Below are 118,883 nucleotides of genomic sequence, written 5' to 3'. Positions count from 1 at the left end.
GGCGCAGCGGTTTGGCGTCTGCCTTTGGCCCAGGGCGCGATCCTGGAGACCCGGGATCGAATCCCACGTCGGACTCCCGGTGCATGGAGCCTGCTTCTCCCTCTGCCTGTGTCTCTGCCTCTCTCTCTCTCTCTCTCTCTGTGACTATCATAAATAAATAAAAATTTAAAAAATATTTTATTTATTTATTCATAGAGACACACAGAGAGAGGCAGAGACACAGGCAGAGGGAGAAGCAGGCTCCATGCAGGGAGCCCGATGTGGGACTCGATCCTGGGTCTCCAGGATCACGCCCTGGGCTGAAGGCAGGTGCTCAATCACTGAGTCACCCAGACGTCCCTTGTTTAAGCCATTTTAAGTCTCTCTCTTAAAGCAGCCAAACTCACAAGCCAATGAATATCCCCAGGACGTCAAGGAAAGGTTACATTTTATTCGCTGTATTTTGTTAACAAATCAAGGAAATATTCAGAGCATTTTAGGAAGAGTTCAGTAACAAAATTTGAAGCCTAATAGGGGCAACTTTATTTGGAAACATCCCTGGAAACTTTCTAAATGCTGGCAGAAAAAGGAGTATACTCCACTTGGTTGATGTAATATGGAGAGGATGTAAATTCAGTTCAGTCCCACAAATATTTATGGAATGTGCCAACAGGGTCTTTGTCCTCAGGGAGCTCATAGTCAATGAAGGATGTACAGGGACACTGACAGATGAGCATGTGGTTATAAAAAATGATCCACGTTGGTGGGCACACACCCAACCCTGACTTGAGGCATCAGGTGAGGCTCTCTGGGGGGACGTGCAAGCAGAGTCCTAAGGCTGAGTGGAAGCTTTGCTGGCCATTGTTCTAGCTCCTGGAAGTGTTGTGCTCTCCTCAGAGAGAGGAGTATTTGTGTGTCATGGAAGCTGAAGCTGAAAAGCCCGTTCAGAGGCTTCTCTGTCTTAAGAGATGTAGCTGATGGAGATCCCTGGGTCGCTCAGCGGTTTAGCCCCTGCCTTCAGCCCAGGGCATGATCCTGGGGTCCTGGGATCGAGTTCCATGTCAGGCTTCCTGCATGGAGCCTGCTTCTCCCTCTGCCTATGTTTCTGCCTCTCTCTCTCTCTCTGTCTCTCATGAATAAATAAATAAAATCTTTAAAAATATAAAATCTTAAAGAGATGTAACTGATATCTTGAGCTTCCCTCTTTGTCCTTTCCTTCTTCATCCAGGATCTTCCCATGCATGAGACAGATTCCAGCAAACTTTAGGGTAGGATGTGGGTAAGCAGACATTACTCAGGATATATCATCCAGCAATGAGAAGGGTCTTTAGCTAATAGTGTCTGTTCTTTCATCGTTAAGTAATGGTAAAAGCTGAAGGAGTGGCCAGGGGCCTCAGAAATTAGATCTGTGCTTTCAAAAGCACGAGTTGGCTCCCTCTCTCACCCTCAATGACAGGCTGATAGATAACGGGAAAGCTATTTAACTCTGGTTGTCAGTTCTGTGGATGATGATGTTACCCTCACTGGAGCAGGGGACTGTAGGGAATGATAAATCGAAGGTATTAGATGGCACTTGGCAGCCTGAGAAAGAAAGGCAGGAATTAATTACTTTGGAGTAGTCTTGAGAAATATTGATGCCTGAAAGACACTTGACATTTTCTTTTCCCCAGACAGTATTAACTCAGGGGAAGCATCCAGATTGTGGTAGTGGGGTAGAGGGGTGAAGAGGTGAGCTGCAGAACACAGAGAAGTTAGGAAAGAGAGTAGAGCAGTCAGGAGAGCTGTCATTCCCTGAACTGGGATTGGAGGCTAGCTTCCTTGGGATCTCACCCCAGACTTTTTGCTTAACCCGGAGTTAAGACTTGGGTATGATTTCAGTGGAGCCCTAAGTTAAAGCCAAAATTTAGCAGTATATGGTCATGAATTTTTTTAAAAAGATTTTATTTATTTATTTGAGAGAGTGAGACAGAGAAAGCACAAGCTCTGGGAGGGGCAGGCAGAGGGAGAAGGAGAAGCAGACTCCTCGCTGAGCATTGAGCAGGGAACTGAGAGCTGGGAGCCTGCCACCATTGAAGTGGGGGGAGCTTGATCCCAGGATCCTGAGATCATGACCTGAGCTGAAGTCAGATGCTTAACCCACTGATCCACCCAGGCGTCCGTGGTCATGTTTTTTTTTTTTTTTTTTAAGATTTTATTTATTTATTCATGAGAGACACCAGAGAGAGGCAGAGACATAGGCAGAGGGAGAAGCAGTCTCCCTGAGGGACTCGGTCCCAGGATCCCAGGATCATGACCTGAGCCAAAGGCAGACGCTCAACCACTGAGCCACCCAGGTGCCCTGGTCATGGATTTTTAAGAAAATTGCTTAAATTTTATTTCAAGGAAGATTGTCTCCCTCCCCACATATGTGCACACACATATACATATACATGTGTATATGTATGTACACACGCACATATATATACACACACGTATATACACATATAGATGTTTTTCGATGACTTTTAAGGAATACTTATCATATTCTTTCTTCATGCAACACTGTGGCAGGATAAAAAAGATCCTAAAAATGAAATAAATAAAATATCAAAACAAAAAGCCTTGAATTTTGCTGAAATGAAATTTCAATTATAAATAAAAAAGCTTCTATTTACTTGGAATGAACATTGTCCTCTTTGATATAATAGATAAATATATTGAGCAGTAACTCTTTGGCACACTGTACTAAGTACTTGAATTTTAATTTAATCGCTGCCTGCAGAACAACAACAAAAAAGAAGTATGAAATTGCTTTCTGATGTTCTTAGGAAAGAGTGAAATTTGCAGCCTCATCTAGCAAGCCCTATCTCCCCCTTCATGTTTTCTGTCCTTCTACTCAGTTTGACTTCCTTCACAGCACTTATTATTATTTTTTAAAAGATTTTAAAAATAAATTCAGCCCAACTTTTAAAAAGATTTATTTATTCTTGAGAGACACAGAGAGAGAGAGAGATAGAGGCAGAGACACAGCCCAAGGGAGAAGCAGTCTCCCTGCAGGGAGCCCAATGTGGGAGTCGATTCCGGATCCCGGGATCACACCCTGGGCAAAAGGCAGATGCTCAACTGCTGAGCCACCCAGGCGTCTCTTTAAAGATTTAAAAATTTTTTAAATTTATTTGACAGCACAAGCAGAGGGAGTGGCAGGCGGAGGGAGAGGGAGAAGCAGATTCCCCACTGAGCAAGGAGGCCAATGTGGGGCTCAATCCCAGGACCCTGAGATCATGATCTGAGCCTGGGGCAGAGCCCAACTGACTGATTCCTCTCATCTTCACATTTATTTCTCTACCATTTTAAACCTTGTCATTGAAATATAACATAGATGCAGAAAGTGCACTTAGGTGAACTGCTGGACAGATTTTCTGATCATTGTGGGCTTAAAATATTTATTTTTATTGTAAAAGCTACATACTTACCATTTTAACTGTCTTAAGTGTACAACTGGAGGGCATTCAGTGCAGTTGCAGTGCTGTGCCACCATCACCACCACCCTTCTCCAGGACATTTTTATCCATCTCAGCTGAAACTCTGTCCCCAGGAAACACCAGCTCCCTCTGTCCCTCCCCAGTGCCTGGCAGTCAGCATTCTACTTTCTTTCTCTATGTATTTGAGTCCTCCTGGGACCTCCTACAGGGCCATGGGCTTCTGATATGAAGTGGACTGGCTCTGGCCCTGAGACTAGACATGATGTGCCTCTCATTTCTTTTTACTGGTGTAAATTTATTAATGTCCAGCTGTGTGATGACAGTCCCCAGCCAGCAAGGGTGCCTTGAAGGCTGTGCTCATAGATTTTTCTCTCATTTCCTGTCATCACCAGGAGAGACTGCTCTGTAGCTAATGGTTCAGTTTCAGACCACGGTCTCCAGTGTGAGTAGCAGGGGCTGTGGGCTTCCTGGTTAACGTCTCTTGCCTGTCACAGTAATAAATGGATTCCTTCCCCTTGAGTGGATCTGGTTAAGTAGTGGTTTGAATGCCATCCTTTAGAATAAATCGAAGCTGTGTTTGAATGATGCTGCTTCCAATAGTGATGATTTCTGAATTTTTCTTCCTCATTTGCTCTGAAAGACTTGCTCCCTAAATATGAGGGCTTTGTATTCAAGAGTCTCTGCTTAAAAGAAAAATGTGCAAAGTCTGCAGTTCTGCCTCTTGCCTGCCCCGATTCCTTCTCGAAATCTGAATCCTGGGTAGCTGAGCAAGGAACATTTGGAACTTTTAAAGACCTGTTTCATCCGGGGGAATGGCACATCTGGTTTAGAGTGTTTCTGGGAAATGAGAAAGCAGAATAGGAATTTGAAAAGATTGGAGTGTGTAGGGAGAATGTGTCCATGCCTTATTCTGGGGCACAAGAATCATGAGGACATTTGTTTTGGAGGAAGTGGGCAGCCCTGCAGGTGAGGGCTTACTCTCTCCAAAGCCCCATAGAACGAACCCAGTGAGCAGTCCAGGCCTCAGAAAAGTGGATCACAGTTTTGTCACAGGAATTGGAGAAGACAGGAGAGAAAGTGTGTTTCCCTCTATTTTTTTTAAAAAAAGATTTTATTTATTTATTAATGAGAGACACACACAAAGAGAGAGAGAGAGAGCTGGAGAGAGCAAAACAGGCTCAATGTAGGGAGCCTGACGTGGGATTTGATCCCGAGTCTCCAGGACCAGGCCCTGGGCTGAAGGGGGCGCTAAACCGCTGAGCCTGCCCCTCCCTCTACTTTACAGTAACAAGGACCCGGGTGCCTGGGTGGCTCAGTCTGTTAAGCATCTGCCTTTGCTCAGGTCATGATCTTGGGGTCCTGGGATTGAGCCCTGCATCAGGCTCTCTGCTTCTCCCTCTCCCTCTCCCTCTCCCTCTCCCTCTCCCTCTCCCTCTCTCTCTCCCTCTCCCTGCTTGTTCTCTCTCTCTCTGGCTCAAATAAATAAATAAAAATAAAATCTTTAACAAAGTTACAGTAACAAGGACCAACAAACAGCCTCAAACCACGTGGGTGTTTTGGAGGGACTACTGAGGATGGATGAAGTTCATTCGATCAAATTATTGTCCTCAACACACGGTACCCTCCCAGTATTAAAAGTACACAGCCACATCCTGTGCAATTTGATTCTGTGTTACCCATCAATGATATGGATGGAGTATATGTCTTCCCTTCAGAGATTTTAGTCTTTCCCATGTAATTTGTTTTGGCCAACAGAATATGGGCGGAAGTGACAGTATGTCATTTCACTTAGTCCTTTTGTGCTTATGCCATTGGACATGAGAAGCGTGTGCCTTGGGGAGACCCATCTCAGGGAGCAAATCTGAATCTGAGCTGCACCTTGGAGCCAGGCTGACTTGTAGTCTAAAGCTTATTGACCTTGAAGGCCTCTAAATTCATGAGTGGTCAAATATATGCTTGTTGTGGGCCAAAACAAACTTGTTTTGGGGAAGTTTGTTACAGAGCAGTATTACAGCAATAGATGACTGATACAAAGCCCAAACTGCAGAAGCAGAGAATAAAAGACTAAGTGAAGCAGATGGCTGACACCTAAGGAAGGAAAGAAGTGATGGTGGGGTCTGAACAAAAAACAAGTTGGGAAGGGCCTCCAAGAAGAATAAGGTGAGGATGATAGGCAAGGAGTACTAGAACCAGAGCTCTTTTAGATGTTGGGATGGGCAGTGGCACAGGACACACACACACACACACACACACACACACACACACACACGCATGCATGCACCCTAGCCTCTCTGTGCCTTTGATGAGCACTGGGCTTTTCTGGTGTCATTGTTCAGTGTTATCTGAGAGGTTTCCAGAGAGGGAGTCGGTGTTTGATTCCTAGGAAGGTGTAGACTTCCAATTTTAGGGTCTACCTGGGCTCCTGGTTGCAATATGTAGATGGAGCAATAATGGAGAGGTGGGGCATGTGAAATCTAAGGACAGAGGGGTATTAGCACCACCAAAAATTTTTTTAAATTTAAATTCAATTAATTAACATATATTATTACTTTCAGAGGTAGAGTTCAGTGATTTATCAGTCTTACATAACACCCAGTGCTTATTCCATCTCGTGTCCTCCTTAATGTCCATTACCCAGTTACCGAAATGTTTTTTTAAAGATTTTATTTTTAAGTAATCTCTACACCCAATGGGGGGGATCCAACTCATGACCCTGAGATCAAAAGTTGCATGCTTTCCTGACTGAGCCGGCCAGGTGCTCTGGGATGTGCCCTAACTTTAAGCAGGGAACTGGTTCTCTGGAGCACATACGGTTGGTGTGAGCCGGGATCTGAAATATCTTGTGACCTTGGGGAAGTTATTTAATCTTTTCAGACTGAAATTTAGAGAGCAAAATAGTAATAATACCTACCCCATAGACTTTTCCTGAAGTGTGAGAGAGAGTGAGCACTTGACACAATGCCTGGTGCAGAGTGAGGCCCTCCATAAATTATTATCAGTGACCGTGCTGCCATTTTGTAACAGCTGATATCCAATGTTTAGGAAGGCATTGACATATCTTGTTTTTCTGAGCCTAGATATTTCTAAAGACAGGAGTCCCACCCAATGGATTGTAACACCTGACTAAGTCTCAAGCTCTCACTGACACCACTCAGAGCGAAAGCAGTTCTCCCACCAGTTACTACTTTCTTCTTCAGTCCACATCAGGCAATCTACTGGCTTTTGTTCTCCCTCTTCTCTTTTTCTCAGAGAAGTCTGTTTATTCTTAAGCCTGTAGGGGAAAAAAAGGTGGAAGTGGACCTGAAGAAGCAGATGGCAGAGCTCAGTAGGATGACCCATGACCCATCTTATCACCAGCTTGAGCTGTGGGTAGCATTATTTTCTAGTTGGCTCTTTCACCATGAACTGGGTAACCCCTCTGTCACACCTATGGTTTATAAAAAGGATCAGATAACCCTTATCACAACTTCAGCTAGGGTATTTTTAGCTAGGCTGTTCTCACACACTAACTTGCATTTATTTTCCTAATCCACTGTAGATGATTGCTCTAGTTCTGTCTTGTACTCTCTTTTTCTGGGGGAGAATTTCTCAGATCAGTAGGCTCTCTGCCCAACCATTTTTACATTTTTCTTAGAGTTTGTGTAGAGGAGCCCATCTGCCCCAGAAGGCATTTGCTTGCAATAGCCAGTCCTTCTGGAGGCTCTTTGTCCTTGCTCCTGGTTCAGTACCTGCGTGGGGATGCAAGGGGATTTTGCAGCCCTCTTATCAGAGCCTGTGGTGAGCAGGGGATGACCTTACTCTCTTCCCAAAGGCCTCTAATTCGTCAACAACGTGCAACAATGAAGATGCTTCTACTGTTTTTCTCCTCTCTCCTTCCCCAAGAGAATAGGCCAAATGCTGTTCAGTTCCTCTTGCATCAGATTTGAGCTTGTCCTTCGTTATAGAAATCAGTCATTAGAAGGAAATGCTCTTAACAAAAGTGCACACTTGCTGGTTTCTTACCATGTGCATGTCATTCTAAGTGCTTCATGTGTGTTTATTCATTAATCCTCTTCATTACCATTCAAAGTGGGTACTACTATTATCCCCCTTTATAGATGAGGAAACTGAGTCTCAGAGATGCCGAGTAGCTTGTGTAGAGGTGCACAGCTCCCTCCCTCTCCCTTCTTCCTTCTCTCCATTACCTCCCAAGGGATCTGGGGAATGTATTCCATACTAGTCAGTCTCTGGGCACAGAGTAGGGTGGGGACAGTGGGGAGTGGACCTGGAGGGGCAAAGGGTGGATATGAGGATACATAGCATACCCCACTTTCGCCTCCTTCTTCTACTGAGGGATCTGTAGAGACCATTTCTCATTGGGTCCAAACTGGTATTCAAGGAATTTTACAACAACCCCATCAAATTTAACCTTCTCCCTTCTGAATCTATAGAGAACAGGCCTTGCACTCCATTTGCTGGTATCCTTACTCTGTGTGTCTGTTTTATATATTGTACATGTTATATATATTTTAAAATCTTATTTGTTTCTATTATTCTGATATCTGGGCCAAGGGGATTTTTGTGCTTCTGGGGACAAGCATCACCCCAGGCCTCTCCCGGGCACTCCGGCAGCCTAGGATGGGAATAGCCTGGCTTATGCAGAGATGGCAAATGGCCCCTCTCCCTGCTGAGAACACGTACTAAGAAGGCTCTCGGAGAGTGGTGAGACTCTCAGTTCTGAATCTAGAGAGACTGAGTTTACACTCCCCCTTTGTCAGTTATGACTGGACTAGTACTTCACCCCTGGAGTCTGTCTTTTCTCAGGGGGATGGTTCTTCCCGCACTTTACTATTGTAAGGATTTTTTTTAAATTTTTTTTTTTTTTATTGTAAGGATTAAATGAGATTGTGAACCTAAAGAGATTGGCATACCAGAGGCACTCCCCTGGGGAAGGGGCTGGGTTTTACTCGCCTTTGAATCCCTGCCCCTAGCAGAGTCTGGCACATAGCAGGTGCTTGGGAGCCGTTTCCAGACGTGAACTGATCGGTGAGGCCCTTTGAAGATTTGGGTGCTGGTAGTGTTAGTGGGTTCTCAGGTCATTAATGCTCCCTCTCCCTCGTCTCTGCTGAGCCCCCCTGCCTACCACTGAAGGTCTTCCAAGGTGATTGCCTGTCAATAATCCACTCTACCCTCCTTTTCCCAGCGCCCTCTTTGTCTGAGGTCCTGTGATGCCTCAGCCTGAAGGCAGCTGTAGACTCTGTCGCCTTGTATTTCCCATGGCCTGGTTTACACTGCCCTCTGCTGGTACTTGTGGGACAAGCATACTAACTGAAGGTTTGCGATGACTTTTTCTTGACATTGGGGAAGGGAGGCTCCCCTATATGGGCTGCTTGCCGTGCTGTTGGGGGGAGAGGTAATGTTTGAGACCCCCTCCTCAATTTAGCTTGCAGCTCCTGAGGCTTACCAAACACAAGAGGCTTTTTACCAGTGTCCCTGACCACGTGGCCATCAGATAATGCCATTTTTTAAGGCTCAAATTTCTCAGGCACTCTGTGTTTGGCCTTGGCCAAAAGGAATAGGGTAGAGTTTATTTGATAGTATTCCCCATCTGCTATCTAGTTTCTTCTGAATCCCTGGGCACCTAATTCTTAGAGCTGTTCCACCTGCTTTTGAGGGCCTGGGGTTGCAGGAGGCATCCCAGCCAAGCAAGAACCGGAATGGACCCTCCCCATCTGGTGCTTGCAGCAGCCTGCCTCGTTAACCTGATTACACCACCCTGCCTTCTATCTGTTGTCCCTTCTCAGAGCTGAGCCCGGTCAGTGAACATGAAATGGAGTCCTGAACGTCAGAGTGGGAAATTGGGAGCTAAAGACCAGGCCATGTCCCACTGACCTTACCATGGAACTTGCTAGAAATGTATACCAAAGCCGCAGCTGAGGTCCCAGCTGATGGCCAACACAAGTCACCAGACGTGGATGGGGAAGCACCAGGCACCTTCTGGCTTCAACTTCATGAGAGACCCCAAACATGAACAGCCTAGCTTAGCCTAGTCGACCCCCATAATCAGGAGATAATAATGATAGTTGTTTAAAGCCCCAGAGTTTGGGGGTGATTTGATATACATCAATAGATATCCAGAAAAAGTGGTTTATTAGGATTGTGGGATTCTGGGTATCTGCTTTTCTATATTTTCTAAGATTTCTACAATGACCATTTATTTCTTTTATAACTGGTAAGGAGTTGTTATTAAGAGTGAAAACATGGGGGCACCTGGGTGGCTCAATCTGTTGAGAGGTTGAGCTGCTTCCTTCTGCTCAGGTATGATCATGGGATCCTGCGACTGAGCCCCTTGTCCGCCTCCCTGCTTAGGGGGACAGTCTGCTTCTCCCTCTCCCTCTGTTCCCCGCTCTGTTCACGTTCTCTCTCAAACAAATAAAATCTTAAAAAAAAAAAAAAAAGAAGAAGAAAAACACAATCTAATTTTTTCTCCACTTCACCAAGGGAGAAATTAGGTCTGAATTTGAATTGAGGGACTTAAACCAGACTTGGGGAAAAATTTTCCATGCAAGATTAATTAGATGCTGGAAAGAATTAGAGACACATTCAAGTCGGGATGATGGAAAGAGTGGTCGATTTGGAGGGAGGAAACTTGGAAATGAATCTCAGTTTTTTGGGTGACCTTGAGCAAGTCCTTGCTCAAATTCAGCTTTCTATTTTGAAAAATGCAGCTGGCTGCTTAGAGAAGATAACATCCAGCAGGGCGCCTGGCCCAGAAAAGTGGTAGGTGATCCTGCCTAATCAATGCCAATTATGAACAGGCATCTGCAAGCTTTGTGCAGGGCCTGTCTTTCAACTGCCACCAGAGGCTACAGTTCCAATAATGATATCTGCTTGGAGAAAAATCACAACTCTTAAAAAAACAAAAACAAAAACAAAAACAAACCAGAAACACTGAGCAGCTCTCATAGCTGGCAGGGGCGGGGAGCAGAGCCCTGCGCGGCCCCGGGGGCCTGGGGACCCCCCCCCCCCCACCGCCCCGCGCAGCTGGCCGCCCCGCTGCCCCTCGCCCTCGCGCTCCACGCGGGTTCCTCGCCCGCCGGGTGGTGCGTTGGTCTCGCAGCGCAGACGGTGGAGGTCTCCGCAGGGGGGGAACGGGGGAAGGAAGCCCGGGGATGGGAAGGGAAGAAGCACCCGGGGCTGGCGGGGCAGTGATCCCGGGCGGAGACAGACCCCAGGGGAACTCGGGGGACGTCCGGGCGAGGAAAGTCCGGGGAGAGGGAGAGAGGGAGGGCGGCAGGGAGGCTCTGATGCACACGTCAGCCCTGCCCTCTGGGCTTTTCAAGGGCTTGTGGACTTTCTCTTTCTTTGCTTTGATGGATGCCTTTCTTACAAAGGTCTTTTCTTTGTCTCCGGATTGCTTTTAATACTTAAAATCAGCACATGCATAGCCGAGTCCATGCACGCTGGAAGCTCTCCACGGGACTATCATCTCCCCTCCATCTGCAGAGCGACCCGCAGCAGAGAGCTGGAGAAGGTTCAAGAGAAAAGAGACTCTGACATGACGGTGGTGGAGAAGAGATACAGTTGAGTTGAAGTCAGGAGGGCTGGGTGTGGATTTGGTCCCCAGATCCAAGCATACTAAAGCTGAGAAGTTCAGACCACTTAAAATTTAAAGGCAGGCCAGTTTGCGAGCATATAGAAAGAACTCCCTGAATAGTAGCCCACTTCTGTGTTAAGCCAAGATCTGATGAGGCAGGTAGCAGCTCAAAGCTGAGATTCTCAAAATTACCTCCTTGGATCTCATAACGGCCCCAGGGGTATATTACTAATGATAAAGAGAGCCAGAGGTTTGAGTTGCCCAGGACTTCAATCAATAAATGGTGAAGTTGAGATTTGACAGTAGTCTTCTGGTCCCCCAAACCTATACCCTTTCATCCACTACTCCCCACCCCCCCCCCCCTTTGCTCAGCTATTAGTATATTTGTGGCACTGTTTATGGGCTGGGGCAGCTCAGGTGGAAAGTATGAATACTTTAAGGAAAGGTTTAAATTAAATAATGGATGGTGGCTCCCTAATCAGTTCTGAAGGCTGAGAAGGGTGTTTGGAGGCACACTGCCTTTAGAGAACAGGATCATGGAGCGGAACAGCCATAGTTTCTCGGAAAACCTTGGAATGAGTATATGCCTAGGTTGGCGTTTATAGGTGAGTAGCCTGCAGGCTGCAAAAAGGGAACATTGTAGAATGTTCTGTCTCTGCCCCATCAGATCATTGCTTGGTCCTCAGTCTTTTGTATTACTGATCTCCAATCTCCTCCTCCTCCTTCTCCTTTGCATGGAGAGAGAAGTATGACTCCCCGGGCCCACCCAGAGGTGGAGACCAGAAGAGCAGAAGGAGTTAGAACCATTAATTGCCCAATGTGGCTAGGTGAAGGAGACAAAGGCATTGGGATTCTAACTTTAAGCTCCAGACTTTTTTTGCAGCTTCCAGGTTGAGCTCAGGTAATGGAGGGAGCTGTTGTTTTAAAGGTGGGGTAGAGGGGCTTCATGGTTTTGAGTTAGGGGTACTAGAAGAGCACCAGACCCTGAGATTCCTCAGAGCACATCAAGCAAAGGTGGATGACTTCCTTTTCTGTTCTGTAGGTGTGTCCCATCAGCAGACCGTATCTGAGCTCAGATTAACATGGAGTTCATGGGTTTCGAGCAGGAAGGGGCTCCACGAACCAGTTGGTGATGAATGCAAAACTGTGGGTGTATGTGCATTTTTCCAGCAAGGAGAGCCCATTGCTTTCATTACTTCTCAGGGGACTCTGTGATCCAAAAAAAAAAGGTTAAAAACCACGGTCCTACATACACTTAGGTTGTTTGTTGAGCAGATAAGCAGGAGTGAGAAACTGAGTGTTTGTTTAAAAGGTATCCATATTAAGCTAACTTGGCTTAATGTATTATTTTCTGCTGCCAGACCATGCTATTGTGTAAATCGGCTGTGATGACAAGTATGTGAAAGTGCCTTGGTTATGTAAGGTGTTATTCCTGCCTAAAGAAATGGAAATAATTAGCGTGAATTCCACAGATGGTACCAAAGAAACAGACTTTCTTCTAAAGTCTCCATTTCTCCCTAAATTCCTTTCTTGTTGCCAGAACTTTCTCTCAGGTCCTTTCTGTTGAATCATAGTGTTTTAGCGAACTTGTTAGAGTTTCCTACCATTCGGCTTACTGGACATTGAATTTGAATAACATTTATCAATTCAAGAAGGATGTACCCTAGCTGCTTGGTATCACCGCAGCCCAGTGAGCTAGATAGAGGTGGGGCAGGTGATGGGAGCTGGGCTGGGGAGGTAATGGACTTGCTTGAAGTAATTGGATATTACTTGTTTACACAAAGAGTTGGGGGATCCCTGGGTGGCTCAGCGGTGTAGCTCCTGCCTTCTGCCTGGGGCGTGATCCTGGAGTCCCGGGATCGGGTCCTACATCAGGTCCCACATCAGGCACCCTGTGTGGAGCCTGATTCTCCCTCTACCTGTGTCTCTGCCTCCCTCTCTCTCTCTCTGTCTCTCATGAATAAATAAATAAAATCTTAAAAAAACAAAACAAAACAGAACCAACCAAACAAACAAAAAAACCAGAGAGCATCATTGTCAGAATGTGAGGGGTCAGACTTGCAATTCTAGCACTCTTCTACTTGAGGGATTGCGGAGAGGCAGCCGGAGGCCATGTTTAAGTGTCTACAGGTTGGATTTGAGGCTTAGTTACTTCTAGAATGATCCTGTAGTCAGTTCAATTTGGAGGATGTGCTCTTTGCCTGTTTAGCAGAGAGATGGCTCTTCCTACCTGCCTTGCCTGTCAGACAAGTCTTCGCCTGCTACAGGAACCACAGGCCGCTTTCTAGACAGTTGCCAACACAAAACTTCTTAAGCAAACAAGGAAATATGCTAAATTTGTAGACACGATTTCACCGCTTGCTGTTCAGGGTTATGTAATATATTTAAAATTTGGTCCTAAAATTAAAAAAAAAAAAAACAACAATCCATAGCAACCAGTTCTTGCTTTGGTGAACTCTCCAGTCCTTTAAGAGCAAATATAATTAGAATGTTTACATGCTATGAAAAGGCAACCACTGGGGCCCTGGGTGGCTCAGTAGGTTAAGCATCTGACTTTTGACTTTGACTCTATGACCTCAGGGTCGTGGAATCGAGCCTCGACAGAAGGCTTGAATCTGAGCCCTGCTCAAGATTCTCTCTCTCTTTCCTCTGCTCCCCCACCCCCACATGCATTCTCTCCTCTGTCTCTAAGATAAATAAATAAATCTTTAAAAAATGATTAGGCATGATCCCCGGATCCTGGGATCAAGTCCCGCATCCAGCTCCTTGCAGGGAGCCTGCTTCTCCCTCTGCCTATGACTCTGCCTCTCTGTCTCTTATGAATAAGTAAATAAAATCTTAAAAAAAATAAAGTCAACCACTTATAGGTAAATTTCATACCTTTTTCATAGATATGTTTCTAGAAGTAGAACCACTGCATCAGAAGTGCACTTCTCACAGGCTTTGGAGGATGCATATGGCTGAGTGCTTTTTAGTAAGATGGAGATGTTTCCTTTTTTTTTTTTTTTTAATTTTTTTTTTTTATTTATTTATTATGAGAGTTTCACAGAGAGAGAGAGAGAGAGGCAGAGACACAGGCAGAGGGAGAAGCAGGCTCCATGCACCGGGAGCCTGACGTGGGACTCGATCCCGGGTCTCCAGGATCGCGCCCTGGGCCAAAGGCAGGCGCCAAACTGCTGCGCCACCCAGGGATCCCAAGATGTTTCCACTAGCAATGTACAAGAATGCCATTCCCCCAAGCTGTGCCAACGTTGGGTATTTGCAAACTCATAGCAAATACTGGTATCTTGTTTTTTTTTTTTTTAAGATTTTATTTATTTATCCATGAGAGACACAGAGAGATGCAGAGAAAGAGGCAGAGACACAAGCAGAGGGAGAAGCAGGCTCCATGCAGGGAGCCCTATGTGGGACTCGATCCCAGGTCTCCAGGATCACGCCCTGGGCTGAAGGTGGTGCTAAACCGCTGAGCCACCCGGGATGCCCTGGTATCTTGTTTTAAATTCATCTCTTTGATTATTAGGAAGGATGGATTTTTTTTTCAAATGTGTATGGGCTATTTGTGTGTGTGTGTGTATGTTTTAATGAATTACCTAATCATGTCCTTTGACCATTTTTTTTCTCTTTGGGTATTTATTTTCATCTTATACATTTATAAAAACTCATTATTTGTTGTAACTGTTAACTCTTTTTCTTATTGTGTATGCTATAAACTTTCCTCCAGTTTATAGTTTGCTATGGAAGGTTTTTTTTTTAAAGATTTTATTTATTTATTCATGAGAGACACACAGAGAGAGACAGAGACATGGGCAGAGTGAGAAGCAGGCTCCCTGAAAGGAGCCTGATGTGGGCTTGATCCTGGACCCCTGGATCACGCCCTGAGTCAAAGGCAGACGCTCAACCACTGAGCCACCCAGATGTCCTGGAAGTTTTAAATGTATATGCATTCAAAACTATGCATCTTTTCCTTTATTTTGCTTGTATTTGATATCTTAGAAATAACTTCCCCAAGCTAAGATTATGTAAACATTCAATTATCATTTCTCCAGGTACATCCTTTATTTCAAGTTTTTTTTTTAAAGATTTTATTTTTTTATTCATGAGAGACAGAGAGAGAGAGAGAGAGAGAGGCAGAGACACAGGCAGAGGGAGAAGCAGGCTCCATGCAGGGAGCCCTACGTGGGACTCGATCCCAGGTCTCCAGGATCACGCCCTGGGCTGAAGGTGGCGCTTAAACCGCTGAGCCACCTGGGCTGCCCCCAACAGTATTTTTTTTTTTTTTTTTTTTAGATTTTATTTATTTATGATAGTCACAGAAAGAGAGAGAGAGAGAGAGAGAGAGAGAGAGGCAGAGACACAGGCAGAGGGAGAAGCAGGCTCCATGCACCGGGAGCCCTACGTGGGATTCGATCCCCGGTCTCCAGGATCGCGCCCTGGGCCAAAGGCAGGCGCCAAACCGCTGCGCCACCCAGGGATCCCCCCAACAGTATTTTTGAATGATCAATTCTTTCCTTAAAGATATGAAATGCCACTTTTACATAAAACTTTATTCTATGTACATTTTATCTTTTGTTCTCTTGATTTATCTGTTAGGGTTAGTGCCATACCATCTTGATTACTGTAACATCAAACTACATTTTATAAATTATACTCTATAGCTCTGTAACCTTGAACAAGTAATTGGACATTTCAGAGGTAGAGTTCAGTGATTCATCAGTCTTATGTAACACCCAGTGCTCATTATATCATGTGCCCTCCTTAATGTCCATCACCCAGTTACCCCAACCCCCCACCTCCATTTCATTAATTTCTGTTTTTATTTTATTATATCCTTTCTTATCATTTTGAGGGGCTTATTCTTTTTTTCCTTATTTATTGCATTGCAAGTTTAGCTCATTACTTTTGGAATCTTTGTTTTTTCGTTGTTTTTAAAGATTTATTTATTTATTTGAGAGAGAGAGACAGTGAGAGAGGGTGTATCAGCAGGAGTGGTAGAAGGAGTGGGAGAGAAAGAATCTCAAGCAGTCTCCGTGCTGAGCACAGAGCCTGACGGGGGATTTGATCTCAAGACCCTGAGATCATGACCTGAGCTGAAATCAAGAATCAGATGCTTAACTGACTGCACCACCCAGGCATCCCTGGAATCTTTGTTTTTTAACCAGTCAGTTCTACCATGGACATTTTTCAGAGTTGTCATCTCTGAAGTTGAGTGGGCCCAGCAGCAAATGTGAAGTCATTGTTAGAAACTTTGCTGAATGAGCACTGAATAATGCAGAAGGTGTGTCAGTGCCTTGGAAGAATGTTCCAGAGGCTTTGAGGAGCACTTATTTAAGAAGTGCTGCATCACCCACATACTTGTTGCATTGAGGTCAATTTAGGTGGAAAATGTGGACATAGCTGATTGAGTTGAAAAGTGATTCAGTAATCAGACTTTTGAATGCAAGGTTTCAGAATGGCTTATACGAACCAATTTGTTTTGCTTATATTTTCCTTCTTTGAACATGCACATGGATGATCCATGCTTAAAATCTAAAATTAAGTCTGAGAGAGTGATTCAATAAATATATAATAAAGCATTCTGTCACAGTTTAATTGGCAGCCTTTGTTCTTTGTGGTACATAAAATACTAATGTTATTAGAATTGCTGGTGCCTCATATTTGGTGAAATACAGGATATACAGTAAATGCATTTCAGGCTTTAGTTTCTACTTACTGCTTTACTTGGACAACCACAAGTTTTGATTTATAGTACTTATGTCATTGACCATTAAGCACTTCATGATTTCCATCACCATGTCTTCTTTTATATGAAATATTTAGAAGTGTGGTTTGAGTTTCCAAGTTTATGGATGTTTTTTGGCTGTCTTTTTATTATTGATTTCTAATTGTATTGCATTGTGGTCAGAGTGTGGTCTATGTTACATTTGTTGACACTACTTTCATGGCTTGTAGGTGGGTGGTTGCTCCTTTGGCTACTGGGAACCTGTGCTCTCTTCTTCATAGCTCCATGTCTTTTTCAGCCCCTCCCCTGGACTCCACTTCACCCAGCTACTCACACCTCAAGCAATCTGTTGACCCTTCCTTTACCTGGGACTGCTCTAGGTACTGTGGCATATTCCAGAATAACTCTTCCTATGTTTGCCTGGCTCTGAGTATCACTGAGATGCTTCTTAACCAAAATGATACCCAGGTCTTCCCCTGTAGGTCTGGGTCATAGCCCTGGAATACGTATGTTGAACAAGCGCCCCAGGGTGATCCTCGTAACCAAGCAAATTCGAGAAATTCTGTGCATTTGTGAATCAGCAAGTGGGATGGGATAGAATGCAGTGGTGGAGCTAGACTTGAAGAGAAGCAATATCACTGCAGAACATGAGCCTAATTGCTGCAGAGGAAGGAGGACTTACTCAAAATGCGGGTTCCCAGCCCTCACTTAGGGAGACTCTAATTCGGTGGGTTTGTGATGGGATTTGAGAATCTGTATTTTTAACAGGCTTCCCAAGTAATTTTGATGCAGGAAGTCCCTATGCCATACCCTGAAAAACCCAAGAATGGGGATACTGGTGGGGGGGAGGGAAATTACTGGAGAGTCACAGAGGTCTGCTTCCTACTTTTTATAATTTCCTTATACCTAGAGGTTACATTGTATCTATTGAGCTTCTATGCTCTGTAAAGTTATGCATATGGAAATGCAATAACCATTCATCTGACTTTTTTTTTTTTAAGTGACTGGCCAGGCACACAGCTCTATAAAATAATGAGAGAACAGATTGACTTTCACGAATCAGTAATTGTATAGCAGAGTGAAGATAATAGTTATGATTCTCTAGCTGACAACCCTGGCTTTCAGGACTGCCTTATTTGTAATTGAAAGTGGTTTGGGGAGTTATAATTCTTTTTCACTTATGTGCTCAAATATTTGTTGAGCATCTACTTTGTGTCAGACACTGTTCTGGATGCTGCGAAGGTGAATAAGACATCATAGTAAGTCTGGTGGGGAAGACGTATATATAAATTAATGACAACTACAGTGTGAGGGGAACCCATGGAAGTTTCTGATGGCACTTCTTTGGATTATTCATCAGTCTTTCCATGAATAAATCCTTTGGAATATTGTCTTGAGATGCTCAATACAATGTACAGATATATAGCTTGATTCAGATGTTCTCTCTTCCACTTAATTCAAGGTAGGCAGACTCTGGAGGGACAAGTGGTCTAGCATAGTAGTTAGGATTTTTGACATTAGCGTCACAAGAGCTGTGATCAAATCTGGACCTAGGTGTGTATTTTCTGTATGATCTTAGGCAAGTTGCTTAACCTCATCTGTGCCTTAGTGAAATGGAAGGATAAGCAATACTTATGTCTGTGAGCCGTTATGGGAATTAGATGGGATAATGTGTGTAAGGTGTTAACATGATCCCCAATACACAATAACAATAACTGCTCAATAAATGTTAGTTTTTGAAACTAATTTATATAATCTAGGGAACAAGAGGGAGGGGTAGGCATTTCATTTCCCTAATGAAATCCAATGGTGATGTGTTTTCAGGTACTAAACCCAGTGATTTTCTGGAATCTAAGGGATGCTTTGCCAACACAACACCCTCTGGCAGAAAGGTCAGCCCCTCATCTTCTGTTGAAACATGTCTTAGTGTGAGTGAGCCTCCAGGCCCGTGCAAAGTGTCTGTTCACCTAGAGTAAGTAAAGGTGCAATGAAGACCATAACTATTGGGGTAAATTCTGACCAGAAAGCCCAACATTCTGAGAGGTAGCATGTCATGTTTGGCCAGAGCATGGATTCTGGAGCCAGACTGTTTACGTTCAAATCCTAGCTCTGGCAAGTTCATCTGTATGAGCTTGGGAAAATTACCTCCTGGGCCTCAGTTTTATCATCTATGAAATGGAGATAATATTTCATAGAATTGTTTGGAGGATTAAATAAGTAAATACATGGAAAGTGATTGGAAGACTCCATGGCGTACAATATGTGCTGCCTGTGCAAGCTTGTCATTATGAAGTTCAAAAGCAAGCGAAACTAAACTATATTTTTTGGAATACATACGTAGTGGTGAATCTTAAAGAAAAGCAAAGCCATGATTACCATAAGAGTCAGAGTCAGGATAGTGGTTAATTCCTGAGGATGGGGACACACAAATGGTTTCTGGTGAATAGTGGGTGAGGGGAAGAGTGCGAGGGGAAGGCTGGCATTACAATTATTTGTAAAACTGTATTTGTTGTAAGTGCTTTTCTCTGTTTAGATTTCTTTACGGTAAAAAGTTTTGAAAGCCTTTTTTAAAAACAATTTTTGTTATAATGAAAGTAAGTGCATTGTAGAAATTTTGAAAGTATAAAAACAATGTTATAAATCATGATAATTTTACCTTTTAGAGAATCAATGTTAATATATTTTTTAAAGATTTATTTTTAAGTAATTTCTACACTGAACATTGGGCTTGAAACCACAACCCTGAGAGTCTCATGTTACACTCACTGAGCCAGCCAGGTGCCCTCTCCCCCTAGATCTTAAGCTCCTGAAGGCTGAGACTATCTTTGAATTCCTAGTGTCTAGAATGGTGTTTGCCACAAAACGTACTTAGATAATTTTTTTTAAAAGATTTTATTTATTTATTCATGATAGTCACACAGAGAGAGACAGAGAGGCAGAGACACAGGCAGAGGGAGAAGCAGGCTCCATGCACCGGGAGCCCGACGTGGGATTCGATCCTGGGTCTCCAGGATCGTGCCCCGGGCCAAAGGCAGGCGCCAAACCGCTGCGCCACCCAGGGATCCCATAATGTTTGTTGAGTAAACAAATGTTATTCGTTCTAAATTTTTTTTGGAAAATTCCTTTTATCTTTGCAAACTTTTCTATATAGTTTGTTTAGGAAAGCCTTTAAAAAATATTTAGGTGAGACATATATCACCCGAATATTAAAATTATCATATGTTCTGAACTGGGAAGGGGGACTCTGAGTTATTGCAATTTTGCTCTATCTGCATGTTATAAAAGTTAAAGGACATTTGTATTCATATGTTTATTAAAACCAGAGAGGATCCCTGGGTGGCTCAGTGGTTTGGCACCTGCCTTGGCCCCAGGGCGTGATCCTGGAGACCCGGGATCGAGTCCCACGTCGGGCTCCCTGCATGGAGCCTGCTTCTCCCTCTGCCGGTGTCTCTGTCTCTTTCTCTCTCTGTGTTTCTCATGAATAAATAATTTAAAAAAATAAAATTTAAAACCAGAGATCGTGCTATATAAGAGTTGTGAGTTACTGTACTATAGTTGTTTATGATTTCTGGGCACCATAAAAAAGTTAGACTGCAGATCCAGCTCTGACCCTGTCTATGTGTGTTTTTAGCATTACCTTCTCTGTGGTCCATTTCCTTTTCAAATGGAAATTATTATATTGATCCTACCTACTTCATAGGGGTATTAGCAAAGAGCAAATGAGACGAGGATCATGAAGTTGCTTGGAAGCTATTCAACTATGAGAGTGATGTAATATTATAAGAAAATATTCCATGATTTGATAACAGATACCTAAAGACACTGTCTGAGGCCACCTGTCAAATGCAACATCACTTAAACCAGAAGTGATTGCTTTCTCTGCTGAAAAATAGTTTGTTGTAGGTTTTTTCCTAATGGCCAGGAACTTCAGCACTAAACGCAATGCTCTGTTATTACAACCATTTCAGTTTAGGTTTGCTTTTTGATTACGTCTTCCTCTTCTCTTTATATTTATTGATTTTTCATTTCCATTTAATGGTTTTATCAAACATGCATATCTTTTGGTGAGAGTTTTCTTGAAATGTAATTCACATAGTGTGTAATTCACCCTTGTAAAGTGTGGAATTCAATGGTTTTTAGAACATTTTTGGGGCACCTGGGTGGATCAGTTGGTTGAGCGTCTACCTTTGGCTCAGGTCATGATCTTGCAGGCCCAGAATTGAGCCCCAAGCCAGACTCTCCGGTTGGCAGGGAGTCTGCTTCTCCTTCTCCTTCTGCCCCTGTTCATGTGCTCTCTTTCCCTCACTTACTCTGTCTTCCAAATAAATAAATAAATAAATAAATAAAATCTTAAAAAATTTTTTTTAGAATGCTTTCATCACCCCCAAAAGAAGCCTGTATTCTTGAGCAGCCACTCCCACCATGTCCCCTATCGCCCCAGCCCTAGACAACCACTGATGTACTTTTTATCTCTATAGATTTGCCTATTCTGGACATTTCATATAAATGGAATATGTGATCTTTGGTGTCTGGCTTCTTCTTTTTTTTTAAAGATTTTATTTATTTATTCATAAGAATACACGGAGAGGAGAGAGAGACAGAGGCAGAGACACAGGCAGAAGGAGAAGCAGGCCCCATGCAGGGAGCCCGATGTGGGACTTGATTCCGGGTCTCCAGGGTCAGGCCCTGGGCTGACGGCGGCGCTAAACCGCTGAGCCACCCGGGCTGCCCTGGTGTCTGGCTTCTTTTATTCATTGTCATGTTTTCAAAATTCATCTATGTTGCAACATGTATCAGTACTTCATTCCTTTTTTAAAAAAAATTTGGGGTGAATTATATATAACATAACACTTGCCATTTTATCCATTTTTACCCACTGGCACTAATTACCTTTCAATGTTGCACAACTATCACTGCTATTTTTTTTTAAAGATTTTATTTATTTATTCATGAGAGACAGAGAGAGAGAGGCAGAGACATAGACAGAGGGAGAAGCAGGCTCCCTGCAGGGAGCCGGATGTGGGACTTGATCCTGGGACTCCAGGATCATGCCCTGGGCTAAAGGCACATTAACCACTGAGATTTCCAGGCGTCCCTCACTGCTATTTTTAAAACACTTTCATTAGTCCAGACAGAAGCACTGTTCCCATTAAACAATGATTCCCCATTCTCCCCTCTCCCTAGACCCTGGTACTCTAACTATCCTAATATACTAACCTCTACCTTTTGTCTCTCCAAATTTACCTATTAAGATATTTCATATAAATGGAATCATACAATATTTGTCCTTTTGTATTTGGCCTATTTCATTTAGCACAATGTTTAAAGTTTCATTCATGTTGTGGCGTATATCAGAACTCCATTCTTTTTTATGGCTGAATAATATTCCATTGTATGTCAATGTCACTCTTTGCTTATCAGTTCACCTGCCAGTGAACATTTGGGTGGTCTCCACTGTGTGGCTAATGTGAGTAATGCTGCAAAGAACATTTGTTTACAAGAATTTGAGTCTCTGTTTTCAATTCTTTGGGTAGGAGTGAAATCACTGGGTTATATGGGGATACTATATTTTTTTGAGAGTCATCACACTGTTTTTTAGGATGCTTCTTTTGACTATGTGTCAGTCCCATCAGACTGTGAGTAAATAAATGATAGGATGTGGACATTTATGGAGGGGCAGGCCTCGTTATTATGAGGGTAGTTCTAGTGTAAACTGTGTAAAATCAGGTTCTAACTACCCATTTAAGAACATAGAATAATCTAATTGTTCCTCTTCCTCTTTCCAGCCTTGCTGCAGATTTGGATCTGAAATCCTCCTCACATTCTGTTCACTCCTCTGAAACATCATTGCCTGAGGACCTGAAGGATAAATATCCTGAGGAGTTCAGCTTGCTTAAATTACAGACAAGTGAGTATGTCATAGCACCTCCTCTGCCTGCCTGCATGTCCAGGGCTTTCCAGAAGTCTGCCAGACTATTGGGCACTGTTCACTGAAGACTCAGGAAGTGCTAGGTGTTTGACACATTTTGTCTTAATTCTTACAGTGACTCTGCTGCAGAGCTATCATTATATATTTTTCAAAACTGACATGGCTTTATATAAAAATGATAAAAGTACCATGGCAAAGTTTTAAAATAATATTTAGAGTATAAAAACCCCTTTTCCAGTGTTTTCCAGCAGTATCCCCATTGTTCCCCATAGCCATGAGGAATTTTGTGTATATGTATGTACTTATGTATATATAGGTTGTAGTATATATATAACCATATTTGCACTAGTGGAAAGTAGTACATAAGAGATCATGGATTTCTTTCTGTGTGAATACATATAAATCTAGGTGGCTAATATAGACCTACCCATTTTACACAGAAGACTTGGAATTGCCATGGTTGGCCTGGCCTTTCCCTGGTTGATGGGCCTTCTGTTTCTCCTATCTGCTTATCAGAGTGAAGGTTGGATCACAGGTGCTTATAAAACTCTCTGAGCTTCCCATTCCGTATATCACTTCCAACCATAAAATTGGCTTTATTTTTGGATGAGTGGGTAAAAAGGAAAAAAAAAAGAGGCCTCTTAGATACCTTTCTCTCCACTTCCCTTCCTTTTGGAACCTAATCCCCCAGAGATTAACCCTGCCCCTGATGTGGAAGCAAGGAATTATATACGTTGATAAAGTACAGTACAGTCAGAGTTTCCCTGGGACAACTTTTCTGTCATTTAATTGCATTATGTGAGGCTGGGAGAGATGCTGATGGAAGGATTTCTGATGTCTTGCAGAAGATGGGCATCGTCCTGAGTGGACATTTTACCCGAGATTTAGCAGCAATATCCACACCTACCATGTTGGAAAGCAGTGTTTCTTTAATGGAGTCTTCCTTGGCAACAGGAGGTCTCTATCAGAGAGAATAGTGGACAAGTGCTTTGGGAGGAAGAAATATGGTAATATTTTCTTCCTGGACCTTGACTGTGCCATGCCTAAAAATACTCTCTTGAGTTGGGTTCTGCAGGCCCAATGTTCCGTGGCTGGTGTCAGCTCTCTGGGGTCACTATGTCACTCTAGTGCAGCCAGGAAGAAAGGAAAGTGAAGAAAGGATGGTTGGCAGACTGTACTTTTTGGCAAAGAACTCCCAACATATGCTGATCCACATTTTTGTTTTTCTCTGAATTTCAGAAAATGCTAATGTGACATTTAAGTCCTCAGATAAGTTCTCTCAGCTATTTATTAATAGAAGCCTTCATTCATGTCTGAAGAAAATAATTTTTGTTTCAGTTAGATGCTGCCCATCATATGTATTTAAATTGTGCATTATAGTCTTCAAAAGGAAAATATCCCATAAACCCTAGCCTGAAGTGCACACTTTATTTCATAGCTTATTATATTAAAAGTAATTGAGATGAATATATATATATATATATATATATGTTTGTAACATGGTGAATTATCTGTCCCAACCTACCGAAAATAGATTTACAAAAAGAAAAAAGATCCTAGGGTTGCTGAGTACCAATGGACCATTATAGCACATTTTTCTCTAGAAATACCTGTATAGGAGGCAGCTATTGCTGAATGTATTGCTGTGGCAGGAATACAAAGAGAAAAAAAGAGAAAGTTCTCATTTTTTTAAAGATTTATTTTTTAATTTAAGATTTATTTATTTATTCATGAGAGACACAGACTGAGAGAGAGAGGCAGAGACATAGGCAGAGGGAGAAAGCAGGCTCCTCGCAGGGAGCCTGATGCGGGACTGGATCCTGGATCCCAGGATCATGACCTGAGCCGAAGGCAGGCGCCCAACTGCTGAGCCACCCAGGCGTCCCTGAAAGTTCTCATTTCTGAGTTTCAAAACAGACCTTTAAACTTGTAGCAGGGGCAAATAGTTTTGAAGATCAAAGCTTTTGTTTGGATAGAGATGCCCAAGAAACCTTTTTAAGGGAGACGGGAGAGTGGTCACTGATGTGGGAGCCTTGAGGAGTCTGCATCCTGCTTGATTCCTGACACCAAAATCTAGTAGGTGATCAGATGTGGCTCTAGCTGGGGTTTCTGCTTCAGAGTGTGGTTGAGGGAGGACCTCCAGCGTCAGAGTGAATGGCATCTGCTCTGACTGAGCAACAGAGTAGTGAGAGCTGTGGGCAATGTTTGGGCAGAAAACCAGCCTCAGGGGTTCACCCACCCAGGAGATGTGAAAGAACAGCTGCATTTGTGCCCCATGAAGACAGAGGAGGTTTAGACACAGATAAAGGATGAAATGAAGAGGGCAAGCCAGAAGAGCTGCCCAGGTCTCACAACTGAAATGCTGGGAGATCACCGTATGGTGCACTGGGGACCATCAGGCCAGGGATCATAGAACAGATTTATGCCTCACCTGATTCATTGTGGAGGAGGCTGGCTTCCTGAGGATCAGACTAGATGACACATTTTAGCAGACAACAGAAATAAAATGCCAACCTTCAGAGAGTAGCAGAGATAAGGTGGGTATCAGATACCAGTGTGGTTTGCGGACAGTGACCCAAAGCTTTCCACCAAAGCCCCGACGTCATATGAGCCTGTTGGACACACCCTTCTCACTCCCAACTGACATGCAGCCATACGGTAGGACAGAAATGATTTATTTAAATATGAAACAACTGAGAAAAATCAGGAAGGGACTAAGTTTAGCTGTAGAGTACTTAGGAAGCTCTTGGTCACGGTAAGATGAAAACCAAACTATCACAGGCTTAAATCAAAAGATATTTATTATATATTTAACAAGAAGCTTTGGAATCTAGGTGGCCTATATGGACTGGTTGCTGAGTGATGTCATCAAAGATATAGACTCATTTTGTCTTTCTGTGTTGCTATTCTAAGTTGTGTTGAATTTTTGTCTTCACACTTGTCATCTTATGGCCACAAGAGAACTGTTGCAGTTCCATGCATCATGCCTATATTTCAAAACATGAAAAAGAGGAATCTCTCTTGTTGCCTTCCCCTTTTAGAATGAAGGGAAGTTTTTCTCATATGGTCCTTAGGAGCCTTCCTTCCACCTGTGTCTCACTGCCTAGAAATGGGCCAGCAGCAAGTATTTATAAAAAATAAATGGGATGATCATGACTGACTCAAATCCTAACCCTAGCCTATCACTTCCCTTCTAACTCAAAGTAAACATTATCCTGAATTTTGTTTATTATTATTACCCTTCTATTTATTCTTTTCTTCCTTCTTTCCTTCCTTCCTTCCCTCCCTTCTTCCTTCCTTCCTTCCTTCCTTCCTTCCTTCCTTCCTTCCTTCCTTCCTTCCTTCCTTCCTTCCTTTGTTTTATGGTCTTTATACATACTAAATGAATGTAGAGGTATACTTGTGAAATATTTATTGAGTATACAGAATAAATTATCACAATCACTTGCATGCTTCTTATTCCGTTTAACAAATGGAGTATTGTCTTTATATTTGAAGTTTCTGAGAGGCTTCTTCCTGAATATGACATATTTTCTCCCCTAACTCCACTGATAATCCCTATTTTACCTTTATTACAAAGAAAAGGTTTTTTGGGGGGACATTTTCAAACATATGTCAGACTAGAGAGAAGAGCATAATATTACCTGATCACTTAGCTTCAGCAATTATCAACATGTGGCTTATCTTGTTTCGTTTTTATCCCTCTCCTCCAGGGATTATTTTAAAGCAAATTCCAGGCATCAGATAATTGCATCTGTATATATTTTCAGTGTGTACCTCTCATAGATAAGGATTGTTTTTATTAATATGACCACAATACCATTTTCATATCTTAAAAAGTGAATAATTCCTTAATGTCACTAAATATTCAGTGTTCAAACATTCAGTTGCCTCACGAATGACAAAATTTAAACATATTTATAGTTTGAATTAGGAGTCAAATAAGATCCACACTGAGTGATTAGTTCAAATGTCTCTCAAGTCTCTCTCTCTTTTTAGAAAAGATTTAATTTATTTATTAGAGAGAGAGCACGAGCTGGGGGAGGAGCAGAGAGAGAAGCAGACTCCTCACTGAGCGCGGAGCCCTACTCAGGGCCATTCCCAGAACCCCAGGATCATGATCAGAGCCAAATTCAACACATTTATTATAGAAAAAACCCAATCAAAATATGTTTCATAAATGGTTGACTCTAACCCATTAGCTATGATGAGGCCATTGGTGGAGTTCCTTAAAGACCTAACTTGTTGTCATAGATGGAAGAACAAAATGTGGTCTGTGGTTATGGGTTGTAAGGAAATTGGCCTGAAAATATAATTTTTGTCTTCTATAGCTCTTCCTCATTAGCTAATTTCCTTCTGAGATCCAGTCAGAGAGGCAGAGTCTAATTACAGTTTCTTCTTAAGCTTTATAGGACACAGGGATTCAAAGTGCACCAATGCTAAGATTTTAAGCAGATTTCTCATTCGTTGCAGATACCTTTGATTCACCGTTCACTTTAAACCAAAAAACATCCCATCTGAACCTAAGCTATTCTTCTTTCCCAGGGTGAGGTAATCATGACACTTTCTGGAAAATCTCCCAAACACAGCGTTTCTCAAGCACACTTTTCGTCTTCTCAAGGCAAGACAATCACAAACAGCATAATAATATGTACCTCGTAATAAAACATGAAATTTTCGTTTCCATTGTCATATCTATAGAGCATATCTTTGGATTGCCTTCAGTCCTTTTTATGATCTTGTTTTTAAATATCTTTCACAGATATTGATCCTAGGAATGGAATACCAACGTTAACTCCAGGAGATAACCCATATATGTACCCAGAACAGAGTAAAGACTTCCACAAAACAGGATCAACTCTCCCACCAGTGAATTTCTCCATGTAAGTGTATGTGAATGCCAGGATTAGTTCACTAATTTTAAAGGAATTGAATCTCTCTGTACTATATATGAGGTATATTTCATAAGGAGTAGATTCCAACAAAACATGGTTGCTGATAATTCCTAAAAACTTTCATCTCTCATTCCTTAGTGTCTGTACACATGCATATGTGTAATTGAAATTATACACAGGATCTTGACTACCAAAAGGTGGTTGTTAATTTTGCCCCTATTAGTTGTCACCACAAATCTGAAGACTTTTCAGTTTCATACAGAATCAGATTGTTTATTAGTGACTTCTGATTGGATTGATGTACACTTGGAACTAAGACTGAAGCGACTGAGGAGAAAGGGAGGTTCATTAGGTTAAAAGAAAAGAGTTGGCATATTACATTAATATTTTAAAAAACTAAAAACTAATCATGTTTGGCTTAAGCATGTTTAGTAAAAATTAAAATAGGAATTATCACCTTTATAGCTTTACAGTTTTGAAGCCCATGGGTGGCCATTAAAACCAGAAAATAAGACATTTTATTGAATACAATGATAGAAGTAGAAGCCGTACCAATGTTATGGTTGCCTTTTTTTTTTTTCCAGAGTGCCTTATGAAAAGAAATATGATACATTCATTCCACTTGAGCCTCTTCCACAAATTCCTACGTGAGTTCTCTCACCATGTTTTATACTAACCGATCTTTACGAAGTCATCAGTTATTTATAATTTTCTCCTATGGAGGAGCTCATAGACACCCAACACAGAGGACCTTTAACACACCAGCAGGGGTGGGCAGTTTGTATGGAGGGTTTTTGGTGAGACACTTGGAGGGCAAGTACTATGGAGTCTGGCAGCTGGGTTGCCCACGTCTTCAGCTAATACAATGGACAGCCTGCCAGAGGCCCTGTGTTGTGCTAGGTATGCACTATGGGGAGTTTTATTGGAGAAAAAAGACAGGGTCCCTGATTTCTAAAACCTAAGAGCTGTTGGAAAAGAAAGACCCATGCTTAAATGAATGCAGCCAGGGAGGATGGTAGAGTTTGAAGAGGCAGAGAAAAACCCATCGGAATAGTCTCATGCTTGGGGGGAAGTATCATTCCTCTGATTTCATATTTTAAGTTCAGCTCCATTCTGAATCTCAGCTATTTGCCCAAGTAGGGTTTAGACCTAGAAAACGATATGTATCAGTATAAAAAATTTCACTTTCCAGGGGTGCCTGGGTGGCTCAGTCAGTTAAGCATCTGCCTCTGGCTCAGGTCATAATCTTGGAATCCCGAGGTCGAGCCCCATATTGGGCTCCCTGATCAGTGGGGAGTCTGCTTCTCCTTCTGCCCCTCACTCTGCTTGTGCTCTCTCTCAAATAAATAAATAAAATCTTTAAAAAGATTATACTCTAAACAACTAGGCAACCTAGAAACAACTGGGTAAATTCCTAGAAACATACAACTTAACAAGACTGAATTATGAGGAAATAAATCTGACCAGGCTAATGACTAGTAAGGAGGTGGAATCAGTATTAGAAACCTGCCAACGGGGGATCCCTGGGTGGCGCAGCAGTTTGGCGCCTGCCTTTGGCCCAGGGCGCGATCCTGGAGATCCGGGATCGAATCCCACGTCGGGCTCCCGGTGCATGGATTCTGCTTCTCCCTCTGCCTGTGTCTCTGCCTCTCTCTCTCTCTCTCTCTGTGTGACTATCATAAAAAAAAAAAAAAAAAGGAAAAAAAAAGCAAAAAAGAAACCTGCCAACAAAGTAAAGCCCAGAACCAAATGGTTTCACTGGTGAATTCTCTCAAACATTTAAAGAAGAGTTAATTTCATTCTTTCTAGGTCTTCTAAAAAAGTGGAAGAGGGAGAACACTTCCAAACTCATTTGATGAGGTCTGCATTATTCTAATACCAAAACTAGACAAGGACACTACCAGAAACAATAATTACAGGCCAATATCCCTGATGAGCATAGATGAAAAATCCTCAACAAATGATTAGCAAATCAAATTCAACAGTACATTAGAAAGATCATATACCATAATCAAGTGGAATTTATTCCAGAGATGCAAGATGGTCCAATGTCCCCAAGTCAATGAGTGTGATCTACCACACTAACAGAATGAAGGATAAAAATCATTATCATCTCAACAGATTCAGAAAAAGCTTTTGAAAAAACTCGCCAAAATTTCATGGTAAAAACTTTCAACAAACTGGGTACAGAGGGAACATACTTATTCTTCAACACGTAGATCAAAATCTATGTTCAAGATCTTCATATATTTAATTTTTCTAGAATATTATCAATTTTTTACATTTTCAAATTTATTTTTTATTCCAAAAAGTCTTATTATTTAAAAAGTTTCAGGGCACCTGGGTGGCTCAGTAACTGAGCATCTGCCTTTGGCTCAGGGCATGATCCTGGGGTCCTGAGATCAAGTCCCATATCAGGCTTTCTGCAGGGGGCCTGCTTCTCCCTCTGCTTATGTTTCTGCCTTTCTGTGTGCCTTTCATGAATAAATAAAATATTTAAAAATTTTTTTCCTCTCTTCTTTCACTTGTTGTTTTCCCCTTTTCATTTATTTTGTGTGTTTGTGCTTTATCCCCCTTTTTCCTCATTAGGTTAGATAGTGGTTTGTTTGTGTATATGTTCTTTTAAAAGCAGCTTTAAAAATTTTAGTATTCTTTTTACATATTGTCTCTTTCTTTGTTTTTAAAACATTAACCTTTGCTTCTATTGTTATGATTTCCTCCTTTCTGCTTATTTTGGTTTATTTTTCTCCTCCTCCTTCTTCCTTTGCATTTATTTTTTTAAAATTTATTTATGATAGTCACAGAGGGGGAAGGGCAGAGACACAGGCAGAGGGAGAAGCAGGCTCCATGCACCGGGAGCCCGACATGGGATTCAATCCCACGTCTCCAGGATCGCGCCCTGGGCCAAAGGCAGGCGCCAAACCGCTGCGCCACCCAGGGATCCCTCCTTCTTCCTTTTTAAAAGTAGACTCCACACCCAGCCTGGAGCCCAATGTGAGGTGCGAACCCATGACCTGAGACCAAGACCTGAGCTGAGATCAAGAGTTGGACACTTAGTCAATTGAGCCACCGAGGCACTCCTCTTTTTTTTTTTTTTTTTTTTTTTGAGTAATCTCTACACCCAGTGTGGGGCTTGAAGTCATGCCCCTAAGATCAAGAGTTGCATGCTCTACCAACTGAGTCAGCAAGGTGCCCTTCTTTTTCTATTTTTTGAATGGGATATTTAATTAATTTTTAAATTTTTCTTAATATCTATACTAAGGGTTATGAAAGTGCCTCTGACCACTGCTTTGCTTATATGTTATAAATTTTGATGTGTAGATTATCCATATATATATTTTTTATATCTATCTATCTATCTATCTATCTATCTATCTATCTATCTATTTATCTATCTACCTATCATCATCATCTATCTTTCTAAATTGTTTTTGAGAGACAGTAGGGGGAAGGGGCAGGGGGAGAGGGAGAGGGAGAGAGAGAATCCCAAGCAGGCTCCATGCCCAGTGCAGAGCCCAACATAGGGTTCAATCCCACGACCCTGAGATTATGACCTGTGCCAAAATCAAGAGTTGGAGACTTAACTGGCTGAGCCACTCAGGCACCCTAGATTATCCTTATTTTTTTGAAGAATTCTGCAGTTTGTTTTGGTCTCTTTCTTTTGGTTAAAACATTACTTGATTTAAAATTTCCAAGTGAAAGAGGTTTTTGATTTTTATTTTGTAATTCATTTTTACTTTTATCATCTAATGACCAGAAAATGTTGTTTTCATTATTTTTATTTTATGAAACTTAACAACTCTTCATTGTGACCATGTTTAATTTGAGGATTGTCTCTCTATATATTTGAAGGTGGTCTATTTCATCAAGATGCAAAGTTAGATACATACCCAGAAGATTTACTTAAAAAATATTTTATTTATTTATTTATCATGTGCAAGAGAGTGAGAGAGAGTGAGCATGTGAGTGGGAAGAAGAGAGAACCTGAAGCAGACTGCACTGAGAGCAGAGCCCAAAGTGGGTCTTGATCTCACAACCAGGAGATCATGACCTGAGCTGAACCAAGAGTCGGATGCTTAACTGACTGAGTCACCCAGGTGCCCCAGATTTATCTTTTTGATTAAAATTGTTCACTTGACCTAGCTTGGACTGAAAATGGTTGTGCAAATATTAATATATTTCTGTCTCTATTGTTAACTGTAGCCATTAACATTATAAAAATATCTTCTTTTTAGATAAACTCAAAACAGACTCTTCACTGTAGAGAAGAAACTGGTGGTTACCAGAGGGGAGGTGGGTGGGGTGATGGGTGAAGCAAATCCTGGGGATTGAAGAAGGCACCTGTCATGATGAGCACTGACTAATGTATAGAATTGTTGAATCCCTAAATTATACACCTGAAATGAATATAACCTTGTAAGTTAACTGACTGTAATTAAATTTTTAAAAAAATCTTCTTTTTCTCATTTAATGCTTTTTGTCCTATATTATACATTGCTGGATATAAAGATTACATCTCTTACTTTGTTTTGTTTGTATATGACTAATATACTTTTACCCATTTTTTTGTTTTTAGATTTTCAAATCACTTTGTTTTAGGTCTGTGTTTTATTTTTTATTTTTAAAAAAGATTTATTTATTTATTTATTTATTTATTTATTTGAGTGAGAGAGAGAGAGACAGAGAGAGGGAGCAGAAGCAAGGGGGAGCAGCAGAGGGAGAAGGTGGCTCCCTGCTCAGCAATACAGGGCTTGATCCCAGGACCCTAGGATCATGACCTGAGCTGAAGGCAGACACTCAACCAACTAGCCACCCAGGTGCCCCTAGGTCTGTCTTTTAGACACAGAATTGGACTTTGATTTTGTGAGCCACCCTAAAAATTTTTTTTTCTTTAATAGGTGAATGGAGGGGCACCTGGGTGGCTCAGTTGGTTAAGTGTCTGAGACTCTTGATTTCAGCTTGGGTCATGATCTCGGGGTTGTGAGATGGAGCCCTACATCAAGCTCCATACTCAATGGGGAGTCTCCTTGAGATTTTCTCTCCCTCTGCCCCTCCCCCCACTCACTTGTGTTTTTTTCTCTCAAAAAAAATTAAAAAAATAGGTGAATTAAGATAATTTGAATTAATGATTTGACATATTTGATTTCAATTCTATCATATTTTGTTACAATTATTATGCATATTATATTATTTTTACCACGAGGCTTACTGTTTTGATTGCTTCAACAAAAGTTAAAGAAATTATTTGTTTTGATGTTTAGGAAAGCTTGTGGTTTTGTTCCAGTGATTCTTTATGCTAGAATCTTTCTATATTGCCCAAGTAAGATCCTACCGGTCTTACTTGGGCTTCTACTATTGGTCTGTCAGTTTTACATGAGACCCTTGACTCCCACCTATTACCCATGTGGTCATCCCCTGTTTCCTGCTTGCAGGGACTTCCTCATCACTAGCAGATTTATTGGGGCATTTTTCCAATCATGGTGCATTTCTCCCAAGATGTATGAAAATTATAGCTGCCAAAAGATGAAATGATTCTTCATCTCTTTTCTCTGACTCATCAGGAGTCACAATTCCTGGTAACTCTTGGAACATACGCAGTGTAGCCCAGCATATGTCCTTTCAAATCTCTACAGACTTGGGAGGAGGCTAAGCGTCTGCATTAGCTGAGGCCATAACAAAAAAACAAAGCACACTCAGGTGGGATTCTGAAGAGAGCGTAATGAAAGGGCTGTTTACAGATGTATAAACAGTTGAGGGAACTTACATGAAAGGGTGAAGCAGTCAGAGGCTCTCTCCAGTGGGAAGTTGTTACCACTCCCAGGTCTGAACAGCAAGAAGAGTGATCTTGTTGCTCAGTGTGGCAGGAGATGGAAAAAGACTTTCTGGAAGAGGTTGTGGCAGTGGAAAATGCAGCCACTGCCAAAGCTGGGGTACCTCAGGATATGAACGGGAGTAGAGGAGCTAGGTGAGAAATTCACCCAACTTCTCCCTGCTTTCTGGTCTCCTGCTGGTGCCTCCAGTGGATTAGCCAAGCCCAGCTCAAAGGTAGGGGCATATGATGGGTTCAAGGTGATGCAAGTTGCAGGGGTCAGATCTCTGGGCAGAGAAGGGCAGAAAAGAGATCTGACTTTGGGAGAGAGACAAATGCTGAAAACTAACACGGTGTTTTATTTTGTCATCAGTCCTAAGTTGGAGGACTTCTTACTTTGGAGGATGTAATTCCTTATGTGCTGAAAGTGTTTGTACATTTTGCATCGGACAAACTCAAACTCAGGGTTGTTTTCTTCCTACAGCTTGCCTTTCTGGGTGAAGGAGAAGGCCAACAGGCTGAAGAATGAGATAAGAGAGGTTGAGGAGCTTGACAATTGGCAACCAGCGTCCCCCTTGATACACAATTTGCTCCCTGCTGGTGGGTTAAAGAACCTTCATAGAATAGTATAAAAACTGAAGGCAAGCCCAGAAGAGGCTTTTGAGAGGCTTTGCAGTAGAGAGGAGAGAAGGCAAAGCCTTTCCCAGAGTGGATGGTGTCCTTTACCCCAACGTGGTTCCTTGGGCCGAAATCATGGCCAGGCATCGCTAGTTGAGTGTGTTGGTTGAGCATGGTTAGTCTTATAATGGAGCACAACCTTTAACTCCATGCCTCTATTCACAGGTTCTTTGGATTCCCCAAGACAACCCTGAACAGAAAGAGGCCCACAGAGCATGCACTGACTGTAGTCTGGAGAGCCTCTTCCAATTGACCACTTCTGTCAGTGTGACTGTTCTAAATCAAATGTTTGACTTTGATGAGTAATCATTGTGCTTTGCTTTTCTTAACTTTATATTTTGAAAATTTTCAAACTTAAAGTTGTGAGAATCATACAATGAGCAACTACCTACATATCCTTCCCCCAGAATCTACAATTGTTAACATTTGTCAAAATTTGTGCATTTTCTCTCCCTCTCTCTCATTGCTATTATTATTTTGTGGAATTATTTGAGAATGAGTGGCAGATGTCATAACCTTTTACTCCTATAGACTATATACTTCAATATGTATCTCTGAAGGTCAAGATCTCCCAACAGTTGCAATACAAATGCCAAATTCAGGGAACTTAATACTGATGCAATTCTACTGGTAGACAGCCTGCCTTCAGTTTTATTCAATTAAATTTAGTTTTTGAAGGATGCTCTCAAATCAATGGTAGAATGCAGGTATGAAATTTTCATTAATTTGGTAAAATTGTTCTCATTTTATTAATACTATTTGAGATTTTTCTCTACTATTCATTTGGTACATGTCAGAAAGATGTGAAGGCTGGATCGCCAGTGGTAATTCGGTACATTGTCCTGCAACTCCATTCCCCATTTCTGATGTTTTGTTCACAAAACCATGCAGAACGAGAGCTCAGTGAGTACCAGTCCTGAATCTTAGGGCCTTTCATCAATCAGATAAGAAGCAAATACTTGGAGAAAAAGATGGGAACAGAAGTCAACTGTATATAGATGGGCTGTGACCCTCTGTAGTCAAGTCAGTGACTCGGCATTTTCATAGCCAGTCTGCTCTGCCAAGGAGACCCTCTGGTTGGCTAATGGGGGGTGCAGGTCTGGTCTCCTAAAACCTTAAAGTGGAAAGAGAATTGGGGCACAGATTGACACTCAAAATGCCCAAGACACGAGATATGATTTCTTTCCCTGTCAAAACAATATCTCTAGACATAGCCAGAGTAAATGAAGCAGGTTTAGAACACAGTACATTCGTGCTTTCTTCATACACATCATTGGACCAACTAGCAGAAAACATGGTGGTTATATTGCCAACAACTGTGTCTGACCACTCCTTGGGTTAGCATCAGCATGCCTCTGTGCTGATTCTCTTGCCCCTGGGACACAAAGCTCATCCCCAACAAAATCCAGAAAAGAAAATAAGACCAAGTAATTAAGAAAGGGAAAGAAAAAAGAAGGCGTCAACAGATGTTCTCAGATACATTCACTCCTGAAAAAAGTTTTTGTGCTTCTATTATTTAAAATATACGAAAAGGTCAATTGCAACCACCCGTGTGGATGGGTAATGGAAAACACAGTGTATATGCAAAAAATTGTTTTGCAGGAATTTCCATATGGGATTATCTAGGTGGAACAGGAAACTGCTCTCAGAGGGGATTCTGGTGTGTTGAAGGGAAGAAGTCCCTCCAAAGTCCCAGTAAATGTATTAAGCAGCTGAAGTACAGTTTTAGAAAATGCATAGCAGCCTCAAAATTTCAAGGAGGTCTATATAATTCCTGCATGCTGCTCTAAACTGAAGTAGGTATGATTAAAAAAGAAAGCTATTGAATAATTGACCTCCTGGAGTTGCAGGGCCACATTCCGTCTCCTGTAATTTTTTATTGGATTTGGGGTTCTCTGTGGGCACATCTCAGTGGCCAGGACTTACTCCATGGCATTGACAAAAGCTGGCAGGTGAGGAGTTCCACTGCTAACTTTGGGCAGGACATAAGGCATGTGCATGCATCTCTTGGAGAGAGTAATGCATAGACCAAATGGCCAAATGGGAAAAATATGTGGATGACATAGAAGGACTGTCATTCCAGTCCTTCTTTCTAGGCACAAAAATATTGGATCTTTTAAGATGTGAAAATTCCCTTCACCTCACTTTAGGTTACATGGTAAATAGCATGGGTGTGCAGGTGTGCATGTGGGTGTGTGCATATGTTCATTTCTTTAAATAACTGCAGCTCACAGGCTTAATAGAAACAGATTGTACATGACATTTCCAAATAAATTCATTAGAGTCACAACTTGGGATGCCTGGGTGGCTCAGTCAGTTAAGTGTCTGCCTTTGGCTCAGGTCCTGTGATGGAGCCCCATGTCGGGCTCTCTGCTCAGTGGGGAGTCTGCTTTTCCCTCTGCCCCTCCCCCCGCTCATGCTCTGATGCTATTTCTCTGTCTTTCAAATAAATAAAATCTTAAAAAAAATTAGGGTAACAACTTGGCATTGTACGCAAGGTATTCTAATTTCAGATCCTGAGAAAAATGACAATGGGCTCCTATGGTGGAGGGAATATTCTGTTTAGTGCTAGGGGCTCTGAAGTCCAAATAAACTAAATGAAGACAATTCCAATACTGTTGCTATAGTCTCCGCACTCTCAGTTATCAAATATTAAGATATTAGGATGCTAATAATTTACATTCCATGCACGATTTACGAATAGTCTGTATCATTCCATTCATTGTCTACATTTCCAGTATGAGGTATCCAGTTTGATTAGACTGTTTCCTTTTGCTCTGAGGCATTTGGCCCTCAGAAGCTGAGCAGATAAAAAGCCTTGTTTATAGGATTTGACTTGCTGAAGTATGTTAGAGCCAGAGCTCCTCCAGATTATGCCAGTGACTGAGAGGCTGAAACTCAGGACAGAGTGATGCCTTGACCTGAAACTGAGCAATGGGCTTGATGTAGGATGGTCTACTGGCCAGCCTCCCAGTGGGCTCTGGGAAAGGATGTGGGAACCTATGTGGTGTCCTTCCAATGCTGGGGAACTCTAGGAAGGGTTACCCTGGGGGGTGGGGGGCCCCTGCTGACTTGAAGAGTAAACACTGAGCCTCCCCAACCTGGACTTTGTAAGAAATACGTATGTAAAAAGTAAACATTTCTTAATGTGCATGGAAGGGCCCAGCCTCATAGCGTATGAGAAGCCGAATATCCCAATGACTTGATTTCTAAGGAAATGTGTTTGTCTCTACCAAATATGGGAACTCTATTGGGGCAGCTTTCAGTGGTGATGGTTTGCATGTGGCTCTGATCATCTGGTTAGAAATGAGTTCTTTATTTTGGGTGCAGTGTGGGCTGGAGTAAAAATTGGGGCCCTTTTAGAAAAGGGACAGAATGGACACACGAGTCAAAAAACTGTGTTTTTTTTTTTTTTTTTGTTTGAAATTCAAATTTAGCTGGGAGTTTGCATTTTTATTTGCAAAATCTGGCAACTTACAGAAGTGGCACAAAGGAGATGGTTTTGAGGTCTAACTAGGAGGTAGAAGTGCAGGAATCTGAAATGACTTGGATATGGGTGGGGGATGCTATGGGAAAAGGACAAGTGGCCACAAGGTGGATGGCGGTGCTTTTCCCAGGGCAACATGTGATCTCTTTAGACACTTAGAGAAAGATGCCCTCATGGTGGACACAGTGTGCAGATGCAGTGCCTGGTAAGCCGCGTGCAAGCTAGATTTCAGGTCCCTTTTGTCCCTTGGGCAGTGAACTACTTATACCATCATCTATGACAGCCTGGCACTGTTGACTAAAATAAGGAATGCTGGAGAAGTATAGGCTTTATGGAGGAGCTTAATTTTGGGAAATTGAATTTGAGGTAGCTGTGACACAAGCGGAACTCTTTGGGATGTAGTTGGGTATATGGGTCAGGGGTGTGGTACATGAACGTAGAAAAGTGTCTTGTGAGAAATAAATCCCTAGTCTGTGCCATGTGGATGCAGGGCCTAGCTATAAATGACCTGATCAGAATATTGATTCCAAACCAAGAAATAAGCTAAAAAAGATGAACCTCTGTGGCCTGAGAGAAAACAAAATCTCTTCGGGAACAATTTGCCACCTCAGGACACAGAGGACTCCCTAGAAATAGTGAATATGGACACCTGTGGGAAAAAAACTACAAACTACAACTGGATCCATCACAAAGTATCAGTAGGTGAAACCCAAGCCAATTTAGCATCACGGTATGAATTGCTAGTATTTAGGGTGTGTGGAATTCCATTTCTACTCAGACATTAGCTTCTTCCTACATTAGCTGAGGATTTCTAAATGGAAGGGAGAGGCTTAGGGGTAGCAATCTGGTAAACAGGGCAGGGCTAGAGGTTTTGTCTTGAAATTATATTTGCAAAATAGCAGTGTTTCTACTGAAATTGTATCTGTTTATTTGGGGAGATGATGAAGGTTATGAGAGTGGCTATTCCCAGCCCCTAATGCCTTAGCGGTGTCACAGGTTTCTCCTCCTCCTCCTCCTCCTCCTCCTCCTTCTTTTTGGAAAAAAAAAAGTATATTATAAGGAAAATACATAGCAAAACAGAGCTGGAAAGTGGTGTGGGTAGAAGACCTAGAAAAAAATCACAAAACAAGCTGCTCAGTTACCAAACAAGCTGTTTAAACATGGCTTCCTGCTGTGAGGGAGAGTGATTTAGCCCTTATCTTTCCTACCTTTCCTGATTCAAAAACATCTGCTCTTAGGGCTGGGCCCCGGGAACCCCATTTTCCAATCTGTTCTCTTTCTGGAGTTTGGGAAAGGTTATATAGTTCTCAGGCTTTCAAGATACAGAAGACAATACAGAGAAGGAAAGGATGTTCTAGCCCTTTGGTCCAGTGTTATCCCCAGCCCTATCCCTCAGTATTTGTTGATGCCAAAGAGATGAACCCCGTGGAGTTGGGGTAACTTAGGCAGCAGTATGCTAAGCAATGAGGCTGTGTTGAGGAAGTAAGCAGCATCATACTTGGTGTAGAAGCTGGCCAGGAGGTAAAGTACAATAGGAGAGATGCTGAGGAATTTGCGGGAAGAGGTAAATTGGAGCCTGAAGTCCATCTGTTCCCAGTGTGTCAGTAGCTGAGACTTTCCTTGGCCAGGGGTCTCAAAGGGTGTCCCTTTCACCGTATGTAAGAAGACATACATAGCCAAGTTATGGATGACGTTGGTCAGGGTGCAGACAACAGGCATGCTGAAGAAGGGGATGCTGAGTAGAACCACATGCAGCAGTCCCACCAAGATGATGTAGGCCAGCCAGGTGCCCTGGCTATTCATCACTTGAGTGTTGGGGTTTACTTCACTGTGTGCCACCCCTACATTCATCCTGCAGGCTTCACCGGCTGGTCCTGTCACAGGCTTCTGACCCTAATTTATCCCTTCCCTGCACACTTTGATGGTAAAAACAAGAAGGGAACTCGAATTTTGATTGTTTTCTTGGCTAAGCAAAGTCGGCCCAGTCAAAGCTGGTGCCTCAGGAAGAAGTGAAAGGTAGAGAAACATGCAACTTACAAACCCTCTTGCTAACATTTCTTGTCACTCCTCTGTAAGCTGGATGGACCTCCAGCTTCTTTTTCCTGGGCCAGAATTTCTTTATGTTTCCTAAATATCAATAGATATTATAAGAAGAAAGATTTCCAGGGTCAAATTCATTTGGAAATCCTATGTTAAAAAGGAGTGTATTCATTTCCTAGGGCTGCTGTAACAAAATAACAAACTGTGGGACTAACAAGAAATTTATCCTCTCGCTGAAAAAGAGGACAGCCTCTTGTGTTCATGGCTACTAGATCTGGTTTTAGACATCCTGGACCTGGCGTGATGTTGCATTTTTTGAATCCTTAAGTGAGACATGCAGTCTGCATGTTCAAGGGTGCAGTGGAGGACATTTGACAGGACTGCTCTGTCCCGGTGAGGCAGGTCGCACAATGCATGCTCCAAGGGGGCACGATTTACATCCTAGACATGGTGGATCTCACTTTCTTGTAGTATATCTCTTGTTTCCAAAACATCAGTATTTTGTGACAATTTCCCAGCAAGTGGGAATAAAGCTCCTTGGAGAAGCACCGTTTTCCCGTTGGTACAGAGGTTTACATAGAGGGTAAAAGGTGGTCCTGAGAGGGAAGGAGAAGCCATCATCATGCACCCTTGTAATGTTAGATCTAGAAATGGCTCTTGAGAGAGGACCGGTGTAATTCTGATTTATTAGGAATCTTGCTTACAAATAATAAAAAACCGGGATCCCTGGGTGGCGCAGCGGTTTGGGGCCTGCCTTTGGCCCAGGGCACGATCCTGGAGACCCGGGATCGAATCCCACGTCGGGCTCCCTGCATGGAGCCTGCTTCTCCCTCTGCCTGTGTCTCTGCCTCTCTCTCTCTCTGTGCCTATCATTAAAAAAAAAAAAAGGAAAAAAATAATAAAAAACCAACTCCAAAATGGCTAACTTTTCAGATGAGGATACTGAGATTCAGCAAGGTTATTACCCAAGCTGATGAGAGAGCCAAGATTTCAATCCGATCCGAGTTTGTCTGAATACCAGTGCCTGCCAACGGTAACTCTTCATTATCAATCCACATGGACTGAATAGCGATGTACGAAAAACACTGACAAGATAGTTTTGCAGGTTTCTGGGATAATCACCGGTCATCTGGGGTCGTCCTTCTTATAACAACAGCTGCCACTTTTGGGGGGCAGTAATGTCTCAGACACTGGGCTGGCGAGGTTTATGATCTCATTTAATCCTTAGGACAGCCCTATGAGGTTGCTATACTAGTATCTCTATTTTACAGATTAAAAAGCTTAGGCTTAAGCTAGTTCCTTTTCCCGAGTATTCTGCGAATAAAGTCCTATTCGTTAAATGCCTAGTAAAGCGATAACTTAATAAAAAAAAAAAAAAACAAAAACAATAAACGAACAAAGCTCTTCCTAGAACACCTGGGCTATTTCTGCACCCGTGATGTTCCCTCTCTTCGCCACTAGGTGACGTCACGATCAATCCCACCGCCACCTTCCCTGCGAAGAGCCGCCCGCGATATCTCGCGAGAGCCGTGCTTTCCTCCAACCTGTTTTGGACATGCGCGCGGCGTGGGGGCGCTTTAGTGGAGGGGTTGGACGGCGTTCCGTCGGTCTTTCCAGGCTGGAGCTCTAGCGAGGCGCTCGTTCCTTTCAGTAACCGCATTCTCGCGAGACTTGCTACACCGCTCCCCCTATCCGCACCCCCCCCCCCCACCCCGCCTTGCGCCTGCGCAGATCTCTTCAAACCAGAAGGTCGCGCTTGGAGGAAGTGGCGGCTTTAGGTCCCGTGGCCGCAGCGCCGTTACTACTTCTGTGAAGCTCCTCTCGGCCGCTTGCCGAGACACCCCGCAGCCAAGATGCCTCGAATTATGATCAAGGGGGGCGTGTGGAGGAATACCGAGGTAAGTCCCCTTTTCCCGCCGTCCGCTGCCCTCCGCCCCCTTCGGCAGTTTGTGCGCAGGCGCGCGGCGGTCCAGGAGGCGAGGAGGATGCCCTGCGGGGTCTGCGTGGGGACGGGGCCCGCGGGGCCGCCCCTCGGGGTCCTCGTCGGGTGTCCGGCCCTGCGCCGCCTGAGCGCCCCGAGGACGGGGACTGTGATTTAACCACTTGACGTGCGAGGCACTTGTTAGGCCCTTAGTGAATGTTTTTGTCGAATTGAGGACGCGCCCCAGCCCTGGAGGAGCTCGCCGCGTGCAGGGGGCGGGGTAGGACCTCCGCGAGAGCTGGTCCTCCGTCCCTCCGTCCTCCCGCACGGCCCCGGCACGGTGCCGCTCTGACAACTCACGTAAAGGGAAGTGCTGTGGCCACAACTTCATGGACTTCCTTGCAGGGGCTTGGGGCAGCCTGAGTGCCAAGTTCAGAGCCCGTTTGCGCCCGCAGCTCTCTGGTTACCTGTTCCTAAGGCATGACTTGTGCGTCCTCACGACGGATCCCCAGGCCTGTGCCTTCCTGTCGCTCCGCCTCAGCTAGGATAAGAAGCCAGAGAGGACAAACTGCCCGCAGTAGTTATTTGCTTCCAGGACTGCAGCGGATGATGCTGATGGCTAGCCGAAGGGCGGTAGGGAAGGAGTACAATAACGAACAGGATTTCGGTGCAGTTTGTGTCCAGCGTGCGCTGGATTTGTCAGTTTCCTGAGCACATCGTATCTTTTTAGGCATCGTGTCTTTTTACTTCTCGTGCCTTCTTGAAATGTCCTCCTGCTGCTTGACGTGTTTCTAACTATCCTTCAGGGCCAGTTCAGAAACTATTGGAATTTTTGCCCAATCACTCTGTAAAAATGAGTTACACCCCCCGTCGTCCCATGGCACCTCCTTCATCCACTTGGTATAGAATGGTTTGCCTTTTTGCAAGCATCACAGTCTTCTGTGTGATGCTGATAAATTTCTTAAGCTCTCAGAGCCTCAGTTTTCTGATGGGAATAAGAATTATTTTGAAGATGAAACGAGTCAACATATAGAGCAATCTGGCACACAGTAGTCTTTCAGTTAGGTGCTAGTTGATAACTGCTAGCTGATACTGCTTTCCCCCAGGAAACAGCGCTGCAAGAGGACCCCTAGAACCTAGGATAGTAACCAACATGAAATAGATTGTTTGGCAAGAGATGAATCTAGTAGGGTGGGTAACTGCTGTATGCACTCCGTTGAAGATGTGTTTAAGTCTAGCAGTATTGTAACAAAGTTACACATAGTGACAACCTTGTCTCACAGCTTGCACGGAGGGAACCAGGCTGTTTAAATTGGAAGAGAGATGACTTCTGGGGGAGAGACAGATGTACAAAATCAAATAACAGCAGGATTCCTGTAGAGTGGCCAAAGCCCTGCAGTCTTTAAAAATCTCTGATGATGGGGGGTGGGGGGGAGTGTGGGGTGTGTGTGGAATGGGGTGGAATGGAATGGCTCCTGTATGAGGCATGTATCTAAAGTTCAGTGTGGAAAAAAGCCTCAAGTTAAATGCCCCAAGTGCACACTATTCTTGGTGTCTGTGGCTTACCTTTCTGGACTCCCCTGGAATTGGTGAATTCCATATCAGAATGGGTGCCCTGATGAAACAGGAACTAGAGCCTGGAGGAAGAGCTGACTGGTGCAGCAGGGAAGAAATACTTAATTCTTAGGTTAGACCTGAAATGTGGACTTTTGGGTCGAAGCAGGGGTTATGGGACTGGAGAGAAAATGACCTTTGTAAATTGGAGTGGAGAATGGATTCACCGGAGTCTTGACTTGCTTCTTGAGGGCTGGATGAGGTCTATTTCATTCTCTTTTCCTCAGTATACAAGTCCTGGTGCAAGGTAGGTGTTCAATAAATGTTTTTTGAATGAATGAATAAATGATTGAGCTGTATCCTTTTGAGGATGATGACACCCAAACACAGGCGTGTACTTTTTGTTAATCACTGCCAAGTAGGGTTTCTCACATTGGGCTGTACTCCTAGTTTATTGGGTTGGGGATGGGGTTGTGTATAAAGAGGGGTAGGATGTCCTTCTGAGGGATTTCTTCTGAAGTTTTTGCATTTTGCCAATTCTAGCTTGTTTATTATTATAATAAATGAAGTTTTGTACCTTTTCCCCCCAAAACCTAGGGTGTGTGTGTGTGTGTGTGTGTGTGTTTATGACTTTCTCTTTCTCCCTAGCAATACTGTCAGAGTTAATTTAAATTTTGTCTTTTCTCACTTGGAATTTTATGATTGAATATATTGTTTTTCTTTGACAATTTTTTTAGGATGAAATTCTGAAAGCAGCAGTAATGAAATATGGAAAAAACCAGTGGTCTAGGATTGCCTCATTGCTGCATAGAAAATCAGCAAAGCAGTGCAAAGCCAGATGGTATGTACCACTTAATGAGTGGAAAACAGAAAGCGACCTTAATTATGATGAGGAAAATGTCAGTTCTTTGAACCTTGCCAAAGAAAGCAGGCAATGTGATATAACAGAAAGTATGGTGTGGGAGATGGGAATTTAGATTTAAGCCTTAGCTGTCACTTGCTTCCTGTGTGATCTTAGACAAGCCATTTTTCTATCTCCTCTTTCCTGTCCCCAATTGGGGATAGTAATACTTGGCCCTAACTTACAGAGATATGAGATTCAAAAGAGTTAATGTGCTTGAGAGTGTTTTGGGAGGCTTAAAATAAATTTACTTTTAGTACTGATGGACCCCAGTTTATAAATGGATCATGTTCCAGAAATTTATAAGTTGATTTAGAACTTACTTTCCCAAAGAAATTAACGATAAATAATGGTTAATTTTTTAGGCTAGCTCACAGTTACTTGAGTTTCCTTATTAATGCAGTTGAAATACTGTATGTTTGCATACCTCAGAATATAACTTAACCGAACACTGCATCTGTGGTGTCCCCTTTTAAGTCACAGACAGGATAGTGTAAACATTAAGCTTATGGCATGAATGGTCTGGTGCCAGCCTTGACCCATGTGGTGCTAGGATCATATTTTGGATTGTATGAGAGTGACTTAATTTCCTAGGCACCTGGGTGGGAGAAAGGATCAGAATGTAGAGATTGAATCCCAAAGAGGAAGATGTTTGTCAGCCTGAAGTTTTGATTTCTGCTGCTCTTGGTGGAGCTAAGCTCCTGCCCCAGTATTTAATAAGGCTTATATCTTATTTGCCAGCTGAATAGACTGGATAGAAAAGGTGGGTTGGGTGGCGTGATAGGAGAGGATGGCATAGTAGTTCTACTTAAATTTAAAAACTCCAAATAAAGCATGTGATGTTGGAAAGCAGTTAATGAGTGTAAGTCATATGTTTGAAGTAAGCCAAGGTGTTGTGGAAACTGTATCAAAGTATGAGACAGTGCTATGAAAACTAGAAACACAAAAAATGTGAGGTGTTATTGTCTTAATTCAGATAATTTCAAAACCTCTAATAAAGTATAAAAAACATTTGATAGTTGAGAAAGAAGGCATATGATCATGTTTCGTTTAGGTTACCTTTTTCAAGCATTACTAGTCTTGCATAATTAAAGTATAGTAGAATTTGGTGACTTAGGGAATATTGAATGGGATAAAGTTAACCAAATAATGAATAATCGGTTGTGAAAGAAGAACAGCTTTCATAATCAAAGGCTGAGAGTTAGCTTGTGTTTTTCAGACACTAGAGGTTAGTATATCTAATGTGTAAATAGGATATTCATGCTAGATGACCGAATAGTGTGTAAAATGGTATCTTTTTGATAGGTATGAGTGGCTGGATCCAAGCATTAAGAAAACAGAGTGGTCCAGAGAAGAAGAAGAAAAACTCTTGCATTTGGCCAAGTTGATGCCAACTCAGTGGAGGACTATTGCGCCAATCATTGGAAGAACAGCTGCCCAGTGCTTGGAACACTATGAGTTTCTTTTGTAAGTCAGTTTCCAAAAGTAGTATTAAAATGTGTGTATGTTTCCTGAAGGAGGCCAATAAACTTTTAGCACTGTTCTTGTTCTGTATTTAAACATACAGTTGCAGATCTGAGTAAAGGCAAAGGAACTAAAACTATTGAATTATATATACTCTTAAGTCTCATGTGGTTGATTGAAATTATATACTTCTTATATACTTTTTAAAAGAAGAAATATATAAATTATATATATTTATTCTGGATAGTCGAGGAAAAAATTGTAAAAAAAGCAAATAATCACCCATAGTCAAAAGAGAGGTAACTGGGATATCCTGAGTCTTTATTAAAAGTTTTTATTTGTAAATCTTTCCTGTATTTGCGATTAAGGAGCTACTTGGATTGTATTTTATAGTGAAAGGAAACACTCATTGAAATGAGAATTTTAATACCATCTCTTTCAGGTGAAGCAATAGTAGAATCACTTTATTTTGTGAATGCCCATCTGTTGGGTTTTTGAAAGAAGAGAGTGCCAGCGCTAGAAAACCTGGTATAGCTAAGACTGAATGATAGGATAGGTGACTAACTTTTCTGGGCCTTTTTCTAGGGATAAAGCTGCACAGAGAGACAACGAAGAGGAAACAACAGATGATCCACGAAAACTTAAACCTGGAGAAATAGATCCAAATCCAGAAACAAAACCAGCGCGGCCTGATCCAATTGATATGGATGAGGGTGAGTGAGTGTATGCTCCTGAAGAATTTATTTTTTATTTTTATTTTTCAATTCATGTAATAAATTAAGCAGTGTAATGCTACTGGACAGATTTCCTTTTTTCTTTCTTTCTTTCTTTCTTTCTTTCTTTCTTTCTTTCTTTCTTTTCTTTCTTTCTTTCTTTCTTTCTTGATTTCTTGATTTCTTTCTTTCTTGATTTCTTGATTTCTTTCTTTCTTGATTTCTTGATTTCTTGATTTCTTGATTTCCTAAAGGCTAGTAGTAAGCCATTGAGGGAGTCTGTTTTCTCTTTCCTGTTCGATGGGGAGAGGTGGTGGCGGCAAGACAGGATTTGGGGTTCCAGTCCGATTAACTTTTTTGACTTCAGGCGGGTAATTTAATCTTTGTGGAAAGACAGCACTGCAGTATTATGAGGGAGACTCAGGATCCCTTTTTCAGATATTGAATCAAGAATCAAAGGAACTGGATTTTAGTCTTATGTCTGCCTCTTACTACCTCTTTGACCTTAGGCAAGTCATATAATCTTTCTGAGATTTGATTCTCTTTCTTGCCAGATAGAGAATAATAAGTTATCTTACCCTACAGGGTTGTTGTGATGCATTCAGTGGATATTTGTTGAGATTTAAAAATTTTAAAGTTTAAAGGTAGTGATTTCCACCTGCATAATGATCATTTGGTGAACTCTTATTTTTTTATTATTTTTATTTATTTTTAAGATTGATTTTATTTGAGAGAGAGTGACTGAGAGAGATTAGGAGCAAGGCAGAGAGGGAGAAGCAGACTCCCTGCTGAATAGGGAGCCCGATGTGGGGCTCGATCCCAGGACCCTGAGATTATGACCCAGGCTGAGAGCAGATGCTTAACTGACTGAGCCACCCAGGTACCCCCATTTGGTGAACTTTTAAAAACATAGTTACCAGGGCCTCCCCAGGAGTTCAGAGTCAGTAAGCTGGAGTCAGGAGGGGGTAATTCTGGAATTTTGAGTATTTTTTTTTAAAGTTCTCTTGTGATTCCACTGGACAGCCTTATGTAAGAGTTGCTTTAAGGCATCAGTAATTAAATCTGTTTTACTCTAGGAGCCATGGAAATGTATTAGAAGAGAGAAATAGTTCTGAGGGAAAAAGTGTAACTAATGGAGATTATAAATTTCTTTGTAATTAAATAGTAGGTTTTTTTTTTTTTTTTTAAAAGAATTTATTTGAGAGAAAGAACCCATGCATGAGCAGTGGGGAGAGGCAGAGGGAGAGGAGAAGCAGACTCCCCACTGAGCAGAGAGCCGGATGCAGGGCACAATCCCAGGACCCTGGGATCATGACCTGAGCCAAAGGCAGACGCTTAACTGACTAAGCAATGCAGGTACCCCAAATAGTAGTTTTTATGATAGTTTTTCATGATTGGTGCTGTGCCAGTTGATGATAATGAAGAATATAATTATATGATAAATATGCTTTACCTATTATGTTTTACTTGGTTCTTCTCCATATTCTTGTGAAATAGTACTTATTTTATTTTTATAGATGATAAACATGGTCAGGGAGAGTAAATTAACCAGGGTCACATAGCTACCAAGTACTGGGCCTCGTTTTTAACTTTGGTTTTTCTGACTTCAAAACTCAGGCTATTTCCATTATATAACACCATATAATGGTTACATTTATGGTTTTTCTCTTCTTAAGCAGTACAGTTTGTCTCTCATATACCTTGTTTCTGTTGGAGAACTTAGTTTTTTTTTTTTCTCTATATTCTTGCAGATGAACTTGAGATGCTTTCTGAAGCTAGAGCCCGCCTGGCAAATACTCAGGGAAAGAAAGCCAAGAGGAAAGCAAGAGAGAAACAATTGGAAGAAGCAAGGTATGGTTGTTTCCATCCATAGTTGAACAATTAGTCTATGTATCCTTAGGCCCAGTAAACCTGACTTAGCAACTTTATTGGATGAGTAATAATTAGTTGTCCAATGCCAATTCTGCTAATATTCTTTAGTTCCTTTATGCTTTGGAAAATTTTCTTGAAGTTTATTTTTTTAGTAATCTCTATACCCAGCATGGGGCTTGAACCCATAACCCCAAGATAAAGAGTTGCATGCTTCTCTGAGTTAGGCACCTCTATACTTTGGAAAAGTCTTTTTTTTACCCCTAACTGTTGTAGAATAGATACAGGGAAAAAAAATGCGTTTAAAAAGATGTAAAAAGTAAAAGATGTAGGCAGAGGTAACGCTCAGATAGTCATTTGATATATTAGATTTGTTCTATTAACTAACATACGAGAGCTTCATTTGTTCTAGCCGTCTTGGAATCACATGGCTAGAGGACACACAAGGCTATGTGACTTTTGCATGACTGCCACTTCATCTTCTCAATTACTGTTATGCAGGCACTGGCTGTGAAATAGGAAGCTTGGCTGATGGAGGAGTTTGTGAGCCTTGAACCAAATTTTAGACTCTCCTAGAAATTTTCATTTCAAAAGTGAGTGGAATTAAGTATTGCTGCCTGCTGCAGGTTTTCTCCACTTTTCCCTTCCATTATTGTTTTGGTTAGATCTATGATTGACATAATTTCTAATCGCCCAGAAACCAAGGTAAAGCAGGTAAAAGGATAATCTCAATTCTATAAGAGCTTCTTATTAGCTTTAGGAGTTCAGGCATTGGGATAACCTCCTCAGCTTACACAGCTGCCCTTTTTGCTCCCCACATGGGGAAGTGCTTCCTGACCTGATGACTAGTGTGTTGTTGGTTTCCCCACTAATGACTTTTGAAGTGCCAGATCCTGGGATGGAGGATTCTTTCATGCTTGAGGGTGCTTGTTGGCATAATTGGCCAGTCTATAGGCCAAAATAGTTACTTAAGGGGGGGGGGGTATGAATGGCCTGGAACAGTAAACAAACCAAGAGGAGTTGCTCGATTTTCTGCCCAGTTTTAGTCATTTTTCTCTCTTGTATACTACTTAAGGTTAAGTAATGTGAGTAGGGTTGAAAAAAATTCACTTTTCCATTCGTGTTTGGAGACCAAATATTTTGAGCCTTTTCACCATGTAGATTGGACCAAGGATGCTTCTCTCTGAGTATAACTTGTATTGCTTGCTTTAAATACTGTTTGGCAGATTTAATTTTTTTTTTTTTTTAATTTTTATTATTTATGATAGTCACACAGAGAGAGAGAGAGAGAGAGAGAGAGAGAGAGGCGCAGAGACATAGGCAGAGGGAGAAGCAGGCTCCATGCACCAGGAGCCCGATATGGGATTCGATCCCGGGTCTCCAGGATCGCGCCCTGGGCCAAAGGCAGGCGCTAAACCACTGCGCCACCCAGGGATCCCTGTTTGGCAGATTTAAATTTACTCTGTACTATCTCAGATTTCTTGTAGAGTCTATACATCTTTTTTTTTTTTTTTTTTTAAAGATTTTATTTATTTTTTCATGAGAGACAGAGACAGAAACACAGGCAGAGGGAGAAGCAGGCTCCATGCAGGGAGCCCTGACGTGAGACTTGATCCCGAGACTCCAGGGCCACACCCTGGGCCGAAGGCAGGCGCCAAACTACTGAGCCATCCAGGGATCCCCCAAGTCTGTACATCTTAATAATTTGTATATGTATTTTAGAATAGGTTGGTTTGTGTGCAGAATACATTGCAGGCCTATTTCCTTTAATGCTAAATTACAGATCTGTTTTAAAGCTTTTTATTGGTTATGAGAGTAATACACTTTTCCTCTTGTGTTGTGCTATTTATTTTCTCTTGGGGGAGGGGTTGACATGATGCTATTATATACCTTGGTTATATTCACTTAACATTTTATTGTAAAGGTTTTCTGATGTAAATTTTTTTTCTCTGATGTAATTTGAAGTCTTTATGTCCTGTATTTAAAGAATGAAATTACTGTACTTTGTAAATACGTCCTTGCAGACCTTTCTTTCAATGCAGGGGTACATTTAGGTGTTACATACACAGTAAATTTGTATAAAATTGGGTCATCTTGTATATGCTGTTTTGATGAGAACTTAGTTGTTAATTTTATTGGAGTTCCCTTGTAAGCCATGAAATTCTTTTGCTAATTTCCAGATTTCCTCCTTGCCTCTTTGGCTTTTAGCATTTTAGCATGATGTTTCTGTTTGCCGACATTTTTAGGTTTTTCTGACTTGGAGTTTGTTGAGCATTCTGGATGTGTAGGTTCAGTAAGTTTGTGAATTTTCAGCCATTATTTCTTTGAATATTTTATTCTCCTTTTCTTCTCTCTTTTTTAGTATTCTTTTTGTGCATATGTTGGTGCACTTAATGATGCCCCACATTGCCGTGAGGCTCTTTTCCGATTTCTTTTTCTGTGGCTCATATAATCTTAACCCATCTCTCCGTAAGTCTGCTAATTCCTCTGTTGGTTCACATCTATTGGTGAGTCCCTGTAGTGAAGTTTTCATTTTAGCTTTATACCTTTCAACTCCACATTTTCTATTTGGCTAAGTTATTTCTCTATTCTGTGTAACATTTTCATCATACCTCCTGCAGTTTCTTTTTGTTTTTTGAACATATTTATAATGGCTCTGTTGAAGTCTGTCTGCTAAATCTGACATCTGGTTGCTCTCACTGGCAGTTTCTGTTGCCAGCTTTTTTTCCCTGGTATATGGGTCATGCTTTCCTGTTTCTTTCTATGTCTCAAGGCTTTTGTTGGGAACTGGACACTTTATATGATATATTGTAGCAATTCTGGGTGCTATGTTCTCTCCATCCCCAATCTGTTATTGTTACTTGCTTGTTTGTTTAGTGACTGGAGTATTTTAGTGAAGTCTTTCTCTCTCCCCTCAGAAATGAAAAGCCTCTCTCTGATACTGCTCCTCATAGAGAGTGAGGCTTAGGTATGCCCACAGTCACCGTCGGATGGTGGGATGATGTCGTTTTGACCATACTTTTCTTTGACATCTTTTTCCCTGCCTACACTGTTTTTAAACTCTGATTGCTGGCTGATTGCTGTATTGTTCAACAGTGTCATGGGGCATAAATTGCTCCACAAACTGATCCAATTACATTTGGGCTCCTTTGAAGGAGTAGTTTATGAGGTCAGTCTTTGGTATTTGTTTGGACCTCAGGAAGGCCCTCCCATTTTTTTCTTTGTTTTTTTCTTTGGCAAACTGGAGTTACCTACAGTTTAGCCTGTACTTTCCAGTGATTTTTGTCAGTTTCTTCCCAGTTACCTTTTACAAGTTCCACAGTTTTTGAGAGTGTCCTGAAGCTTGAACATTTCTCCATACTCTGTGGCGCAGAAAAGTCGGTTTCTTTGGGGGAGATTTGGAGTTCTGTGTTCTACCCCTGGGCTCTGCTATGTTTGTCTCTGATATGCCCACTGTAGGAACTGAGTGCTCGGTGTGTGCAGCAGTACCAGGTCTCCTTGGCTTGCTTCTCCTAGTGTGGAAGCCTCATCCCACAAGCTGGGGCAAGGGCTCTTGGAACCCCAGTATTCTGAGCAGCGTTGTGCTCGAGGTAGAGCCTCTGTCTGGGCAGAAGAAGGAAGTGGCCCTGGTTCTGGGCAGCTATTGTTGAAATTTAGCCTCTGCAATAGGATCCTGGAGGCCGGATGAGAATTGCTGATGTTCTGCCCCTCCTGGAATGAAAGCCCTCCTGTTGGGAACTGTACGGGGGAGAGAACCTTGTGGTTTTGACTGCATCAATGTGGAGTAGAGTTTCTATCTATGAGAGCTGAGAGGGGGGGTAAGAAGAGAAAGTGGGTCTTTTATTTATTTATTTTTTTAAAGATTTTATTTATTTACTCATGAGAGAGAGAGAGAGAGAGAGAGAGAGAGAGAGGCAGAGACATAGGCAGAGAGAGAATCAGGCTCCACGTAGGGAGCGTGACGTGGGACTTGATCCCGGGACTCCAGGATCACGGCCTGGGCCGAAGGCGTGCGCTAAACTGCTGAGCCGCCCAGGCATCCCCAAAAGTGGGTCTTTTTTTTTTTTTTATTTTTTTAAATTTTTTTCCGAAAGTGGGTCTTAATTCAGACACCATAGCCTCTCACTTCTTTTAACCAAATTTTACTAGATTTGTATCTAGGGTGCTGTGATGCAAAGAGCACCTGGCTTTAAACAGACGAGGTTTGACCACTCGGTCCTGACAAAATCCAAAGGCAGAGAGATGAGGGGTGGTGAAACAAGAAAGGAATGTATTTTGGTGAAGCCACCATCAGGGAGACCACGGACTAGCATCTCAAGGACTGTTCCCAATGTACCAAAAATATTTCCAGGTTTATATAAGGAAAATGTGCGACAAAGTTCAGTGGGTATGTGCAGGTGGGCAGGAAGGGGCAAGTGGATCACTGTCTTGGAGTCAGTCATGCAGAGTCTTGCTGGCTCAGGGCAGTCCTTATTGCTTGAGGGGGCTGTTTTCTTTTGCCTGAGTTAAGAGATAAGCTGGAAAGAAGAACTTAAACAGAAGGTACAGACTGATACCACCATAGGTGCGGGTAGTTGAAATCCTCTATTACTTGATTTACTTGAATAAATGTTTCTTCATATACTGTATCTCCTTGGGATCCTTTCCAGAGACTTAAACGTTTTTCATTTCCAGAGACTTAAACTTTTTTTTTCTAATTTTCGTCAGTATAGAGGAGCAACTTCTAGTATAAGGCTCTGCATACTGATTTTCCCTCATTAATATTGTAAATAACTTTTTTCATTATTAAATCCTTAAAATTATAGCATCATGGGAAAGTACAAAAAAGTAAAGATGAAATGAATTTCCAACCTCCAGTGATTATTACTGTTGATATTTTGGTGGACCTGTTTTACATCTTACATGCTTACAAGTCTTGAGCATCTTTCCATGGCAAAGTAGATTTACAGATTTTCTAAAGTTATACAGATGGCTGTATAATATCCTATCTTGTAGCTGTGCTGTAAATGCTCTTAACTAATTTCTTATTGTTGGATGTCTAGATTGTGTCAAGTTATCAGCTAATGAACAATGCTCGGTGCAGTCTTATAGCTAAGGCCTTGTTCATGTTATTTATTTCTTTAGGCTAAAGTCTGAGGAGTGAAATTGTTGGGTTAAAAAATGTGAGAAACCTCAGAGTTTTTTTTTTTTTTAATTTTTTTTTTTAATTTTTATTTATGATAGTCACACATAGAGAGAGAGAGAGAGAAGCAGAGACATAGGCAGAGGGAGAAGCAGGTTCCATGCTCCGGTAGCCCGACGTGGGATTCGATCCCGGGTCTCCAGGATCGCGCCCTGGACCAAAGGCAGGCACTAAACCACTGCGCCACCCAGGGATCCCAACTTCAGAGTTTTAATGTGTATTTCCAAATTCTCTTTGGGGAAAGCTATACCAATTTGCTTTCCATTATCAGTGTAACTGTCCACTTTTTGGATATTTGCCATTAAAACAAAACAAAACAAAAAAACCCTGAACACTTACTGAGATATGAAGAAATGGTATTTAATTTAATCTGATTCTTTATTTGCTAAGTACACCTTTTATCATTTTGGCTATTTGCATTTTTTCCTTAGTGAACTATTTATTTCCTTCTGCTCCCTCCCCCTTAGGATACATTAAAAAACAAACAAACAAACAAAAAAACCAAAAAGCCTGCACAGAGTCCTTGTATCTAACCATTGCCAATATTAATATTAATTGCAAATGTTTTTTCCTGTTACTTGCCTGTTAATTTTGCTTCATGATTGAAAAAAAATAGAATTGTGGAGATATAACATTTAAAATTCAAAGCTGTTGGGGCAGCTGCCTGCCTCAGTCAGTGGAGCATGTGACTCGATCTCAGGATTGTGAGTTCAAGCCCCATATAGGAATTATTTAAAATAAAATCTTTTTATTTTTATTTTACTTATTTATTTATTTATTTATTTATTTATTTTTTAAAGATTTCATTTATTTACTCGTGAGAGACACAGAGAGAGAGAGAGGCAGAGACACAGGCAGAGGGAGAAGCAGGCTCCATGCAGGGAGCCCAACGTGGGACTTGATCCTGGGTCCCCAGGATCAGGCCCCAGCTGAAGGTGGCGCTAAACCGCTGAGCCACCCTTGCTGCCCTAAAATAAAATCTTTAAAAAAAAAAAAAAAAAATTCAAAGCTGTTAATCTTTCCTCTGCCCTTTATTTAACTTCTATTAAGTGAATGCATTCCTATCCAGAGATAGGATATGTATTTACTTGTAGTTTCTTCTGGCTTTTCTTTTTGCTTATGTGTGTACCTTTAATTCGAAAGGGGAATTGATCTTGGTGAATAGTGTGAGGTGAGGATTTATATAAATATTTCTTCCCCAAATAACCAGGTAGTTTTCTTAGCTCTATTGGATGATCTATCCCTTTCCCATGGTATGTGATTTTCAAAGTGATCTTGTGTTCTTTTTCTTGAGGCGTCTTGCGGCCCTCCAGAAGAGAAGAGAACTTCGAGCAGCTGGCATAGAAATTCAGAAGAAGAGAAAAAAGAAGAGAGGAGTTGATTATAATGCCGAAATCCCATTTGAAAAAAAGCCTGCACTTGGTTTCTACGATACTTCTGAGGAAAACTACCAGGCTCTTGATGCAGATTTCAGAAAATTAAGACAACAGGATCTTGATGGGGAACTAAGATCGTAAGTTGCCTTTCTGATTTTGAAAATGAAAAAGTATAGTAGGAATTTTGTAGAGGGTCATGCATTATCCTTGTCAGAGACAGATTTTTATTATTTAGGACAATGTGGCCTACATAGTTGTTTTTATTTATTTACTGGATTCACCTTTCTGAGAAAACCAGTGACCCTTGCTGTCATGTTTTTGGCGCAGATGGCTGTTTGCTTCTCTTGAAATGTCAGCTCTTGGCTTTTACTGTACTGTCTGCTCACTGAGTCACCATCTTAACGTTTATGTACATTTGTGAATGGGTTAGTTATTTTACTAATGGCCTGAAAAATCTGTCAAAATATGATCTGGTTCTTTTTATCTTTTCTAGTGAAAATTTTATCTTGTTTTTCTTAGAATGAAATTAAAAGAAAAAGTTATCTTTGCATACATACTTAAATCGTTTTACCTAATGGAGATAAATAAGTATTTATAAAATGTTTGTCTAAGGGTAGAGGATTTTGCCTATTTCTAGGGATTTTTAGGGTTTCTCTATTCTTGGATCTGAATATTGTGGGGAGAACCTTTTCTGATTGTCAAAGAGTTTCAGTTTTCAACTCCCTCACTGACCTTCCATTTCTGTTGAATTGGTACTAAACAACAGATGTCAGGCACTGTGAAACAGGATTTTCTTGGCTGTACTTCACTGTATTTATTTCTCAAATTAAGGCCTTATTTTAGTAGCCTTTGTAAATGAAGAGGTTGAAATGGGAGCAGATCATCTGGAATGGGCAGGCTAGATGGGGAAGAGGCTGCTGACATGCAGATTGGGAGGAGGCATTCTTGGAGTTTTCTTCGGTGGCCTCAAGCCTGGTGTTAGACTTTGTAACCATTTGTCAGGCCTTAAATATCCTTTAAAAAACATTGTGAATTAAGAAGAATCCTAATGAAAAAAAAAGAATCATAATGAACAATTGAACAGATTTTTAAAGATTTTGTTTATTTGAGAGAGAGAGAGAGAGAGAGAGGAAGCAGGAAAAGAAACAGAGGGATAAGCAGACTCCCCGTTGAGGGTGGAGTCCTACACAGGGCTTAATCCCATGACCCCGAGATCATGACCTGAACTGAAATCAAGAGTTAGACACTCAACCAACTGCACCACCCAGGCACGTTCGGAAGAACAATTTTAAAGAGAAAAAATTTTAAAATGCAGTGTTTTAATTTCATCCTTTTCATATAATTATTTTCTACTTTGTATGTTTGTCTTCTTCACTTTCATATGTCACATATATACTTTTGTAAGAATATAATTATGATGTGAGTAGTTTTGTTTTCCTTTTGAAATTATAATTTTGCTTATCATCATAGTCTTTAAGTAGGCTTAATATTTGGTACATAAGTTAGTTAGTACTATATCTTATTTTCTTAATAAATCTATTGCTATTTTAAATAGCAATTTGGTAACCTGAATTCAGCTCTAGACTTGATACCGTCTGTGTAAATCTCCAGTAATCTGATCAAACTATTTTGAATAGCAATAGAATTATTTAATTTCAATTTCTCTTGAATATAATGGGTAAGTGATGGTGTAGGGCACAACTTAACATTTGGATTTTGTCTTTTTATCAATAATTTTCTTAGAAATGGTATTATTTTGTTCAAAGTATATGAGTATGTGGCTTTTACTGTTATTGATTATATATAATTTTACAAATTCTCTTATCTATTTTGATTCACGATAGTGAAAAAGAAGGAAGAGACAGAAAAAAAGATAAGCAGCATTTGAAAAGGAAAAAAGAATCTGATTTACCATCAGCTATTCTTCAGACTAGTGGTGTTTCTGAATTTACTAAAAAGAGAAGCAAACTAGTACTTCCTGCCCCTCAGGTAATCTGATAAAAGTTTTTTTATTGTGTGAACTCCTATGCTTATCATTTATTTAGCAAATGTTTGGGGATATATGTGCCAGGTTTTTAGATATTGGGTGCCCTTAAGTTCAGTGTAATAGGTGAGCCACATAAAAATAAGTCATTGTAATATAGTATGATAAATAAGTAACAACTTCTCTGTATAAATTAGATTAGGCCTTATACCTTGTAATGGTTTACTAAGTAATTTTGTCAGCTATAAACAATTTATGAGCAGGTTAGGCCTCCTGGCCTCTTATTGTAGCTGACTAGCATGAAGGTGGTATTTGGCTTTGTGAACTTCAGGCTGCCTTCTTTTTAAAAGATTTTATTTATTTATTTGAGAGAGAGAGTGCGTGCACACATTTGTCTTTTTAGATTTCAGATGCTGAACTCCAAGAGGTGGTGAAAGTAGGCCAAGCAAGTGAAATTGCACGTCAGACTGCTGAGGAATCTGGTATAACAAACTCTGCCTCCAGTACTCTTCTGTCTGAGTACAATGTCACCAACAACAGTATTGCTCTTAGAACACCTCGCACACCAGCTTCCCAGGATAGAATTCTGCAGGTAAGCTGTCATAGTAGCCTCAGTCTTATGACACCTGTTGTCCTTGAAAGTGTTATGAAGAATGGTAAGTGATTTAGTTTGTTTCTGACAAAGAGAATGGTAAGTGATTTAGTTTGTTTCTGACAAACTCAGTTGAAACTGAGCCTACAATTCATAGATCCTAGAGATTTCTGTATTAGGGAAGCTAAATTAGCAGATTAAGTAATTAGGTGGTTTCATTTTTACATTTATTAATTCATAGGTTTTTTTCTCTTTTTTTTTTTTTTTTATTTTTTATTTATGATAGTCACAGAGAGAGAGAGAGAGGCGCAGAGACACAGGCAGAGGGAGAAGCAGGCTCCATGCACCGGGAGCCCGATGTGGGATTTGATCCCGGGTCTCCAGGATCGCGCCCTGGGCCAAAGGCAGGCGCCAAACCACTGCGCCACCCAGGGATCCCTTTTTTTTCTTTTGAAGTCAGCCCTGCCTCCTTCATTTATCTGCACCAGTTGAAAAAAGTGCAACATTTTAAAATTTCACATTGCTTAGCAATCTTAGCAAATGTATGTAGTCAGTTATTATTTTTTTAACTTAAATTTTAGTTCACATACAGTCAGTATTGGTTTCAGAAGTTGTAGTAGTGATTTTTAAAACTTCCTTGCATTTCTATACTTAGCTTGGGACAGCCTGCCATTAGTATTATTTCCCTCTCTTTCCTAAATACATGAGGTGTACAGCTCTGTGTGTTCTTAGGGCATTTATTCCAGAGAATAGCCACACCTAACAAAACACTATAGAGCACCCTTTCATCTCATTTCCTCTTCTTTAATAGTTAGAAATAGAATTTTATTTTATTTTTTATTTTTATTTTTTAGAGAGTGAGCACATACATGTGGGTTGTGGAGGAACAGAGGGAGGGGGGGTGGAGAGAGAGAGAATCTGAAGGGGGACTCCATCCCATGACCCTAAGATCATGACCTAAGCTAAAATCAAGAGTTGGATGCCTAACTGTGTCATCCAGGCGCCCCCAGAAATATAATTTTAAGGTCTTGATTTGGAATCAAGAAGTTCCTATAAACTTAGTAAGGGAGACACTTGTGTTCCTCATTGCTTGCTCTCAAGAGGCACCAATTACAGCTCTTTGTTTTTACTACCTTATTGCTAGGACATTTGTTATTTATTGATTTATTTTTAGTTTTAGCCATTTTCCACTTGGGAATTTGAACATTTGGCTCTCCCACCCTCTTCCTTTACCATGTGTACACACACTTTGCGTTCCACTATAGTTATATGATAATTTTGGTTAGCTCTGTATTCATGGTTTGCCATATGACTGTGTAAACCATATTCATTGCTGAGCCTACAAAGTGCCTTATAAGTACTATACTGTACATTATATTTTTCTTTGAGTTAATGCTTATTTTATTCAGATGCTAAATTTTCTGATTACTTAGCATGGATTCAACTCTGGACTTGATACTGTCTGTATAAATCTCCTGTAATCTGATCAAACTTTAGATATTCTTAGCTTTTTGAAGAAATGTTTCCCAGAATTTCTGAATGTTCTGTTCTGTACTGATTACTCTTTACTGTTGTTTACAGCTTGTTCTCTTGATTTACTGGTACCCCAGAAAGTCCCTTGGATTGCCTCTTTCCTGGCTTCCATGCCTTTGGTTTTCTTGGTTTACACCCTTGATAGTGAAGCATATCTTTACTTTAGTAACTTTCTGAGGATGGGTTCATGGCAGATGGAATTTTTAAGACGTTGCATCCTTTTAACTGGTTGCTAGTATAACTGGGTATAGAATTCTGGATTGAAATCTTCTTTCTTTTTTCCCCCTTTTTAAGTAAGCTCTATACCCACTGTGGGGCTTTAGCTCATGATCCTGAGATCAAGAGTTGCATACTCTACTGACTGTGCCAGCCAAGTACCCCTTCGTCAGGTCTTTTTGGTAACTGGAAATGGAAGTACTAAATTCTCCCATGGCGCAGAGTTCATTTTCTCTCTTGGTATTAAGAAAACGTATGAGTTCTGTCCCTTTTGAGATTTGTATAGTAGGACCAGGAGAGAGAATTCTGCTTTCCTGGCTGAACTGTTAAAACACATTTCTTTACCTTCTTGTTTATCAGGAAGCTCAGAACCTCATGGCCCTGACCAATGTGGACACCCCATTAAAAGGTGGTCTTAATACCCCTTTGCACGAGAGTGACTTCTCAGGTGTGACTCCTCAGCGGCAGGTTGTACAGACTCCAAACACAGTTCTTTCTACCCCATTCAGGTAAATAAATCTTTTTGAAAAACTTGAATCTAGGGTTGGACGTGTTTGCTTTAGTAATGTTGATAAAGAATGGAAAAAGTGTTTAACTTGCCTTTTTGATTTTTTTCTCATTCATAGTAGTACATAGCATAATAATATCCAGGAATTGGTTAAAGCTACAAGGAACTTTCTTCTTTTTCAGAGTTTCTGATGCTGTCACCTTGTTTCTGAGTATATTTTATCTGATTTTTTAAAAAAATTTTATTCATGAGAGAGAGAGAGAGGCACAGACATAGGCAGAGGGAGAAGCGGGCTCCTTGAGGGGAGCCCCGTGTGAGACTTGATCCTGGTACTCTGGGACCATGCCCTGAGCTAAAGGCAGATGCTCAACTGCTGAGCCACCCAGGCGTCCCATTTTACCTGATTTAAAAGGACAAATAAGTCCGTTGTTAATGATCATTTGTTGAATTTTATGAAAATTGTAGTCCTTTATCTGTATGAATTACTATTGCTTTTCTCCCAGTATTTTATTATGAACATTTCTAATCAGAGAGGTTAAAAGAATGGAGTGGAAAATCATCACCTAGATCCTATAGCTGTTAACATCTTACTGTATTTGCTTTATTTATTTTTTAAAATTTTATTTATTCATTCATTCATTCATTCATTCATTCATTCATTCATGAGAAGCACAGAGAGAGAAAGAGGCAGAGGGAGAAGCAGGATCCACGCGGGGAGCCCACCATGCGACTCGATTCTGGGTCTCCAGGATCACGCCCTGGGCTGAAAGGGGCCCTAAGTCGCTAAGCCACCGAGGTTGCCCCCTGTATTTGCTTTATTACATATCTTTCCATTGGTCCATCAAATTTTTTAATGCATTTCAAAGTAAGTTGCAGGTTTCCATTCATTTCACATCTAACACAGATGGTCTTGTACATATCATTAACTAGAGGTCATAGTTCAGTGTCGCAATTTTTTTGTTTAAAGTCAGTTTTTTAAGAAGAGTTTGTAAAATGCTGTAGGAACAAGTCATATTGAAATGAAATTTGAGCTGTTAAGGTTGAAAAATCTTTGAGGTTTACTTTAATTTTCAGTGTTAGGACATGTCCTCCTACTTGTTGTTTAGTATGGGAAGCATCTCAGACTGTTACAACTGTACCCAACAGCAGGATCAAGAAGCATTGGCGGCCAAATCCTTATATAATATTTAATACTTTTGCAAGGCTTGTAAGAGAGCCTAATTGCTCTTTTTCCTGTGTGTGTCTTGTCTCTCAACCAGATTGTAAGCTCTTGAGGGGCAGGGACCATGTCTTAAAATAACACTTCGCCTCACCTTTGGGAACACCTGTCTGGCAGCACCACTTGTTTGCAGCAGAGCCAAGATACAGGAAATAATAATAACAACAACAAAGGCTTTGATCAATTAAAATACAAGTTGCAGAGTCTGTGGACTTTATTCCTAAGGGAGTCTCAGCTGTCACTCAGTACTGTTCATATGTAGGCCTGGTGTTTGGTTTCCAAACAAAATGTTAAGGGTGAAACTAGGGAATTGAATGCTAGTGATAGTGGTGCTCTAGCCAACAGATCCTGGCGGGGAGGAGCAAATGATAAGATGAAGATATTGAACTCAAAAAAGAGTTTCCTGGGGGTCTTTGAGCATAGTGGCTGACCACCGTGTTCTTAGCCACCTTGCAGTGCATAAAGGAAAGCTTGCAGTAATTTCTGGTGGGCCTAGTTTAGCAAGACCAGAAAATGTCAAATGTAATAACTTAAAGTCATTAAAATAAAAATACTATGTGTAAATACTAAGCTATTTGACTAAACCCGTATTTGAACCTAGAGAGCTAACTTAAAAACCAGATAGGGAGACAGAATTTCTGCAATCTTTCTTTCTTTTATCCTTTGACAAAATAATGTGGAAATGATTTTCACATAAAATAGTTTATGTGAAAAACTTTTGAAAGTATAATCCAGATAAAATTGGCACTTTTATTAATTAGAATTTCTGTCTTTGTAGGACCCCTTCTCATGGATCTGAAGGGTTGACTCCCCGCAGTGGGACAACTCCCAAACCAGTTATTAACTCCACCCCGGGTAGAACTCCTCTTCGAGACAAGTTAAACATTAATCCTGAGGATGGAATGGCAGACTACAGTGACCCCTCTTATGTGAAGCAGATGGTATATGTCAATTCCCTTTTAATAACTCTTTAAAAAAAAAAACTGTTCTGTCTCATGGGTGCTATATTAAAATATTTCCCCTTGTTGGTGCATATTACATACACCTTAAGAAACTATACACCTGTGGATGCCAGAAAAGGAGAATGATTTGGAGGACGTGAGAAGGGGAACCTTTTGGTCTCATAAGCTTACTTAGTATGTTTGTGAATATTGATTATGCTGATAGTAATGCTCCTTGTATCTCCTATTACTTCATTTTTTACCATTTACTAATAGGTTACTTTCTTGAATGATACTTTTTTTCTAGTTCTCTAAAATAAAATTTGAGTTTGGAATGCCTCATAAATTAGGTTTTGAGCCTTGATTCCTCTGTTTGCTCTATACTTTTAGAAGAATAGTCTAGATCTCAAAGCCAAGTTGATGTTTATTGTTTATCTTAGTGAAGTTTTCCTTTGTGTATTTTGCAGGCTGATATAGACAGCTAATTATAAAAGTCACAGTTTTATTTCTACCTTTATTGCTGCTTTTATTAAGTCGCTATTGAATCTTATGTGATACTACAGAAAATCATCGTGAGATTTTTTTTTTTTTTAATGAGTTCCAATGATATTGGCCTATTCTCAGTTTCTAAGTTAATTCTAACTTCATGTATAGATTTGGTTAGTTTAGAAATTTTTTTTTTTTTTTTAATTTTTATTTATTTTTGATAGTCACAGAGAGAGAGAGAGGCAGAGACATAGGCAGTGGGAGAAGCAGGTTCCATGCACCGGGAGCCCGACGTGGGATTCGATCCCGGGTCTCCAGGATCGCGCCCTGGGCCAAAGGCAGGCGCCAAACCGCTGCGCCACCCAGGGATCCCAGTTTAGAATTTTTTTGATGCACAAATTGATATCAACTAATGTCAACTGTAAAAAGCTATATGACAACTATCTAAACAAATGAAGAATCTAATGTGTGCAAAGCGCTGATCTGGAGACTTGAAAGAATCTGAAGTTAAAGATAATCCTTTGTCTTAAGGAAGTTTATACTCTGGAGAGATTGGTGTACTTACTAAACCAAGTCTGAAAATAATTGTAATATAAGAACAGAATAAGCTCTCTGGGTAAAACCAACATGCTTAGGGTGACCAAAGAAAGGAGTAATCACATTTGTTGAGTGGGCACTTGGAAAGCCTTCATTGAGGAGATATGCCCAGAAGGAGATTGGGGGCTGTCTCAGTAGGAGACCACGATATGAGTAATCATGGAGCATGTTTTGGACATAGCAGCTTATTGGGTCCTCACAGCTACCATACATGTAATGGAGCTGTGGGGAATGAGACTGGAAAGGTAAGCCAAGGATGTATTGGGGAAAATTTTGGGTACCAGGCAGTTTCTTTTGGGAAGTGTAGACTATTTTCTTTGGCCATCATATGATCCAGTAATTTTTTCTTTTTCTTCACTTTTTTTTTTTTTTAAATTATTTGTTTTTAAGTAACTGTGTGCCCCACACGGGGTTTGAACTCACAGCCCCGAGGTCAAGAGTCATATGCTCTACTGACTGAGCCAGCCAGATGCCCCATGACATAGTAATTTCTATTAAAAATACAGAAAAATTCAAGCATCTTTTCAGATTAGGTTTTATTCGTCCAAGAACAAATTGACTTGAACTTGTTCTTATTTGCTGTTAAGTTTCAGTGTCAGAAATGTTTGCCTTAAATGGAAATCCTAAAGGATTTTTTCTGTCCCTACAGACGTAATTCCCAAACCTTCTATTAGAATATCCCAGAGTAAGTGTATTGATCACAGATCCGAGTTTTTGATCTTAATTTAGAAAAGAAAGTGAGATAGAAATTAAACAAAAAACTTGTTTCAGCTCTGAAGTTAGGGATCATTTTCCTAGAATTAAAATTAGGCTGATTATTTTTTAGAAACTCTTAAAGAATTTTGGTTGAATTCGTAATGTGTATGAATTGAGAAGGACCAATTTTTTTCTACAGGAAAGAGAATCTCGTGAACATCTCCGCTTAGGGTTGTTGGGTCTTCCTGCCCCTAAGAATGACTTTGAAATTGTTCTGCCAGAAAATGCTGAGAAGGAGCTGGAAGACCGTGAAATAGATGATACTTACATTGAAGATGCTGCTGATGTGGATGCTCGAAAGCAGGTGCATAATTGTGCTAGAAAGGAAGTGTGAAGTTGCTGAGTGTGTCAGTAGGCTGAAAGAATGAATGGTCATTAAATGTGTCAAGATTTCTACTTCAGAGTTTTATCACTATTCGAAAAGATTGCTCTAAAGTGAATAACATCATTAATAACATAGAGTCACATAACTAAGAATATACTCAGAATATCTTGATATTCTTAAAATGTGTGTAATATATATGTGCATATATAATTATTTAAATACCTCCTTCAGATGTATTTTATTTTATTATTTTTTGAAGATTATTCATGAGAGACGGAGAGAGAGGCAGAGACATAGGCAGAGAGAGAAACAGGCTCCATGCAGGGAGCCTGATGGGGAACTCGATCCCAGGACTCCAGGACTATGCTCTGGGCCAAAGGCAGGCAGGCACTCAACCGCTGAGCCGCCTAGGCGTCCCCCTCCTTCAGATTTGTTATACCTGTTTAAAATACACATAGACTTTTATTTTTTAAAAAGAAGATTGATTGATTGGGAGCCTGCAAGTGGTGGGTGTCAAAGGGAGAAGGGGAGAGAGCATATCAAGCAGAATCTGCACTGATTGTGGAGCCCAATGGCAGGGTTCGGTTTCACAACTCCAGGATCATGACTGAGCCAAAATCAAGAGTCAGATACTTAACCATCTGAGCCACCAAAGCGCCCCATATATAGTCTTTTAGACATTGCTTTTCACTTTAGCCAAGAAAAGATGTTATTGATTGGTCTTAAAAACAAGTACATCTTGAATTGCTTGAGTAAATGACTTTAGGTCAGTATAAAGTAATAATTAAGTGGATTTGGAAATTTAGAATGTATCGGAATAATATTAGTAACGCCTTGTACTGATACATTATAGTTACTAATTTGCACATACCATCCTGGTGATGTAAAGAGAGATGGTATTAGCTTCATTTTAGAAAAAAGGAAAGAAGCTCAGGTTTAATTACTTTTCTAGCTTTCATATTTGGAAAGTGGTGAATCTTGATCTAAAACTGAGATCATGTGACCCCTTTTAGGTATTCTTGGCTACAGTCCATTTCAGGATGATTTTAGAAATTGAGTAATTTTCATGGAACTGGAGCATGAATAGCATCAATACGAAATATTTTAGAAACCATATGAATGTGCTTTTTGATGGGTAATACAGGATAATACTTGTGTTGAGTTTTCTTAGTTTTGTTCTACATTTACTCTAAGAAATGCTGTGAAATCTAATATATTAACCCATATTATTCATGATTTAAGAATCAGGAAACCAACACCTTCATTGGCTGGCTTTTTAAATGAAAAATCAGTAACTTTTGGGGTGGAAGTGAGGGTTGTGTTGCAGGGTGAACAATTAAGAGTCCCCTCTAGGTTTAGGATTCAAATTTATTATTAATTTTGATTTTTAAATTTTATTTTAATTCTGATATAGTTAACATACAGTGTAATACTAGTTTCAAGTGTGTAGTGTAGTGATTCAACACTTCCATCACCCATTGCTCATCACAGCAAGTGCACTCTTTAATCCCCATCACCTATTTTTCACCCATCTCCTCACCCACCTGCCTTCTGGTAACCATCAGTTGGTTAGTTCTCTATAGTTAAGAGTCTGTTTCTTGGTTTCTCTCTTTTCTCTCTCCCTTTCCTTTTTTTCTTTTTTCCTTGCTGGTTTGTTTTGTTTTTCTTAAATTCTACATATGAGTGAAATCATATGGCATTTGTCTTTCTGTGACTTATTTTACTTAGCGTTACGCACTAGCTCCATCCATGTCTGTTGCAAATGGCAAGATTTCATTCCTTTTTATGGCTAAAGACTGAATAATATTCCACTAGAGTGTGTGTGTGTGTGTGTGTGTGTGTGTGTATTGCATCTTCTTTATCCATATGCACACATACATACATATATACACAGAAACATACATATGCCACATCTTTATTCATTCATCTATCCATGGACACTTGGGCTGCTTTCATAATTTGGCTATTTTAAATAATGCTGCTCTAAACATAAGCATGCATGTGTCCTTTGAGTTATATTTGTATTTTTTTTGTGTAAATGTCTAATAGTGTGATTGCTGGATTGTAGGGCAGTTCTATTCATACTGTTTTCCACAGTGGCTGTACCAGTTTGCATTCTTACTAACAGTTCAGAAGGGCTCCTTTTTCTCCACACCTTCACCAACACTGGTTTCTTGTGTTTTTGAGTTTAATCATTCTGACAGGTGTGAGGTGATATCTCATTATAGGTCTTAAAACAAATTTTTTTTTTGACTAAGCTCCACTCCTAATGTGGAGCTTGAGCCACCAGCCTTGAGATCAAGAGTCAGATGCCCTACCAACTGAGCCATCCAGGTGCCCTTATCTCATTGTAGTTTTGATTTGCATTGCCCTGATGATGAGCGATGTTGTGCTTCTTTTTATGTGTCCGTTAGCCATCTGAATGTCATCATGGAGAATTTTGTCTGTTAACATCTTCTGCCCATTTTTCTTTCTTTCCATTTTTTAATTGGATCATTTGTTTTTTGGTGTTGAGTTCTTTATATATTTTATCAGATATGTCACTTGCAGATATCTTTTCCCATACAGTAGGTTGCCTTTTAGTTTTGTTGATCATTTCCTTCAGTGTGCAAAAGCTTTTAACTTTGATGTTAATTCCCATAGTTTATTTTTGTTTTTATTTCCCTTGCCTCAGACTTACCTAGAAAAATGTTGCTACAGCTGATGTCAGGGACATTACTGCTTGTGTTCTTTTCGAGGATTTTTATTAGGATTCCAGTTTAAACAGAAAAAAATGATTATCTGATGGATGAAGCCATGTAAACTTGGAGAATGCTTTAGTAGCTGTTGGCAATTCTTAGTTTGTATTGTAATGAGAGAGTGAATAGACTGATTTCTGTTGCTTTATTGTCTTTCTACAAACTTACACAGATTTCTACAGCTTTAGCTCTTGAGCATGCATGTTCTTATAGACTAAAGTTTTCAACTTTATTGAAATGGGGCAAATATTGCATATCTGTAATAATGGATATAAAAATAATTTTTTAAGGCTATACGAGAGGCAGAACGTGTAAAGGAAATGAAACGAATGCACAAAGCTGTCCAGAAAGATCTGCCAAGACCATCAGAAGTAAGTGTTAGAACTTCTGGCTTTGGAAGTTTTAAGTTTCTTCTTTGTGATTGCTGTTTTTATGTCATTCATAAAGTCTGTAAAACAAAATTTTATCTACTTTCTGGAATGTAGTAAAGCAGTTGCAGATCTAATCTTTAAAATGTTTCACTGGTACAAATAAGACTTTAGAAGGAAAAAAATTTTTTTTTAAAATGTAAAACTGCTATTTAATTCATGCTAGGGCAAGTAAGTAATAGCATCAGTATTGCAGTGATCTGTTTGTTAATGGTACTTGTTTTAAAATTTTAGGTAAATGAAACGATTCTAAGACCCCTAAATGTAGAACCACCTCTAACAGATTTACAAAAAAGTGAAGAACTAATCAAAAAAGAAATGATTACAATGCTTCATTATGACCTTCTACATCATCCTTATGAACCATCTGGAAATAAAAAAGGGAAAACTGTAGGATTTGGTACTAATAATTCAGAACACATTGCCTATCTGGAACACAACCCTTATGAAAAATTCTCCAAAGAAGAGCTGAAAAAGGTATGATTAAACAGAAATATTTTGGTCTTGATTAAAGTATTGGTTCAGTACTGTGTATCATAGATGAACAGTAGCTTATTTTCTGAGGCTGATATTTATAAACAAATGAATTTGTAATTAGGAGATAGCTGGTCATATGACGTGTTAGGAGGACGACATACTTGACCATGCCCCTTTCCCCTTTCTTGATAGAGCTTCTTCAGGTGAACACTAGCTTAGGTGGCAAGGTGTTTTTGTTTTATGGGTATATGCCTGATGGACAGTTGCTACAATTGCCACTTCCTGTGTTCAACTGCTATTTCTGAGTAGAATTGAATACCTTTAATACTTCAACCTGGGGCAGTCCCGTGGCACAGCAGTTTAACGGTGCCTGCAGCCCAGGGTGTGATCCTGGAGACCCGGGATTGAGTCCTACGTCGGGCTCCCTGTGTGGAGCCTGCTTCTCCCTCTGCCTGTGTCTCTGCCTCTCTCTCTCTTGCTTTCTCTCTCTCTCTCTGTGTCTCAATAAATAAATAAAATCTTAAAAAAAAAACAAAACTTAAACCTCATTTAGATTAATATGAGAAAGCAAGCACATATTCAAAATGTTTCTTTCACCTAGTCAAAGAAAGGAAATACCATTTACTGAATTTATTCCTTTTACTTGATTTCCCACTATTCTTTTGGATAAGGAAATAGAGAAACGTTTTCCTGTAGAAAGTCTCTCCTGCCTCTTCTCCATATGCATTTGATTATTTCTGCTTTGACAGAGCAAACAGCTATGATTGTGAATAGAAATCATTTCTTCCATGGTATGAGGAAATACAGTGGGTGCCATGGTTGGAAGCAGAGTGGTCATTAGCCATTAGTCTTTTTTTCTGTAGTGCTTAGCCTTGAGGAACAGACAGACCCGTTGTTGGAATCTGCTATTGCATACTTGGGAGGAAATCCATAAGATACCTTTTTCTGTCTTTTCTTGTGCTTTTCTTCTGTCTTATTCTTTCCATTTTCCTTGTTGAGAAGTAATATATGTTTATTAAAAGATTTTGAGAAAATAGAGAAAGGAAAGAGGATTTATTTAGATTTATATTTAAACAGTTTGCCTGTGATTTCTGAGGATCTGAGTTATTCATTTTAGTAAGTGTGACGGGAAACTGACATCTGTTGAGGGCCTCTTGTGGCAAGCACATTTAATTATTGGACTGGGGTTAAGCATTACACTCTTGAATTCTGTACTTGAACAGTGTTCTTTTTTCGGAGGGAAAATAGGGGAAGATGGGATCAAGGGGTTTACTGTATTTATGGAAACCAAAATAAGGATCACATTATGATCTGTTGTAGCTTAATAGAAGATTCTGTAGGGGATAGATTCTAATAAAATTTTTGAAAAATACGTAGTGCTTTGGAATTATTTGAAACCATTACAGGCTAGTTTAAATATTCTTTTATATTTTATGTATGTATTTATATTCCTCTCCGTTCCAAAAAGGATTTGAAACAGCTATTTACTTAGATTCTTTATGGAGAGTTTAAAGATAACTTAGTCATACTCTCTTCTTATAATTATAGGAGCTGATTTTATAAATTTTTATTATGTACAGTTTGGGAATGAAATACCATTTCTCTTATGAAGTGTCAGATTTTCATTAAAGATGTTACAATTGATTTGTTTTCATTATTTCCCCTCAGAGATACTGTTTTAAAGTGTATTCTTTATCTTCTAGAGACACGATTTTCCATTAAGTCTTTTGTATTTGATTTTAATATACTTTGGTCTGTTTTATTTTCTGATGTACTAGAATGATTGAAAGTTTTCTTTAAAGCATGAAAAGATAGTTGTCAGTTTTTAGCCATGAAGCAAAGGGCTGGAAAAAGTTCATGTGTTCTACTCATGGAGTCATTGTGTCTGATGTTGGGGTAGCCTCTGTATGTATTTTGTATCACTTAATCCCAGTAACAAATAGGTTGGTATTATCCTCATTTTACAGATGAGAAATGGGCTCAGAGATGTTCAGCAAATTCAGACAGCTGCCTAAATGGTAAAACTATGATTTGTACTCAGGTCTATCAACTCTATCCCCCTCATTCTTTCATCTTAAACTTTCTTAGTAGTAAGTAAAAGCTGGTCTGTGATCCATTATTTTCCGATCTGTGCCCCATCTCATTCTCTGGCAATGTTGGGGGCATTTCAAATGAGAAAACAGGCATGTATCAAAAGAAATGCCTAGTTCCCCTTCACAATCTTGTGAAGTCTAAAGTGTAGGGAGGCAATTGGTAGAGTGGAAGGAATTAGCCAAGCACAGGTGCCATTTGGCTTGGCCCTGATCCTGCCTTGCCTTTCCTAGTGATGTGTTTTTGAACACGTTGATTAATCTCTCTGAACCTTAGTTTCATCAACTTTAAAATGTGATTAATACCAACTACTTTGTAAGATGGTTGTGGTGTTTGGAGATAATGTAGGTTGAAATGTTTCTGGCGTATAGTAGATATCTGAGAAATGGTTGCTTCTTATTACAGTGATTGAAGGCAAAGGATATTTATATTGTTCAGGATACATGGATGCTTGACTTTTCAGATCAATCTGCCCCAGCTTATTGGCTTCTTAATTCATTTTAACTTAGATATTTTCTCCCTTTCCAAGAAAACAACCAGTTAACCCAAACTCCTTCTCTTTACCCAAAGAAAGGAAAAACTAGTTTTTTAAACTTCTCTCTTGATGGCAAGTTATTCTAGTACCTAAACTTACTGAAATTATTACTGTACACAGGCCCAGGATGTTCTGGTACAGGAGATGGAAGTGGTAAAACAAGGTATGAGCCACGGAGAACTCTCAAGTGAAGCTTATAACCAGGTATGGGAAGAATGCTACAGCCAAGTTTTGTATCTTCCTGGGCAGAGCCGCTACACACGGGCCAACCTAGCTAGCAAAAAGGACAGGATCGAGTCACTGGAAAAGAGGCTGGAGGTTGGTATCCTTTTAAAATTCTAATTTAAAGTGTACCTTGATTGAAATAATGAACCGAATAATACCATTGGAGACAATTTCAGAAGAGTAGACCTGAGGTGATTATTGCTTTTGCAATTCTTTTTCTTTTTCTTTTTCTTTTTTTAAAAGTCTCTTTGTTTGTTTTAGTAATCTACACTCAATGTGGAGCTTGAACTCACCACCTTGAGACCAAGAGTTGCATGCTCTTCTGACTGAGCCAGCCAGGTGCTCCTTGCTTTTGCAATTCTTGAGAGAAAACTGCACTGAAGTGTTCTATCTTCTTTGACTTTTTCAGAATTGCTGATAAATGGGCAATTTATGATAAAGAGTGCCCTCCAGGTGATCACAGGTCAAACAGAACCTTTTAAATGTGGGAGCAGGAGACAAGAAGTTAACACTAGTCACACATAACAATGTTTATCATTGCTGAAATAGCTTGTTTTCTCTAAGGAGGGAGCTCAGTGGTACCAAGAAAATTTTATAGCCAAGGGAACCCATTTATAAAACTTTGTTTTACTCTCTGTTCATCCTCTGATTCTTTCGAGTTTGTTGCAGAGAGAGCACCAAGCTGGATTATCTTAGACAGTGGCTTCTGTGATTTTTTTCACATCCTAGGAAATGTTGAAATGGGAGAGATGGGAGTTTCTTAGTGTATGGTTTCGTAATATGGTCTTTGTGTTTTGAATTCCAGAATCTGTGTAGGCAATTTTCCAATGGCATGTAAATTGTGGTTCATGGACCACTAGGCTGCCTTTTGGATTCCTAATGGTGGCCTTCAGGGATGTTTCTGAGGCCAGGATGGGATGGGGAAGCAAGGGATGCTATAGGCAATCACATGCAGAAATGGCCTCAATTTCCTCCTAAGTAGTTCCTAATTTCTTTTTACAGAAAGCGTTGGAAAATATTTTTACTTAGAGTTAAAATAAAAAAATGATAATATCACTTGGGGTGGTTGGTGCTGTTGTGAGGGCTAGGAAAATGAACAAAAAATAAAAGCATTCTTTTAATATGAAATTATTCTAATTCTTAATTTTACCCTTAAGACCACATGTATAGGCACCTAATGGTTAACACTTGTGAGCCTCTTTTTTCATTTAGTGGTAATGAGTTTCTCTTTGAAGTAATTCTCATCTTGGTTGAAACCTTTGCAATCCAAGTAATGCTAGTTACTCAGTTGTATTACTAGCTTCCAGCAGGGTGTGCTGTTGTGCTGTGTTTTTAATTCACGATTTAAAGTCTGGGAAAGGAGAACATCAGTGGTCACATTTAAAGTTATATTTTCTGTTGTATAGGCTTTGTTTCTTATTTATAAATGGTAGTTAGCAGTGTAATCCTGATCTAAAGTCACATCATAATTGATTAGAAAGCTGTTTGGAAAGCTTCCTTGTAACATTTATATACAAATACTTTGGTCTCTCACTCAGTTTGAAAAGCTTCTCATTTGAGGTGGGTAAACTTTTTCTGCCTCAAGTGGTAAGGACATTTTGTGCTCTTTAAGATATAAAAAAAGTTTTTTTTTTCCTAAATCTCATTTACTTTGTTGAGGCACTAACTTTCATGACAGCAAATAAATGTGTCACAAAGTGAGTGGTGCCATAAAGTACAGTAATTTTTATTTTTATGTTGAATTGGTCTTGTGAGTTTTGAAGGGAAAAATACAGAAAGAACCTCTGCTGTTCTTTTGGAGATTTATTTGGGTCGTTTATGAGCAACCATTAAAAACATGTGGTTCTCTTTGTTCAGTTCAGTACCAAGAACTGAAATCTTCCGTTGAACTATTTTTGTTGAAGGATTGGTGATTTTGGAAGAATATTCATAAAACAGTCTGAAGTAATTTTTCTTTTCTTGACTTCTGGATAACTTACTTTATTGTTTACCCAGCTAGTTACTTTTAAAGAATATGTAATCAAATCCTTTAATTTAGTAAACTACACTTATTTCAAATGAAAGTTCATTAAATCTTTAAAAAGAAGAAAAGAGACTCAAAAACCCAAATAAACAAATCCCCCATTTTATTTGTATCCATCCCTAATTCAGAAGTAGGTTTGTGTTAGCTTATTTTAGTTTTTGAAGACACAATTCTACTGGTTTGAAATACATAAATATTTTATTTCAATTGTGGTAATTCTTTCATCATTTCAGTTGATTGCTAAATTATAAACATTATTCAAAGTTTGTTGTGGGGAAGGAACTCCAGTCGTATTATATAAACTGAATGCTATACTTAAATTATTCTTTCCACTCTTAGGTTCAGGGAGATATGCTTTTCTGTGCAAGCACAATACACCATGGCTGCCAGTGTGTTTGATTTTTGCTGTCATGAACTTTGGAACAGTGAATCTAAATTATGGCCCTATCACAGTGTATCAAGCAAGATGAAATCCAGCTTTGTCGTGGTTGGTGTCTCCTAAATGGATTAAAAAATATGCCCTGAGGTTTATATTGGAGCTGGTCTTTGAGCCATTACTCATTAGTATTTGAAACGTAGAACTTAAATGAAAACCCTTAAGATATTCATTTAAAACTAATAGAAAGAACCATCTCAGATTTTATGTAGAATGTGGTGCATGGTAAAAGGAGTCTGTTAAATGCATAGAATCAGAATGTAGTCACAGGTTAGAAGTAAGCAGGAAAGACTTCAGAATTGTAACCAAGGTCATGTATTTTATTCTGCTTTGGAGGCAGAATTAATTTTAGAATCCTGTCAGATTTTTTTGTGTAAAGGCGGCAGCAGCAGCAAACAGAAATGATAGCTAATATCAGGAAAGGAAAAGTTTTTAGAAAGCATAGCATATTGAGGCCATTTAAATATGGTATTTTAATAGCTTCTGAGTGCATTGTAGGTGTATGGTAGGAGAGTAGAATGATTGCTATTTGTAGTGATGCCCCAGATTTAAAAAATAAAACATTTAATTTCTGTTTAGTGTCATCTCTTTCCTTTTGTTTGTTTTAAAGAGGGATGGCTAAAACAGTAGGAAAATTTTTATTAGATGGTAAAAAATAAAACGGTTTTAGTATTTGATGTAATCATATGTTTAGTGAGTATTAGTGAGCATCTGCTATGTGCCAGCCCTTGCTCCAAGCCCCTGGGAATATAGTAGGAACAAAGCAGACAAGCTCTGTGCTCTTGTGGACTTCAGTTATCTGGAAAATGCTTCATGTGGAGAACCTCATTTTTTGATGATGCCAGATAAATGAGTCATTACTGTATTTGGGAAGTGCAAATAGAATTTGAAGTGTTCTAATTTGTTTCCACTTTAAGTGGAAATAGGAAATTGTCTGAAGACATAATTATTTTGAGTGAAATAATTTCCAGTAGGTGCAAAAGTGAAATAAGAAGTCTGAATTTAGGCCTGCTATTAAATTTAATAGTATTTGAAATAGTATCTAAACTGCCGTGTTGAGGAAGTTTGGCTGAAAAGTAGATTTTGTCATGTTAGCTATAAAAATGGAAAGGCTTTCCTTAGAGGTGGAAACTAGGTCCAGAGGTAATACTTCTCCCTGTATTTTACTGGCACAGTCAACTTAGTCAAGAAATATTATGTAACCATCAGCTTCTTGGAAATAAAGTAACTTAAAGAACACAGATAACACATTTAAAATCTTTCTCAGTGTATTTCTAGAACTCTTATGAGGACTCCTGACTGAATGGTTATATTTCAGCAAAATTGGCACAGTGGATCATATTTTCTCAGTTATTTTCGTTAAAAAGTCAGATATTTTTACATAGGAAAAAATTCCTCTTAATACTTGGAAGAGTGAAAGCTTCCGGTGCAGATTGAGTTGTTGCGCTAACCTGGGGTGACGGCCTGTGTGTTGTAGTCACTGCAGGTTTCATGCTACCTCATCAGAGGTGTGTGGGGGAGGGGGCAGCGCAGGGCATAGGAGAGAAGTTTCTAATACTCTGAAATGCTCCCTTTCTCGAGTTCTGCTCTTTCCTTTGACCCTTAAAGGCATCGACAGAGCTCTTGTTTCTTTCAAGAACTCTAGAGCTGGATCAGAGATTTCCTTGGTACAGTTGTGTTGCTTCTGTTAGGCCTCAACATTGAGTTGACTTTGTCTCATGTGACATTTCCTAACTCATGCAGTTGTCAAGTGCTCTTGGTGTTCTGCTTTGTTGGTCCATTACTGTTCTTGAAAAGGATTTTGGTGAGGTTTTGCCTCACTGCTTAGCTTGCTTTATCGGGATGCAGCTTGGTAGTTGCTAACTTGGGTTGATGCTAGTAGCAATAATCACTTACTTGGACCTGCAGCTCATCAGTATGGAGAAGGTTCACTGATAGAACTTAATACCAGTGAATAGCATAGAGATTAAAGGAAGGGCACTCATGGACTCTTGTTGTTTGCAAACATTTTGGTGGTTGAACCACATCGTTACTACTATAGGATCATATTGCTAAATGATGGACTAGGAAGTGGAGCTGCCATCAACTCTGTATTTATTTTGGGTATCCTTAAACCTGTTTTTCCAGTAGTATAAAGTTATATTCTGGGCCCCCAAGCAAGAGTTTCACTGAGGGATGCTCTTAATGTTTCTGAACCTCACTGTAACAGGCTTTAACTGAAGACAGTATTGGAGACCCAGGAAAATGTGTTTATTTTGGAATTACTTAAGCTTAGTAACCTTAACAAACTTAGTGAGTTTGAAAGTAACAATTACACTTTTATAAGTCCCATACAGCCCCCTTTTGTAATGACCCGAGGAAACACTTATGGTTCCACTGATTCATCTCCTGGGGACCATCAGTTTTCCATTGGTCTCTGGCCAGTCTTTTTTAGACAGTTTCTCTTCTATGCATTTAAGAAATAACATTTGTAGGCGTTTTTCTAAAAATAATACCTGTACTTTGTAGAAAATTTAAGAAGATATTAAAAAACAATTTAAAAAGAAGCCTACCATCCAGACATAATCGCCTTAAACATTTTGAGGGGTGTGTATGTATATATGTATATATTTATATATATGTGTGTGTGTGTGTATTTGTATGTATATCACTACATATAGAAAAAATTACCAGATGCATCCACGCGTGGAGGAAAGGAGGAAGGTATTTAGAACTGGATTGGAATCACCGTATACTACTTTGTTAACTTAATGGTATATTATTACAAATAACATTTTTAAAAAAGCCTGATCACTTGCTCTCTTCTATAAAGTTGTGGCAAAGAATAGCTTTGCTGAAATCCTCAGGTAATTATATACTAGTTATATTCTGCTCAGCTTCTTAAAAAGTTGTTAAATAACCTTTTCTTCCCTGTAAAATTTTTCTGAGAGATGTTTGTTTTCTTATAATTTTATAGCTTATTAAGAATAAAAGAATTAGGAATTTAAAAGTATAAGCTGGGGAAAGTCCAAGCTTTTCCTGTAGGCTAATGTCTCAATCAAGGAAAGAATGATGGACAGATCCATTAATTAAGATCTTGTTTATGGGTGTCTAGAATAACTTGTTTTTCAGGGAACTGTCTGATGGCATTAAGCCATTTAGACCCACAGCTTGAATTTCTTCAGGCATGTTTGCATTGCAGGGGCTGAGGCAAGACAGATGTTCAGTAGTGGTTTATTAGTAGTGGTGTGGCCTAATGTGTTGAACTTTCAATTAGGACACACTCCGGAGCTTCTTCACTTAGTGGCTGTGTGGCCCAGGGCCAGTTACTTAACCTCGCTGAGCCTCTAAGTTGCTTACCTGTGATATTTGGGCGGGTAATTGTTTTTATCTCCCGGAAGTGAGAGTTTGAGATACTGTTAAGATTAAATGAGATATGGTGTGCCTAGCAATTAGCAAGGTTTTGTGAATGGAAATTCTCCCATGTCTCTTCAGGTGTGTTATCACCCTTAGTGTTACCTAAATTGGATTAAACTTGGTTTGATACTTTCAGATATCAAGAAGTAACTGTTAACCTTGCACAACAGGGTGGCTGAGATTTTGTTCTGTAAATTTTGGTGATTGTCTGAAATTTGAGACATGGGATGATTTTCGCAGAGAGGTTGAGTAAGGCTTACGGCTCAGATTTTGGTTAGTATAAATGGATTTTAATGTAATTGTGGATTTTAATTTAACATTTGATATATATACGTTTTGGTGTGTTGAAATTGTTGACATACTTGTAAATTTTGATGTCTCTTATATTTCATCGTATTATTTCATGGTTTGTGGTATACAGTCTTAACAAAATAGCATCTCCAGTAGATACTGAATTTGAATTTTATAGAACCTTTTATTCTGGGAGTTTTCAAATATACCCTAATATGGATTAGTATTAATGAGTCCTCAAGTGTTATCATCCAGCTAGGAGTATCAGCTCACAGCCACTTTGTTTCCCATGTTATTCTCCCTTTCCCATTATTTTGAAGCAAATTCCAAACATTGTGTTATAAGACTGAGTTACGGTACAGTACATGAAATTTGTCAGTTTGGTGTCCCTACGCATTTATATGTGGATACAATTTTATTCATTCCCTCCCCTTTTTACATTTCATTCATTCATTCATTCATTCATTCATGAGAGATAGAGAGAGAGGCAGAAACATAGGCAGAAACACAGGCACAGGCTTTGATGCAGGGAGCCCAATGCGGGACTCGATCCCAGGACTCTAGGATCACGCCCTGGGCCGAAGGCAGGTGCCAAACCGCTGAGCCACCCAGGGGATCCCCTCATCTCCCCTTTTGTTTTTTTTTTGTTTTTTTTTAATTTTTTTTTTATTTTTTATTTTTTATTTATGATAGGCACACAGTGAGAGAGAGAGAGAGAGGCAGAGACACAGGCAGAGGGAGAAGCAGGCTCCATGCACCGGGAGCCGACGTGGGATTCGATCCCGGGTCTCCAGGATCACGCCCTGGGCCAAAGGCAGGCGCTAAACCGCTGCGCCACCCAGGGATCCCTCATCTCCCCTTTTGAATTGAATTTTACTCTTTCATTTTGGATATAGTCAGCTTTACATCAAGTGTTCTACTTGAATTTTCTCTTGTTTATAGTTTTCTAATAGTGAGTTTTATTCAGGATTATTAGAAATTTTGTGCTGATGTAAATTTAAAGCATAAGCTTTCATTATAACCGTATTTGGTAGGTTTGGTGACAAATGAAAAAGTATTTAAGAATTTGAAGTGCATTTCTGAGTACAGATAAGAATTTGAAAAAAAAACTTTTGAGAACTTTTTGTAACTCAGCACTAACATACCAACCAAGCTCCTTAAGCCAGTATTGTTTTGTTCAAAATAAGTTGTCCTTCAGGAAGGGCAATTGCTAATACTTAATTTTTTAAAAAAAAGTCTTAGAAATATGAATTTGGTTAAGTCACAGTCTCTTTTCTCTTGATTTTTTTTTTTTTTTTTTTGTATTTTAAACAATAAGGTCTTATACCCTGTTGGACTTTAATGTTTCTGTGGTATGTAAGTGTGAGGTGGGGAAGTTGGACTAATTTAAGGCAGTTCTGTTCCATGAATGCATGTGCATTTCATGTTTGAGGTTTCTTGGCTAGAAAAAAGCCAGACCTTAAAGATTAAGTGCATTGAGCAGGCGAAGGTTGAACATACACATTTTACATAGTGTACAAATCATCGTCTTTTATGTTTTAATGATCAGATGGTAGTTGTAAGGTAACTGAGCTTAAATTGAATGTTAAAAGCTGAGTTAAAATTCCTTATACTTTTAGTGACTAAATTTACATAGTTATTTGACTAAATTAATTTTTTTGCCTGTGCCTAATTATTTTTGTATAATTTATTTCCATATTTGCTTGGAATCTTAGCATAATATTTGAGCCAGAAGATTTTACATAAAGCTTGAGCTGAATTAAATAAAATTATTGGCATGAAATGGTAGCTAGCAACTTTGCAGTTTTAAAATCTTTGATAGTTTGAGAAGCATAAATGACTCAACTGTATGAGATGTACTCCCCAGTTACAAGGTACCAGTCATTCTAAATGTGCCTTGATGACTGAGTAATAAACATTTTCAGAACATAAGTATTATGCTGTTGTACCAAATTGGAAATTGAATGTCAGTGGAGTACAGTGCATATAGCTAATTGAATTATCTTAACCAATGAAAATGAAAATTTGTATGTCTGTTTTTTAAAATGTGCTATGTGTAGGGGCACCTAGGTGGCTCATTCAGTTAAGTACTGACTCTTGATTTCAGGTCAGGTCATGATCTCAGGGTGGTGAGAGGGAGTGCTCAGCAGGGAGTCTGCTTGAGATTCTCTCCCTCTTCCATGTCTCCTCCCCTCTCACACTTGCTTTCTCTCAAAAAAAGTGTGCTATGTATATTAATTTGAAATTCCGTGCTGTTAATGTTCAGGGTTTTGGAATGTTTGTTTGAATCCACATATTAGAGTGTCTTAGCACATACTGGATTTATAAGGAACTGAGTGCAGCTCATTGATTCAGTTCACTTGTTACTGGGAGTGAGGACTTTTTGGTGGGTCTAGGTCAGAGAAAACAGTTGATACCTAGCTTCTGTAATAACAGTGGTTGAAACTGGATTCTTCATCATGATTGCCTAGTAGAATCATCTAGGGGCTTTAAAAAATACCAAGGTCCACTATTTAAAGGGCCTTTGGGTTTAGGTTATTGGTACTGGTAGATTCTAAAAGCTTTACAGGTAATTCTAAAGTTTAGCTGGGGTTGAAAACCACTGGCTTGAGAAGACATGTTCCAGTACTCATTACTTGGTATGGTTGTCCTCAAGAGGCAAAACTCTCTTTTAAAAGAAGGAATAAAAATAAAAAAATATAAGTAAATAAAAGAAGGAATAGCTGTTTTTCCTTGCTTTATTTCCAGGAAGGATTCTGGGTCATTTTTTATTAAAGTTGGAATTAAACGTTTTAAAGCCACATCATTAGCCCCTTGGTCCATTAGAGAGGGGAGAACAAAATGGTTAAACTGTTAGTATGTATAACATAATTGTAATCAGAACTGACATTTGTTAGATGCTTCCTCTGTGCTAATCACTGGGAGGCTAAGGGCTTTTACATTTATTATCTTATTTAAGTCCCATAATAACTTTTAGCAGTGATTGTCATTTTACTGTTGGGGAAAGGGAGACAGGTTAAATAACTTGTATCAACTGAGAACAGCAGGGTGGCAGTGCTGGGTGGCAAGAGTGACTCACTGCCCCACTCTAACGTGCTGCAGGACTTCGCACAGTGTCTCCTTCAAAGACATATCATTGCCATAGAACTTACTTTGATTTGTTACCTATTAGAGGAAAATGGCTCTTTTATAAAGGATATTATTTATTCATGGATTTATTCTTCAAATGAATTGCAGATGAATACAAGCTTACTAACTTTTATAAAATGATTTTAAAGGGGCTTTATTTAAATTAATTTTGGATCCATCTCACATTTTTAAGGCAAGGCATATACATGCAACATGTTCCTTCTTTCCCTCCTCCACAGGCTTATTTGACTTTGACTTTTAATGAACTAAGCTGGAGATGGATATATATATATATGAAGTGTTACTTTTCCAGTAGATGTGTGCAGTTAACCCTTGAACATCACAGGGGTTAGAGGCACTGACCCTGTACTCAGTTCAAAACTTGCGTATGACTTGGCTCCCCCAAACCTTACCTATTAATGGCCTACTGGGCCATTGACTGGGAAACCTTGCTGACAACATGAACAGTCATTTTACACAGATTCTCTGTTGTATATGTATTGCATACTATATTCTTACATTAAGCTAGAAAAAAGAAATGTTCTTTAAAGCATAAGGAAGAGAAAATACATTTACAGTATTGTACCGTAAAAAATCCGTGTAAGTGGACCTGTGCAGTTCAAACCTGTGTTGAGTCAACACAGGGGTCAGGGGTCAACTATACTTTATATTTTGAGGAACATTAAATTTTTTTGGTGGTTTTTTTTTTTTAGATTTATTTATTCATGAGAGACACACAGAGAGAGGCAGAGACACAGGCAGAGGGAGAAGCAGGCTCCGTGCAGGGAGCCTGACGTGGGACTCAGTCCCGGGTCTCCAGGATCAGGTCCTGGGCTGAAGGCGGTGCTAAACCACTGAGTCACCTGGGCTGCCCTTTTTGGTGTTCTTAACAAATTTTAACCATAAAGCATTGTGATTGACGTGTTTATTTTTAAATCAGAAGTTATACGTTGAAGTGGATATTTCAAAGTTCTTTACTTATTTGAAAGATTTAAAAATTAAAAAAAATTTTAAGTTTTTAAAAAATTTATGTGAGCGAGCAAGAAAGCACAGGTAGAGTGAATCACAGAGGGAGAGGGAGAGAAGCAGACTCCCTGCTGAGCAGGGAGTCCAACTCAGGGCTCGATCACAGGACTTCAGGAACATGACCTGAGCCAAAGGCAGACAGTCATCTGAGCCACTCATGTGCCCTCAAAGTTGTTATTGTGGAAAGCTGTATTATTTGTTTTCATGATTATATTATTCCTAAATTATTTTATTTAATTTAATTTTTTAAAAGATTTTATTTATCCAGAGATGCCTAGGTGGCTCAGTGGTTGAGCGTCTGTCTGCCTTAGTCTCAGGGTGTGATTCTGGGGTACTGGGTTCGAGAACCACATCGGGCTCCTTGCATGGAGCCTGCGTCTCCCTCTGCCTGTGTCTATGCCTCTCTTTCTGTGTGTCTCATGAATAAATACATAAAATCTTAAAAATTTTTAAAAATTTATCCATTAGAGAGAGAGAGAGAAAAAATAAGCAGGGGGGAGGGGCAGAGGGAGAGGGTGAAGCAGACTCCCTGCTGAGCAAGGAGCCCCATGTGAGGCTCCATCCCAGGATTCCAGGGTTATGGCCTAAGCTAAAGACAGATGCCCAACTGCCTGAGCTACCCAGGTGCCCCCATTCTTAAATTAAAGAAAAAAAACTTACGTACAGTTTTTCCTATCAATTATTTTACATTTGACTGTATTTTTCCATGGTACCATTTCTGGTACCTCTACATTTAATATCTTAGAAAAAAAGGGTATGTGTATTGTCATGCTGTCTTCCTCATTTATAGTTATGCTAGTAGGAATTATGGATTATCATTTGGGTGTACATTATCTTCAAACTAGTGTTGGAGTCACTTGATGGAATCAGTTTGCATGGGGGTGGGTTGGTGAGAGAATGGAGAGAGAGAGGAAGTAAGTTGTGGGAGGGAGAGAGGAAAGAACAGACACGCCTAAGAAATTAATGCAGATTTAATTTTTTTGTGGCTCTGACCATGTAATTTTTTAAGTATTGTATGTTGAAAACATACATGCATTTGCAGATTACTTTAAAATACAAAGTGATTATATTGTGGAATGTAGAATATACATCTAGAGTAGGTGTTATGTGACTGTGATTCTACATTACACACCTGTTCCCTTCTTGGCCCCCTCTCCTTGGACTCTCTCAACTGGGGCATTCTCTGCCCTGCATGAGTTCATGAATTTTGTTGATATCTTGCTTTTGTTAATGTCCTTCTTCTCTTTTGTGGAGTTTGAATTCTTTTCCCCTAATTTCAGAAGGAGTTGAGTAGGCAGCCCATACTGAGCCCATACTGAGCCCAGCTCAGTATACATATTTAATAGGAAAACTGTCATCTCTCAATTTTATGGTGTCTTCACTTTTTTAAAACAAAAGCTCTTTTTTCCATTGCCAAATGTGACATTCCTTTTCCTTTATGAGTTTTATGCCAAGCTTAGAATTAGAACATTATAAAAATAAACCAGTAGTTTTATTGTTTAAGGGGGTTACATTTTGATTACAACCATGCATGGCTCATCAGTTGGACATTATTCAGTTGTTAAAAATGTACTTGGATGTATAATACAGAAGTGCATTTTCCCTACTTTTATTGAGAAATTAATTGATATACATCACTGTATAGGATGTTCAGTATGATGGTTTGATTTACATGTATTGTAAAATGATTATCATGATAGATTCTGTTAATATCCATCATCTCATATAGATAAAATATAAAGAGAAGAAAGAAGAAAAAAAAAAGGAAAAAAATTTCCTCTTGTGATCTTAAGGTTTACTCTCTTAAATTTCTTTATATCATACAATAGTGTTAGTTGTAGTCATCATGCTGTATAGAAGTGCATTTTTGGGATAAAGATGGTGAAGATGAGTCTCTGCCAGTCCCCAGATCAGTGCAGATTAATGATAGCAGAAGTGGGCAGCCCCGGTGGCTCAGCGGTTTAGCACCACCTTCATTCAGCCCAGGGCCTGATCCTGGAAACCTGATATCGAGTCCCTCCCATGTCGGGCTCCCTGTGTGGAGCCTGCTTCTCCCTCTGCCTGTGTCTCTGCCTCTCTCTCTCTCTCTCTCTCTATCTTTCATGAATAAATAAATAAATCTTAAAAAAAATGATAGCAGAAGTTATTTTCAGGAGTAGAGATTAGTTTTCTTATACTATGAAATTCAAGCTTGCTTTGAACTTGAATCATGGGTCAAGTTATAGATACTGTTATATATATATTATAGATATATCAAGTTATTACAGATAATGTGGGACTAAACTATGAAACCTTTCTAGTGCAAGACAAATACTTCTTAGGCCAAATTTTGTGGTACAGTACATGAAATTCTAATGTACTTTTGCTTTGAGGAGGTAAACAGTGCCTTTTTAAGTTGTTATTTAACCTGCTTTTGTCAAGTCTACTGATGTGATCTTATCTCAACCCCCAGATAAACAGGGGTCACATGACAACGGAAGCCAAGAGAGCTGCAAAGATGGAGAAGAAGATGAAAATTTTGCTTGGGGGTTACCAATCTCGTGCTATGGGGCTCATGAAACAGTTGAATGACTTATGGGACCAAATTGAGCAGGCTTACTTGGAGTTACGCACTTTTGAAGAACTCAAGAAACATGAAGATTCTGCTATTCCCCGGAGGCTAGAGGTAACATTATTGCCTTGTAGCATTGCTTAAAAAGAGAACTGCAAAGAATTACCAGGGCTTTCTGTTTTTTCTTTTTCCTGTGCAGTCTACCTCTGAAGTTGATACTGTCTGGCTTTTCTCAGTGAGAGCCTGAAGTTTTTGACTTTCTTATCTAGAATTGTCTGTGTATAGATGGATAGACCGGGCCTTTGGTGGATACACTGGCTTTTCCTTTACTTATTTTTGGTTTATATATCGATACACTGAGGAATAGAATAACCCTTGTGATTTGTCCCCCTGAAACTTAATTGCATCCCATTCTTATAGCTCTCTGAGGTACATTAAACCAGTGTCTGTTTTATAATTTAGGATGCTAGAAATATAGCTGGTCATTCTAAAGCATGGAATTCCTTTGGCCCTATTTAATGTAACTTTATTTCCCAAGTGTGCATAATAGTCACTGATCAGATAAAGAGCAGTCAGGGCTTACTGAAGTGCACTTGTGGGTATTGATAGGACAATAGTGGCTGTTTGTTTGAGATGGCAGCAGAGATTTTAATCTGCTAAAATCAAGATGATAGTCGTTTGACCAAAGAATGGTTGCAGTACAAGTTTTTATAGCACAAGTAGTTACTTCTTTCTCTGAGGGAATACTTACACTCTTAAGAGTCATGACTTAGCTTAGCTGTTTGTAAGATGATAAGGTATTTTTAATTTTCACTGTGCTTTCATATGAAATAATTACTTAATATTTTTGTCTCTTCAAGTGTCTGAAAGAAGATGTTCAGCGACAACAGGAAAGAGAAAAAGAACTTCAGCATAGATATGCTGACTTGCTGCTGGAGAAAGAGACTTTAAAGTCCAAATTCTGAAGCATAGTTTATATTCTGTCACAAGATGAATTAATTGCTGGTTTTCATACTCTGGAAGGCTGAAACTGATGATTATCTTCATTGACAAATTTGCCCAAATCTGTGGTTTTTCAGTTGTTTATTTTAAGTGATATTGATCTTACACAGTCTATGTATAAAGACTTTAACTCCACAGGACATTTTAGGGTTTAAATTATTAAGACGATCATTCTTTTAGCAGTGTCATATTTGCAAAATTTTTTTAGTTTTGGCCTTTAATTTTAAAAGCCTGATTTTAAAGTGCTGCCTGTGAGTAAACTCTTGAATAAAAACAAAATATAAAAAATTGAGAGTGTAGCCTTTTGTTTCAAGTAATTACATACTTAGAGTGCCCACAAAACAGCAAGTATGTCCTCTGTGTCATATTTAATGAGTAACTCTTGGGTAATCAAAATGGCGAATCAGTATCTTAATTCCTTAAGAGGAGTCATTTTGTGGCTTTGTTAGTTTTAGCATAGAGTACTCATTCTCATTACACTGACAAGATAGTTTAACATTTTAACACCTCAGTTTTTTTTTTTTTCCAGTATAACTTTAGGGCATGTCTCTTCTCTGCTCAGCTACTTACACAATTTATGGATTAGGACTCAAAAGGTTCAATTTTTTTTGACCAATTCTTTTCTTGTAAATGTCTTTTTGACAAAGGCATGTTAAAGATTAATTTCAGTAAGGCTGTTGGGCCTTATTAAAGCTTTGTGTTTATCTTAATTAGGCTAGTGTAGAATTTGAGGAATAGGTAGGAGTGAGAAGACCTGACTTTATAATTCACATAAAATCATTTGGGACCTCTGTTAGTTGGCTACAACAATATGTTGGACTTACCAGGCAAATTTCCCAATCTTAAGAATCCTAGGGACTAAAAGGAGGGAAAGAAAGATTCATTCATTCATTCATCAGATATTTATTAACTATATACCCAGTGTCAGAGTTGTGGTGATAGGACTCCTTTTTTGGTGGTGCTTATAGTCTATTGGGAATTTTAGGCGATTAAAATTCAGGTATTTGTTGAGTGACCCTTCTTATGTGCTAGGCATTTAAGTGTTGGAGATAGTTAAAAACGTCTTGCTGTCATGGAGGTGACATTAGTGGGAGGAGATACTCAGTATACTAGGAAAATGGTATCAGATCATGAACTTTGATTCTAAAGAGGGAATTAAAATAGGGTGATGGGAGATAGTGACTGGGTAGCTACTTTAGGCTGGATGGTCAGAAGAGCTCTTTGAGGAGGTAACATTTAAGATAAGATGTGATTAACATCTTAGGAGGAGCTATTCTGGTGCCACTCAAGAGCAGTGCCAGCAGAGAGAAGAACTAGCACAAAGCCCCTTTGGAGCATTTGAGGAATAGAAAGGACGACAATGTAGCTAAAGTGTCAAGGATGGCATCTGAGTAAGGCCTAGGTATAGATTAGGGGCATATTTATAAGGCCTTGGTAAGAAATAGGGATTTTATTCTATTATGGGAAGCTATGAGAAAATTCTGAGCAAAGGAATGACATGATTAGAGTTGGTTTAGAAACATTGTATAAAGTCTCATCAGGCTGAAGACAGGGAAGGCAGTTAGTTGAGGAACATGAAGTGGGAATTCAGGCAAACAGTAATACTCTCAAACCAAGACAGAGGCAGTCCTGGTGGGGACAGGTGCAAAGATTTGAGTGGTGGTAATTCTGTAGTCTCATCAGACTATATATTTTTCTAGTATCTAGTGACTGAATTCTAGTACTTTTTTTGGTAATTTCGCATGAGTTTTCTAGAAAACACTTTGATATCTGTGAATTATGATAGTGTTTCTTCTAGTTTAATTTTTGTTGCATGTTTTGTTGGCAGTTAGAAATGTTTAGAACAGTGTTAAATAAGAGTGATGATGGTAGATGTTTTGTTTCTGATTTTAATGGGAATGTCCATAGTATTTTACTTTGTGGCTGGCTGTTTTGAGTTATTCTTTATCTAGAAAGGAAATAATCTCCCCTTTTTTAGTTTCTAAAGAATCTGAATCAGGATTGGCTCTGGAATTTTGTTGCACATGCTTTTTGGATATCTCTTAAGATGATGATCACAGGTCCGTCCCCCCCCCCCCCCCATTTAATTTGTTGATGACATATCAATAGATCTTCCAGTGTTAAACCATATTTGAAACCCTGGAGTCAAGTAAAATAATTACAAAAAATTTTTTTTGTAAGATTTACATTTTACTTGCTTCTTTGTAGACTTGAATCATATGGATTTAGAATTGTTGACCTAATAATGTAGATTCACTTTGTTTTCAAAATTTGAAGTAATGCACATACTAGTGCAGCTATAACTGGTAAACAGCTCTGCCATCATCTTTGTACCCCATAAAACCCAGGGTTCCTTACCAGCAGCACTCTCGAGTGTGATTTTGGTAACTGTTTCCACATTCACATTTATCTTATTCTCCTACAGGCATTCATTATGTGGTCGTGTTAAAACTAGTGTTGAAAAGCATGTTTAAGTCTCAGCAACTTTGGGACAGAAATTAAATATGATATAGAGCCAATAAAAACACCAGCATGAGTGAGATCTCCTCTTTGAAATATTAGAAATAATGCTGAGATAAGAAAACACAGTCTCCAAAGAAAAAGTAGCATAACAGCAAGTGTAGACATACGCTGTCCAACCATTTTATCCTCCCTATTTTTATATCTCTTTTTCTGGGAAAATTAGTTGTGAAGTATGTGATGTTCTGCGATGCATGTCTCCTAAAATGTGACTGCCTATTGGCCCTATAAAATTTGATTTGCTAATAGGTTATTCAGGAAAATTGCATTTTTATGTAAGTGAATTTAGTCTTTTGGGCTGTTGTCTTTTTTTTTTTTTTTTTGAAGTAGGCTCCGCACCCAGTGTCAAGCCCAAATGCAGAGATTGAACTCGCAACCCTGAAGTCAAGACCTGAGCTGAGATCAAGAGTCGGATGCTCACCCTACTGAGCTGCCTAGGTGTCCCAGTCTAATTTTTGACATAGAGATTTTGCTAGCTGTATAAGGTCGATAGGATAACTGTATATTTTTCTTTGCATCGAACAGTTATATCAGTGGAGTGATTTGTTCCATTAAAGATTGAAGGATTGCTTTCATGAAACTTTTGAATTGAAAGTTACTCCCCTTTTTGGGAAGTAATTTCTTGATAATTTCTTCTGCAACTGTGTTATCTGTTTTTAAATTCAAGTATCTTTAAATTTGATTTTAAAATTTTGTTTTAAAATGTATTTCTCCTTTTGTGCTATTTGCTAGATTTAAGTAATTTATACTTTTTCCTGAAAACTTAATTTTGTTGAAATTTAACTCACTTATTTGCAGAGAATTTTAATAGAGAGTAAGAAATCTATATTAAGTTTGCTACTTCTAAGTTATAAGAAATTGACTTTAGTTTTACCATTCCTTATTTTTTTTCTTGATTTGACTTGTTAAAGGTAATCTTTTTCCCTTCAGAAAAACCTGGTGTTTGGATTTACCACTTGTGATTTGTTTTGAAATATATTAATTTCTCATTTATATGTATTTCTTTTGTTTTCTGTAGAGTTTTTTGCCTTGTAACTTTTTGAGTCTGATGTTTAATTTTTGTTTTTATTTGTATACTAATGAAGGGTTTTGATTATCTCTAATTTCAAATATGTTCACATCCCAGCTACATTGTTGAGTCTTGTTTTCCAAGTAGTTTATCATTGTGTTTTAAAATTTTGGTTAAATAAGAATATTTAAAAATTTCTGTGTGGTTGGCTTTTTTTTTTTTTTTTAATTGTTGCTACTTGTAGCATTTTTACATTGTAGCAAAGAAATATGTCTTCTGTAGTTTCTGCTTTTTAGAATTGAGGTTTTGGGGCCCAGCATTTAAAAAAAAAAACATTGGATGTTTTAAGTGAAGCTTTATTGTTCGTGTGGGACAGAGATGGACATTCACTCAACCACTTCAATTATATTTTCTTATTTTGGGGTGTAAACTACATAGACTAATAGTGTTGTCTTAAAGTTTTCTAGATAGTTCTTTTTCTCAATTTCATCTTGTCTAGAGCTTTTGCTTCCTATATTTTGATACTGTTTTTAGTATGTAAATCCTTAGGTCTCTTAAGGGTCATAAGAAGACTTACTAGTCTACAAAGTTATTCTTTTTCTCCTTTATACTTTTGCTTTGAAATTTACCTCTTTGAGATTGAAATATTCTTTTTTTGTTTGTATTTGCTTGATAAGTTTTTTTTTTTAACTTTTATATAATTTTTTTGTTTCTAAACAGCATGTCTTGCTGGATTTTATATTTCAGCCCATTTGGAGAGTTTTTGCAATTTAATAGGGGAGACTAATCCATTTGCTTTTATGTTAATTACTGACTTTGGTCTTCTGTGATCATGTTTTATGCTTTCTCACTGATTCCTCTCATTTCCTAAATGGACTGTAATGTCCTGGGCTTTAATTTTCTTAGTGATTTAGGAAATAGGCACTCTCTTTTAAGTTTTACAGATGATGATGGTATCATTTAGGGTTCAGGATCCAATCAAGAGAAAGAAACTGTACCAGTAATTTGAACAAGGAAATTTAATATGAAGGATTATTAACTAGTAACAGGAGATTAATTACTAAGAGGGGCAAAGACAACTCTAAAGAATATAGGACTAACAGATGTAGAGAGGAGCCACTACTTGTAGACTGAGAGTACTTAAGAAGGAAACATTCTTGTTTATGGGCAAATAATATTCTGTGCGTGCATGTGCATGTGTGTGTGTATCACATTGTTATCTATTCATCCATTGATTATCTGGGTTGTTTCCACATCTTGGGTATTGTAAATAATGGTGTAATGAACATAGGGATGCAGATACCTTTTGGGGTTAGTGTTTTCATTTTCTTTGGGTAAATACCCTAAAGTGGAACTGCTGAATCATATGGTGGTTCTATTTTTAATTTTTTGATGCAACTCCATACTGTTTTTTTATAGTGGCTGCACCAGTTTGCATCCCTGCAAACCGTGCATGGGGGTTCCTTTTTCTCCACATCCTTGCCAGCACTTACTATTTCTTGTCTTCTTGATTACTAACCATTCTGACAGATGTGAGGTGATGTCTCATTATGGTTTTGTTTTGCATTTCCCTGATAATTAATGATGATGAGCATCTTTTCATGTGCCCTTTGGCCATCTGTCTATTTAGGTCCTTTGCGCCTTTTTAATCGTTTGTTTTTTTGCTATTGAGTTGTATTGAGTTCTTTATATATTTCAGGTATGAATCCCTTACCAGATAGATGATTTGCAAATATTTTCTCCCATCCAGTAGCTTCCCTTTTCATTTTGTTGATGGTTTCATTAGCTATTTTAAGTTTGATGTAGCCCCACTTGTTTATTTTTTTGCTTTTGTTGCTTTTGGTGTCAGATTAAAAAAAAATCCTCACCAAGACCTATTATGCCAGGGAGCTTACTGCCCATGTTTCTTCTAGGAGTTACGTGGTTTCAGGGCTTATATTTAATCCATTTTGAGTTAGTTTTTGTATATGGTATAAGATAGGAGTCCACTTTCATTCTTTTGCATGTGGCTGTCCAGTTTTCCCAGCACCGTTTATTGAAGAGACTTGTTCTTTCCACAGTGTATACTCTTGGCTCTTTTGTTGTAAATCAGTTGGCCATATACTCATGGGTTTATTTCTGTGTTCTTTATTCTGTTCCATTGATCTTTTAGGTCTTCCATTGATCTGTAGGTCTTGTTTTTATGCCAACACCATACTGTTTTACTTACTATAGCTTTGCAGTATAGTTAGAAGTCAGGGGGTATATGGTGCTTTCAGTAAATAATTTACAGGTATGACGCACAAAAGATTTTTGGGGTCCTCAAGTTTTAAAAGTATAAAGAGATCTTGAGATCCTCACAAATTGAGAATTGCCAGTTTAGATTAAGGAACATCTGCTCAGAATCCACAGTTCTCTGGTCTTGGATCAGAAGTGTGGTGCTGAGAAAGAGGCTGGTGGTGGCTGTGTCCGGTGTGTGCAGTGTGTCACTGTCCTTTATCATTCTTGGATTCTGAGGCTTTTCAACTTAAATAGCAGAAGTGACCAGTTAGATTTTGTTGCTTTTATTGTTTTTTTTTTTTTTCCTATCTTGATATTAGAGAGGTGAGCAAAATACAGTCACAGGGGAACCCATAGCAATTAGTGCAATACAAATCTTTGCATATGGGGTGACTAAAATCTCATGAAGGGAAGGGATTTGCCCAAATAGTGAAATTGATGTTCGAGCCAAGTCCAGATTCTAGGTCTTCTGTTTCTACTGTAGCCAGCCACTGTGAGATCAGAAATCTCAAACACAATGAATCCAAGGACACTTGTTAGTTTTTAAATAAAATAACCCCTTATATTACTGTATCTAATAAACTTCAGGGACTCATCACCCTGAACACTGGCATAAACTGAAGTTTTAAAGAAATTCTTTTTTTTTAAATAATGTACCTTTCATAAATAATCACAAATAATTATGGAGGTTCTTTCTGTACCTCGGGAGTGTATCTTGTACTGATTGCCCTTAAAACAGATTTCTTGGAAGAGCAATTGTGATCCTTTCCCACCACCATCACTTGATCTTCTGCCCCGTGCCCCTCCTTGCAGAGAACATTTGGCAGAATGTACCTGAAGATTGTCCTGCTATAGTGAAGTGGCCAAAAAACAGAAGTTGGGCCAGGTGTTTGTTTTTTTTTTTTTAATAATTTTTATTTATTTATGATAGAGAGAGAGGCGCAGAGACATAGGCAGAGGGAGAAGCAGGCTCCATGCACCAGGAGCCCGATATGGGATTCGATCCTGGGTCTCCAGGATCGCGCCCTGGGCCAAAGGCAGGCGCTAAACCGCTGCGCCACCCAGGGATCCCTAGGCCAGGTTTTAGAAGTGATCTGTATGGCTTGCCTCCAGGAGGCACATTATGGATTAATTGCAAGATCAAACATACAATTTACTCTCTGCTTCCAGAATAACCCTTGCAGGGAAACTTATTATTTGGTGGAGAGTAGAACAATTCAAACTATGTGGGTGATGGATACTTCATTACTCCCAAGGAGAACTCCCTAATCTCCCAACGAAAAAGGTCAAGTCTGCCAACTATAGTTTTATTTAAAATTCCTTATTTGAGGAAGGAGACGTCAAGAAAACCTGCCCAGATTCAAGATTTGTTTGCTTGGGAAATCTAGAAGTTTTTAACATCCATGGAAGTGTCCAGTGTCTGCCCTCCAAAGTTCAGAATTGGTTCATAATCTGATAGAAGAAGAAGAAAGAGGACGGCAGCCTTGTTTTAATTTGGTATTTGGCTATGGGAACTGAGGCTTGGCAGTGAGCCACTTCTGCTTGATGAGTTAAGAGCCTGAATGAATGAATGGCTTCTGAATCCTCACAAGATAGCCCCTTGGAGAATTGGGCTCAGAGGGAAGGTGGGGATCTTAGCAGTGATGAGCCTGCAGATGGGGACCAGGTGCTAAGCCAGGGGGATTTGGGGGCAGTCACCCTGCAGAAGCGATCATTTTCAGGGGGTGAGGGCCTGGAACTAGACAGTGGAACTATGGAGAATCATGACATAGATTCTTAGGTGGAATTAACTTCCAAGTCACCTTTGGTTTTCTGCTATTGCTTTGATGATAATCAAGTATTTTGTTCTTGCCTTTATTTTATTTTTTAAAGATTTTATTTATTCATGAGAGACACAGGCAGAGAGAGAAGCAGGCTCCAGGCAGGGAGCCTGACTTGGGACTCGATCCCAGGTCTCCAGGATCACGCCCTGGGCCAAAGGCAGGCACTAAACCACTGAGCCACCCAGGGATCCCTATTCTTGCCTTTAATACTCGGTTCTGGAGTGACATGCTTGTTATGATTGGGTAGGGATGTAATGGCACACCTCCCAAATTCCAGTAGTCTCTGTCGGCCGATGGGGTGTGACCCTAAACTCCACCCAGCTGTCTCAGCATTACCATGGCTCAAGTGCCACCTAGTGGAGTGGAGGAATTATTTTAAACCAGGGAACTAGCAACTGGGTTCAAACTTCATGACCTTCAAATCTCAGAAATAGAACATGTTCAATCTCAAGTGTCACTGCTATGTTCAAGCAAACTTGCTTCTTTGGAGGTCTTTATTTTGAACTAGATGAATTCCAAAATAATATTAGGCCCTAAAATCCCTAGTAGGTAATGAAGAAATAGAAACAATGGTTTTTCCTTGATGACAGAGTAACAGCAAATATGTAAAGGAAAAACCTAAACAAAGCCAGTGCTGTCAGAGAAACAGGTTCATCTGACCTGAATCTTAACTCTCTCCCTCAACAGACTGAGCTGTTAATGGCTCACCATCTAGCCCTCATAGGGGCTCCCTGAGTACAGATGAGGCCACGAAGTTCTGTCTGCATTTCTCTCACATGGTACCTGTGAAGTGGTTCTAAAGTACCATGATTGGATGGATACCTACCATTTACATCGACGTAGATGGAATGGGAGGGTATTACGCTGTGTGAAATAAGTCAGTCAGAAAAAGACAATAGAAAGAAATAGTGAAAGGGACCATAAGGGAAGGAGGAGAAACTGAGTGGGGGTAAAATTAGAGAGGCAGACAAACCATGAGAGACTCCTCTAACTCTGGGAAACAAGGGGTTTGCAGAAGGGGTGGAGGTTGGGAGAATGGGGTGACTGGGTTACAGGCATTAAGGAGGGCACATGATGTGATGAGCACTGGGTGTTATACTGTATGTTGGCAAATTTAAATAAAAAAAATACCATGATTGATTGTGGAGCAATTTTGTAAGGGTCAGGGTGCATGTGTGTGTACTTTTCCCAAGTAGCCCCTTAGGAAGACATGCGCTTATTGCCAACAATGCTGCCACTGCTTTAAAAAAAAGTCTTTGGAACTGCTTATTGGAATTGTTTCGAATTTCTTCAGTGGTGCTCAGGAAAGACCAACTTGGAGGCCACTTCTATAGTGGGGCTGGGAAGAAGAGAGAGGGAGGCAGGAAGACTGGTGAGAAGTTATTGCTGGAGCCCAAGGTGGGGTTACCCCAAGATGACAAGGGTGGGGGCAATGAAGACAGAAGAATTCAAGAGGTTTTGTGAAGGCAGAATTGAAAAGTGTCAGTACCTGGATATGGAGGCAGAAAAAATAGCTCTGGGTTGGTCATCTCTGACAGAAGATGCGGAGAAACTGATTTTGGAGAAAAGATGAAAGTTTGGTTCTAGCGGAACTATCAAGCAGGCATTGGGTCTGGAGGTCAAGAGGACTGTCCTTACTGGAGACCAATCTGTACTTATTTATGAAACAAACATTGTAATGTGTCTGTAATAACAATTTGTGTTTTAGTAAGCACCTGTAAGATGCAGACAGTGCTAAATGCCTGTGCATTAACTTAATCCTCAGAAAAATGAGAAGTGTAGGAGTGCTCATATCCTCATTTTTTTTTAAAGATTTTATTTATTCATGAGAGACTTAGAGAGGCAGAGACATAGGCAGAAGGAGAAGCAGGCTCCATGCAGGAAGCCCGATGTGGGACTCGATCCAAGGACCCTGGGATCATAACCTGAGCCAAAGGCAGATGCTCAACCACTGAATCACTCAGGCATCCCTCCTTCCTTAAGGATGTCTGAAGGACATGAATATCCAAAGTTTTTCTCTGTAATAGCAAAGATTTCTTCTTTTACTATGAATTTAACTGCTTTTCAGAAATTGACAAAAGTCAACACACTAGATGTATAAAGGATCAGCAGCTTATAGCTCTGTTTTTCCTTTTTTTTTTTTAAAGATTTTGACAGGATCATGACACCTGACCCAAAGGCTCAACCACTGAGCCACCCAGGTGTCCCTCATATCCTCATCTTATAGATGCAGGTAAAGTGGTTTCAGAGGGCAAATTATACCCATTCCATCCCCAGTTAAGACTGAATTAGCAGGAAACAAGAAGAAATAAATGAAAACATCAACATTATTACTGACAAAACAAGACTGGAAGATGGGGTTAGATTTGTGCTAAGAGAGGCTTCCTAGTACTTTCCCCCACCTAGCACAACCCCCTTAGGAGCCAGGGTGAATTTATGGAGCAGATGCATTCACTTAGACTCAGGAGAGATGCTCGCTCAGGGCTTTGGTCCTCTGCGTTTGGTTGGGTTTTGGCAACTTCACAAAATTCTGTTGCTTGCCGATTGCAGTGGGTGCATTTATGAAGCTGGACTGATTTCCTAGAAGATAGGCTTCAGGATGATCATTTCAAGAAAAACTAGCAGGCAGGAGTGGGCTGGGAGTCCGGGCACTGGAACCCACTGCTGGCTGTTCTCAAGGGATGGTCTCCATGCACTTCCGGAGCATTGTGGCCTGAAGCCTCACTACACAAAGTGTGGTCTCTGTCCCAGTGGCTTCAGCATCACTGGTGCCACTGAATGGGAGTCTGCATTTTAACATGATTCCCCACATGGTGTGCATGCACATTAAAGTTTGGGAAACTGCTGGAACCATACCCAGGAGCTGCCTTATCCATGAAGGAGAAGCTTGTTTTTCTCCTGCTTGCTTGCTCCCTGCTCTTGGGAAGCCTTGATTACTATTCTGCTCCCTGCAGAGGCCTTCCTGCTCTGAAGGCTGCCGACCAGCCCTTCCTTCGATCACTCATTATATCAACAATTTGTCCGTTATTTGGGAGCAGTGAAAAAAAGCCTTCTCAAAACATGCCCTGAAGCTCCTGGGGCTTATGTGATAACTTACTGAAACCAACCTGATACTTACTTCATTTCCCTGCATAATCCACTCCAAAGAGTTTTTAAAAAGCAATTTTCTGAAACCTTTGGATAGGCCATTTGTTTCAGTATAAGACTTTTCCCCCAGAGGGATTTGTGATTATAACTGGAGTGAGAAAACTCTGTTATTAGAAATAATATTTGGCCCGAGAAAACTCTAGAGAACTTGGGTTGAGGGGGGAATGATAGAAAGGGCAGGGGGAGTTACGGGGTGAGGATGGGGAAAACAAGAACTCTTGCTGTATCTGTAAGTTACCATTTTTGTACTTTTTGTCAAAGAGAGAAATTCAAGGAAAAATAAAGGTTCAGAAAGGTGCTGGTTCTAGAACTACACTGTCCAATATGCGGACCTCAGCTACATATAGCTATTAAAATGAACATTGTAATTACATTTAATAAAATTATATTCAGTCATTCTAGCCACATTTTAAGAGCTTAAAGAAAGTTCTTTTGGGCAATGCTGTTCTAGAAAGTCATATAAGGTTGGCATATTGGCTGCTAGCATGTAGTAGTTAAATTATTATTATTTTAAAGATTTTATTTATTTGAGAGCAAGAACATGAGCAGGGGGAGGAGTAGAGGGAGAAGCAGACTCCCTGCTGAGCAGGGAGCCCAACGTGGGGGCTCGTGGGGCTCCATGCCAGGATCCTGGAATCGTGACCTGAGCTGAAAGCAGGCGTTTAACCGACTGAGTCCTGGGCGCCCTGGGACTTTGTGAGGCTTTGAAGACAAAACAAGAGCATCTGTGTTCATTTTGTTCAAGTGCTAAGTTGCTGTGGGCCATGTCCTGAGCCCAAAGCCAAAGATCTGGTTTCATTGTCTGCCCTGTGTCACACCTGACAATGGGGAATGCTGGCCATCTCATTCCGTAATGACACTGTGTGTGTGTCACACTGATTGGCTTGGGCGCCAGAGAGAGGGAGAGAGATGGAGTGGGTTGGAGTTGCACACGGGGCTTCGAAGATGAAAACTCACGCATCCTCATTCAGTTAAATGCAACGGCAACAACAAAAGCAAATGACAACAATAACAAAAAATACACTCTTGTCACCCTGCACTTCCAATAATGTTAGTATTATCCTCTCTAGAAGAAAACTGGCATGGTGAGCATGACACAAGTGAACCATTTATGTATTTATTTGAGAGAGAGTACAAGCAGGGGCAGGGGGAGGGGGAGGGACAAGCAGACCCCACACTGAGCACCGAGTGTGGAGCCCGACATGGGGCTTGATCTCACCACCCTGAGATCATGACCTGGGCCTAAATTGAGAGTCTGACCCCTAGCCGGCTGAGCCACCAGGGCACCCCCCAGAAGTGAATTCTTTAAACTGTATTGGAATATGAAGCTATACAAGTTTAGTGTTGCTTTTGAGATTCAATTTTAACAGGTTCGAAACTAATCCTGATGCGGGCTGTTTTATATAACACAGCCTTAGTCTGGCAGCTCGGCAAAATGGTATTTTCAAACACAAAGATACTCACGTTCTTCTACGTGACATTTTCTACAGCTCAACGTTTTATGTACAGGTTTGCACATATAAAATGTGTCTGTACATTTCCTACCTAAAATCCAAAACACTTTGTCTTTGCAGGTTTTCCCTCTGCCCGTAAGAAGCTTTTTCCCTTTGACTCGTTTAGTCAGCACTGTTGATTGGTTCTCCTTGGACACAAGTAAAACAGTGTCTAGAATTCACTCTCTGTGTGTTGGTCTTTGATAATGTATTTTAGTGTATTTCAAACCCATTTGAGATCACATGGACACTGTGTGATCCTAGGTACAGCCTTGCTTACTAAACCGTACGGACGTGGGCGAGAGACAGGAGCTAAAGGGCATTCATGGTTCAGCCCACTTCTCTCTCTCTCTCTCTCTTTTGTAAGATTTTATTTATTTATTCATGAGACACACAGAGAGACACACAGAGAGAGAAGCAGAGACACAGGCAGAGGGAGAAGCAGGCTCCATGCAGGGGCCCCGATGTGGGACTCGATCCCGGGACCGGGAACATGCCCTGAGCCAAAGATAGACACTCAACCACTGAGCCACCCAGGTGCCCCTCAGCACACGTCTCAGTCTCGTGGGGGCGTGCTTGGCCATCTCGATCCCGGGTGTACGGAGGTCACCACCAGAGGACAGTGACCTCCCCACACATTTTCAAACAAGCCCAGCAAACGCCAATCCATCCAAAACCCTGGACATTCCCCCACACCACATAAAGGACAGAGTGATTTTTCACTGTCTTTGAGAGTCAGCACGGGGTGTACAGACCTGTTTAGGCCCTGTAGGACATTTGAAAAAGTCAGAATAAGCTTGCAAACCTTAATTTCTCTGCATTTCCTCAACTACATGACCAGAGCACCAATTTCTGTGTCACTAGGCTGGAAAGAAGCAGGAGGGCAGTTCTGGGGCTGTATCAGCACAGTGGCAGAGGAAAAAAAAAAATCATATCCTGTAATACAGAGTGGAATAAGAATGCCTGCAAAATGCTCTTTTGAAGGAGCAATAACACATCTAGGAATATCTGCGGATCCAGCCGCAGTGCAAGGGAAATCCACTGCAGCCCTGTGTTTGGGAAACAACTGAGATGTTCATACAAGGATTCAACTCATCATGGCAATAGCCACGCCATGGAGCACTCTACAGTCCTGTGCCCTGGGGCTGGGGGAGCTGGAGGCCTCACCCCGGCTTCAGGCTGGTCTTTGTCCTCTCACTAGGCCCCGTGCCAGTCCAGCAAGGCCAACTTTGGCCCACCCTACCCCGCTCAGTCCTCTGTCACCCATGGTGCTGCTGACAGACATCTGGTTGCATGTATTTTAGACCTCATGTCTCCCCGTGTCTCATCTTAGCTGGATCATGAGCTGCTTTGAACCATGTTTTCTCAAGGATCTCTCCAAAAAAGTTACTTGCATGTCTAAATATCTTGCTCACTCTTTCTCTGTATCTGACTCTGTTTCTCCATCTCTGTGTGTCTCTTCCCCTTCTCCCTCTTGTCTCCTGACCCCTCTGGCCCACAAACACCAGATCCCCTTGTCAGTCTCCTACTCCCGACACCCGTGGCAACAGATGAGCCTCAAGTCTGGAAGTTAGTAAACAATTACTTTGGCTGCACTGGGCAGAAGGGAATGGGAAGAGGGAGTCATTGAGAAATTTCCTGGGAATGAGAACAAGTTCTTTTCTTAAACTCACGTGTCCTGGGCTTGAGGCCTGCCTCTGTTTATTGTCAGGCTGTGTGACTTGGGGCAAATTGCTTGATGTCTCTGAACTTCTCTGTGTGAGATGCAGCTGTTCTGCTCTCATGGATTGTCATGAGAGTCACGTTAGTGTGGCTTGTGAGCTGCTGAGCGCCCACACCTGCACAGCTTCCTTATCACCCATGCTCTTCACGGCTTCTTGACCGGAGCTCATGGAGAAAGAAAGATCCTAGAGAAAGCCTCATGCCAGGTTCAGAGCCCAAGCATAGTACTATGGAAGAAAAGCGGACTTGGCTGGGGAGGCCGGGAGTGCCTGCAGACTCATCATTCCACAGCGTCTTGACTCAGAAGTCCTTGGCGTTGGTTTGTATCTGAGTGAGTAGATGTGCTGATTACTTGTACTTGGTGAACCAAAAGCACAACCAAAATATGTTCCTTTGTGGTATTTAAACAAATTAACAGGAAGAGCAGTGTGGGGGTGATGAGTGTGGAAATACATTTCAGTTGGAGTTTTCAACCCTTAACACATATGTTCTGAAAGCCACGCTGCAAAAACACGCTTCTGGCAACTGTATAGTTAGCTGGGTGATGACCTTCCCTCCCCTTATGCTGATGGGGGAGAAGGGAGGGTGGCATTTGTCCCCGGCAAGACGGGCAGCAGTGTGGAAAGAGCTCTGGGTTCATGCGGCCTCTACCATGAAAGAGCTGTGTGACCTTGGGTAGGTTACCTGCCTTCTCTGAGCTTTAGTCTCTTCTGCTCATAAAGGGGGGACCTCCTTTACAGGGTCCTGTGAAGAGTAAATGTAAAGTGTCTAAGACCGCAGCCGGCAGCCGGCACGCAGCAGGCCTCCAGTCAATGGTAGGTGTTACTGTCACTTAATACACCCAGCAACGGGAAACAGAACCAAACCACTGTTACTTTGGGGTTTTCTATTACAGCTGAACTTAATCCTGACTAATACAGTTACTTGACAAATAAATTCCCCACATCTCTTAGGAAACGAATCCAAAGTTACAAGCCCCAGACTTCCTACACACGGCCTAGACTTTAAGCCTGTTTTGTATTTTTCCAAAACAACTCCCACTTTCTCAGTTAACATGCTCAGAGCTCTGGCGGTTAAGTTTTCAAGTCCACATGTAAAAGACCCATCTGTCTTGGTTTTGGCCAGTAGGATGTAAGCAGAAATGCAGGTGAGAGATGTGTTCTTAAAAAAGAGGCCATGTCCCCTTCTTCCCTCTTTCCATACTGTTTTTATTCGCAGCACTTATAACACCAAATGTAGGGGTTTTGTTTCCCACACCAGCCAGTTCTCTGGTTCTCTGGACACCAACTGGGGGTCCTACAGTTCAGTTCAGTTCTGATGCTACTGATCTGGGGTCAGCATCAGATCCTGCAGGCTAAGGACACGGTCCCGCAAGACTTCAGATGCCAGTCACATGTCCCGGGGTGCCACCTGGGCTTCTGACCGACTGGCTACAAATTGGGGGTTCCCATGACCCCCTCAGTTTTGACAGTTTGCTAGAATGGTTCACAGAACTCAAGAAAGCACTTCACTTACTATTGCTGGTTTATTATAAAGGATATGATAGGGCAGCCCGGGTGGTTCGGTGGTTTAGCACCTGCCTTTGGTCCAGGGCCTGATCCTGGAGACCTGGGATCGAGTCCCACGTCGGGTTCCCTGCATGGAGCCTGCTTCTCCCTCTGTCTCTCTCTCTCTCTCTCTCTCTCTCTCTCTCTGTGTCTCTCATGAATAAATAAAATCTTTAAAAAAAAAAAAAAGGATATGATAAAGGATCCTTGTGAGCAGTCAGAAGAAGAGGTGACATATGGTGAAATCTGGAAAGTTCCCAAACACAGGCGCTTCTGCCCCCAAGGAGTTGGGGTACCTTACCCTCCCAGCATGTGGATGCAGTCACATTCTGGAAGCTCTCCGAATCCTGTGATTTAGGAGTTGTTAAGGAGGTTCCATGTGTTGGCATGATTGATTAAAATCATAATCAATTCGTGACTGCGCTCAACCTCCAGCCCCTTACCCTCGCTGAAGGTGGGGGATGGGCTGAAAGGTCCACTCTAATCACATGGTTGGTTCCTCCTGCCATCAGCTCTCCATCCCGAAGCTGTCCAGGGGATTGCCAAGAGTCACCTCATTAGTGTAACTCATGTATGGTCTAAAGGGTCTTGTTATGAACAACAAGACACTCTCATCACCCCTACCACTCAGGAAGTCTGAAGAGATCTTAGAAGCCTTGTGCCAGGAACTGAGGTCATGGAACAGTAGCTACTGTACCACTAGGAGATGCTGAGCAAGGAAGCCAAGCTTGGGTAAGAACAGAATAAAAGGTCCCGAGGTCCTTGACACCACTAGTCCCAGTTTGACCATCTCTAGACTTGCAGAACATGCAAAGTTAACCCTAAAGGGGCAGATGATTTCTTCTAATGCGCTACTTAAAACTCAGTAGGTGTAGCCAGGCTTCCAGCACCTGCTGAGGTTGGGTCAGCTGTGAATGAGTGAGAGAAATGGGAAGAAGTACACCAGCCTTAGGGGCCGAATGTAACGATATGATCCATGAGATGAGGCTGAACGGTAGAATTTGCCCAATGGGGGGCCCATATACATCAGTGGTCTTGGCATAGTTTCCACTGCGTGAATTGTGTTGAGTTGTGAATTTGGGGGCAACTGGCCATCAGCCAGAAGAGACTCAAACACATGATGTGGGAGAGCCAGTTGAGGAAAGACCTGATCGGACGGGATGGAATGAGGCAAAAGCCCAATGTTAAGTTTCCTGGGGCTGCCGTAGCCAAGTTCTGGCACAATAGAAATGTTTCATGGTTCTGGAGGCCCGAAAGCCAAGATCAAGGTGTTGGTAGGGTTGGTACCTTCTTCTGTACCTTTCTCTTGGCTTCTGGTGATTTACTGGCAATCTTTGGCATTCCGTGTCTTTTTTTTTTTTTTTTTTTTTTTTTTTAGAGAGAGAGAGAAAGCACAAGTGGGGGGAGGGGCGGAGGGAGAGGGAGAAGCAGACTCCTCACTGAGCAAGGAGCCCGATGTGAGGCTCGATCCCAGGACCCTGGACTTATGACCTGAGTGGAAGGCAGTCACTCAACAGACTAAGTCATCCAGGAGACCCATTATTCCTTGTCTTGTAGACACACCAGCCCTATCTGTTTTTATCTTCACATGGTGTTCTCACTGTGTGCATTCATTCTTCTGTGTCCAAATTTCCCCCCTTTATAAGGACACAGTCATATTAAATTAGGGCCCAGTCTACAATGACCTCGTTTTACTTGCTCATCTGCCAAGACACTATTCCCAAATAGTGGGGATAGTCCTGGGGGATAGGACTTCAACATCTTTGGGGGGTTGCGGAACACAATTCAACCTATAACAAGCCCTCTTTTAGTACTTGGAGGTTGTCACATGAAAGAGGCTTAATTTGCTCGCACATGACCTCAAGGGAGGAGAGAAGCAGGACCAGGGTGGCATTTCCACGGAGGCAGATAACAGAAGGTGCAGGGCTGAGCCTCACAGGTTCTGGGCCTCTGGCTCTTCTCTGTGTAGCTCCTCGCTCCTCTCCTCTCCTGCTTGTACCTGAGAACCGGTCCCTCTGCCCCCACTCCAGTCCCGATCTAAGCAAAAACAAAACTGCAGATAAATTATTGACCAAGTGATATATCATCTAAACTGGAACCCTCCTGAGTGTGACAGCGGTGTGAGTGGTGGGAGCAGTCGGCAAGGGAGTACACTGACTCAAGGATGAAAGTAACAAGAGCAACAAGAAAATAAAATAAAAACTGGCTTTTCATGATCACTGGGCAAAAGCAACAAGCAGTTCCAAACCATGGTGGTGGTAAGTACTCCTTGGCTTATGTCACAAACAATGGCCATTGTAAGTTGTTGTAACATACAAGTGAGCTTTAAATTAGCTTGTTTTAATTTCTTCTCCTTTAAGAAATAAATATTGTATTCTCCCTGGAAGTTAATTTGGAGAGCGCCCCAGGTCTACAGTTGGCCCCCGACCCATGGGAACTGACTGTGTATACATTCGTTTAGAGAAGAAGTTCATAGCTCCCCAAAATCATTCAGGCTTGATGAGCAATTCATGCCTCCTCTCCACTGCCTGGGTGAGTGCTCCTGCTTTTTTTTTTTTTTTTTTTTTTTTAAGATTTTATTTATTTATTCATGAGAGACACACAGAGAGGCAGAGACACAGGCAGAGGGAGAAGCAGGCTCCATGTAGGGAGCCCGATGTGGGACTTGATCCCAGGACCCCGGGATCACACCCTGGGCCCAAGGCAGATGCTCAACTGCAGAGCCACCCAGGCGCCCCCTGAGTGCTCCTGTTTTAAACAATAGATCTGAAATGGACACTGACAGCTCAATGATTATAAAGACAAAGAAACAGAACTTGAGTTACCCTGTAACTCATTTTGTAGAATGACAGACTAAATTAAAACATACATTCTCTTTTAATCTCTCAGTTGTAGCACAAATGGTTCATGACACACATGTGATAATTTCCAAATTATTTGTTCACGTTTAGGGACTCTTGTTGTGGGCTCTTGATAGATGTGGCTGACCCACTTGAACTCATGCACCTGTCTGGGCTTTGATTTGATGCAGGAAAGCTCTTCCAGAAATCGCTCTATTAAATTATAGTCATTAGGTAACTTGCAGCCTCTGTAAATGGGAAATCTTTCTGAATGTCGGTGATATAATAAATGACGCTGATCTCTTCTCAGATTCTGCTAAACTTACAGCAATTAAACATTTTCTAGGCCTTATGAAATTATCTCAGCATTCTAGATATTCCATATTTCCAATTATTCACAGCATCACTGAAAATCGTTCCTTGCAATGTCATGTGTAGTTAGGTCAAGTCCAATGTTTCAGGCAGATGAGAGGTAGTCCAGCACGCTTGGCTCTATTGGCGCGCGGGCTCTGTTGTCAGATTACTGTCAACTCTCATTTCTATTAATTAAATTATTCATTACAGGAACTCCTGGGTGGCTCAGTGCTTGAGCATTTGCCTTTGGCTCAGGAAGTGATCCTGGGGGCCTGGGATGGAATCCTGCATCAGGCTCCCCATGGGGAGCCTGCCTCTCCCTCTGCCTGTGTCTCTGCCTCTCTCTCTGTGTCTCTCATGAGTAAATAAAATCTAAAAAAAAAAAAAAAAAAAAAAAAAAGAGATTCTTCATTGCAGTGATGGGCTGGGGATCAAGGAGTTTTCATATGTGTTCCATTCAAAGGAGGTGAAATTCGGCAGGGAGGGACTATGGGACAAGGGACCTACACCCTTCAGATCTGGGCCATCCTAGGTCATCTCTTCTGCCTCTCACCGTCAGGCCCAGAGCCTGCAGTTTCTCCATGCAGCCATGTGAGGGTGACTTCAGCTCGGTGGCAGTGGGCAAGGACAGCTACAGCCTCTGGGAGTGGGGCTGGGAGTGCTGGTCCTTTCCACTTAGGATGTCGACCCCACTGCCAAGGAGTGCAGGCTGCCATGGTCGAGGAGGCAGGTAGACTTGGAATCTTGCTGGTTGGGCAGGAGCCTAGATTCTAGGGGCCCTGGGCTATGCCAAGTGCTAACTCTATGGGTGCTGGGTTGTGGACAGGTGCAGGAGTCCCAGGGAAGGGCTCAGGGCGAGGGGTATTTGCCAAGCACTGTACAAGAACTTCAGCTTTTTGCCAACCAGTACAGCTGGGCACTATCCAAATACAGATCTCCTGTCACGAATCTATAAGAAAACCTGAACAGTCATGATCATAGTGGTTCATACCTCCCACTTATGCTCCCCATGAAAATGAACAACCCATTTCAGAGTGGTGTGAATGAGTGCTTGGAATTGTTCTCTATTATCTTTTGTAGTGAGTTGAAAAAAATTCTCAGAAAGAGAAAACTTAGATGATCTAAAACAGTTCTGGAAGATTTCATTGTGTGACATCTTTTTATAAAGCAGTCGGCAAAAACAAATACATCTGCTAAGGTGTTATGTGGCACTAGTGGTAGTTTTTTTTTTTTTTTTTAGCAAAATTGCAAATAAGGTAAATTTTATCTTCAAAATTCCTCCTTCCAGTTTCTGTGGCCACTTCTCCCCACTGTCTGCACTCAGCCACCCTGGACCATCTGTACAACAGGGCGGGTGATCCATGGATGTGCCCTGTCTCTTCTTCTTAGACCCAGGCTTTGGAGATTTTATTTCTGCTTTGAATTCTTTCTTTCTTTCTTTCTTTCTTTCTTTCTTTCTTTCTTTCTTTCTTTCTTTCTTTCTTTCTTTTCTTTCTTTTTCTTCTTTCTTTCTTTCTTTCTTTTTTCTTTCTTTCTTTCTTCTTTCTTTCTTTCCTTCTTTCTTTCTTTCTTTCTTTCTCTTTCTTTCTCTTCTCTTTCTTTCTTTCTTTCTTTCTTTCTTTATCTCTTTCTTTCTTTCTTTCTTTCTCTCTCTCTTTCTTTCTTCTTTTCTTTCTTTCAAGATTTTATTTATTTATTCATGAGAGACACACAGAGAAAGGCAGAGACACAGGCAGAGGGAGAAGCACGCTCCCTGTGGGGAGCCTGATTCAGGGCTCCATCTCAGGACCCTGGGATCATAACTTGAGCCAAAGGCAGATGCTCAACCACAGAGCCACCCAGGCGTCCCTCCTTCCTTAAGGATGTCTGAAGGACATGAATATCCAAAGTTTTGCTCTGTAATAGCAAAGATTTCTTCTTTTACTATGAATTTAACTGCTTTTCAGAAGTTGACAAAAGTCAACACACTAGATTTATGAAGGATCAACAGCTTATAGCTCTGTCTTTTTTTTTTTTTTAAGATTTTGTTTATTTATTTGAGAGAGAGAGAGAGAGAGAGCAACCTTGGAAGAGAGAGCACAAGCAGGGTGGAGGGGCAGAGGGAGAGGAAGAAGCAGACTCCCCGAAACAGGGCTGGATCCCAGGACCCTGGGATCATGATCTGAGCCAAAGGCAGATGCTTAACTGAGCCACCCAGGTGCCCCTCATAGCCCTGTTTTTCACACACAAGGAAGTAAAAAATGAAATTCAGTGAGTGTATTTGTTATTATTTTCTGACCAAATTATATATTGAAATTGACTACATCCAACTTACACGAAATAATTTATACATTGCCCAAGTCCAAAACCGGTCAGAGATGGATGGTACCAAATGAGCAAAATAATACAAAGGCAAGAGTCCTAGAATTATTTCACCTCTCTGTGTCCATGCTGCTTATGAATCATGCTGCAAATCTCCCTTTCTCCCACCTCTTTTTCCCCCCTTTTACTCTTCATCCTCTCTCCTAGCCCGGCTGCTCTCTGACTTGTTTCCCCTGCTCTGGCCCCCTCTGCCTGACAACACCACCTCCTTTCCTCTTCCTTGATGGGCTCCCAGAAACCCTCCGACGTTACCCCTTCCTGGAGTGTTTCTATTATAAAAGGAGACAGTGGGGCAGCCAGGGAGGGCAGCGCTCCAACCCAAAGAACGCAGTGAAGACCGGGGTGTAGTGAGCACCTCCTGGGTGTTGGGAGCACAAGCATTACCTCATTTCATCTCCACAGCAGATGAGTTTACTTCCCCATTTATCACATAGGGAAGTGGAGCTCCGGGGGCTTGAGAAGGGACAGTTACTCAGTCAAGGTCACAGAGCTGGTGGCTTCAGATGGGGCTGCACTTAAAGGAACATTTGGTCAAGTCTCAACCCCTGGCCTGTCCTCAAGACTGTGCCCCTCCCTCCCCTGCCTGGCCTCCCCCTCCTCGGGCCCCCCGCCTCCAGAGGCCACCTGGGAGCCAGGCCCCTTGTCCCTTGCCCGCGGTGCCCGGGCTGTGGTGGGCGGCAGAGGAAGGGCTCGCGGGTCCCGGCTGCCCATCTGCGGCTTGAACAGGAAAGAGACAAAGGTCCCATTTGAGAGCTGCTGTCTGTTTCCATGTCTCTAGTTGCTGAGCCACCAGGAGGAAAAGCATTTGAGGTATTTCCACGGGAAATGGTAGCCAACAAAAGCGCCGTTGGGTGGTATTCTAGTTAATTGCAGGAAGGCGGGCAGCCCTCCAGGATATTACCTTTCTTGGGCTGGAAAGTGTTTCTTTGAAAAACGTTTTGGTTCAGCCGAGGCCTCCTAAGTTTTCGCAGATTTGCTTGTTCATAACTATGAGAGAGTCACCAAGTCGGTCCTTCGGGGTCCGGGAGGGGGTCCGGTGGGAGGCAGAGTTGGGCGGGAGCAAACCACTCTGATGACAACTCTCTGCTAAATGATGGCTGGAAAACACTGGATTATATTTCCCAGCCGGTATCAATTCCTAAAGGGGGCCATTCCCCCGAGGCCCGCCTCCCCCAGACGGAAACAGAATCTGCGACCCTGAATGAAATGTCTCATGCCCCGTGAAGGGGAGAGGGCAGGAAATGAAGAGAAGTGATCACTCTTCTTAAACGCACTAAAAAAATTGTATAGTGAAAAGAAAAGTATTTGCAAAGGTGCATGAATCCAAGCATGTTACTCTTGACACATCGGGTTTGGGTGTGCTTTTGCCTTTTCGGAAGGCTTCCAATTCACAGCAGCCCTGGGAAATAAGCGAGGCCTCCATCCATCTCTGCACCTGAGAGATGAGGACACTGCGTTTATGACTCACGGCTCAGGTCGCCCTGTGCATCCCATCCGTCTGTCATGACCGCGTATTTACCGGCCACCTCCTCTGTGCCCCTCGCTGGGCTGCTGGCAAGGATGTTGAGGTGGCTGCTGTCTAGCCGTGGACACACACGCCTTGTTTAAGTGGAACAGTCCAGAACAGGCCACAGTGAGCTGGAGCCCACGTGGCGCTCGGAGAAGGGAGGGCTGAGGGTGGTTGGACTTTCGGGAAGACTGGCAGAACCTCTTGGGGGAGGTGACCCTCCTTCCTCCCAGGGCTCTTGCCATCAGAGCGATTGTGCATTTCATATATGCTGGTTGTTATCAATTCAAATGCAGAGATGGAAAATGTCAGAGTGTCATCTCCCCAACTGCCTGCAGTTCTGGTCTCCTGCCCCCAAGAGGAACACTCTTAGCACGTTAGCATGTTGCTGTGTATTCTTTTGGACAATTTCATCTGCATATAATCTGGGTGGCCTCTTCCCTGGATACTCCCCCAGGCCCACTTCGGCTCCTCTGCCCCTCTCTGCCCCTGCGGGGCACGGTGAGTGGGCTGGTATTTATCCCCTGGCTAGCTACCTCTCTGCTGGGGTCTCTGTTCTGGGTCACAGCTCTGGGCAGCTTCCCCTCTCTGCATTCCCACACCTGCCTCTTTCCTGGGCCGTAGAGCGCGTGTGTGCATGTGTGTGTGCTTACCCGTGGGTGCTTCATCATGCTTTGCTGATTCCGTTAGCCCTATAAAGATGCCTTTGTATTAAACTCTCCTCAGATCACCCCATGTCAGGTTTGTAGGACCTCGACTGATAGTAAGGACATAGATTGGTTTGCAGTCTGCCTACACACATGTATATATCTGTGTGTGCATGGGCAAAAGACAGCATCATTTATATCTATATGTGTATGTATATCTCCTGCTTTTTAAGGTGAGCAGAGTATTCCATAGTATTCCATTGAGTGGATGGGCACTGTTTACATCATTAGTCCCGCTACTGATAAACATTTAGGGTTGTGTTCAGTTTCTCTCTTTGGTATCATGACATCCCCAAACAGGTATATGACTTCGTCCAGGAGCCTGAAGTGTGGCATAGAGCGGTGGCAGGTACCTGTGAGAGCCCCCGCAAGGCACTCCTCTTCTCTGAGCCTGTTACCCCATCTGCCCAAGGAAGAGAGCCTGCTCATAGATCATGAGTCCTGGAGGCGTATGGCCGCCTGTGATCTTGCTCTGGCCTGATCTTGGGGTAGCTGCTGTTGGGAGGCTGGAGTGCAGGCAGCAGCGCATCCCATCATGCTCCTTCACGGCGAAAATACTCATTTTCAGAAGAAGCCCCCGAGCGAGAACCAGCTATTAGCGCTGCGGCTAAAACAGAGCACTTGATGGCATGAGCGCTGGGTGTTATACTATATGTTGGCAAACTGAATTTAAATAAAAAAATAAAAATAAAACGGAATGAAGATGCAGAGAACGGGATGATTCTTAGAATTCAGATGTGTTCCTGGGCATCTATGTGTTCTTGGGAAGCTCCGAGGGGAGAGGAGGCGACCGGGGAAGGGGCGGGGGGCTGCAGGGCCTCGTGGCTCGGTCCAGGCCCGCCGTCCGCGTCCTTGCAGTCCCCCCAGGGCCGGGCTGGGCCGCGGCGGCGGGAGGCTCGGCGGCGGGAGGCTCGGCGGCAGAGGGAGGCTCGGCGGCAGAGGGAGGCCCGGGCCCGCCCAGCGCGGCCCCCCCCGGCGCCGCCCAGCAGGTGTCGCTGCTGCCCCAGCGGACGGCCGCGCGCGCCGCAGCCTCGGTTCCCGCCCGGCCGAGTCTCCCGCGCCGTCCGCAGTCACAGGCTTGGAAGCCCTCCGGCCCCAGGCCCCCACCTCTGCCTAGGAGGAGCAGTCACAGCCCCGCCCCCAAGCCCCCAGAGGCTGGGAGGTGCTGCGGAAGAGAATTCCATGCAGGTTGGCCGCTCTGGGTGTCCCCCCTGCAGCCAGGCCGGTGCTCCGAAGAACGGAGACAGGGACTTGGGGCCCAGCAGGGGGATAGGACAGCTGGAGCGGGGATTTGCCAGTGTAGCAGACAGGGGCCCAGCCTGGATCTGCCAGGCCGAGTCCATCTCCTCCCCAGGCTGTTTTTCTTGACTCCAGAGGCTGCACTGAGGGTCCTGTTGTAGGGTTTCAGTTATTCTTCTGAATAGTAGGGGGAAAGGAAGTGGCTCACCGGAATGGGGTTAGGGGGTGACCAATGGTCCCTTTTCCTCAACAATGGGATGCATGACTTTGGTGCTACGCCCTGGAAAGCCCAGGGCAGCCGGGAACACGTTGGGTACCAGCCACTTCTCAGGCGTTATCTCATTTAATCCGCATAGGTGGCAGCGTTGTCATCTCCATTGTTCAGAAGCAGAGGCTGAGGGTCAGAGAGGTTCAGCAAGCTGCCCAAAGTCTCAGAATGGGGAGGGATGAGCTGACATTTGAATGAAAATCCCCTTCACCGGCGTTCTTTCCATCTTTCCATTGCACTCCGCTGTCTCCTGGGTGCCTCTGTAGTTGGGAGTTGAGAAGTGACTTTCAAAGGCAAATCTGGGAGGCCTGAACAGTAGGCAGCTGTGGGTCGTGGGCACAGATAATTATAATGTGCACTGCAGTGGTTGCCCGAGCTGGGGCAGCAGCCCAGGAGCTCCTCAAGGGCTTGGAGTTCTGAGGAAAGCAGCATGTTGGAAACTGGGGGACATGGGGACATGTCAGTGAGAGCACAGGCAGCAGAGAGGTGTGCAATGGGCCAGGCAAGGGGGCACTGCTGGGGCTGCCAGGGCTTGGTGGGGAGATAGCGCCAGGTCCTGTCAGCTGGAGAGGGGCCGACCACACCACCAAGAAGGCCCAAATAACTTCATCTACCTCCTCCATAGCCCGGATGTTTTTCAGAGATACCTTTTAGTACAAGAACAAAAGCCCTAAGCCTGATGAGCTCAGGACTTGTGTGTGCTGAGCTGGGCAGGACCAGGTGGGCAGAAAGAAGCAGATCTTGAAGGAAGGTCACTGTCCTCTCCCTTGCGAGACAGGCAGGGCCAGCATTAGCTGTCATCGCTCATCGTGAAGTGATGTCAGGGAAAGAAGCTGGGAAAACACTCGAGCTAGCATGGAAACCCAAATGAATCCACATGGTTCTGGATCCATCCGGTAAAAGCAACTTGTGTCAACCCAGGCTGTGTGCTGTGCTCAGGACTAGTGTTAGAGAGAGAAGCCCTGGCTCTTCCATCTCTACCTGTGAGAGCTCCCAGTCCTGCAGCCGACAGACTCCTCAGCAAGGCACTGCACCCAGGATGAGTGACAAGCTTGCTAAGACAGCTGCTCGAGGTGTCAACTGTCCACTCCTGGGACCTGCATGTATCTGCCGAACAGGGCTGCTCCTGCCTTTACAGGTGAGAAGGAAGGAAAAATGCCCTCCCCTGGACCCTCCCTCCCTCAATGTGCACAGCTCTCAGCAGCACAGCTTTGCAAGCTCAGATCCCCCTAGCTCCCTCAGCTGATGCCTTTGTGCAGTGCATATACTGCACAACTGTGCATGGTGGTCCTGCGGACAGAAGCCTGTTTGTGTCGGGGGCTGAGACGCTTTTTGGGAAAGAATTCATCAGGAAGGAGGAGAGTGACGGCGCGAGTGGGTTCAGGAGTGAGGCTGGAGTGCGCTCAGAGTGGTCAGTTCTGCCTGGGAAGCACCCAGGAGAAGTTTTTCAGGAAGACAAGGAAGAGGAGGGGCTTTCTGGGCAAAGGAACAACATGTGGAGATGCACAGAGGCATGACATCTGCAGGCTGCCTGGAAAGTAGGGTGCAAAGTGGGGCCCACTGGGGGATGAGATAGGGAAGGGCCAGACGGCAGAGGCCTGGACTTCCGTGTGTTGTTCTGTAGTTGAGGCTGGGATGAGCCAGGCCAGAGAGAAGGGGGCAGCAGCGGGGACAGGGCCGGGGGAGGTAACGCTTCTTTTGGTAGGCTCCCCTCATACTTATTGCCATACCGCATAAATGCTATGCCCAGAAACCTCCATCTGAAGCTCTGAGCTCTGTCTTCTGCCCACTGCGCCTGCTCCTGCAGGGGATCTTTGGGAATAGAAGTTGGGAACCTGGGGATCCCTGAGTGCTCAGCAGTTTAGTGCCTGCCTTTGTGCCAGGGTGTGATTCTGGAGCCCTGGGATCAAGTCCCACTTCGGGCTCTCTGTGTGGAGCCTGCTTCTCCCTCTGCCTGTGTCTCTGCCTCTCTGTGTCTCTCATGAATAAATAAATGAAATCTTAAAAAAAAAAAAAAAAAAAAAAAAAGCTGGGAACCTTACTCAACAGAAATGCCAAGTCTGAGGAAGAGAGTTCTGATCCTACACATGTGCCTACTGGGAGTAACAGGGGCAAAGAATGCAGGGTGGGGTGGAGGGGTTGCTTAGAAGGAGCCAGCCCTATGCTTGAGGTGGTCTGGAAGGACTTCCCATATCTGCCCAGTGCTTGTGTAGACCTGGCTGTGGACACAGTGTCCACCCCTGCCGTGGGCGCAGGATTCCACCACCTCCAGGGGGGGTCCAGCCCCTCCCACTCACCCCATGGCCAGGGCGTAAGCTGCCTGGATGTCATGACTATTTGCCCTTTCTCCTGGTTGGGTGGCGGGATCTCGAGCACCCACTCCCCACCTCTCACCCATGTGCATACCCATATGGACCTAAATTTGATCTTACATAGCCAGAGAATTTAGTGATTTTCTCTTTCTCTTATGTTCTGGTTTCTCTTTTTGGAAGGCACAGGAAAGAGGCCAGAAAGCGCCCCCTTGACCGAAGCTGATCTGGAGGGGCTGAAAGTGCGCAGACAATGGTTGGTGGGCCAGGCTGGCTGCGTCCCAGGGGCCACGCCCCATGCTGGGCTGCTCATGTAAGAACTTGAACTGAACCGAACCATGACCCCCAAATTGGAAAACACTGCCCTGATTCACTGAACCCAAAACCGAATCCAAATATTATTATTTTTCGACTGAACTCTGAATTGAACTGTTTTTTTCTTAAATACCTACCAAGCCAGTTTGAACTAGACACAAACATATGTGTTTTCTGAAACTATTGAACCTGAACTTCAAAATAATCTATTATCCGAGGGCGAAGTGAGACTTTATTTGCCTGAGAGTGTCCTGTTCCCAGCAGGCCAGTAGAGTTTCCTTTATGGCCGGAGTAGCTCTCATTTGTTCAGCACTTTAACCTCAGTCCCCATCTTTAAACATAGTGGATTCGCAGATCTTAAACATGCAGCTTGCTGCGTTCTGACAGATGTGTGTACTTGAGGCACTGGTACCCCGTCAAGATCTAGAGCATCTGTGTCAGCCCAGAGTTAGTTCGCTTTGCCCCTTCCTGGTCCATCCCACCCCCACCTCCACCAAACAACCACTGTTCTCGTTTCTGTCTCCTCTTGCTTCTCATTTGAGGCTTCACAACACCCCTTGCCCCCAGCACCCTGGAAAGAGGGAAAACAGATGAGATGATACCTAGTTTGACAGATAAGAGACCTGAGGCCCAGAGAAATGCAAATGGCTTGTGTGAGCTCATGGAGCGAGGTGGTGGGACAATTAGAATTTCTAACTGGTTTCTGGTCTCCCAGCTGAGTGCCCCCCCCTTTCCATTTCAAGCCAGCTGCCGAGCTGAGAGTGGCTGGAGTGCCTCGGTGGCCTTCCCAGGGCACGCAGCCTGCCTCTGGCTTTCGGGGCACAGTGCGAATTGCTTGCCTTTAACCAGAGTGGCTTCACCTCTTTTTTTTTTTTTTTTCTTTTCTTCACCTCTTTTTAAAGATCTGCTGGCCAAGAGGGCCCAGCGTGTCCTGGTCCTGGGCTGGCCGCCCTGCCGGTGGGACCGCGTCGTGGGGCCTCTGCACAGCCCCGTGGCGGCTGCCTGCGCTGGCGTGCCTGTTCCCCGTCTCCAGCCTGCCTGTGTGTGGCTGCCTGTCGGTGTCTCTGGCCGCCTGTGTGTAGACAAACTGTATCTGACCCCCAAGGAGCAGTGCCTGTCTCCCCGAGCAGTCGAGCTGGAGAACATTGACCAGGTTCCCAGGCTGGTTTTCCTGGGGAAACATTTTCCAGAGCCTACAACAATGTTGCATTTGATTTGATTTTTCCCCCCCTTTGCAGGCGATTGTGTGGTTTGGGGTGTTTTGCTCCTAGTTATAATCCAATAAAGAGCAGCTGCTGAGATTTTTCCAAGAGTGCTGCTTTCAACCGCCCTCGTTGAAAATGCTGTAATTTATTTCAGTCGCTTGTGGGAAAACCAGCCTCAGCTCAAAACAAAGGCGTCCTGTGCTGATGTAATTGCCCCATGAGCCTCTCCTCGGGGCTCCGGGCCTGCTGATGGTCACTGAGGCAGCCCCAGGAAGAAGCCTCCTTTCTAGATGGTGGCAGTTATCTAGAAGAACCTCTCTTCTGAACCTCTCGGGGAGGGGTGTCAGGGCTCTTGAGCCCATAGTGGGGCAGGAACCAAGACGTTCTTCATGGCTTACCCATTTTCTGTGGCTCACAGGGGTCGTCGGTGTGTGGACCCATCACACCTTCGTGTGAATTAATGATTTTTTAAAGATTTTATTTATCTATTCATGAGAGACACAGAGAAAGAGGCAGAGGCATAAGCAGAGGGAGAAGCAGGCTCCATGCGGGAAGCCCAATACCGGACTCAATCCCAGGACCCTGGGATCATGACCTGAGCTGAAGGCAGGCACTGAACCACTCCGCCACCCAGGTCCCCCTTTATGTGAATTGATTTGATCATTTTTCTTTCTGCTTAATACATAGTCAAGCCTGCCCATTGAGGGGCTGGAAGTTTGTGAGAAAGGATGGATTGAGAGAGAGAATTTCAGTGAAACAGACCTGTAGGGGAGCCTGGGTGGTGGCACCTGTAGGAGGGCATTTTGGGCACTTCGGTGTGTATGGGGGAAGGGATGCTAAGGGTGGGGTTAGGCCTCACCTGCTCTCAGCTACCCAAGCGGGCCTGTTCTGCCTCCCAGGTGCCACCAGACCCCCTGGCTAAGATGTTCACAGACCGCCTCACCTACTCATTGACTTGGTCTGATCATGCACGGATTTCTTCTTGCAAAGCCCAAGGGCCTCCTGGACTCCAGAGTCCAAAATGGTGGCCCCGTGATGGCCGAGTGATGTGTGAAACAGTTTTGTTACTTAGCTCATAGATAAGACTGATTGAATTACACTCAGTGGTGCCACCTGTTAGGCTCTAACTGTGTTTCCGAGGGAGGGACTCTGGGTGTGTGCTGCGGGGCTCTCTCAAAGGCCCTGCTTTCCATTCTGTTTGCAAAGCCATTTCCATACAGCCACCAAGCTCGGTTTTCTTCAAGTTAGAGGAAGTCACATGCTGGTGAGCATTTGCCTGGGAGGTGGCCTTCCTCCAGGATGGCCCCCCCTCTCCCCTGCAGCCATTCTTTCCCTAGAACCACCTGGAAGGACAGAAGGAATCAGGAGAGCAGAGACTTGCACAGGCTCGAATCCTCTCTCGGCCTTTGGTACCCAGGGATGTGGTACAGGCGCAGAGGGGCCCAGCCAGACCCTTAACAAGTACAGATTTCTAGGATTCACAGCCTTTTGAGATTCTGGTTTACTCTACCTCATGGAAGAACTCAAGCATTTGAATTTTTATTTTAAAAAGTATTTAGGGACGCCTGGGTGGCTCAGCGGTTGAGCATCTTCCTTCAGCCCAGGGTGTGATCCTGGGATCGAGTCCCACGTCGGGCTCCCTGCAGGGAGCCTGCTTCTCCCTCTGACTGTGTCTCTGCCTCTCTGTGTCTCTCTCGAATAAATAAATAAAATCTTAAAAAAATTATTTAAATGTTCATTCAAAACCTTTATAAAATTAAGAAAATATCAACCCTAATGTTCCCCCCCTCCAACAATCACATGAATGTTTTTGCAAACTTCTTTCCTGTCTTTATTACTGTACATACCTTTATATCTGGAGAAGTAGCACACGCCCACTTAGGTGTCCTTTCCCTTTTGCGCATCACAAGTATTTTCCTGAGACATGAAATATTTTCTGAAAGCATGTTCTGTACAGGCCCCACATAAGGGAATCTTTGTCTGCATGTCCAATTACTCCCGCGAGCTGGGTTCTCGGGTGTGTGACAAAGCTCTAGAGTAGAGACTTTGAAATAGCTTCGCTCCTTCCCTTGTACTGGGTTCCACTCCCCCGAGACACCCACCTCCTGTCCCTTCCAACGGGGAACATATGCTCATTTATTTTCTTAGTTTTAAAATCACAAAAGCAGCGCCATGCTCAAGGAGAACCAGTCAAGCAGTGTGAAGGTGTATGAAACAAAACACACAGTCCTTGGGTTTCCCCAGCGGAGCATGTCACCCCCGCCTCCCCCTGCCCCTGAGGATGCACCTCTCATTTTCATTTTTACCAAGTTCCTCAGCTGATTCTGCTGCTTGGGAAGATGGGGAGCTATTGTGGGGGTCAGTAGGCTGGGAATCCAAAGCCTGGGGTCCTGTCGTGGCCCCACCACTCACCAGCACTGGGAATGTGAGCATGGTAAGAAATCTCAGACCTTGGGACACCTGGGTGGCTCAGCGGTTGAGTGTCTGCCTTTGGCTCAGGGCATGATCCCGGGGTCCTGGGATCAAGCCCCACATGGGGCTCCCTGCATGGAGCCTGCTTCTCCCTCTGCCTGTGTCTCTGCCTCTATGTGTCTCTCATGAAGAAATAAATAAATAAATCTTAAAAAGAAAAAAAAAAAAAAAAGAAAAAGAAAAAGAAATCCTGGCCCTCACTTTCTTCTTTGCAGTGTAGGGATGATGACATCTTTGATGCCTGCCTGCTCAGAAATTGTTCTGGGTTTGGATTTAGCCCCAGTTAGCCAGCAAGCAAGCAAACAAGCAAACAACAGCATCAAACCGAACAAGATGACTAGTTAAATTTGAATTTCAAATAAACCACGTGTAATGATTTAGTATTAATATGTCCCATGCAATATTTCATTTGGGTTTTACCTGGCAACCAGATCTGGGATGGAGACGTGGAAGTGAGTTGGAGTTGGGCCCTGTCAGGATGACTTCCAGGGCCCTGGCTGGCCCTGTCCTTTTGGGTCAAGAGGGCTCCTTTCTCTCAGGGAGATCAGGGCTCATTCATCCTTGGACTTGAGACAGATGCTCTAGCACTGACAAGTTCAGAAGGGCTGAGGCCCTGGAGCAGCGGGGGAGAGGGGGGAGAGCACGCTGCTGTGTACTGGGCACCTACTGTGTGCCAGGGAGGTGGTAAACACTCCAGCCTCGATGTTTGCCCCCTGCTAGGTGCTAACCCTGCTCCTGACTCCCTTGCCCTCCTAGACCTCACCCCACCTCTCTGCACTCATGCTGAATTCCTGCCTTGTCAGGCATTGAATTTGGAAATAGCTCTAGGGCTTTAGTCATTGGGTTTCTATACCTGTCTTCATGGGAGGCCCTGAGTCTGGAGTGGTTTCCCCCAAAGACCCTACTATCTAGGCTCCCCTTGGGCTCCTCTGATCCTGCCAAGGCTCAATATTTTAGGCAGGTGTGAGTGGATGGCACTGGGGCTGCCATTCGAGGAACCCCTGGACCCCAATCTTTATCTTCCCTTCTTGGATGACTCATGTAGAGCTGACTTTCCTGGGCACCTCTGGGCAAAGGCAAGGGTGTACCAAGATGCCCTTCCTCCCCTGGGACCACCTCCCGGCTGCGTAGTCATGGCGCTCTCCTGCAGCACCTTCTGCCCCCTTAGTAGCCCTCCTGGCATCCTGTGAACCCCCCACAGGCCTCCGCCACCAGCTAACCACAGCTGTGGGGCTCAGGACTTTGTGCAACCCCATGAGATACAGATTTATTCAAGTCAAAAGACTGAGTACGATATAATTCTGCTCTAAATTGGATGCCATCTTGACTTCTCTTCTGCTATAGACCAAGAGTATTTTAGCAGAAACAGACATACAGGGAGGGGAACACTTATATTTGGAAATGCTCTGCCGTCTGAGAGTTATTTCACTCCAGGACAACACACCTGATTCCAGGAACTGAGTCTGAGAACCTCCTGGAGCCTCACATTGTCCCCGTGGCCCATTGTCTGGATGCCACGGAACTTAGTAACACCAGTGAGAGAAGCACAACTTTCTGGGTGTGTTCTCTCTCCTGGGCAAAGTCGCTGCATTCCTTCCGTCCCATCAGTTATGACAGTAATAATGCCTCGGATTTCTACAGCATGGTATTTTTTTCTGATCCATCTTAACATCTGAAACAACTCTGAGAAAGCAAAAGCCTCTTCTCTGCCCCCAATTCAGTTCCCTCTATTTCTCAGTTATCCACAACAAGCAGTTTGTGTTATCATCTTCTAGACTTTTCCATTTTTTTTTAAAGAGTCTTTAGTTTTTATTTATTTATGATAGTCACACAGGAAGAGAGAGAGAGAGGCAGAGACACAGGCAGAGGGAGAAGCAGGCTCCATGCACCTGGAGCCTGACGTGGGATTCGATCCCGGGTCTCCAGGATCGCGCCCTGGGCCAAAGGCAGGCGCCAAACCGCTGCGCCACCCAGGGATCCCTAGACTTTTCCATTTGTACATAAACATATATGTGTGTTTTGTTTTTTTATTTATTTTTTAAAAATATTTTTATTTATTTATTCATGAGAGAGAGAGAAAGAGAGGCAGAGACACAGGCAGAGGAAGAAGCAGGCCCCTGCAGGGAGCCCGATGTGGGACTCGATCCTGGGACCCTGGGATCATGCCCTGAGCCAAAGGCGGGTGCCCAACCACTGAGCCACCCAGGTGTCCTTGTTTGTTTGTTTGTTTGTTTGTTTGTTTGTTTTTACATGGCTGACATCACACTACAGATATTGATTGTAATCCTGCTTTTTTCACTTAGCAAATGGATCATGAACACATAATCCTCATCTATCCTTCCCCATGGTGTTGTTCTGCCTTGTGTGGCCATAGGTCCCTTCTCAAGATGGTCCCCTCCTGGCTGCCAGAGACTGTGCTCAGCTCTGGGGCTGTCGTGGCGCTGCAGCAAACTCCCCTGTGTTAACCGGGCACTTAACTGGTAATGAGTTGACTTAGAGAAGCTCATTGCCATCTGGTATTTGGTGGGCATAGGTCAAACATTATCCCTCTTCTTTACAAATGTAAAGCTGAAGCACAGATGTGCCAAAGTTCTGTGGCCATCACCTCCGTAAGGCACAGGGATAGAGCCTGCTGGCTTCTGAGCCTCTGCCCTGGACCTGGACCATGTCACTTCCTCAAGGCTGTCTCCTCCGAGGCTCAGAGTACCTTAGAACCTGCTTCTCATACTTTATGGATGCGGATTCTGATCCTACCTGTCTAGGGTGGGCACCTTTCTAATAAGCTTCCAGGTGGTGCTCACACTGCTGGTCTGGACCACACCTGGAGCAACGAGGCTTTAGTGTAGGGTAGCATCAGTAGTGTCTAGAAGATGTTTGTGATGTGTGGACCTTCACTAACCTCTAGTCTGTGGACACTTCGACCACAATCACTATAAGAGCCAGAGATCAGAAGTACCCCTGCACACACAGTGTTAGTGCCAGAAGGGCCCCAGGGGACCAGCAAGTTCAGAAGACTGAAACTCCGGTCAGGGAGCCAGGGCTGAGCCAGATGCCAGGACTCTGGATCCCACTTGGGTCCTTTCCACACAGGATTCTGGGGACTGGCTACGGGCAGCTGGTGGCTGCTGGATCCCAGTCCTGTCCCTAGTTCCCTCTTCCTATATCTCACCATTATGGCAAATCTTGGTTTGAAGAATTGACCAAGGGAAGATGGCTCAGGCCTTAGACAGTGAAGGTATGCAGAGAGGTACTCCACCGGGATTTTTTTTTTTTTTTAAGATTGATTTGAATTTAGTGAGAAATATTCCATATTGATTGCTGAATACTAGAATGCTGTCCAATGTTTTTAACTGGGCCCAGCTTCCAGGCTTTGTCCACAGGAGGGCTGGCCACTCCCTGGGTTTGGCAATGTTCCTTCATCCTCTGCCTGCCAGAGGATATTGGCTGCACCCTTCCAACCATGAAACCAGCTATCTATCATCTATCTATCTATCTATCTATCTATCTATCTATCTATCTATCTATCTAAAATGTCTTTTGTTTTCCTACCATGAGCCAGGAATGGCCCTATGTGCCATATGGGGGATTCAAAGATAAATGAATCAGATCCTTGCCCTCAAGAGAGGGAGAGAAGTCAAGATACAAATAACCGTAAGAGGGATCCCTGGGTGGCGCAGCGGTTTAGTGCCTGCCTTTGGCCCAGGGCGCGATCCTGGAGACCCGGGATC

The 118,883-nt window shown here is 41.8% G+C and overlaps 2 protein-coding genes and 1 pseudogene across 2 annotated transcripts; 2 read left to right on the top strand and 1 right to left on the bottom strand.

The window, feature by feature from the left end:
- The first annotated feature begins 10,504 nt into the window (after positions 1 to 10,504).
- SPATS1 (spermatogenesis associated serine rich 1) lies at positions 10,505 to 36,336 on the top strand. Its single transcript, XM_077903848.1, has 9 exons — positions 10,505 to 10,553; positions 10,857 to 11,002; positions 18,560 to 18,707; positions 22,522 to 22,643; positions 23,510 to 23,671; positions 27,427 to 27,547; positions 28,144 to 28,206; positions 33,853 to 33,968; positions 34,212 to 36,336. Exons 2-9 carry the CDS (start codon positions 10,876 to 10,878, stop codon positions 34,238 to 34,240), a joined length of 888 nt encoding a protein of 295 aa, XP_077759974.1. The 5' UTR covers positions 10,505 to 10,553; positions 10,857 to 10,875; the 3' UTR covers positions 34,241 to 36,336.
- Positions 36,337 to 38,510: 2,174 nt separating this feature from the next.
- LOC144317449 (ORM1-like protein 2 pseudogene) lies at positions 38,511 to 41,289 on the bottom strand (annotated as a pseudogene).
- On the top strand, positions 41,289 to 84,350 carry CDC5L (cell division cycle 5 like). Its single transcript, XM_077903826.1, has 16 exons — positions 41,289 to 41,471; positions 43,786 to 43,889; positions 45,255 to 45,416; positions 45,999 to 46,126; positions 47,878 to 47,977; positions 54,472 to 54,690; positions 56,398 to 56,542; positions 56,941 to 57,129; positions 59,239 to 59,387; positions 61,384 to 61,546; positions 63,525 to 63,689; positions 66,739 to 66,819; positions 67,111 to 67,353; positions 70,100 to 70,297; positions 82,958 to 83,170; positions 83,917 to 84,350. The coding sequence occupies exons 1-16, from the start codon at positions 41,427 to 41,429 to the stop codon at positions 84,019 to 84,021; spliced, it is 2,409 nt and encodes an 802-aa protein (XP_077759952.1). The 5' UTR covers positions 41,289 to 41,426; the 3' UTR covers positions 84,022 to 84,350.
- Positions 84,351 to 118,883: the final 34,533 nt, after the last annotated feature.

Source organism: Canis aureus, chromosome 7 (genome assembly GCF_053574225.1).
Source record: "Canis aureus isolate CA01 chromosome 7, VMU_Caureus_v.1.0, whole genome shotgun sequence".
Classification (NCBI taxonomy): Eukaryota; Metazoa; Chordata; class Mammalia; order Carnivora; family Canidae; genus Canis; species Canis aureus.
This window is presented reverse-complemented; position numbering and strand designations above follow the sequence as displayed.

Bases quoted from the DNA above. Each gene is read 5' to 3' on its own strand.
- CDC5L (XM_077903826.1), top strand. From the start codon at position 41,427: ATGCCTCGAATTATGATCAAGGGGGGCGTGTGGAGGAATACCGAG. The intron at 43,890-45,254 runs GTATGTACCACT...TCTTTTTGATAG, and splicing joins AAGCAGTGCAAAGCCAGATG to GTATGAGTGGCTGGATCCAA. The intron at 54,691-56,397 runs GTAAGTTGCCTT...GATTCACGATAG, and splicing joins CTTGATGGGGAACTAAGATC to TGAAAAAGAAGGAAGAGACA.
- SPATS1 (XM_077903848.1), top strand. From the start codon at position 10,876: ATGCACGCTGGAAGCTCTCCACGGGACTATCATCTCCCCTCCATCTGC. The intron at 18,708-22,521 runs GTAAGTAAAGGT...TCCTCTTTCCAG, and splicing joins AAAGTGTCTGTTCACCTAGA to CCTTGCTGCAGATTTGGATC. The intron at 22,644-23,509 runs GTGAGTATGTCA...GATGTCTTGCAG, and splicing joins CTTGCTTAAATTACAGACAA to AAGATGGGCATCGTCCTGAG.